At 41.4% G+C, this 144,179-nt stretch overlaps 1 protein-coding gene, 1 long non-coding RNA gene and 1 other non-coding gene across 3 annotated transcripts; 2 read left to right on the top strand and 1 right to left on the bottom strand.

The window, feature by feature from the left end:
• Window positions 1-34,393: 34,393 nt before the first annotated feature.
• Window positions 34,394-83,666, bottom strand: Basp1 (brain abundant membrane attached signal protein 1). The gene is made up of 2 exons (XM_047556828.1): window positions 83,438-83,666; window positions 34,394-35,902 (listed from the first exon to the last, which is right to left on the bottom strand). The coding sequence occupies exon 2, from the start codon at window positions 35,891-35,893 to the stop codon at window positions 35,225-35,227; it is 669 nt and encodes a 222-aa protein (XP_047412784.1). The 5' UTR covers window positions 35,894-35,902; window positions 83,438-83,666; the 3' UTR covers window positions 34,394-35,224.
• On the top strand, window positions 63,583-63,656 carry Trnas-uga (transfer RNA serine (anticodon UGA)). Its single transcript has one exon. It is a non-coding gene; the product is annotated as a tRNA-Ser (tRNA).
• A 362-nt stretch (window positions 83,667-84,028) lies between the features above and the next one.
• Window positions 84,029-141,363, top strand: LOC124986520 (uncharacterized). Its single transcript, XR_007109020.1, has 2 exons — window positions 84,029-85,247; window positions 141,144-141,363. It is a non-coding gene; the product is annotated as an uncharacterized LOC124986520 (long non-coding RNA).
• Window positions 141,364-144,179: the final 2,816 nt, after the last annotated feature.

Here is a 144,179-nt window from a genome sequence, read left to right as displayed (position 1 = left end):
TACACATGGTCACGCACACACATGCATACACACACACACACACACACACACACACACACACACACACTCTCCATGTCCCCCACACCATTATGCGAGGCAAAGCCAGATGGCCCTATTAGAGTCGGACAGTGTGCTAAAGCAAACCACATGAATACTCCAAGACTGACTACTTGGAAGGAATTCAGAATTCAGTGACATCTCCCCCGGGGAAAAGTAAGATAAAATTGAGTCATTTCCAGACACTCCCATAATTAAATTAATGCGAAATTAAAACCAAAATAAAATATTCCTTTTTGTGCTAAAAGCTGTTCACTTAAGTTGTACAATCAGATGCCTCTGCAGCACATTATTAAGTGATTTTTAAAGATTAATTTTAACACAGATCATAGTTTCAGTGGCTATTATTCTGGTACTAGGCAAATAGCACACTTCCTCAGAAAGAAGCTGCAGGTTGCAGGACAGAGGGGAAAAAAGATACAGAATCATTTTGAGTTGCCACGGGGGTACAACTGCCTTCACCTTCCTGGCTTGGGTATGCAGAGTGCCTGTGTCTTTAAATCATGCAATATTAGGAGAGGACCTTTTTCAGGAAGTGAGAGTCTGAACTTGACAGACATACACTCTCATCTAGAATGACAACTGCCAAGTTTCTAGACCACAAGTATTCATTTCAACAATTAGCAATTATCTACCCCGGGCATGCCAAAGCATTCTAGACAGAACACACAGTAGCATGCCCACCTTCTGCCCCACAGATTTTCCTCTAAAAACAGATCCATAATCAAATGCTAAGAAAATAGATGCCCTAACCCCGAAACAAAAATGTGAATGCAAACTACGTGGAGTAATGTTCTCTCTGGGCAGATACACGTCAATCCAGTTTGCATGAGGAAATCCTGGTTGTTGAGGTTCTGTGCACCGCATTATACTAAGGCAAAGGTCAACAACCTCTTTGACCCTGAGTTCCTCCTATAGTTAGGGGCACTTGATGGCACTGCATGACACAGCTGGCCCCAGGTAGGAGTGGGGTAGAAATGGAGGAGGAAAAGGAGGGGACAAGGGGTATACAGCCAGGGCTAGCACGCTCTTTCTATAAAGGAACAGATAGAAAACATTTTAGGTCTACGGGCAAATGTTTTAGGCTGTGGATCACATGGCTTCTGTCTCAACTACCCCACTGCACTCTGGTACAGTGAAACCTACCATAGACCATAGAGGATCTGTAAATGAATGGATGCAGCTATTTTCCAATAAAGATGTTTAGTTATGGACAGATATTGAAACTTAAATTTCAGATGATTTTCACATCTCACAAAATTGTATTCACTGTTTTTAAACCATTTAAAAATATTTTTTAAAATTTTGTCAACTACACAATATCAGGCTACAAACCAGACTTTGGCTTTCAGGCTATAGGTCACAGACCCCTGATTCTCAGAGTAGAGTGTGCATGGGTCACCTGGAGGATGAATGGAAGCAGATCCCTGGGCTCCACCCCAGGGTGTCTGATCCCGCCGCTCTGAGGTGACCCTAACCACACACACCTCTTACAAGGTCCTGAGATATTCCTGCAGCTGAGGCCACACCTGGAGAAGCCTGGTTTATAGTAACAAAAAGGAAACGGGGAAAAGTGCCCACGTTGACCAGGATAGGCCCGTCATGATCACTTGGATGTCACTTAGGTAAAGCCTGTACAGATTTGGTACAGAAGTTAAGTGGCAGAATATGATGCACATAAAAGAGCTCAATAATCAACAAGTGTTATCTCTGCCTCTGCCTGGGAAGCCCTATCCTCAGATATCCACAGACTATCTCAGAAATCTCCCCCTCCTTCAAATCAGCGCTCAGTTGATGCCTTCTCCAAGAAGCCGATTACCCCAGACACCTATTAACACCCCACCTCCGACACCTGCCCCCAGCCTTCTCCTTTATTTCTCAGCAATTACCACCTCTGACATACTATATAATTTACCTGGTTATAATGTTTATCATTAATTTTCTGCACCACCACCACCCACCGCTTCCATGTTCTTAGAATATAAACTCCATTAGAACAAGGAACACAGGTGGGTGTGCCTGTGTCCCACACCTGACCTTCTTATCAGCACTTAAAATATTCTTGAATGAATAGATGTATAAACAACACCAATCTATTTGACTTTAAATTAGAAAAAATACAAAGACAATCTGACACTCCCAAGAATTTGATACAACTTTTTACTTGCTCATATGCATCTCAGAGATGGCAAAAAGAAATCAAAGATGCAATCTTTTATAAATACATCATCTGAGCTGCAGGTTTAGTCACAAGTATCATAATTCAGCATTTGAAAGAGCCTGGGCAACCATCTCATCCAACCACACCCTATTATAGAAGTTGATTTTCCTTAACTCAAATCCATCCCAAATATCCTAATGTCATGATTACCACCATCTTAGTTAGTCAGGGATGCTATAACAAAACACCACAGATAGGGTTGTTGAAACAACGGAAGTTTATTTCTTCCAAGTTCTGGAAGCTGGAGGTCTGAGATCAGGGTATCTTACCAGCATGGTCAGATTCTGGTGAGGGCCCATTTCCTCTCCTGAAGATAACTGCTTTCCTGCTGGGTGTCCACATGGCCTGACATGTGTCCTGGACCCCCAGAATCCCTCCCCATCATCCTGTGAGACAGAGAATACTGTTGTCCCCATTGTGCTGGGAAGAAAACTCAGGCACAAGGTCCCACCAAGATTCAACTCGGACTCCAGAGCCTCCACTGCTTCTTATTTTATTAAAACAAGGCTTGGGGAAAAGACACCAGGAAGGTTATTTAATAATTACTGTATTACAAAGGACTTTAAATATCTAAATATCTTTCCCACATTTTTTTGCCCACCAGGTCTTTTACTACCAGTGGTTCCTATTAGTGAACTGCAGAGGCGTCTAACCAGCCTGAGTGTGGCCCACAGACCCGTGCCGACGGTGAGCTGTTGATCAACCCATGACAAGGTAGGTTTGGAAGGAAAGCCAGCATTCAGAAGCATAATGTGGTTGGGTCAGTTTATGTCTGTTGACTCCAGTAATAAAACCGGTGTGTGCAATGTATACAACTTTCTTATCTCACTTTTCCAGTAATTCAATTGCATTTTATAGAAATAACATCCAGGATGGATTGGGAAACTAAAAAAAAAAAAAAAAAAAACCATTGTTTTCACAGGTAATTTGTGAAATGCTAGTTTAAACAACCAGAAGAGTCAGTTTATTTATTCAACTATGTTCTGGATTCCAACTATATTAAAAGAGACAGTCTCTTCTATGTCCTTTGTCCTATTGTCTATGAGTCAACCTATCAAGTTAAATTATAGAAATTTCTAACTAATAAGGAAACTTAAAAAGTCTTTGGAAACACAAATGATTGTTAAATACCTATGTTTTTTCCCAACTCTTCATCTCTCCCTTCTAATAAGTTTTCACTGGATTCTGAATGATTAAGGTAATATTTTCAATTTCATGAAAAATAAAATATTGGGGTCTGGGGTTGTGACTCAGCAGCAGAGTGCTTGACTAGCATGTGTGGGGCACTGGGTTTTATTGTCAGAATCACATATAAATAAATAAATAAATAAAATAACAACTTTAAAAATTTTTTAATTAAAAAATAGAATATTGGTTTTTGTGGAAAATTATGTTATATATTCTGTGTTTTTTTCTCATCAAAATTTAAAACTACTGATCAGAACAAATGTAAAGTACATGGTCTCATCATACAGTTTCATCTTGATTGGCACTTCTCAGACTTGTGTGTCCAATCACCTGAGGGACTTGTTAAAACACAGACTGCTGGGCCCTGTCCCAAAGATTCTGATTCAGTAGGTCTGGGGTGGGGCCCGTGAACCTGCATTTCTAACAAACCCACAGGTAGTACTGATGTTGTGGGTACACTAACCATATTTTGAGAAGCACTGATGTCGATAATACCAAAGACACCAGATGATTTTGTGAATTCAGTCAAAATATTAATTCATTTCATTAGTTTTGCATGATAAATATTTTCAAGTATTATTTAACAATTTTAAAATATTTTAAAACAGATTTTGATGAAAACCCAAGGAATTTGAGAAGAAGCAGCCCTTGAATACGACGTATGCCAATGATAAACTTCACAGACTTCCCAGCACACAGCATCTTGCACGAGGCAGGTGTTTCCCCAAATGCTTGCAGAACAGAAGGAAGTCAGCAGTGACAGAGAGGGCAGGGGACCTCGCTCCTTCAGTAAAGCAAAGCGGGGCAGAGCTACTGCCGCTGGAACTATGCATAGTTCGATAGTTTTAACCATGCAAATAAAACTAAATTATACCTTGCCAAACATTGTTTTCCTTAGTTGGACCCTCCTCCAATTAAAAAATACTGCCAAGAAATCCCTTCACATTGTGTAAAATATTCCCAAATTGCCAGATCACAACTGCACTTCTGAGATTTCACATTCTCTACCTTCCCCTTTCCCTTGGATCTTCCCAAGGACCACACCCACTTACCTCCACCCTCCTCCACTCCATTCAGCCTCAAAGTCATAGGAGGTTGCTTTTGGACCGCAGGGCTGCATTTAAAACCAAACCACACTACTACCAAAGAGAATTCACTTTTTTTAATTTTTTTTAATTTTTTCAGGCTGCATTTTGATTCATTGTACACAAATGGGGTACATCTTTTCGTTTCTATGGTTGTGCACAATGTAGATTCATACCATTCGTGTAATCATACATGTACATAGGATAATGATGTCTGTCTCATTCCATCATTTTTCATACCCATCTCCCTCTCATTTCCCTCTACGTAAAGTTCCTTCTCAGACACTCTAACGAAGATATACAGGCAATTAATAAATATATGAAAAAGTGTTCAACATCTCTAGCAATTAGAGAAACACAAATTAAAACAACTCTAAGATTTCATCTTACTCCAACTAGAATGGCTATTATCAAGAACACAAACAATAATAGATGTTGGTGTGGATGTGGGGGAAAAGGCACACTTTTACATTGCTGGTGGATTTGCAAATTGGCGCAGCCACTCTGGAAAGCAGTATGGAGATTGGTCAGAATACTCAGAATGGAACCACCAATTGACCCAGCTATTACACTCCTGGGTTTATACTCAAATGACTTAAAATTAGCATACTACAGTAACACAACCACATCAATGTTTACAGCAGCACAATTCACAATAACTAGATTGTGGAACCAACCTAGATGCCCTTCAACAGATGAGTGAAAAAAGAAACTGTGGTATATATACACTATGGAATATTATTCAGTCACAACGAAGAATAATAGTATGGCTTTTGCAGATAAATGGATGGAATTGGAGAATATCATGCTAAGTGAAATAAGCCAATCCCAAAAAACCAAAGGCCGAATGTTTTCCCTGATAAGTGGATGAGGATTCACTTTTGAAAAGGCACATACCTTCCTCTTTGATTCATATATACAAGCAAGCACATTTTTTTTTAAATGTTCTCACCCCTGGTGACAATGAAATTATAAATTACCTGCAAAGGGCAAACTGTCTAAGAAATGTAATAGCAAATACTACCAATTTTTGGTTTTCCCTCCCTTGATTTCCTGTTCTTTGATTAGTAGTGGGTGTGTTTTATAAGCTGATAAGGGAGTTTCATTTACTTGGTTATTAGTCTATCAGCTTCCATAGAAATTGATGGGAACTCTTGGTAAAACAAAAACAGCTCAACATTTTAATTACCATTAAACCCAAAATGCCAGCTTATCTTAAAGGGACTTCTGGTCATCGGCTGCTTTGTGTAAGGCAGAGCTCCTGTATCAGAATGCTTGAATACTGGGGGGAAGTCATTGCAGCTTCCACCGGCTCACATTGTTTGGACTGGGTAAGAGCCCAGGAAAGATTTCATTAAAAACAGCTGGCAGGGCTGGGTTTGTAGGTCAGGGGTAGAGTGCTTGTCTCACACGTGTGAGGCGTGGGGTTCGATCCTCAGCACCACTTAAAACTAAATAATAAAACAAAGGTATGTGTCCATCTACAACTAAAAATATTTTAAAAAACAACAAATTGCATTGTAGAGAGATAAATACATGGTTCTTCCTTCAAAGTTGATTCACTTTGACACAGAAGTATGTTAAAGCCATTTCTAGCACATTTTGACAAATGCATTTAGCCAAACACATCATCAGATGGGATACCCAGCATCAATCTCAGAGTCGTAAAATTCAAGATCAAGCAAATTAACTCTTCCTCCATCAGGGTAACACTTACTTAGGGAAATAATTAGTAACTTGAAAGTATTCATTTCTCTCCAAGTCCTGTCAATTAGTCCAAGGAACTGCAGAATTCTTGTGAATTGAAAATACATCCTTAGAAGAGTGGGCACAAACACTGTAGGCATAGATTCTATAAGTGACCAGCTTTTCCACATCAATGGATTTAAAGTTCCCCTGGAAATTGGTTTTAGCCAGAGGTGATCTGACACCTCTCCTAAGGAATGTACCCATCTGTGAGTTGCTCCCATAGGCCAGTGTCAACCTCTAGTGCTGTCCACCTACCACTCAGCTCCAATCCTTCAATCTCAACTCAACAGCCACAGATATTTAGCAGGAAGTCTCTTGTCTCTCCACTACAATTTTTCTGAAAAACACGGCTAAGAGCAAACATGGCCTTCAGTGAAGGTTGTTATATTTGGGAATTTTTTGCTTAAGGATTTTTTTATCCACGTTCTTCTTTTCTGAAACTGTACATTTCTGATTGGTGTCATTCAGGAGATGCTATGGACTACTCTAGGATCTTATTGCAATGTTTGTGGGTTTCTTTCAGAAGTCACATAGGTGATGAAACACTGGATACCAAGCCCATCCTTACAAGGTTAAACTGGTCTTTGATTCAATCTCTAGTAGCAGACTTCCTCCAAGATCTCCCAGGAAATCTGTTGAAGTTTTCTGGATTAATCTAATTCATCAGTTTATTGTTAGGGGATATTCAACATAGAAAGCAGACATCTCCAAAGACTTTATACTTGATAATGTAAAAAAATATTTCCTAGCTAAATATTTTATCTTAGGCTATCTCAGACTTATCATTAATCCAAAACCCTTTTCATAATCACTCAGCTATATCTTGCATGTCCAAGCAACTAAATAAATATTCAGTTAATCTAATTTAGCATCTACTTAATTGACGGCCACCTACCAGACATCTGGGCCTTTGCCATCATTTTTCTCATGAACTATAATGCAATCAAAGGCTCCAGCAATGAATCCAAGAGGTTACTTTTCCATATTTTACTGCCTGTAAATTTTATGTAAAAGGAAATTGAGGCCTAGAGAATTTAATCAATTTGCACAATGGAACAATAGTCAAAAGAATTGTAACCCAGTTCTGGCTTTCATTCTGCTTATTTTATCAAAACAAAGAACCCTATCAACTATTCAGCCAAGAAGTCCATACAGATAGGTGATAGAGAAGAGTGGGAAATAAATTTCAGTCATGGGGAGAGAGGGAAAAATTTAAAACTATGTGTATACAGACACACACCCACACACACATACATACACATGTACACATTTGTGTGATATTGTTATGTATGGTTATAAATAGTATATATAATTATAAATAATGTTTTATGTATATAAATAAAATATCATTGTAAATAGCACAAAATATTTAAGGAAAAGTTAAAATATAGTGAAAAATAATCATGCATTTCAAAAGAATACCAAAACAATAAAGAAAACTATGTTCTATCTAAGTATAAGGCAGATACATTCCCAGAAGGGAGAAAGAAATAAGAGGGAGAGATTATTAACATACTGGTCACAGTTATACAATGACTTTTTAGACTTTTTGAAATTCAACCCAATTTTGTTTTCACTGCAAAACCCCAATGTTCCAGAGTATGTACTCCATAAATGTTCACTGAGTTGAATTTAAATTACTTTAGTTTGGCGAGATCTTTTTTCGTAATGTTCAGAGAAAAAAATTCATTAAATGGATTTTTATCCTACCTTTCATAAATGTCTCCCTAGAGCTGCCGCAGTTATTTTTCCTTTGCAGGATGATTGTGTTTTGCTCTGTCTTTTGAAGCTTCCTTCTCTGCTCCTGGATTAACACAGTCAGCAAGAGAGACCTGCCAATTCCTTACAGTCAAATTTCAAAGACTTCAGCAAATATGTCAAACGTCTCGAAACCAACCAGCTTCTTCACAGAGCTAGTGGAAACGACCTTTGTTGGTTTGATGCTGCTGCTGTTCCATTTCAACCATCCAAGTCAGAGAAAAACATTCTTGGTTGAACTACAGTTATGCGTTCATACTTGTTTAGAGCCTTCAAACACCCTGCACATCCTTAGTACAAGAGGAAACTTTAGGGATCTCTAGAACTGCAGTTGGAAAATCATTACAATTAGATCTCTCACCAATGAGTAGAATTAATGGTCAGTTTAGGATCCTATCCGCCTTTAGAAAATTTTTAAATGCAGTGCTGAGTTTCTTGAAAAGTTTATATCAATAAGTCAAACTTCATGAACTCACTACTTCTCTAAATAAGAATTGTTGTCTCAGAAGGACTAGACTATATCTTAGAACTCATTCTTACTCACACTTCACAAAATTGCACCCAGCAGAAAAATTCCATGTTTGGAAGAGGTTTTTTTTTTCAGATTTCTTCTTCTTTTGACCTGTGACATGGTCAGGGCTGAAGTAAATGACCTGACCCAGTGGAAATTCTGTTTATTTGAATGCTCAGCATTTTAGCCCTTGCCCTCACATGCATGTATAACAAGTTTGAAGGGGTCAGAGAGGCCGTCTGGTCTCACCTTCTAAATTCACCGATGAGACTCAGGGAGAATCTGGCTCTCCCCAGTCTTTCCCATACAACTTTTCACCTACTTCAGGCACTCCCCGTGGCCACAGACGTTGGCTAGAAGTTTCTTTCAGCTATGTCATTTATCTTGCCATCTTGAAAATAATGTCTAGCTCCCAGATTTACCAGTAGACTTGCCATGGTTCATGCCCTGAAGTTACACAAACCTTGTTGTAAAAAGCAAATGGAAAAGACTGCTGTGTTTCTGATTGTGTAACTTGGCATTTAAGGAATCTTTAATTTATTTCTTTAACACGCAACTGCTGACATCATTGCCTGAAGCAGTATCAGGCAGGTCAGACCCCAGCGTGTTCTCTGTCCAAAGTCAACACCATTTAAATGAATTGTGACAATAAAAATTCCATTTTTATCTAGAGCCACATATCTGCTCAAGTGGTAGCCTGGTGATTTTTTGGAGTGTTCAGACATGGAGGATGCAGTGAGCTCAAGTTCAGGAAATTTTGAGATACTCTTATTCTTATAGCCACTTTTCCTGTGGGCTCCAAGAGCATACTCCTGACATCACTGGACTTCCCCAATATACGGAGGTTATTTTTTTCTGGTCCTATATACCTCACCAAACTTTGCAGGCCTTATCCTCTATTTATGTTTAATCAGTTGAAATGATCATTAGTTGTACACATCACTGCTTAATTAAGACCATTTTTAGATTTTTATTGATCCTTTTTAGTTATACATAACATTTGGATTCATTTTGACATAGTTAAAAAGCATGGAATATAATTTGCTGTAATTCAGTTCCTAGTTTTTCCCCTATCCCTCCCATCCCTACCGCATCTCTTCCCTCTACTCTACTGATCCTTTGTTATTTACTTTAAGTTTGGTTTGTTTGTTTTTTTAGTGTCTGATGGATATACATGATGTCTTTTAAATTTTTTTTCACTCTTACTTCATATTTTATAATTTATTAGAGAATATTAATCATATTGATGAAAGTAAATGGTAACTGCAACTTGTTCCTACCAGATGTTAATTTAATATCCTCACAGAAATAACAATTTATATACAGACACACACTCTCTTCCTTAAACAAGCAAAACATTTTTCTTGGTGATAAACAAGATCCTAGCTAACGTATTTGCTATTAGGGCTCCTCCACTTGCCAAATAACTCAAATTCTATTTTTAGTCATTGTACAGTTCTACCTTTAAGACAGATCACTTCGGATTGGGGTGGTGGCTCAGTGGTAGAGTGTGTGCCTAGCATGTATGAAGCATTGGGTTCAATCCTCAGCACCACATATAAATAAATAAATAAAATAAAGGTCCATCAACGACTAAAAACTATATTTTAAAAAAAGATAGATATTTCACAGACAGATGGAATCTTTCAGAAAATTCTTCCCAATTGTTAAGAAAGAAACCAAGCTACAAGTGGCTTTTGCTACCTCAGAGCTGAATGACTCAACTGAGTTCTCGTCACAGCTTCGGTCAAACTCCAAACCAAACAAATATCATATATGCAACATTTCTCTGTAAGAAAACTATTTCCTGACCTTGTAGCCTCATTGACCTTGACTCACTAAATCTCACCATGCAGACACACACACAATCTGTGTGTGATATATGAAGTCTGTGATTATAAGCCCACCTTCTAAGCAGAAGTTATTTTCCTTTATTTCAAATCTGCTCCACTGTCCATCTCTCTCCTCCATGAGAGATAAATTGCTTCAAAGAAGAAACAATTATTACTCGAAGTCATTCAATACTACCTGCTAGCACAGTGCCTAGTCTTATAAGAATTTCTACAATTGCTCTGTTGTTAATTTGAATCTTCAAGAGAATCTTCATGAAATAAATGATAAGGTGGGACAGGGGCTCCTCTGCAATAAGTCACCGCCTCCAGACTGAGACTATTTTGCAAAGGGAACTGCAGTCTTTCTAAGGTTTCCTTGAAGGAGTTCTCAGCATAGATGGAATGGGGAGGGCCAGGCAGATTTTGATCATTTCGGTTTAGAAAGAACAAAAGTCCTTCCCAAGGTCTATCTTCACATTGTGCAAATTTCCAAGTTGTTATGTCCTTTAGTGGTTTTTCAATGGAATTCCAGCCCTTTTCCTTAAAATAAAAATAATTACATTTTCTTAAGCATAAGAGAATCTCCTAAGAATTTTTCACCTTGAGGTTAAAGTTTCTCAGGCAAAGGATGTTGCCTGCAGATGTGCTCTCAGCAATCAATCAACCCCTCAACCATTCTTGGGTTAGTATGTTAGGCAATCCCAGCCCTCTGTGCCTACTGAGAAAGGATAAGGGCTGTGTCCTACACCAGGGACCCAAGAAGGGAAAGAAAGGTGGCAGAGCTCCTCAGGAATGTGTTTCTGGCTTTTCAAAAGGCATGGTATAGTGAGGAAAACCACTGGGGGAGAAAGAAAGAAACAAACAGCAAAGGCAGCTTGCTCCACATAGGTATGTAATATCAAGGAAAAAAGACTTCATCAAAAAACCAAGCTGCAGGCAACTCAGGGTTAAAAGACTGAGCAGAGAAAAGGACCACGGTTTTCAGCAGAAATCATGGGGCAGAAGCCAAAGCTTGGGTCTCACTCAGTATCAAAGAAGTGGCTATGTTCTTGGTGGCGTCAAGGCAGGGGCTCAGGCCACCATCTCTGTCCAGCTGAGAGCTCAGCAAATCTGAGCTCCTTCCATATCCAGAGTTGCCAGACCAGAGAAGGGAAATTGGAGGCTGAGAAGAGGCCAAGGAGAGGTGATGAAGTAGGTCAGCAAGCACAGGCTCCTTGGGGTGGCACAGGCTCCCTGGGGTGGCACAGGCTCCCTGGGATGGCATGGGCCAGATGCCAGGCAGTGGGGCTCATATGAGAGTCCTCAGGATCCCATGGGACTGACACCTAGGGACTGGGGCATTGGGGCTTCTTCTCCATAAAGCCTATGCCACAAACCAACTAGAAAGTGACAAAATCCAAAATGCCATCAGTCTGAGAATTTTACTACCCACAGCTAAATTGGGGGTTCTCGAGGCACACATCAGAGTCATAAAAGGAAGTTATTAGTAGCAGGGATGATGGGGTGACTCTACCAGTGTTTACTGAGGCCAAGAATTTTGCCAAGGGGTTCATATGGGAAGGACCCCCACATTTACCAACAGCAACTCTTAATACACAGCATCAATACCATGCCGTTTTTGTTACTATTGCTTTGTAGTAGAGTTGAAGATCTGGTATTGCAATACCCCCTGCTTCGCTCTTGCTACTGAGGATTGCTTTAGCTATTCTAGGTTTTTTATTCTTCCAGATGAATTTCATAATTGCTTGCTCTATTTCTGCAAGGTACATCATTGGGATTTTAATTGGAATTGCATTGAATCTGTATAGCACTTTAGGTAGTATAGCCATTTTGACGATATTAATTCTGCCTATCCAGGAACATGGGAGATCTTTCCATTTTCTAAGGTTTTCTTTAATTTCTTTCTTTAGTGTTCTGTAGTTCTCATTGTAGAGGTCTTTCACCTCTTTTGTGAGATTGATTCCCAAGTATTTTATTTTTTTTGATGCTATTGTGAATGGGGTAGTTTTCCTAATTTCTCTTTCTGAAGATTCATCACTTATGTATAAAAATGCATTGGATTTATGAGCATTGATCTTGTAACCTGCTACTTTACTGAATTCACTTATGAGTTCTAAAAGTTTTCTGGTGCAATTTCCAGGTTCCTCTAAATATATAATCAGGTCATCAGCACCATAGCCATATTGTGGAACCAACCTAGATGCCCTTCAGTTGATGAATGGATAAAGAAACTGTGGCATATTTATACAATGGAACATTACTCCGCAATGAAGAATGATAAAATTATGGCATTTATAGGCAAATGGTCGAAATTGGAGAATATCATGCTAAGTGAGATAAGCCAATCTCAAAAAACTAAAGGACGAATGATCTCGCTGATAAGCGAATGAGGACATATAATGGGGGGTGGGAGGGGCTAGCATTAGGTTTAGGGTTAGGTTTAGAGTTAGGCTAAGGAGAGCGGTAAGAATGAAGGAAAGAAGGACTGTGTAGAGGGAAAAGAGGGGTGAGAGGGGTGGGGGGGAGGGGAAAAATAAAATAAACATCATTACCCTATGTAAATGTAAAAAAAAAAAAAAATTATTAAAGTCAGTATAGCAGAGTGGGTAAATCCATTGGATTTAGCATCACAGAAACCTGTTTTTGCCACTTTGACCTCTTCAAATCTTAGCTTTCCTTAAGGGGAAAAAAAATGAAAACAGTGCTAGATTATTGTATTAAATAAGATAATGCAATTAAAGCATTTAGTACAATGCTTGTACCATCAAAGTAACCATAAATAGATGAGAGTATTGTTATTTTCATGTGAAGATATGGCTCTGGGTTGTTTATTCCTTTTATTAAATAGTATGTCTGTTTTTGAATGAACGTCATTGTTTTTGTTGTTACTGTTGTGGGTTTTGTTTTGTTTTTTTTTGCCTCAGCTGTTTATTAACTACACATAGACTATAGCAACAGGCCAGGAGGTGGATTCAGTAGGGGATAAAATGGAAAGTGGATAGTGGAATCTGTTTTGAGTGACAGCTGAGGGCAGTGCAGGAGCAGAACACGATGCATAACAAGGTGGGAATGCAGGAGACTGAGAAGCTGGGGAGGTAAGCAGAGGTCAAGGCCAGAGTTACACGAGCTGGAGTTAATTAAACTGAAACTACCTACCCATGCCCTCGGATCTTTACTCTTGTTGGCTCCTGACCCAGGCCAGGGTTGGGAGTTCTCTTGAATGTGTATTTTCTATAGGAACTGAGCAGAGCACACAAAGGAGAGGAAGCGGTCATGCTCTCACAGAAAGTTCTGCGAGCCTTTACTCTGTCTTCCTCCATTTTCCCTAGCCTGAATGGGGCTACATGATGAGTATGTTAGTCAGCTTCTCATCACTGTGACTGAAATACCCAACAAGAACAACATAGAGGAGGGAAAGTTTCTTTTGGCTCATGGTTTCAGAGGTCTATGTCCATGGTCAGCTGACTCCATTGTTCTGGGTCCCAGAAGAGGCAGAGCAATGTGGCAGAAGGGCATGGTGGAAGAGTGGGGCTCTGCTCATGGTGCTGAGAAGGACGGGCAGGGGACAGGGAAGATGAACCTTTCTAGGACTTGGTTCCAGTGACCCATCTCCTCCGTCCACACCACACTGGCCCAGAGTTGCCACACAGCACAGTAGTCCTTTCAAATTGGGGTGGACCGATTAGGTTGTAGCTCTCATAAGTCAAAGTTTTTACCTCTGAATGTTCTTGCATTGACACAGGAGCTTTTGGGGGACATCTTATATTCAAATCAAAACACTGGGCATCCCAGAGTCTGGGTTATCCTACCTGCTATAGTTTGAATAGGTCTTGTTCCTCTAAAACTCACTTGAAATGTAATTTCCATACTGAGACATTAAGTGGTGAGACCAGGTGGGAACTTTAAGTGGTGATAGTAGTTCTACTCTCATGAATGGATTAATTAATTCAGGTAATTAATAAGTTAGTGGATTGATGGGTTATGACAAGAATAGGTCTACTAAAAAACCAGTTTGGTTAGGGCACTCATTTATTCTCTGTTTCTTGTTTGTTATGTGATGCACTCTGCCAGCTGGGGATTCCACCAACAAAAAAATGCCATCACCAGATCTAGGTGCTCCACCCTGGACCAGCACCATGAACCAAAATAAACCATCTCTTCATTATACAAAAAAAAAAAAAAAAAAAAAATACACAGCATCATGTTGCACATGCTAAATATATGCAACTTCTTTAACTTAAAAGAATTAACTTTTTTAAAAAAAGAAGCTGTTGATTTATCAAAAAAAAAAAGGGCCAATAAAATGCTCCTCATGATCTAGAAAGTCCTTTCTGGTTTTCCTATTTCAATTTTTTTGATTAAAATGCATACTTGTGCTGTAGACATGACTATAATTACATTTTACTTAATCAGAATTCATTCCTAACATCCTAAATTTGCCCCTGGCTACATCTTAATAACCTAGAGAGATTTACAACCACCAAAGAATATTAACTAAAGCTTTATTTTTTCTGTTATGAATTCAAGTTTTTAAGAATAAATTATGCATAAACTTTCTTTCTCCTAATATGCCATTTATAGTTAAAGTATATATAATCCTTTCAAGAAATATATTGCTTTCCAGGGTTATATTATTATAATATACCATTACATACAAAATTTTATATAAATATAGATATATAATACTATTATCCAAGATAAATATTGCCATCTATGTTGAAGTTGTGTCTTAGCACACATCTTTGTCCTAATGCATACTTGATTGGACAGAGGTCATAGATGGGGACAATCAGAGATAGAGTAAATTTCAAAGGCAGGGATAAGGTGACAGATTCAGGTCTGTGGTCCACATTTGTCCCTCAATGTGTAGTTTGGCCCCACATTTTTAAATATTACATTTACTGACATTCAAAAATACAAAACTTTCCCATAAAAAAAAAAAAAAAATCAAAGACTTCCTTTGTTAAAAAGATCCAGCAAGTTCAGGCCTCCATCTGTAGGACTGAGCAGCAGCTGGCTCAGAGCAGTTCATCACAGTCCCCTTATTCCTCCAGTAGGGACCTGTTTGGAAACCCCTGGGCAACAGGAGAAGCACTGCTAGGAACTGTGGAAGGTGCAGCAGGAGCAAGATCTGGTGCTTGGAGGTGAGCGGGGCTGGAGACAGAGACTCCAATAAGAGTTTTGCACTTGTACCCTTTGTGTGAAGCAAGACTATGACACCACAATGTTCTGCTTAATGTCAAGGACTGCTTGGGGCTTTGCCCTAGTACCTGAAGACATGAAGAAGATCAAAGACATGTGACTCCACTTGCTGCCTGTCTCCTCCCTCCACAGACGACCACTGCGTAGTTGGTCTTTCCTGCGGTTTTGCTTCCTGTGGTTTAAGTTACCTGAAGTCTAAAAATATTAAATAGAAATTTTCAGAAATAAACAATTCATTAGCTTTGAATCTCATGTTGTTCTGAAAAATGGGATAAAATCTCCTGCCATCCTGCCCTATCCTGCCTTGAATGTGAGTCAACTCTTTGTCCAGTGTATCCATGGTGTGTATGTTACCTGTCAGTTAGTCACTAGTAGCCATCTTGGTTATCAGATCAATTGTTATGATATATCTCAGTGCTTGTATCAAGTAACCCTTGTTTTATTTAATAAGGACCCCAAAGCACCAGAGTAGTGATGCTGGTCATTTTCTTATAGTATACTATTACAATAGCTCTATTTTACTATTAACTGTTATTATTAATCTCTTATTGTGCCTAATTTATAAATTAAACTTTAATATAAGTGTGGAGGTATAGGAAGAGACATACTATATCTAGGGTTCAATACGATCTGTGGTTTCAGGCACTAGTGGGGGTCTGTAATGTGTCCCCCATGGATGAGGACAGAGTACTACACTGCATAATCTGGTTGCCATCTTTCTCATCCTTGCCCTTATCTAGAGACAACTGCCAAATCAAGGGACTGAGAATTGCTGGAGAGCAGTGCCTAAGCTCTGTGACAAGAATTTTCTTGGATTTCTGTTTATAGTTTACTTTGGCTTATTTATGAGGTTCCATAAGCCTGATTCCCACACCCACCCCTGTCCCCAGTAAGAGGGATGTCAAAACACTAATGTGTCCATAAAGGGACTATTTGGTCTTCACAAAATACACTTAGTATAATTTACTAGTTAAAAAAACTGTATTTCTATAAAACAAAAAGCTAACTTGTATAGTTAGGAATGTGCATGGGTATGTCTATCAAAATGTTAAATCATATCTGTTTATGATTTTAACTCCAAATATCTACTTATGAAGGATGTTTCCCAATTTATGAGTGACCTAAGATAACAAATGTAGTTTTCTTAATAGCTAGACAAATTTATAATAAAAACAATTTTGGAAGGCTCAATTCTATTTCCATTCTTAGTTTTAACCTGGTTTTATGGGACAAATGTAAATGGGTTCTTTGGGTGAACTGACATTAACATAGCAACAATATTTCTTAGATTCCAGCTCAGAAGAGATTGACGGCAGAAACATCACTCTTCCTGGGTTGGACCATTGTTGGTCAACACTTTGATACCATGACTGAGTTAACTATCCACTCCTTCGTGAGCTCATTTTGTGCCACCTACTTAGCCGTGCATGCACATATATAGATACTTACTGTCACTTGTTATAAAACTAAAACAGATCTGAAATGTGTTTCTGAATCTGCAATGTCTCCCTCCAATTTCTCTTTCCTGTTTCTGTCTCTAAATATGGACCTATTAACCACACCCTTATCCAAACCTATTATCTATAAATAATAGCCCCTCCCAAACCATATTAGCACTTCTCTAGGAATGTTGCCCTTTCAAAGGTCTGATTAGCTAGACAAACAGGGCATGAAACTCTAGCCATATTTGCAATATGAACAATAACCTTTTGTTTTAAAATATGACTTTTGCCATTGGAAGTAGTGAACATATTTTATGAAGAGCAAAACATAATTCCTTGAGGCAGTAATTTGGTAGCGTCTCTATTATTTGAAGTTAGACTTTTGAAAAAGCTAGCAATTTTAACAAAAATATGTATGCAGAAATAAGTCAGGCATTGGTACAGGAAAATCCAGGAGATTATTCAGTCAGAAAGCATGTGTATCATTGTTCTCACTTAGCCTGCTGCCTGGGGAACACACAGCAAGCACGTTTATGCCCAGCATTCTGCTTGGCTCTTTGCAGTCGTTCAGAAGACTACAGAAAGAAACGCCCAGCCCAGAGGTGGGAAGCATTAGCACCAAACTGGAGAAAGAACCAAGCAGGACAGCAGAATCCAGGACTCAGAGAATTTGACAAGTTTTGACCAGTCTAGGCAAGTGGTTCCAGTGTTAGGATATGTAAAATGGAATGGCAATAACAGAATAATCCGTACGGGAAAATGGGGAGCAGAGGGTCCAGGAACAGGGACTCTGCAGGCAGCCTCTGCAGAGATTTTTAGAAAGCCTGAGTTGGCTGTTGGCTACAGTCCTGCCATTACAAGGGTGCACGACCCAGGTCTCCCAGTCTAGAAGAGGACTGACAAGATCTAGGTGACAACTCAATTCTGGAGGAGCACACTTTAGGGGTACATGTATTCCGGGATAGGTTTCTGATCCTCTTGTCTGAGTTGGAAGAGTGGACTGTGTGTCTCAGGGCCAAAGCTAAGTGTCATTAACATCAGCATCGAGCTAAGGCTTCCTAAGTCCTCAAACTCTCTGAGATCAGGATGCATCTTCTTGTGGGAATGAAGTATTCCCATGGAGTGGGATTTTCAGAATGGGAACCTGGCAGGGGTGTTCATGCAAAGGACTGTGACAGTGCGATTTTCCCATTTTATATGAAACTATCCCATAAGGCCCAGTGACCCAGTCTTCTAAATCTTGAGGGACATGCTATGAATCAGTGCTGTTTCCCCAAGGTAAGGATTGCATTAGAATCAATTCTCTCTGAGAATATCAATGAGGGACAAGGATTCATGCACACTCCAGCATTCTATAAGTTCTGCCTTATGTGTATGACAGAGTTGTGCAGTCTTAATTTAAATCTATCTTTATTTCAGTCTCATGTAAATGTGGGGAAGGAAGGAGGTCTGCTGTCTTTTGGGAAAAAGAAAACAATAACTCTACGAGATCTTGAAAACAAAAACTTGTCATTTAGCTGTCTCTTTCTGGAGACCAAGATATATCCACTCAACACTTTACCACCTTAAACCTAGCAATCATTCAAATATAGGCAGCAAAATACAAAGTCTAGGATTAACTTTAAGTACTATATTGAAATAAATTAGACATTTACGTATGACATACATTTTCAGAAATAGGTAGCATACAAATTGGATAGAACAAAATTGTTTGAGATCCCTAAGATTTTGCTCCTCCTGTATGAAGCAAGGACCAGCAATATGGACATCTCTTGGGAGAATTTTAGAAAGTCCAATCTTCTAGCCCACTCCAGACATATTGAGTCAGAATCTGCAATTTAACAAGATGTCCAGGTGATTTCTATGTGTTTAAAGTTGGAGAAATACTCTAAGCTATGTACTAATCCATTTCTCTTTTCAGTGTACTCACTAATGGTAAAGAATTTGGGGAAATCATATTCATTTCTTATGAAGAAAACTCCCTCTAGTTACCATTGGTTATCCAAATAGAGTGTAAATTAGTGAAGATACATGTACGAAGCCACTTATTCCTCTCTCATCCTCTACCCCTACCATCTCAAAAAGGTAAATGTCCTTTATTCAGCTAGCCTATTATGATTAACACATTTGGAATGAGAAATGGTACAAGCATCTGGAAGGCAGTCACATGTTCAGCCACATGTTTGGGAAAAACCCCGAGGAGTGGGGAGGAGTCTGCAGGCAGCACACAGGCTAGGAGGAAAGCCCAGGTGTTCTGCTTTGTAAGTCACAAAGATCTCCCATTCCGGACCTTGTCTACCAGCTTCATCGGCATGTGATTTTCTAGTTCCTAGGTGCCTTGGTCCCTTCTGGGTCTTGTTGATTTCAGGCATGTCTCCTGTCTACTACTGCCAGCCCAGGACCTTGACCTTCCTAAGTTCTCAAAGACCACACAAGACTTCCCTCTAGCTCTTCCATAAGCCCAAAACTGTCTCAAGGAACACGCAGAACTTTAGTCTAAGATATAAAAAAAAGAAGCCAAAATTTAAATTAAAAGTATTTTTAGTCTCAACACAACAAAAATATGTCTGATTCAAGAGCAATCCTTTAGGCTGGGGTTGCAGCTCAGTGGTAGAGCGCTTGCCTAGTGTGTGAGAGGCACTGGGTTCCAGTCTCAGCACCACATATAAATACATAAATAAAATAAGGGTTCATCAACAACTAAAAAAAAATTTCTTATAAAAGAGCAATCCTTTGTTCTCCTCTTGCATTTGAGGGTGGTTATAGCTGATATGAAATCTCCCATAAAGGTGAGATTGTGCCTGCTTCAGAGAATTGGAAGGTAGAGGAAATCTACATGAAGAATTCCTGGTTGAATGTCAGAAAGACTATGTGAGAGAATCCAAGCCACAGAGGTTGAATGGTCATAAATATCCAGTCAAAAAAAAAAAAAAATGGTGGCCTTCAAAAACAGCAACCCAGATTGAATATAGCCAACTCAGAGTTATAGACCATGACTAAATCCAGATGTTTCCTCAGAGACAGAAATTACAAGTATCCATCAAGCTAGATACATAGAACAACTAGCCAGCATTTCTCCCTGAAATTAAATCCCAGTTTAAATGAAGGCACAGCACTACCTAAGGGAACATGTTTTAAAAATAAAATAATCCTTTCTATTCCTTATAACCTTACACAGATTATTTTCATTGCATTATAATTAAACATACTTGTGGTTAATAACAGAATTCTTTCCTTGGAGAAATACAGCACAGTTGTAGCATCTTTTTGTATATTTTGTATAAATGAAGAAGAATAAGGTTTTTTAATTACTAAAATACAAAGAAGATATAGGGTTATGCTGGCTAGCATGCTATAATTGATAGAAATAATAAACATGCTATAAACATTTTTTCTATTAGGAAAAAGGAAACACCATGGCTAATAAGAAGAAAATCTGCTAGAGAGTCATGTGTTTTCATTTGATGTTTACCAAATCACCAGGCAATACATACAAAAAGAAGATAACATTTATATTATTTTATTATCAGGGTTATGTCTAAATGAATTTACTCTCTGGTTATTAAAAACCTTCGAAGGGCTGGGGAGATAGCTCAGTCAGTAGAGTGTTTGCCTTGCAAGCACAAGGCCCTGGGTTCGATCCCCAGCACCGCAAAAAAAAAAAAAAAGAAATGCAATCTATAAGGGAAGAGGGAAGATAGCTCATTTGGTAGAGTGCCTGCCTCGCAAGCACAAGGCCCTGGGTTCAATCCCCAGCACCGCAAAAAAAAAAAAAAAAAAAAAAAACCTTCGATGAATTGATTATACACCTTAGTCCTTTATTTCAAAAAGATGACACTATTCAATAATTATTAGTTGTCTTTAGAGAGAGAGAACCAGGTTAGGAATTGCTACCTCTTATATCAGTCTGTAGCAGCCCCCAAACTTCAGGAAAAGACTAGAGTCTTTTGAAAACTGATGTCAAATTTCCAGGAACTCATCAAGAATCCAACAGTCAAAGTTCCTTGGGGTTGGGGTTGTGGCTCGGTGGTAGAGTGCTTCCCTGGCACATGTGAGGCACTGGGTCAGATCCTCAGCACCAGATATAAATAAATAAATAAAATAAAGTTATTGTAAATGAAAAAAAAGCTCCTTTATCTGAAGAATATTTAGTAAAATAGAGAATTCTCTAATTGTTTTTATTTTGTCCAAACTTAAATTGAATAAGGCAATATATTCAGCTATCTACTCAATTTCTGCCCAATCTTGTATGGACATTATTGGCACTCCATTGGAATTTGCTCACACAGAGAAAGCATAAATGGGGTAATTCCATTCAACATCTGCATAAAACAACAATGCTAGTCTTCAATCTATTCAAGGTGTGTTTTTCTTTTTCATTTATAACATAGAATCAGGACAAGCATTTACATCTTTTCTTTGCCAAATATAAGAAAGTATCAAATTTTAAATTTCATTAATGAGATAAAAACTGTGTTGCTACCAAATACAGGATTGGCCTTATTAGTTGAGAGAGTCGAAAGTGGTTGTAAATGGTCGTGTGATTTCAGTGGTTTTAGGACAATCCTCAGCAACAATACTACCACCCAACACCACAAGGAACCCTACTCTTCCCCCAATGAACACCTTCTCCTCTGTCTGACCATTACCGGAAAATGGAAAATGGAGAGTCATATTTCACTTCAATTTTTTGTCGCCATTTAAAGAGCATATATATAGGTTTGGGAGAGAAAAGATTAGTCATAAGTCATTTATATCTCAACAAATATTTTTAAAATACAGAATGTGAAACAATGTTCAAGGTACGGGGCATCAAAAATGAGGAGCCCTCAAGCCACCCACAGCCCAGCAGGGGAGACACACTTGCTTATGGGTTGATGTGGACATGCATGGATGGCAGCCTTAAAGAAGCTGTGTCAGCAACAGAGGAGACGGTACAGAATGGCTGTGCCCCAGTTCTCCCGGTCAGGAAGTCTCCAGAATGGCTAAGGACGACTGGAGAATGAATGGAGACTTCCAGACACACACCAGGCAGTAGCAGATGGTGGAAGCAGACACACTCAGAGGTGGGACCCTGAAGGAAAAGAACTCAGACGTGTTCAAAGGCATCAGTGGTGAGAACAGGGTGGATCTGAAAGCTCTCAGATGGCTGGAGTTTAAGGAAGTGGGTAGCTGTGCATTTTCTTTAATGTCTCACTAGCTTCCAGGTATGTGCTTTAGATCATCTGTCATTTGATCTGGTAACAACCCTGTAAGTTAAGTCCTTATTGTTATGATTATTATTACTACTATTATTTTACAGAGATGGTGGATAAATTTGCAAGAAGATAAGTGACTTGTCCTAGGCACTGAGCTTGCAAAGCTCCAGAACCAAGCTTCAAACCATGGTGTCTGCCAGCACCTTCAAAGCACAGGTCATGAGAGAGGGAGTGTCCAGGAGCATAAAAACATGGGAGGCCTTTCAGAGATTTGAGGTAACATAACAGTGTGTACTCACCCCAGGTGTCAAGTAGGTTCACCCATTGTGCTTGATTTCAGCATCCTAGGTCCATTGAGGCCAAGTAGAGAATATCCTAGAGAAGAAGGGCTTCCCCTTTCTTCTCACTGAGTCCCATGTTTTCAATTCCATCTAGGATGATGGAGCATAATGGGTTAGGATAGCATTGACCTCCACTTACACTCGGAGCTCTAAAGAAGCAGAACTCACCATCCTACTCAAAAGCTTGGAAGGACCTCACCACGAGTTTTATTATTGTTTACAAACTCTCTACCCGAGTCCTTGTGAATCAACATCTTTGGTCATCAGCTGCTGGACTCACTGTTGTCCTCAGGATGCTGAAGCCTAGCCTCATCTCCTGTAACCATCAGTGAACATCTGAGTGGAAGCTCCCACGGGCCTCCTTCTGCTGCCACACCGCGGGCCACACCTGCTTGTATTTCCTTGCTCCACACTCAGCAGAGCTCTCCTCACCTCTGAGCACAGCCATCACGCCCACCACACCACGGCCTCCTCCCAAGACAACTCCACTTTAACTGGACCCTGGTTTGGGAGCTTCCCTTTCCCCTCCTTTCCTCAGCCCAAGTTCCCAAGGACATAGCTTCCCCAGAAGCCCTCTTAGTTGATTAGGCTGTTCAGCTCCTTGTTCCCTACTATCATTTCCAAAAATATACTCTCCCACTTATAAAAAGCAAATAAAAATTGCAAGTGAAGTCCCAAGTCTGCTCTGAGGCTTCTGTCCTTTGACCACACCAATCTCATTTTGCTATCGTCACCAGCTCCTTCCTGGTCATGCCCTTCAGTCCCTAAGTCTTGGATACTGGCCTCCTAGGTGGCAATTGCCTTCCACCTAGAAAATCCATCCCATTCCCTGGCCTTTAAGCATCTTGTCTCCCCTTTTTCAATGAATACCCCACATGCCACCTTGGCTACCTTCTTTCCCAGTAACCCGAAAAATTGTCACCATTCAAAACTTCTCTACCAATGAAATTTCCAATTCCAGTTCTATTTCCCCAACGTGTTGCTTACTTGGCTATCTCTGTCCCTCAAAACTCCTGTGTTAATACAGGAATTCCTCGAGACAAGTGATTAGTTTATAAGAGCATCCTAGTTTGAATGGACTGACTGGTGGTAACTGAAGGCAGGTAGCTGGAGGAGAGGGAATTCCTGGAATGGAGATCACTGGAGGCCCTGGAAGGGCTCACTTCCCTGTGGCCTCTTCCCCTCTCTCCCTCTGCTTCCTGAAGACCAGGAGAAGTGCAGTGTTCCTCCCCCCATCCTTTCATCATGAGCTTCTGCCTCACTTCAGACCCCGAGCAATACAGTCCACCAACCATGGATTGAACCTCTGAAACCATGAAGCCAACATAAGCTTTTCCTCCTTTAAGCCTTTCTTGTCAGGTATTTTGGTCGCAGCAATGAAAATCTGGCTAACACCCTCCCAACTCTGCTCTTTTTGTGTGTCTGCACCCAAATGACCAGAGTGTGCTGGGGATGATCAAGCAACAGAGAAGCGGCACTCACAGTACATTGAGGGCCATCTTGGATGGGCCTCAGATGTGTCTGCCACCGTACTACGTTTGGGAAGTCAACAGTCAGGTCTTTTATTCTGTCCTCAAATCCCCAACAGCTACCTACTCAACACCCCAGTTGCCCCACAGTGATGAAAAATGATCTGCCTCACATTTTGCACAGATAGTTAAAGCCATCCATGTGATTCTGCCTCAGTTTTTCCCTCCCAAACATCCAAGCCTGTCCACGTCAGCACCTCTCCTGCCCCCTCTCTCTTATACTTAGGAAGGAATCTCCTCTCTTCTTCTGAGGTGGTTCTTCTACCTAAGTTTCAAATCCTACCAGTCCATCAAAAATCTCAAATAACCAATTCTTGTGATTTTTGCCACAGCAACAGCAACTTTGTTGGCCTGGTTTTCTCCATTTTGGCTGCCACTGCTGTCCTCAAACAGCCCCCTCCTGTCAGTCAGTCAACCTCAAAGCACTTCCTCGTCAGTCTGCCTAAATCCACCCTGCAGGCCCAGATGTTCTCCACACAGACCCAGGATGCACTTTCCTTTCCTTTCCATCTGCTCCTCGGTTTCTAGTGCTCTTGTGCTGCTCAATTGTCCTCCAGATGAAGACCAGAGTTAGCAAAGCCTGCTTGGTCAACTCCAACCACCGCCATACTCATCTCTCACTTTGCTTTTTCTCGGTGAAGACCCCCTGCTGTGGCCTTCTCTCAGCTCCTTGAGCCTTCCTGTTCCCTCAGCACATAGGCCCCTGTTCATCCTGTTCCTTCTGCCTGTACTACTTGCCCCGCTCCTCAACCTATTCCTGCTCAGGGCTGCAGCACATAACTCAGATGTAATTATATACATTACTGGATAATTGTTCAATTTTTTCACTCTACCGTTGACGTTCATGTCTTCAAAATAAGATGTGTTCTCTACTCTAGTGTTATCTACCCTAACCTAGGCAATGAGGTATAGCGTTGAAGATCTGTAGATCTTATAGTCTAGTGGAAGGAGACAGAATGAGCAAATTATTTCAAAATAAGCAATCACACCTTGGTGACCAGCACCGAGGAGGAAATAACCAGGGATGTGGAGGAAGCAAGGCCGGATGAGACAGGGTCACATGGAGGTTGGCAATTTAAAATAGGATGGTTAGTGAAAGTGACCTCATGTGAGTGTGACATTTGAGCAAAGTCACGGAAGAAGAGAGGGAGTTTGGAAAAGCTCTGAGCAGAGGGACTAGCAGCTGTCAAGGCCTGAAGGCAACAAGTCACCTGCAGGGTTCATGTTGGAGGACCAGCAGACCGGCCAGGTGGCCAGCGTGAAGGGAAGAAGAGGACACTGGAGGAGGGGATGGGAGGCACATCCTGCTGGGAATCTGCAGGCAGGACCAGCTTCCAGAGACTTTGGCCTGGGCAGACACCCAGGGGCCCACACTCAGAAGAGCCCTGGGCCTCATTTAGTGTTCTGCAATCACCGTTTGAAATTCTCAAAGGCTTTTGACTAAGGCTCTGCAGACCTCATAGCCGGTGCTGCCTGGAGTATTTGGAAGACATTATTTCCTCCAGGTCTGGTCCAGTGGAGACCTTGGCTCTTCTGAGTGTTGCAGAGAGCCAGCTGAAGGTTTTGAACTGAGGAGTGACATGACCACACTTGTGTTTTCACAAGGACATTCTGTCTGCAATGTTGAGAAAACTACCAAAAGCAAGGGCAGGAACAGAAGAATTGTGAGAAGATCCTTGCACTAATCAGAATAAGAGACTCACGGTGGCCATGACAAGTGTGAGAGTGCTTGAGTCCCAATTCTAGTGGACTGTGAAGGGATTGGAGTGTCCTGATAGGGGCTGATGAATGTAAGTAAAGGAGATGAGTCAGGGGTGGAATTGACGGTTTGGCCTGAGTATCTAGAGAATGAAGTTACCATTAAGTCACCAAGGATAGAAGGAGCAGTCTTGGGAGAGAAGAGGAATCAGATAGAGATGGTGGCCAGTCATCCAAGAGGAGGTGCTGAAAGGCAAGATGCATTTTGAAGTTCAGAGTTGAGAAGAGTGCTGGGCTGCTTTTATGTTCATTATATTCTTAGCAATCATGGTCATATATTGATGGCAGACAGGAGCTGCCTAATGAATAGTTGGCAAATGAATGAGTGAATGAAGCAATGTAGAATACACTAGAACTGATGTACATGAAAATGTTACATATACAGATTAAATAAGGACCAAACCAGAGTTGATCTATGAAATAGAACTTTTTACTTATTTCATAGAAAATGTAATCGCAGTAGAGAATCCACTGAACAAGTGCTTACGTGCCAGACAGTGTGCTAAATAGGATCTTCTATTCTCCCCTCCAGCCCCCAAGGTAGGTGTGTTCTCCAGCCTCGGATAAGCACATCACTCACCGAGAAGTTAAATCTGTTCCCAGGTCACAGAGCTAACAAAGTAATACAGGTGGGGTTCAACGACTTCACTTCCCAACACAAAAGCAATTTATTCTCCCTCCTTAATTCATCTTAGTTATCTCCATAATCTAATTAAAACATTCTCAGGAAAACCATTTTAGATTTTGACTCCCCAAAAAAGTAATTTGCGCATATATATATATATGCGCAATATATATATATATATATATTTTTTTTTTTTTGCAAATTAAGCTGTCCTCTAAGATAATTTGCATCTCTATTCCATGGTCATTTTCACTGCATTTTCAAGAAAACATTTAGAAACATCTTTCCAAGAGGGTAGTTGGGGAGGGGATTGGATATCACGTAGATACAGGGAAGATCCGCGGCGTAGATGTAGGAGAATGGGAGGGAGGACCGAGGGAAGGGGAAGACAAATGGAATGAATTTAACAAAATTGGGTTATATTCATATAAAAGATACCAAAGGGAATTTCCCTTTTATGTATATGTAGAAGAAAGGAAGTTTAATAAAGGAGGGAGAATTGGGGGAAGGAAAAGGGGACACAAGAGGGAGGGGGATAGGGCTTGAAATCAAATTCCTTGCATGTATTAGTCCATCAAAATAAACCCAATTACTATGTATAATTATGGTCCTCTAATAAAAAAAGAAAAAAGAAAAAAAAATGTCTTTCCATTATATCGTCCTTTTTAATTGAAGTAAGCAGGCCAGATCTTCTGAGTCCAGGGTTTTTAGGGAACAGAAGCCTCCTTTGGAACAGCTTTGGTGCACTGAGTGTACAGTTGTATCCAGTATACACAGGGGATTTGCTCCAAGACCCCCAAAGATGCAAGTCCCTTATGTGAACTGGTGACGTACTTGAATATAACCTATGCACATCCTCCTTCACACTTTAAATTACCTCTACATTATTTGCGTAATCTAATGCAATATAAATATTATCGAAATGGTTGTCATATTGTATGGGTTAGAGACTAGTGACAAGAAGAGAAAACAAAAAGTTCCTTCCTTCATGTTTAGTACTGTGTTAGTCAGTGTTTGATAGCTATGACAAAATACCTGAGATAATTAACTTAGAGGAGATAAGTGTATTTGGGCTCAAGGTTTCAGAAGTTTCAGTCCTTGGGTACTTGGCCCCAGTTGCCTCTGAGCCCGTGGTAAAGCAGAACATCATGGACAGGAGCACTTGGTAAAGCAAATCCACTTACCTCATGGCTGCTGGAAAACAGAGAGGGGAGGGAACAGGCTCCCAATATCTTCTTCAAAGGCCCACCCCCAATCACCTCACTGCCTTCAGTTAGGCCCAAGTCCTACAGGTTCCTCAAGAGTGCCAGCATTGGGACCTAGTCTTCAACACATGGGCTTTTGGGGATCATTCAAGACCCAGACCAGAACGCATGCTGTTGGTTATTTCCACACTATTTTTAATCTGCAGTTGGTTGAACCTACAGATATGGAACCCACAGAGATGGAGGGTCCAAGGGCAAGATGTATATCACGATCCAGTTACTTCCAGGCAGCTGACTAAACTTCCAGGTCTTATTGAAAATGTTTCCAGTGACTCTCTTGTTCTTTTCACTCCTCCCTGCCTGCTTCTTTTCTTTTCTTCTTTTTTTTTTTTTTTTTCAAATGAGGTAAGTGAACCTAGAGATCTTAAATAAATTATTTAAAATCAAGAACAACACACTAAATCCAGATTCTAACCCCGGTCTCTTTGATTCCAAATCTTGTGAAAAAATCACACTCTCATCCAATTCTCAAAGAGGGGCTTTAGGGAAACTTGCCCCCTCACACACTCAACTTGTATGAGAACTACTGAATCACAGCTGGGGGGCTAGAATCTTCTTAGGCCAGTATCAGAGAAAATTGTTATGCTGTCACGTTATACAGCATATTTAAGAACCACTTCCCTGCCTTCTGAAACAGTTTGTGATACAAGTTTCTGGAAACTCTCTGAATAAACACAGTACATCAAGGATTATTTTGGGCTAGGGATGTAGCTCATGGTAGAATATTGGTCTAGTATGTGCAAGGTCCTGGGTTCAATTTCCCAGCACTGAAAAAAAAAAAAAAAAACTTATTTCAAATTCCCTTAGATCTTGAAAATGTCCTCTTAATCTCCCTGCTGCTCTTACAGATAAAAGGAGGTAGGAGAAGGAGAATGCATAAAGTGTAGAGATGGGTAGCAAAGAAATTACATTTGTTCTTCCCGAATAAAAGAAGGTCATGCCAAGTCAAAAAGAACAGTGCACTTACAATTATTTAAGAACTGTACATTTAAAGAGTGATTTTTATAGTTCTGACCCAATGTAAACATCTACCTCCGTGTGGAGTTGGTGAAAGGCAGGCAGACTTGAAGGAAAGATTGAAAAATAATTAATTGAACAACAGCATAAAGTGGAAGTGAGGAACTTGATGGGGAAAAAAAGTAAATGCAGACAAAACAGTAAGCAAAAGAGGAAATAAATAAAAGACAAAAAAGCTATAATGAGGTTCTGACTAGCATCAGAAAGGTAAGCAACTCTTTTACAGACTTTGGTAGTTTGTCTTTTAATTGTTCTTTTGGGTTCGTTCTTTTTAATGGTGTGTGTGTGTGTGTGTGTGTGTGTGTGTGTGTTGAAAAGGTAGAATTTGCTCTGAATGTCAAGGCAATTTCAGCTCTTGAAAGAGAATGCAGCTGAATAGATAGCAAGCAAAATATAGTCTTTATTATTCTAAGCTAAAAGAGGTTTTTAAAAAAAAGTTTAAAAAAAAAAACACCCTTTGGGGGAATTTGCATACTAGTCAGACTTGGGCGCTCTGCAGTGGGTGGTTCCGGCTGAGAGGGAACTCTATTCTTGGATGTCTGTGCTAAGGCAGAGTGGGACGGAAATTGTTCACTGCTGCTACACGACCTTATAGTCATTTCTTTCAATGGGGTTCACCTGTCAAGTCGGTTCTCCCAAACCTGTGCAAAAGGCTCTGGTAATTAGAGGTGTCAGCCCCCTTTCCTTGGCAAACCTCAAAGCTGTGCTGTTTCTGACAATAAAATACTGAAACACAGTCTGTGTCTTCCATTTAAGAGGAATGTTTTCTTCTTAAAAGGAACACTGAGGAATTCCTTCCATCCTTCTTTCCTTCCTTCCTTCATTTATTTTTCCTTCCCACTCCTTTTTTTTAATGAAAGTGTGTTACAAGTGAACATGTTTTCCTCAAGGTAAAACAGGTGTCTTTCTTTTCTTTGGGCAATAGCATGAAGTACTGACTTTCTGGTTGTGTGGCTCTTAAACACAACCCAGTGGACAAGTAAGAATTGATCGTTTGATTACAAGCCAAGAGTCTTTGGGGCCTTTTTAAACGTATTTTTTTTTCCTTGAATAAATTCATAGCTTAAAAAACCAAAGGACAGGGAAGACACCAATCATGAACATTTATTTCTTTCTCCTGTTTAGAACTCAGTCTTTAATATTTCTAAAAAATTAATCAGAATATCTATATGTTTTAGAAAACAGATTCTTTTTAAACTTCAGTTTAAGTTTCTATATTAAGGACTTCAGAGAGGCTTGTAAACTAACAATGTCTTGCTTTGATTAGCTGAAACTCTGCTTGAGGATTAGTGTAATATATGTAAAAAGCATATTTAAGCTGGTAATTCCCCAAAATAGCATTTTTATTAAGAAACTTTACTCATAGTCTTTGAATATCTGGATGATGTAAGAAAAAAATATGTTAAGAAAGCAAATGTGAATGTTCTCTAAATGACTCTAAATTTGTGCCTATTAACTCATCCTTTTGCCTTTTGACGTTTTAACACATTGACATGAGGGAGTTAAAAGAAATGGATACATTAAATGAAGCCATTGAATTTAAATATGAATATTAAAAGTGAATTTTTCTGGAAACTCAGGCTAAATATAAAACAACCTCAAGAAAAAAATAAGGATAAAATGTGATGTTTGCAACTTAGAAAAATATGAAGATGGAGTATTTATAAGACAGAAAGACATGTTTGCATCTAATTTTTCTATTTCAACATGTATAGTTGCACTAGGATTTTTTTAAGATCACAGTTCTTTTTCAGAAAGATATTCCCTCTGGGATTTTCCTAAATATGTATGTTAATTAACATATATAACTTCAGAGTGAAAATTGTTCTTAATAAACTGGAGTCTGAGAAAAACTTGGAGAACTATGCTAAATCAATGATTCTCTGAACTTTGAGATTTTATATGCTTATAAAACTTCGGTCATTAAAAATACAGAAAGCATATAGGCCCATGATTTTTAAAAAATAGCTTATTTTAAAAATCAAAGACATATACTTTCATGGAAAACTTCCCATATTGACCTGTTTACTTCTACATTAGCAGTTAAGGTGCTATAAAAATTTACACCCTAGCTAATGAACCATCCCTGAGCTAAATACCTACAGCATTAACTATTTGGCAGAGCAAAGTACAAGTCAATCCTGTGTAAGGATGTACACAATGCTTACCTGACATCACACAGAGCTTCAGTGGTGCTGCTGCTGGTATATTTTAAAGATTACTTCCTGAGCATCCAGTTTTCAGCATTACATAAATTAGTTAAAGCAAAGCTCAATGCAGCTACATGGTTGTGCTCAAAACACAGAACGGAAATCTAAAGGATGAAGATCTATCTCTTTAATCCTGAGATAAGTTGGATAACGCCAAGACTGCAAATTTTAGAAATCTTATAGACTTTTCTCACAAATGAAACTATTGAAATTTGCTGTGTCAAAGATAAGATTGGTGTCCCAAGAGCCAGCTTTGAGAGTGGACTTTAATTATTATGTTGTATGTTTCAATAAAAATGCTGTGCTTCAGAAATGCCATGAAGTTTCATTTAATGAAAATTAAAGTTTCAGACTGCTTTATGAAAACTGGTTTTGTGTAGCATTTCCATTCTTGGCTTTGCTAGCACCGAATGATTCACCCAACTAAGGCAGCTAAAGAATTGTGCAGATCTTCTCAGGACCAGATAGTTGACAACTATTCCCTTAAGTCCACTAGACCTGGGCCTTGACTCACTGAGACAAAGGAGTCTCTCCAAGGATGGTAAATGATGTTCCTAGTTTGTGCCTGTGTGGACCCTGCTGCAAAGGCTGGAACAGCCTGAAGATGGCCTTCTTTAGGGTTGACACCACATGGAGTCCCCAGGATGCTTGGCACAGCCCAGCCTCTTGGGGACTTGTGTTCATTCCCATCGTGCAGAGGTAGTGTCAGCTGCAGGATAGGACCTGCAAAGTAGAGGGACAAACCTGGTAACGGTGGACACATTGATTTTGATTCCTCCTTGCGGTCTGCACACAGGCAGCCTGCAGGTGTGAGGCCCGGGAACCCTTTGTTCTGCATGGAAGAGTACATGCCTAAGTTCGTGAAGCAAAAGGTGAGAGGTTCCAAACAGCCTGACATTTTTTGAGCGCGGCCTGTACGCTGCCCTCCCTTCATTTTCAATCATTCATGAAGAGGGAACTATCTAGGTTAATCCAAAATTGACATGGCAGCCCAGCGCCTTTCCCTTCCTGGATGAGCCAGTCACTTCCACACGTACATTTTCTGCTGAATGCACAGTTTCAAACTACACTCTTAAGTCTTCTTCTTCTTCTTCTTCTTCTGAAGTATGAAGGATTAAATGCCAGAGACCACAGTTGGGTTAAAATCTTGATGTAACTATTTTGGTGACCACATTTCTGATGCTACTTATTTACTTGAGCACCTAACAGAAAAGAGAAAAATAAATACATAGAGCTCAGATTTCAATTTTCCTCTACCCTATCCAATAGCACTCTATGTAGAAATAAGCTAAGGGAAAAAAAAATCTCCTTTTTCACTTATCCCTAACCAGTGGTTTTTAATAATAAATGCTAACCCAAAGGTTGATTTGATTTTTCTAATCACAAAAAGTCTAATGAATGTTTAATTAAAGTGGGGCAGGAGAAGGCAGTGCAAATATCACCTGTTACTTCCATCGAACACATTTTTCAGCAAGAAATGGGTGGCATTTAATATTAGTAACTATCAGTTAAAATATTTAAATTTTAAATAAAACTTTTTAACTTAAAAATGAAAAGATGAGTAACTATATAAATACCCTTCATGGGTTACTGAAGCAGTTTTCTCCCTACCACCAGCACCCTATTCCCAAGTAACTTCATATATTTCAGGGCACATCAGTAATGATCTGGACATTCCCCTGCTGTTTTTCTTATTTAAAACAGTTGCTTGGTGGTTAATATGTTTACATAGTTCTTGTGTGCTGTGCTTTCAAGCATTAAGAGTTCAAATTTATTTCACTATAGAAACAAGAACCCGAAGTGCCAGAAGGTGATCATGGACATGAACTGAACCCAGCAGGTTTATTTGCCTGTTACTCAGTTTCACCATTTATTTCCCCAGTTGTCACATATTGGCAACGTCTTAGGTGTGGTATAGACGACTACTCAGAAAATACTCAAGAGAGGGTAGCTTTCTCCTCTTTTATTTCTCTATATGTAAGATAAGCCATAGGGGTGGAACCTGATTCATTCACACCCACAGTATCACTAGTGTTCCTTTGGGAATTAATACCATTACACTGGTCTTCACAATTTTAGGAAATTTCTGAGTTAAAATTCTCTAAAATATTGTTATTTAATACTCTGAACAATTATTCCCAATCCACTTCTCCCCACAACCTGATATTTTTGATTCATGCATGAGAAATCTCTGTGGTGGCTAAAGTTAAGTTCTTTTTAAAAGGTATTTAAGATTTTGTTTCCAATATCCAATTGGAAAATGACCAAATTACTACTGAGAGGTCCAAGAAATAATCACTTCCTTTGTTAGATTCGAGAGTTCATGTGCATACCTGGCACCACCTAAGTCACTGCCTACACCAATTCTCCAGCCTTCTGCACCTCTGACAGATGGAACCTGGGCACACTGATGGTCACTATCCAAGGACTGAAGGAGAAATCAAGAGCTGGAGTTCAGAACATCAATCCACGGTATGTATTGTGACCTGGCACATCCAGAAACTAGCAGATATTTCAGAAGTCAAAGGAGCCTTGCTTTAGAGGTCATGAAGTCTATGCCCTCCTGTAGGTAAACCAAGGGAGGTCTGGAGAGGTAGGAAGTGACTTAAAAGCCATCAGTGGCAAAAGCAGACCAGGGATCCAGCCACCATGAAGGCCAGTTCCAAGTCTGTTTTCACTCTCACTGCCTGCCTCACATTTGGTCCCCTTTCCTGTCCATCATGATATGACAAATAAAGAAGGGAAGAAATCATCAGTGATTTATACAGAAGGCATTTCTACAAGATCTTCATGTTCTTTTCCTTGCAGCTTTTCAAGACCAAATCTATGTACTGTCCTTTAATGTACTTTGAACAAAATATTTGTTCTTTTTAAGTAGTTATTATACCCATGTTTCATTGCATGCATATGCACAGACAGGACATTTTCAGCTTAGTCTCTCTTACTGAGATAATTTACTGGCACTGACTCAGCTACTTTAAAAGGTAATAGTGCTGGGCACATGCCTGTAATCTCAGGGAGGGTCTGGGAGGCAGAGGCAGGAGGATCACAACTTCAAGGTCAGCTTTAGCAACTCAAAATAAAAAGGACTGGGAATGTAGGTCAGTGTGTGAGGCACCTCTAGGTTCAGGCCCCAATACCTATGTATATATAATTTATATACATACATGTATATATGTGTGTGAGTGAAATGGTCAAAAAATTTGAGGATCCTAGTAAGTTTCCATCCAAATTTGTTCAGAAAATAAATAAATAAATAAATGCCCACACAGTGCTCTGTTCTTTAACGAGGTAATTACTGGGGGGAGGGGGGGGAAGAAGGGGGAAGGTAAAATAAAACCAAGTCTTTATTACTTCTTTTTAATTGTTTAACTTTATTACTGTTGCACCATTTATACAATTACATATAATTTCAATGCATCCATTGTACATTTTTTTATTTTTTTATTTTTTATTTTTTTTCCATTTTCCAATGAGTGGTGTGTTGGTGTCTGTGACACAGAATGAAGAGAAACTGGAACTGCAATGAACGCAGACTTTTTTTTTTTTTTTTTTTTTTTTTCATTTCCACTGACCAATAAACAGAACTACAGGTGCACCCAACCACGGACATGCATTAACTCGTCATGAGAAATCTAGGTAGGCTAAGTACGATGAGAGAATGTTTGTTACTCCCAAAAATATCTGGAGAGGAAGAATGGAGGGTTGGCATCGAGATACATGTGGACAAGCTAAGTGGGCTCCGTCTGAAAGTTGGCATTCATCCACGACATTAAAAAAATATCAAAATAAGAAAGGCTGTAAATTAAAAAGAAAACACAGAAAATACTGCTTTCCTAAAGATCTGATTGCCTTGGCACAGGCCCTGCGAGCAGCATCGCACGCCCCGCTCCCGACTCCCAGGCCGAAGCAGGAGCCCGGGCTCCTGGAGGAGACGTGCGTGCGCGGCAGTTCGCGAACACGGTGTTCTGTACTTTCAGACGCTCATCTTCGAAATCCAGGACTTATTGGTAAAGTTGACTGAAGGTATATTAGATATTTCCCCACAAAAATACTATTTGGATTCTCCCACCCCCTCCCTCCCTCGATGGGACACATCCTTTCCCCCCTTGGGCAATACATATCCTTACTTCCGATCTGAAACGAGTTAGTAGAGGAGAGAGACAGAGAGAGTGAGAGACAGTGAGAGACAGAGAGAGAGGCTGTTTGGAGGTGGCGTTTCCCTAGGCGTCCCGGTTACTCCTTGGTGGCCACGCTCTGCTCGGCGGCCGGGGCCTCCCCGGGCTGCGGCTCGTCGGCGGGCGCGGCGGGCGCGGCGGCCTTGGTACTACTAGGCGCTTCCGACGCTGCGGCGGGCTCCTTGGGGCAGGCGGCCGCCTCGGCGCTGCTAGGTTTTGAGTCTGAGGCCGGGGCCCCGTCACTTTTCGTTTCCTGGGCGGCAGGAGCGGCGGGAGCCTCAGTCTTTTTGGGTTCCCCTTCCTCCTGGCCCGCGCCGTCCCCGGGCGCGCTGGCCGAGCTCTCCGCCGCGCCCGCCTCGGCCGCGCTGGGCGCCTCCGCCCCGGGCCCCGGCTCCTGCGCGGGCGCGGTCGCGGCCGCGGGCTCCGGCTGCTCCTCCGCGCCGCCCTCGCTCTTCTCGGGCTCGGCCTTGGGCGCCTCCTCCTTGGCCGCGGCCGCCGCCTTGTCGCCCTCCTGCGCCTCCGCCTTGCCCTCGGCGTCCGCCGCCTTGTCGGGCTTCTCCTCCTGGGTCTCCTTGGCCTCCGCCGCGTCGGCGGCCGCCTGGGGCTCGCTCTCCTTCGCGGTCCCCTCCTCTTCGGTGCCCGCGCCTTCGGCCTTCTTGTCTTTGTCCTTGGCCTTCTCGTCATTCACATTGTAGCCCTTCTTCTTCTTGCTGAGCTTGCCTCCCATCTTGGAGCTCTGGAAGCAAACACAAGACAAGACAAAGGGGTCAGTGGCCGGCCGGGCAACGTGGGAGGCTGGGGCGCAGAGCAAGGACGGCGGGGCACTTGGTGCCATGCGTATTGCATCACAATTAAAAATAAAAATTAAACAAGGATCAAAAATGTGGAGCGCTCAGCTGCAGAGCTTCCGGTCGCACCAAAGAATCAGTGATCAGAGCTTGGCCATAGGACTGTGCGTCTTAGGCCTCCCGTGTCTGACCCAACACCCAGAACTGAACACCTGAGCACAAAATGGCAGTGGCGGCCACTCCAGGTCTGCAGCAATGGGCTTCATCATTTTAAAATACACTCTGGAGAAACTGCATAGCTGCAATAAAGCACAAATCGGGAATTTCTAGGAAATAATTTCAAACTACAACCCTTTTCCAACTCCATCGTTCATCTGTTTCTATATGCAAACACATCTGGAAAGAACTGAGGGCAGGAGTTACTCTTGTTACCAAAGAAGAGCAAGATTGGAAAGTAGAGCTTCTCTAGCTATATTTAATTTCCTAGTGTGTCTGATTTGTATTCATTGCTTTTCAAGGTAAGTTTGGCTTAAACGAATAGTTCCGTAGTAATGTAAAATTGTCTCCTGATAGAATCTAAATTATATATGCCAGGTAAAGGGCCTTTCATGGCCTTTTCCACTCAAAAGTTACATCTCCAGCTATCTTGAGGCTCTTTCATTCTGATAGAAGAACCACTGGTGTGTTTGCGGTTTGACTATTTCTTTTTTCTTTAAAACAGGGTCTTGTTGTGTTGCCCAGGATGAATTCAAACTAGAAATCGCCTTGCCTTGCCTTGGTCTTGCTGAGTGGCTGGGATTACAAGTATGCACTACCACACCCAGCTCAACTGGTTGTATTCCAACCATGAATTTTTCCTCTCTGATACCAAAGCATTAATCCAGAAAAATAATAAATTATAAATTCATTTTAAAAAATTAATCCAGGACCATTGCTGCATTAAAAAACAGGAAACCTTTTTTTTTCTTCAAATATATTTTTATAGTATCATATCAGGAGAACCCACTGAGATGTTGGTCTTTCAAAAGATATCAGTCCCCACAAATGAAAGATGTCCAGCAGAGGGAGAACACCTTGCCAGGTCCCAGTGGAGGTTGGAGAGTCCAGGAGACCACCTAGTTCTGGCCCAGGTCAGGGCTTACTCCTGGAAGAATTATAGCGTTCTCCTCAACCAGTCATTTCTTTAAAAATATCCATTCAGAATTGAAAATGTGCTATTTATTCATTATACTTCTTGGAATCATGATTCATGATAGTGAAATAACCCAAGTTTATTGTTTAAAAGTCACATGTTGGATAGAGAGAACTACTCTTCAGTAAAATCGGTCTCACCACTCTATTCCAATTTCCTGTCTAGAATGAATTTAATGTGGGGGGGGGGAAAGGAATACACTGAAAGATGACTAAAATATTCTTTTTTTTCAAGAAGGGCCTTTATCAAGTTATCCAAGAAATTCTCTTACCTATATTTTAAGAAATGATTTTTGATCATAATCTACTTTAGACAATTCATATTTATTTTTCAAGCAAACATGTGGTAAAACTTATTAAATTTAGTTTTAATGCAAAGCAATAAATGAAAATGAAAATAAATGTGATCAATATTTTAAATGATAATTTGTAACTGAATTCTTAGTAAGTCAGTATACATGGATGGTTTATATCAATTATAATTTCAGTTCTGATATTTCACAAAATTCATTTTGGTACATGAGGTTGAGCTAAAAGAGACGAAACCTGATAGACCTGCAATAAAGATCTTCTCCCAATCCCCAACCTAGAAATTACAGACCATGAGACAAATAAATGTAGTGTGCATTGTGGGCATAACAGGGGTGCTGCGCTCCGACACCCACAGCATGAAATTCTATATAGCAATCCCCAGAGGTTAAAGGCCTGCTGGTTTACAAACCTAAAATCTAAGCTACTAAAATTGGTTTTCTGAAACACAATTAAAGCCACATTCTATTCTCTAAGACCAGCTGCAATTCTTTTCTGGGTAAGAAGTGAACATAATCAAGGTGGAAGTAAGAGAATGTGTCTTCCATTCTGTTCTTTTTCAAATGCAAAGTTAAGTAAACACCCCCAACTTTCAGGTAATTTACCTGTGTGAACTATAGTGAGGTAGCAGAGAAAGACTTGTAGAATGCTCTAGAACCTGGAACAGCAGGGTCATCTGGTTAGTTCCCAGCACAATAGGAGTGAAGACCTTGATTACAAGCAGGAGTAAATGAAAATCTAATACTTCTTAGATGCAGGCGCAATCCTAATCCTAAACATATACATAAGTCACTTAACCCTCAGCAGCACTGTGCAGCAGTTGGACATTAACATCCTCCTTTACCCATAAGGAAAACCTGGCTGGGTTCATGGATCTACATAATAAGCAAAAGACCAAGTCCAAAAACATCTCACAGGCAAGAAAGGCATCACTAAGAAGGTCGGAAGGGACTCCACCAGTAGGTTGGCAAATGGGCAGAGACCAGCCCAGGAATGCCACCCTCCCTGGGTCACAGGTAGGGGTGGCTAGAACTTGGGGCAAGGGAAGGTAAGGAAGAAAGTTAGCTTTTCGTCTTCCTATTTGCCAAAGAAGCTTTGTATTCATACCCTCAAGAAATAAGGGGAGAGCATGGGGCATGGAGTCTAATGATTTCCCTCATTTCTATTAACTTCTGTTTATGAACAAATCATTTGGTGGAGAAAGTTGGAACTTTTAAGATTAAAAAGAGATGCATAGTTCAACAAGTCACCATGTAATTCTCTCCTGAAGTCACTTAAACCTAATCCAAAGTCACTGAAAGGACTGAGGCTGCCTTTCCACGTTCAGGCCATTCATCTAGACAGGATGCTTGGACAGATGCCTAATGCAGACCTAATTCCATGTGTTCATGCATTCACACATGCTAGAGTTGATCTCAGTCGTCACATCTCAAAGGAAAGAAAATCAGGAGCTGCCCTTAAAAATCACAAGAAACCTTTTTGTCAAAGGGCCAAACCTGATATAGAAAATAATTAACAATAAATAGTTATAGAGAGAAGTATGTTTTTAGTTTAATCTGGTAAATATTAGATAAGAATTGTTCCAGGGAAACTCTGGACACTGGGTCATTTTTGACTCATAAGATGTTAATATGAATTCTACCTCCACAGCCTACCCGCCTTGAATCCTTGGGTAAGTTATTTAACATTGTTGTCCCTCCATTTCCTGGAAAATAACAAATGTCAATTTCATGGCAATTTAATGTCAGGCATCAGTACAACATTTGACATTTCATGGGTCTTCAATAAATGTTAGTTCCTTTCCTTATCACTTAATTTTTCAATTCCAAAGTAATTCCATGCTTATGAACTCCCAACAGAATAGGAGGACATGGGTTTCACAAACAAAAATTCTAGAATCAGCCTTTAGAAGCACTGTACTTAAAAGTATACGTTAAAAATAAAAACTTTTAAAAATGGAATCAAAAAATGTTTGGTATGTGTACTCCAAGCAAGCTTCTGCTCTCTACAGATGCAAAATATATCTGTACAGTAATCTTCTGCTTCCACATTGCTGTTAAGATCAGACTACTTCTTTGATCTGAATGTTTACATACTTGAGATTTGAGAGGCAGTGAGTCTTTTTAAATAGATTTAACAGTCCGTTATACGAAGAAGTCAATTTCTAGACAAAGATAAAAATTATAGATTAGTCATCAAGTCTGTTGCTCCTGATTTGAACTAGTGCTGGGTGATCGTGGAAGAAACATCCTTCCATCTTCCCTGAATTCTCACATCCTCTTCATCACTTGGTTCAAGCAAACGAGAAACTGTAGTTTCATCACCAGGATGGAAAAAGAATCCAATTTCCTTAGTTAAAATTCAATCACTGCCTCAAATTTTTATATGTGAAAGATAAAAAATTTGATCTGCACCTTATCTTGGCTTATTAGCTACACATAAGAGACTTCTGAGGGAAGTGACATTGTCAAGTGCCCCACCACCATGTCCTACAGATGCATTTTTTAAAATAAATTATCCAAACGTTTAATATAGATATGCACACATATATATCATATACATTCTAAATCTCCCACAACTGTCTGTAACCAATTCTATTCCCTTCACTTTATAAAATCCAGACTCATTTAATTAATCCCACTTGGCTGTAAACCAGTGTTCTAGAAGAAATGTTCTCAGATCTCACACCCTTTCACAGTGCTATCTGATCAAAGCAATCTGGGATGGGAACCATGAAAACAAGAGGCAGGCCTAGAAAGGTTACAGGGTCACTGTGGTTGTCGGTCACAGCAGCCCAGTTCTTTTGGCCTATGCCTGTCGAGGAACTCAGAGTTTGTACCCATGTAATATGCACCTAGCCACTCTGGAGACTGACTTCACAGAAAGGTTGTCAGCTTAGACCATGCTTCCTCTGGGGGCACCAGCTTTCCCTTGCTTACTGGCAATTCTCATAAAGAGTAAGTGTGCATTTATCAACTTTCATGAAACTTCTAAAGGTTTCTTTCTCTACCTTCTCAACCTCTTATTATGTAGGCCAGGTAAAGTGATGATTTTTTTTTTTGTCCTTGGAAGCAAATGCATATAAATAATAACAATGAATAATAATGATGATGTTAATAAAAGGACGGTGAGAGGCTCTACTTTTTCCTCCTAAGCAAGTATTAGGAGGATTCTGTCCAATTTGGGTACTGATAGGTATATCTTTTCTTATAGAAAATCTTATTGATAACCTACTATTCAACTTTTTATGAGAAAAACTGTGATCTTACATAATATAATGGCATTATTGCCATTATAAGATATCTTTTAAAAACCTTTTTAAAAAATTGGTTCTAGGGGCTGGGTTTGTGTCTCAGAGGTAGAATGCTCACCTTAGCATGTGTGAGGCCTTGGATTCAATCCTCAGCACCACATAAAAATAAAATAAAGGTATTGTGTCTACCACAACTAAAACAAAAAAATCAGTTCTATTGAGAGCTTCAATCTGAAAACTATACAGCTATGTGATATTTAAAAATTTAAATCTATATGAATATTTATATTTGTATGAAACTTTTTTTTGGGGGGGGGTGCTGGGGATCGAACCCAGGGCCTTGTGCTTATAAGGCAAGCACTCTACTGACTGAGCTATCTCCCCAGTCCCTTGTATGAAACTTAAGGTGAGTAATCACTTGAAATATTTTGTAAACAAGATACTCTATAAAAAAAGAGGCAATCTTCAAAAGCTTTTCTAATTTTCCATTTCTTTCCCACTAGGAAGGCTGTCCAGAACAGGAAAGACTCTGCTTAGCCATTCAAATCATCTAACTTGTGTTTACTTTATGCACACAATCCCCAGGACACACAAGCCCAAATCATCTTCGTGCCAGCTTAATTACCGTGGAATTCCATTAAACAACCACAGTTCTCACCAACTACCATACAACTTGGCTATGGAGATGATCTACTCATCCAGAACATTCCTAACAAGCACTTAAATTTTTTCTTACCTTAAACTAAACTACTTGACAGTCAAATGAATGAAAATTTAGAACTCCTTTGAGAATACAAAGGTAAAGAGGCTGGTGACAAAATGATATGCAAAATGACATTGTAAAATATTTCCCTTAGGACTTGTGTCAAAAACAAGCCACTTAGCATTCAGTATGAAGTTGGCTAAAAACAGCCAACATGCTGGGTACCAGGCTCTACCATTAACAATATACTGAGACTGAACCAAGTTACCTTTGTTCTTGGTCTCAAATTTCCTAATCAGTAAAATGAAGATTTTAAAATATATTCTGTTTCTGGGGAAAACATTGCTTATGAATGCAGATGGCATTAAATAAAATGTTAAGCATGAGAAAAATGTGATATTATCAATAAGGTTCTCTCACAAAAACTACTACCATTTCACCCTACAGATTAAATTGACAACCAGCTGGTATATCACTCTGATTAGATGTCTTTCTACATGGTTTCAACATATGTGAAGCTTATCAAAAATTAAAAATAAAAATATTTTTTTAAGTGAGAAATAAAAATTTGTAAAGTAACAGCTAAATATTTACCATGGGATATATATATATTTTTAAATGTTCACAATTACATTTAGCAAATGTTTTCAGGACAATCTATCAACTTCAGTAATGAGTCAGGATGGAACTGCACACTGAAGACACCTCAGATGAAGTCATAATTGTCAGAAAAATAAGGTTTCATGAGCTTCCCTGGCACAGAATTATTTGAAAGTGTTGTGGTTCTTTATAAAAGACACTCAAATGTTTATTTTTACCCACTTTGGGTGTGTCATCTACCAGCCATCCCGGTCCTGCCTGGCAAGATTTGCCCTATGCTCAATCTCTTTGAGCAAGAGTACTTCCTAAACCAACCAAACCATTTTCCTTTCATTCAATGCAAAGCAACATCAGCCTACAGATATTTTAAAATTACCATTTCAAACAGAGTAAAAGTCAACTAGAAGCTAATCGCAATTCTCACACACTAACTTGACATTCAGTTCAGTGCTGTGTAGGAATGTTGAGGAAATAATAAGAGGGAAGAGTTCTTAGGCCCAAATTTTTAGAACAATGTATCCAGGACACTCTTAAGAAAAAAAGTGACTTCTAACCTAAAATAGAAACCAAGCAACATATAGAAACCAAGCAACATAAAAGAATTACCAAGCCTGGGAAGCTAATTTTCCTTTTGCCTCTCTATTGCCTCTGAGAACCATTTAAATATAAATTCAATTTCATGAATCTAGGATGAATTAAGTAATGTTTCCTGTACAGAAAACCCACTTGTAAAACTTAAGTACCAATGTAGATATTTTCCTACCAGCAGTCTCCACTACCTCTCCCAGAATCAGTTGACACTACAGACAGTGTTTGCAATCCTCTAGGTCACAGCAGGCTCAATGCAAATGGGGAAGTTCTCTTTTTTCTAAAGTAAGGTTGTGCTGTTTCATAGAACTAATTCAGAAACCTCAACCATGTGTGGACACACATTGCATCTGCCAGAAACTGGATTTCACCTGCTTGCTACTGGCGAATGACATCATCAAAGTATCAGGCTAGATTCACTTCTTCCTTAATAAATGTTAAAATTCTCAAGTCCTTAGCCACAGCCTCCTTTGTGCCCAAGAACACATAAGAAATATTTAAAACACATAGGACAATTTCAATGATATCTACATTGATCTTTTCAGGGGGGAGAAAAAAAATATATATATATATGTGTGTATGGCAAATATCTTAAACTTTATGAAGAAAATGAATTAAATTCCTGAGAGAAAATAAAATGTTAAGGCAGTGCAGCACCATAAAAATGGCCTAAATTTTGCCAAAATTGAAGGTGTTAGCTGTTGACTCATTCCCTTTCTCTTCCTTCAAGTCTTAATGGCTTAACACTGTTCTCACCAATTAATCATAAACATTAACTTTGGAGGAACCATTTAGTGTTTTACTTTTAATTGAACCCCAAAATATGAGTATTTCTTCTAAGGAAAAAAAAAAGTTTTAAATTTGTTCACAAATGCCCATACCTTTTCATGGCTTCTGTAATACATTCAGCACCTGGTCGAATAGGTTCATCTAAGGAATTCTTATGAATTGCTTTCCCCCCCCCCCCACGAATGAAAGGTTGACTCATTTCTATCTTCATTAAAACAAAAAAGTTATACAAAACTAGGACACAACACCATCTCTACAGAGCTATCAGAATGCAACATTTTATAAGATTTTGTTTGGAATTTATAGGTTGGAAGAATTCCAGGCCAGTTATAGTTTTTAATACCTACAGCCCTGCTTTGGGAAGATCCATGTGAGGTCATGGTGACTTTAAACATGTAAGGACACCAATTCATTACCCTCCCACAAGAGGGCAAGAGTGAGAAGGAGGTCCCAAAAGAGGGTAGGAGGAAGATTCTCATTTTGAATAAAGTCCCTCCTCACCCTCCCAATCTTCTCCACCAGACCCAGCCTTTCTCTGAATGGAAGCCCCAATTATAGCATTGCCCCCCTGTGAAAATGCAGCCTTGCGGTTGTGGAATGTTCTCTCCCATGTGTGAAAGCCATAGGAAAGTAAAGGGGAATAAACAGAGGCCAGATATCACAGAGATAGAGGGAAGGTCAGTGGAGCAGAAGGAAGACTGAGACACAGGGAGGAGGGACAGGAAAGCAGAGGCAATGCAGAAAGAATTCGGCAAAAATATGTGCCCACATAGATATACCACAGTGAATTCCACCTTTATGTCTATATCTATAAAGCACCTATTAAAAATAAATAAATGAGTGGAAGGCAGACCAGTAGAGTAGAAGAAAATGGAGGAGAGGGAGGAAGGAAGGCGGGTAAACCAGGGACTAGAATGGAGTAAGTTAAATTCCATGCATGTAGGATTATGTCATAATGAACCCAACTATTATGTACAACTGTAATGCACTAATAAAAGAAAAAAGAAAAGAAAATGTACCCTTGCATAATGACACAGTTTCAAGGCACTAACCATCCCAAACCCAGGGGGACTGCATGCACCGTTATTTCCTGTCACTGCATTCTCCATGACACCTCCAATTCTGTTTCTGTTTAGCATATTTTTACTTCAAGTTGCTCCATCAATGAACGACACAGTTCTGTGACATCATGAAAACCACTGGCATACATTAACTGATAATTAGGATGAAACAAGATATCACATCTCTCCATATCATCTCAACGTTCCCATATTCACTATGTCACAGCTGTTACTTTGTGGGTCTCTTTTCTCTGCACTAGTAATATCTAGGCACTTCTTTTGTAGGAAGGTCTCATCCACTTCAACATTTCTATTTTGAAAATGCAGACTTGGATTAATTAATCATTTCACCTATAAGCCATAGAACAGAGTTCTTAAGGATGACAGTAAAACAGATGATCATGCAGAAGATGACTCCTGGTCTCCAGCAAAATCCAACATGAATATACAAGAGCATGTGGCAGAGTCTGGAGTGTTACATCTGGTCTGATTGCAGCTTCATCATGGCATGAAGACAAGAAGCAATCTCTTTTTGATTTTTTTTTTCATCTCATAATCAGGAGAAAATACATCTGCTCTACTAGGATGCTAAGAATGAGTCAAGTGTTCATATATATATATATATAGTTGTAGGTGGACACAATTCCTTTATTTTATTTTTATGTGGTGCTGGGGGTCAAAAGTGTTCCTGACAAAGTTCAGAGTGAGGCTCCAGCATATTAACTGCCTATCCTCAGACAACCAACTGTAACTAAAGTTACAACTGACCCATGAATTGCACCTGCAGAAAAATTCATCCGCCAGACAAGGGGCTTTATGATTACTCAGGCTGGAAGAATCCAAGTTATTGGTCTACCTAGCTGAAACATGACAAGGATAAGAGAAAGAAAAAGAAAACCTTAAGAAGGGAATTTTAAAAGAATAAATAAACATAATACAATGTAAAAGTATTTTCAGTAAAAATAGAGGAAAGAGACCTGAACATTTGGGTCTATTCACCAATATCTATTTTGAATAATTGACTGGCCTCTTTCCTTTAAATGATCAAAAAATTTTACTGTAAAATGGGAAAGTGAAATAAAGATAATGTCACCTATGTGTATTTTTGGCATTCCTATCAGTATGTTCCATCACAATGATTTCCTTCTGGTTTCTTCAATGCCTGGTGATAATTTTCATTTTTAGAGTTATTGTTGCCAGTGTCTGATTCAGACAAAGCTTCAATTCAGCAATTCTAATATCACCAAAATTTAGGGAATGGGAATGTTCCCTGGGGAGAGAGAACTGTAGTGAGAGTTGTCAACCCATGTCTAAATCTCTACAGCAACCTTTTAAATACCACGAGTAAAAATTCAGAGAAAACATTTTCAAGACAATTTATTCCCTTGTCACAATAAAAATATTAAGCATTGTAAAAATGTACTGCAAGACATTTTGGGGGAAAAACAAAGTATAGGCAGAGATGCACATGTTCATGCAACCCCATTTTCCCAAACAGGGAATTAAGGTGAGTTATGTCTACAAGGTCAGAAGGCTCTCAACCCAAAAGAAGATTAATCACAAGTAACCTTTCCTTCTCCTTCATGAAATCCAGGCTAGTCCTACGGAAGTGTCCTCAACATGTCTTTGGGGATCTCTCCTCAAAATTCAACAGGCAGAGTGATCTCAAGACTGTCAGATGTTCCAAACTTATTCTAGAAAAACAGGTTTGATGTTAGTGGGGAAGATCTTTCTGGAAGTGTGTACTTAGTGTGAAGACGTGGCAGGGGACATAAGTAGGGGAAAGCCCACTCCAGTCTAGCAGGAGGGAAAGACAGAGAGAGATGCCTGAAGTAAAAATGACAGTAAGTGTCCTAGAGTGATAAGGAGAAGATAGTAGTTGAGGTCAGGAGATCAGGAAAGGTCTATTGAGAAAGCACCTGAGATAGCCAAAATATCAAAAGTACAAACAGGACTCACTCTGCCGAAGGCTATTTCATGTTTGATCTTTGTGCAGTTCACTGTCCTATGAGGAGGGAGCTATTGCTATTTCCACTCTGCCATGAGGAAGCTAAGAATCACAGGAGGTAAATAACTCACCCAACATCAAACATGAGCAGTCTGTGCAGACGTGATGAGGACCCAGGCGCTCTGGCTGGGCAGGGAGCCTCGGAGTCGCCTTGAAGGACAGATAAGCTTTCGACATGACGATGGGGAAGTGCAAAGCGTGTGTGACACGGAAAGAACAAAGAGGGAGCGTCTGGTTAAGATCCTCAGAAAACCCTCCCCGTTTAGGAGGCAGGCGACTGCTCCCAGCGACCTGGAGTGAGGAGTGGTGGAATACAGGCCTCGAGACGGCCTGACAGGCTAGTATCTAGATTGAGGCTGCAGACGCAGAAAAAGGCATCTCTTGAAGGAAAAAGTCATGTCTCTGATTATCAAAAAGAAAGAATTTTAGGAAGCAGCTCTGAGGAGTCATATGCTGTGACAAAAAGGTTAAGAAAGATAAGAACGGACATTGTGCAATCTGACCTGCTGATGAGCCACTCACTGGCCTGTGGAGTGACTTGGCTAGAGCGGCAGACACACTCTGCTCTTGGGAAGGGCTCAGAGAGCATGTGAACCCCCAAGACACCCCCATGCAGCCAACACCAGAGGGAAGGCAGGAACCTGGAATACCGGCAAGAATGAGTTTCATTTGTTTATGAGGATTTAGAGCAACTGAATGGGAAGAAGAAAAAAGAAAAAAGAAAAACTAAAGTTCAAAGATCAAAGAAGTCTAGGAGACTCAGAATGGCATATCAAAATTAAGTTTATTGGACCAGGCACAGCTACTCAGAAGGCTGAGCCAGGAGTTCAAGGCCAGCACTAGAGACTCTATATCAAAAATAAAAGAAAAAAAAATCAACTTGTGGAAGAGGGATACTCATCACTCGCTATTCAGAAAAGGAAGGGAGAAAAAGGAGAGAGGGACTTCCAACCCCAGGGGAAGGCCCTGATTCAACCTCACTCTCCTCCAAGTGAATATGGTCAGAAAGGAATTCCTGAGACCAAGTGCCTAATAAGATCTTTAATGGTAAATGATAGATCATATGTCTTTGAAATGGCCATTTAATCTTTCAATAGGTGTTCCTCTGTCCTGCCGTTTTACCTTCTTGGTTCTCTTCCATTACAACACTTAGGGTTTCTTAAGTACTGGGAACAAAAGGGCAGATATTTCATCAGCTAAAATGTGAGAGAACTAAGCCTGGAGAGGTCTTACTGTGAAACCACTCCGTGCGCAGAAGTAAATAGACTTGCTGCACTACAAATAGTTTTATGAGTTTCTTAAATAAGGGAAGGTCCAGTCAGCATCCAGACACATATATTCAAATACAGAAAGGGACCTTAATCCTTAAGAATGCCTTTTTATCTTTTATTATACAATCTGGTCTTCATTTTTAGTTATTTATCTGTATCATTGTTACTTAATCCTTCCATATTCTACTGTATTGTGTTGGACGTTTTAGCAGGAAAATAGACCTGACCTCACTTAAATATTGACCTAAAGCTTTTCTTCAGCATTTATTCAAATACAGCTAATGACTCCAGAGCAAACATTTTGTTTATGGTTGTTAATATAAAAATGAGAACTTGATAAATATTTTAAACTCACTACCACTGAAACATTCAATTTCAAAGCTATAAACTTGTAAGACAAAAGAATCAATACAACTATGACTCTAAATCGAGTTATATAGACTCATCTTTCACTCATACTTAACATAAGTATGTTAAACTATAACTGAAATGTCCCATTCCATTAAATGAAATATGTCCAAGTTTCAGACAACATCTGCAGCAGCAAATTTCCATTACAACCCATCCCACAATTAAAGAACATCAACACAGGCATCATTGCAACAATATTGTCAAGACTTTGCACGTAGTTACTATGCACATATTGTAGAGACCAATTCTTTGAAGGATATCTCCTAGTCAAATCTACAAGTTCTAATCATGAAATTCCAAACTGATGATGGTGATGGTGGTATAAAAGTGGCAGATGATAAACTTCTCTTCAAATGCAAAGGTGACTGAACCTAGACATTATGCAGAGGGTTTTTCCCCTTTTAACATACCCTGCCACATGCAGCAAATGCTATCAGAAATCATACATTATTCATTCTCATCAAGAGCCCAACGCTTTTAGAGTCCACCATGCATTCACACGGTTATTTATTTGCACTTAACCGGTGGTCCTTTCAAAAGCCCTGGTTGCTGTGGTTCCTAACATGACTTTGTAAGAATCACCTGCTCTTTTAGTCAATAAGGTGAGTAAGTGAACCACAACCAGGTCAGGAAATGCAAGCTGCTGAGATCATTGCTGAACCGTTTTTCTCCTCCCAAGACCCAGGAAACTTAATATGTCTTATCACCACAACTGATTTAAAACTCTCAAAACAGAATTCAAAATAAAGTATGAGGAAAAAACTAATAGCAGCTGAGATATGTTTTACTGCTTAGTAATGGACTTGACAGAACACGACGGGCTGGAAGCCATGAGAGCTGGCTCCATTGCCGCCATCCAACAAAGACAGGCTGGTGGCGAAGGGGAGGCCCACCTTCACCAGGAATAACTGCGGCTTATTTCCAGGAATTTTTATCTCTAAACATAAAGTGGTTCACACTTTTGATCACCACCAAAAATCGTGTATCTCTTTTTCTGGCATCAACAGCAAATGTCATATTTCTGATCCTAAAGCTATCTCCTATTTTAATCATTCTCAGTGGAAACCATTCTAAAATTCTTCAAGCATATCCTTGATTTAACAAAGAAACTGCTTGTTTCTTGGTGTCTTGATTAACACAAGGAAGGGTTAAGAATATATCTGCCAAATTAATGAAGGAATATATTAAATCCAGAGGCTCGAAGTGGGTTTTGAACAACACGTGCTGCATTCGATGTCAGTGGCTTCTCCTCACAATTCAAATATATCCCCCCGTGTTTCTCGGTGGAAGCTCCCAGGCTGTCCATGATCACATTCTCCTGCACTCTTCTGCTATCTTCAAACCTGAACATCTCAGCCTCCTAATGAGAACTGAGCAATGAAGAAACACCCAGACCTGAGTCCAGAGTCAGTGAGGCTTCAAAACAGAAATGAGGGTGGTACTTCTCACTGATGGATTCCTAGATGAGACTTTGCCTTTCAATCTCAAACCCAACACACAGTATAAAAAAAAAAAAAATTTTAATCAGTAATTTTTTTCAATGAATGAGTGGGAATGAATTTTAACTGAAGCAACTAGAATCCAATACCTGCACCCCCTACTCATGCTGTGACTTACAGCCATCACTTCGACCTCTTATTTGCCAATATTTCAACATAATGTGTCAAACCGTAGTGATAAAACAGGTGTATTTTGGAATCATCTGAGAAACTTATTTAAAATGACATGGAATGGGGAATGGGGCACCAGGGTCTCCATCTACTCTTTCCTAGTGAAGGCCTCCATGAGGTCCTAAGAACCTATATTTTACTAAATGGTGAAAGACTACAACATTGAGAAATACAGATACATGCAGGGTGCAATGACTTTGAATCAGTTAATGTTTTTGCATCATCCATAAAACCAAGAACATGAAAATCCCAAAGACCAGTGTGATTACTAGTGGTGACAAAGCAAAACCAAAAGCATGCCTGGAAACCAAGCTGGGCCTAGCCTAGAGGTGAGGGTGCACTGGACCAGGTACTGACGGCCCCAGTGAAATCTCAACAACCTGTAGGACATCCAACCCTTAGATCCACCTTGCCACCAAAGAAGTGAATAAATTAGAATTCTCAGAACTTATTCTGCCCAGCAGAAGTTCCCAGCAGCCAATCCTCGTCCCCAACAACTACCCCGTCAACCCCTCTACCAGGATAGTGATGGGTAGCCCGCATTACCCTGTTGACCCCTCTCATTAGTGCCATCCCTTAGCCTTGGGGACAACACACAAGCAGCCTGTGTTGGAAAGCAAGACTCTGACCAAGCAGCAGCTTTACTGGCTGCAGAGAAGCCCTCTGCTCACGTACCAGGTTGGGGCAACTTCGGTCACTGGAGGGGAGACAGGATAGGCACTCTTGGGCCCTGTAAGCTCCCTTCTTATATAATGTGAGGCTTCAATTGTCCACAATTTACAGACTGCCCTGTGAGATGATCCTGTTTTCAGAGCATGCATTGTATGTGATTAGAGTTCACATTTCAGAAAACAGGTTTTTCTCTTCCAATTCAAATGAAACTTTGATGACTTGCCAGTAAGTTTTCAGCCCTGACCCAATATACTCCATGAAAAAAAAAAGTATATGGGGTAAGGAGTCAGCAGACCACATTCGGTTATATGATCCAGGGTCTGTGAAGTCAGCCCCAGCAAACCCAACCTCCCCTGCAGAATTAAACTGGGCAGGAGGCTGCTAACAGTATTAAAGGGAATATTTGCAGCCAAGGACATAGTTCAGCACATGACACATACAATAGATTTTCAGTCATTTTCAGTCATTTCCTTTCCCTGAAACCTCATTTCTTAGCTGTGTTCACATACAGCAGAGAGTAGGTCTGAATTTCAAGTAACCCTGAATTTCAAAAACAAAATAGAGGTAGGAAAAACTCTGTATTCACAACTGGCAAACAAATGGGTATTGATTCAATTACAATAATCACCTTCCTTAACATTGAAATCCAAGGTTAGACTCTGCAATATCCATTATATAACCTATGATTCTAAGAGCAAGTCAATGTTATTCAATCTTTCGATGACAAAATGGATGGATCATATTGGTAAATGATGAATACAACTGGACACAGCTCCTCCGGAGGCTGAGGAAGGAGGGCCATGAGTTTTAGGCCAGCCTCAGCAACTTAGCAAAACCCTATCTCAAAATAAAAATTAAAAAAAACAAAATTAAAACAGGGCTAGGGATGTGGCTCAGTGTTAAAAATACCACTTAGTTCAATCCCCAGTACCAAAAGAAGGAGGAGGAGAGGAGAAAAAGGAGGAGGAGGAAAAAATATAAAGGGCTAAAGATTAAATAGTGACAAAGTGCCCCTGGGTTCAATTCCCCATTCTGGGGAAAAGAAGAGATGAATACAAATGCAAAATGCAAAATGATCAAGTCCAGCACATCCAAAACAACACTCCAAGGAAATAATGCAAAGGGAGAATGCACCTTGAAATGTGTCCTACATTCCCGGAGGGAGTCCACCTAAAGCACCCTTGGGAACAGGCCTTTCCTAATAATATTTTCCTCTTACTTGCTTAGGTGAGACTGAAAGGCTGTCGCCAAGGGCCATGCACCTATACTCTTTTGCCCAATTTACTAGGTTGAGGTTCAGTAAAAGTTTTTAAATTGAACTATCTTTTCCATAGGAATATTTGACTTTCCACCCACAGCTGCAAAATCATATATTCAAACACAAAATAAAGAAGTAACAGACATCCTTCCTCAACCTTGGCAAGAAATCCAGCTGGAAGTCAGACACCACTGTTTTTTCCTATACGCCTAGAGAAAGCAAGTCAAGAAAAGGAGTTGCCTGAATTCAGGAGCAGCTCTCCTAGAATTAGGGAACTACTAGGGAATGTGACACTGCATTCCAAGCCACCCCTCAGACTGTTGATATTCAGCCTACCGCCACCCCGACATGCAGAGCCGACAATCAGGCCCAAGATAATGCCTCAAATAGAGTCTAGCGGGTGTTCCAACCTCCCAAGTTATTTCTGTAGAAAAGGAGATAACACCCTCATTGCACATGATCTTTTGAACATGAATCTTTAAAAAAAATATCTATTCAAATTGGGATTTTAATCACAGCCACTAAACTAGCCATTTATGGAAAACAGCCCCTTTTTACTCCCCAGGTTCGGTTATTTCACTTGCAATATAAATGACTACAATTGTATCCCTTAGGTCTATAATTTTTAGTCTCTACACAAATGCACAGTAATTATGTATACATGATTAATTACATTGTATTAAGCTCTCAAATCCACTTATTCACTTATTTCAGAAGCTACATAAACACCTAGGCGCTGTGCTTGATGCAACAGGACACAAGATCAACTCTGACCTTCCACAGAGCTCTCCAGCCTTGATCCTAGGAAAACTACACCTCTTTAAAACCTTGAAGAAACAGGAAATGCCAGTCTGCTGCCTGAATTCTGACAGCAGAACATACACAATTTTAACAGCTACTATGGAAAAAATCCATTTATTTTGCAAGCGTTAAGAGTAGAGTATAAATAGGAGGGTCCTGAACCTTTCTTAATGAGGCTTTCTGGGGTCTCCCTTCAAAGTTTTTGGTACTCTGTTGAAATACAGGCCAAGATAGGAATCGCAGAGAAGTGGAGTGTTGGAAGGTGAAGGTGTGAGGTATGCAGATCCCAGACAAAGGAGGAACAAGCGAGCCTCGGGTGTCAATAACAACATCTCAAGAGTCCTTCAGTCAGGCACAGATTCCTTGGCACTCAGCAATGGCCTACACTATGCAACCGAGGATGTCTTCTACATATGACACCAGATCTCCCGGTCCCTAACCCTACTCTGCTCTATAAGACAATGCCGAACAGAATACGCCACTGCCAACGTGAGTCTTAAGCAATTTGGAAGCTGCTATAAATTTGTTTGAAGATGGGTGTAATGAATTAATAGAAAAGTCAAAGGCAAATATATTGTCAGGCTAAGAAGAGGTAGAAGGATTAGAGATGTATTCAACATACAATATTTTCCGACTTACACAATCTGGCAAAACTCAGCCTCAGTGAAAATGTTGAGTATCTAACCACTGATGCACGCAGCCAAACTTGCACCTCCACAACTTCCTGTAACACTGTCATGAGTGCTAGGTTACAAAATTGCATCATTTCCCTGAATGACACCAGGGATCCAATGTGGGGCAAGAGATTTCAAAACATGCACCAGCCTCGGTCTGGCACAGGTACCACAGACTCTCAGATGCTAAGGAAAGCAGAGAATATGAGCTTAGAAGGTAATAGTAAGCTATGACTCATGATTCTGTTTTAATGGGGAAAATCCTAGTGAACTTATTATAGTATTAAGTGGGTAGATTATTTCACTATGTCATTAACATGAGACAGGACTGAAAATAGATTGTACTGAACCAAAGGGAAGGAGACTGTTAGAACAGCTTCCCCAGCTCTTGTGACCCTACACCATTTCCTCATATCTGTACCCACGAGATTGAGCTACTTCATCTCTAGAATGCTATGTATCTAAAACTTAAAAAAAAAAAATACCAAGATTTAAAAATTTGCAGATCAAAAACAGTTTACATGTTGGAAACAATGAGTCCCCCCCAAAAAACAAAATGTTACCTGTAAGAATAAACTGTCATATGACGTGAAGAAAAAAAAAAAAATCAAAGCTATACCTTCAGTCAGTTGAAAGACAGAAAGAAGCAGAGGGAAAATTGAAGTCACCCAAGACTCCCCATAGGAGGGGCAACATTTACGAAGATAAGGATTGGTATCAGAACATTGTCTTTTGGTGCCAATTGCAATGGGACATCCTATGTGCTGACTGCTGAAATCAAGATATCCAGCATGTGTGGTGCTTTAAGATTTACTCTCTGTGTTTGTGTATTCGATCTCTTTTTCTCATTTCAGCCTCAAATATCTTAGGATCAGGACCAAGCATGGTACAGAATAAAATTTCAGTATTCTGAAATTTTCAAACACTTCATTACATATGAAGATCCACCACATGTTGAATGTTTTATCAACTTACCTCGCCTGACTTGTTCACCCAGACTGCTTCCATTTAAATGCTGCTTGAAAATAAAAAAAATGTACTTCCAAAAGGAACTAGGAAAGTCCAAACCTTCCCCATGGACATGGAATTAGTGAAACTAGACTGTTGTGGTTGTTTTAACAGATTCACAGGATTCCCCACGCCCAGCGAAGTCTTCCCACCTCCCCTGTCACTCCAATATCAAGAGATCCTTTGCACCAGAATATTTTATTCCCAGTGCCCAGGAGAAAGCCAAGTTCAAACAGAAAGATGGTCCTCAGCTGTAGGGTGAAGGGACATTGTTATGGGGGCACCCTGTGTCTGCTGCAAAGGGAAAGGCCCTTTTCAAATAAACACAAAGGATGAACTACAGTGCCGTTAGCAGAAAGAAGCCTGGCAATTACAAACAGATGTGAATGAACTGCTAAAATAAATAAAGACCAGCTTATAATTATTTTAAAAACTAATTATGCTCATTTGTCATAATCAGCACTCATTTGCATATAAGATGCTAAAGTCCTCCTAGCTGGTTCTCTTTTATGAAAAAAAAAAAAATCCCTTCAAGATTCAGTCTAGTTCAAATTACCAAAAATTCTCAAATAAAGTTGGGCAATTAGAACACAATGTTAAAATTATCAACATGCAAATCCCATTAATGATGCTTTTCTAAAGTACCCATGCACATCTTCTGCTTATACAAATTAAAAACACCAGACACAGTAATTAATGTTGAAGGATATTTATGTTCCAAAAAGCCTCCTGGATGTGTTACTGGCCTTCTCACCTCTGGTGAATTAATGCATGAAAATTCACTAATAATTCAAGTATCCACGCTTTCTCTTGCCATGGACACCAGTCTGTAATCCCACTGATGACGGGGTTCACATAGGTGGGGATTAAAGCAACTCAAACCTCTCAGTTTGGTAATCAGGGCCTCCCTGATTTAGAGGACAGTTTTGAGGGTAGTTTGGGTTATTTTGAGAGATTAGGAGGACCTTGGTTATGTACTCTGAGTTCCATCAAGGCTACCCAGAGAAAATAAAGAAAAAAGTGGGGAATCTAATTTCATACTTAGCATCTGTGCTCCTAAATCCATCATTACACACTTAAAAGATCATTGCAGAGATGTCAGCTTTTTCAAAGTAGCTAAGTTTTTTGTATTCAGTAAATGAAGAAATAACAATTCACTATTTTCACAGTTTTGTCAGATGACAAGTGAAAATTCTAGAATTTAACATTTTCTTCTAGAGCAGGGATCAGCAAACTGGGTAGCCTGCATGTCTTTGAAAATATTTTCTGGAACACAGGGACATGCATTGACACATTATCTGTAGCTCTTTCACACTCCAAGAACAGAGTTGAGTAGTTGAAACAGAACTGTACAGTTGGTAAAGGCTAAAATATTTGCTATCTGGTCCTTTAATTTAAAGTTTGCTGACCTGTCTCTGGAGTCTTAGATGAACGTACTTAACCCAGTGACTCAGTTCCTAAGATCAGATGAATGCATGACTCAAGTCTAAAGGATGCTACAAAGATTAATCAGGCACTTTTTGGTTTGCAACAATAGTATCAGTGAAAAAGAATGTCACATGGGAATGTGTTAAGACTGGGAAACAAGATACGTTTTTTTAACTCTAACTGCTCATTCTGGTATTCTGACTGCCTGAAAGCAACTTAGGCTGAGGTAGAAACTTAACCCTTACCAGGTTCAAAACTTTGTCAAGTCATTTGGCCTTCCCAGTAGGCACAGTGCTACAGCACAAAGTAAACTAAGACCAGAAGCACGAAACCATGCTTGGGTTCCAGACAAGGGCACATCCTTCCTGTTGCCTGGCATACGAGGAATCCCTCTCTGAGTCTGTTTTTTCACACGTACAAAACAGGGATAATAATACCTTTCAGTGAGAACAGATTTGGAAAAATTAAACAAGTCACTAAAGTCAGGTGCTACTCTGGAGCAGAGGATGCGGTCTTGTGGTGCCCGACCCTTTCTGAAGTTATAATGTTCGTCTCCGTGATGTTCCATAATACCCAACAAGAGTCCAATGACAACAGTAAAGGGAAAGAAAAGACAGTTGCTTCTTATCAGGAGCTCACCCCACCCCGTAAGAGTTTCTTTTCAGTTCCCCCTGGACCAGTTTTTCTCATCTTTCACCCCAGCACGGGCTCTTCTCCACCATCCAAGGCTTCCTCCAGAGGTTCCTCAGGGTGTCACCCAGGACCTCATTCATTCAGTCCTCCTGCTCCCCCCACCGGCAGTCTCCAGAGCCCTCTGGGCTGCTGAGGATTCCTTTCTGTATACTCCCCCGACCACTGTTCTTTCCTGGGCTTCAGGTTCAGGAGCAGCGGTACCACCGACCCAACATGGTCATCCCTCGGGAGCCCAGACTCAAGACTCTCCCAACAGTGCTCAGTGCTCTTCCCACTACCTGAACCAACTCCTCTACAGTATTCAGTTCCAGGAGACTAGAAGTACCGTCCACTCCATTCCCTTGCCAGAACTGTGGGGCCCTTTCTGGATCAGCTATCATCATTACTACCCTTGCATCAAACTGCATCTGACCTCTTGTCACTTAAAATCTGTTTGTAACTCCCCTGCAAGGTTCTAGAAAGCAAAAACAGAAACAAGCAAACAAAAAACTGTATGCTGACCATTTCCTAGTGTCCCTTTTTTTATTTATATTTTAATTTTTTACAGACTGCATTTTGATTCATTGTACACAAATGGGGTACAACATTTCATTTCTATGGTTGTACACGATGTAGATTCATACCATTCATGTAATCATACATGTACATTGTATACCTTTTTTTACTATACACAACACCTTTACCTTTTGAAAAATTCAATTTAGACCCCATTATCATTGAATATAACAGAAGAGGTATCATGGAAGTCATAACTGCATTTGACTTTTCAAATTCCTCATGAGTTAATCACATCCATACAGCTATTTCTGGTCCACAGTTCAGGAGGGAACTACCACACCGAAGATCTAGAACATTGCATTCCACGGACAGAAAGACTCTGCCTGCCTGCTCTAGACATGCACAAGGGAGGAGCAGATGGCGTGTCACCTTTCACTGAATTTTCCCCTGAGTGAAAAACAAAAGAAAAAACAAGGTTGCAGGAAGACCAAAATTTATTGCACCCCACACAGGTCAGACCCACCCTGGGATGAATCAATACAAGTCCCACCAAAGGGACGGTCCCTGCACTGGGCCTGCAGGCACAGGGTAAGGGTGTCCGAGCTCAGCAAGGCCCTGAAAAATGTCAAAGTTTGAGATCAAAACTAAAATAAGGCCTCCAGAACACAACTAAGACCTTCTGATTTTAATTAATAAGGTTTGTCTACTGTAACAATCATGGCAATTAGCTTCTACAGTTCAACACATTTATAATTATGCAAATTGCATTTAATTGGGGATGTGAGTATGTGTTCATGTTTAATATGATTTGGAGCAAGGCCTCCATTATGAAGAGATGCTCGAGCCCATGGAATTGTGGTACATGAAGGGAAAAAGGAAACTAAGGAGCCCTACAGCAGGTGCACTGATAGGCCAATGTGCTTCACGAGCTATAAAGAAGCACAACTGCAAGGTGGATTTCTTTCTAAGAGATTATGGTGCTGTCATTCTGTACTACCTTATTTAGTGTGGGCACATGTAAACGTCCTCCTTCTAGGACGTGGCGCCATGCTGCAGACTGGAAGTCATTCCCATTCTACAGTGGGACGCAGTGGCTCCTGTCCTTCTGAGCTTGAAAGAACACTGTGGTGTCTGCACTTGGTTTTATTAATCCTCAACTTCATGCAGTGAGGATGTTCAGTCATAGAATAGATGCTATGGTAATGATTATTAAACACCATCCGACCCCAGGGTAATGTCCAACTCAAGCTGAAATTAATATTTGGGGGTGGTTTTGCTACAGTGTACTCCCCACTTAAAACAGAATAGAATCATACTCCATTGTAGAATTAATGCTACCTATACACTGCCATTCAGGGGAAATTTTAATTACAAAAGGCTTATCCAGCACACAGAAACAGCACATGATGGAAAAAGCAACCCTTTTTTAAAAGTATGATGCAACTGTTTTCACATCAAATGAGCAGATTGAGATCATAACAGAGGTCCTTTAATTACAACCATTTAGGGGCACTGTATTACATTTAAGTGTGATTTGAAGCAGTTATTGTATTTACAGCTAAAGTGAGAATTTTGACAACCAGACTACAGCCTACTGTCAAAAATAAATTCATTGCAATATACTGACTAGCATGAAACCATCTATCTAGTAACAGGGTGATCTGGAAAATTCAAGTATTTGACTCAAATCATCATAAACAAATAAGAGCAAACCCTAACCCTAGGACTGTTGGCCAGTTTAACCTAAGACCCCTACAGAGTGGCCTGTAATGCCAACCTTCACAATTTCTCTAATGCCCTTATCCAGCTGGAGAGGCCAAAGAAATGCAAAGTATTCCACAAGTCCTCTGCAATGAATTTATCTCCTCGTTTGCATGACATGAACTGTGCTGACTTTTTAGGCTAAATGTGGAACACAAACTTCAGCACAAAGTGCCTGTGAAACCCTGATACAGCCCCAGCTCATTCCTGCCACTGTGTGTACTAAAGACTTGCAGTTCTGTAAATCTGCCTAAGGAGTTATGCCCAGAAAGGTGAGCTTAAGCGCTGGCCCGGAAACTTCACAGGCCACATCAGCACTGCTTCCCAACCACCGAGACCTTTTGAAGCAGCAGCAGATGCAGTAAGAGTTACAACTGTGGATTAGTCTCAAAGTCTGAAAGTAAACCAAAAAACACATCCTGGGCAATCTGGTACTCAACCTGTTTCTTCATAGTTAGATGAAGACACGAAAACATAGTTTTCAATCTCCTAAACCAAATAAAACATAGCAATAACATAATTGTTGTCGTGCATGAAGTCAGGATCCGTATCCCTCACAGAACCTGCGGGGCACTTTCTCAGGTTCTGGCACATAGATCAAAGGTCCTGTCATGCCATGGCCAGAACTTGTATGTTCAAAACTTGTAGTAAAACTCCAACTTGCAGAAACCCAAGTGATTTTTATAAGGTGATACAAACTGAAGATGGAAAAGTATGTGAGTCTCAATTGTCACAGATGGAAATGAGATTCCCTAGAAGCTAATAGGGAGCAAAAATGCAGTTTAAAAAAAAAAAAGACATTTTACATGAAGGTTCGAAAAGCCAACTAGAAAAATGAATAGTTTAGAGAATGAGGTCACTTCTGATTTTTCTAAGTGAACATAGACCCTTAAAAGTCTGCATCTAGTCACAGAAATGTGAGTTGACCCAAAGCATAACACAATTCATATTTAACAAAGTTCAAATTAAGTCACAATAATTGAAATAATAACCAGGACCCCATTTCAAATCTAAACTTCCTCTTCTCAAGTTCACTGGCTTATGTGGGGGTTATCCCTTGGCCTCTTCCTCCCACCTAGTGAGAGAGTCAGTGGAGTTGACTGGAAGTTGAGACCGAGGCTTGGCTCCCTTGGTTGGTATCCACACTGTGTTGAAATTCCAGTTCCACTAGCTTCCCACTGCTGTCACATGCTCAGCTTTGGGGGATGTCCCAGAACCTTCCATCTAGAATCTCTACCTTTCCAAAGGTCTTTTGCAGGGAGTTTCCACTCTTATCAGAACATTACCAATTGTCCTCCAAAGAAACTAAATCCAACCCCACAAGTTGTGGACAGGTTGTAGCAATTTTTTCCAGCAGAAAGACCTCTCCCAAAGACCTTAGAGTGCGACGGGTCTCTACTACAAAGCATTTTCCAACTATTCTAGAAAACATCTAGCTCTTGTTTCTCTTTCTAGAATTTTTTTTCTCTATAAATACATTTCATTCATATTATTTGACTTATTAGTAATTCACAAATGTCCCCCTAGTTTTATATTTCCACCCCATGAAAGCTCATGGGAAAAGTCAGGCATTCCATAGACGTGCTTTTGAATCCTGGTACTTCCATTTACATTATCCTGAGAAATGGATTTATTCATTCTGGCCTCAATTTCATCTTTCATTTCTCCTTATTTTTACTCCTTGGTCTTTCTCCATTTTTTTAACGTCCCCCAGTCTAGCAGTTTTTATCTATATTTTTTGAAAAAGTGTGATAAATAGTAAAGATCAAGAATATTCTCTGCTTAGAGGAAAAAATTCAACTTTGTATGCAGAACCTAATGATTTTTAAAAGACTATAAAATTATAAATTGTATCTATCATCAGAATTCTATATTCTAAATTGCTAAGAATATTTATAAAATAATAAAATTAGTTATAGAGACAAATAATTAACTATAGATTTATCTCCTGAATACAAATATATCACATACTTGTCATTTTAGATTTAGCATTTTAAAATTCCTCTTAACAATTAAAATATTATAGAGGACCAAACACTACTAATGGGCTAGCTCTAATGAGACAAAATAGTGTCAATAATGACAATATAAATTCCATCTTCAAAATGAGAGAAAATAATCTTTAATGTTATTTATTTACAGCCACTACAAGGGGAAAAATCCTATTTTTACACCAACACTTAAGTAATGTTTTAAGCAGTAACAGTATCTTTAATGTGCATGATGCAAATTATAAATTCAATGTCCACACTTCCACCAAGTCAGTTTAAGTTAAAATATAAACTTAAAATCTGACAGTATACATAATGGAAGGGTGCTTGTGGGTAACTCACAGACCCTTCTGTCATGAGCTCCCTTATCCCTAAATGGCAAGGTGGGATAGACGACTCCCTGAATTCTTCTGGACTTGTCCAGTGTTAGTCCCCAACTCAGTGGCGTTACTAATCAGAACACAGATTCCAGACATTCGTGGACAATGTATCCTTAAGCCAGAACGTGTTTCACTGGCATTGTATACCAGTATTGTATCATATTCAAGTTTGAAGTTCAACATAATTTTTTATCTGCACATATAAAACAAACAAACAGTAACATCATACGGTATCCTGTCTGAAATTAAAGTAGATCACTCATAAACACAAATACAATTATACTGGGCTAAATTACTTATTTGGAAAAACACACACACACAATGTTTCACCAATCTTTCACCTAACTCTTCTGTCTGCCACACTTAGGGAATAGCATTGCATGCATTTGTATCAAGAGGGTATATACTGGAAACATTTAACACATAGATTCTAACCAAATTGAAATTTATCTTCCAATATTTAGAACCTAAAATATCATTAGAAATCTTCAACCCTGTTTTATAATTTACAGTGTAAGGATATATTTGCAAAGAGTTAACTTTATACAGTTTACAGTTCCTCAAAGTATCCAGAATTTATTGCACTTTAAAAGTTATGCCTGATGAACATTTTGACAGGACTACGGTGCTCTGTGTTCTTCTGGCAATAGAAAATATTGAAAATGGATATTTACTGAGGACAGGGTGCAGGGTATTGGAGACGCAGTCATGCCTAAAACAGACAGAGGACCTGGTACCACCATGCTTACACTACAGGCTAGAAAGGGATGGTTAGAGTCACACACAAATAAGACAGGTTCCCAACCCTAACATCATATACTGAGACACTGTGTACAAAGAAAACGAACTCATAGATAAAATAATCACAGTGTGTGGCAAATGCTTTGAAAGACAAGATCTACATCAGAGTAAAGAGGAGATGAGGAGTTCCCCCACACCGGGCTTATCTTTGCAACAGAATGAGGTAGACATTAGTATCAAGTTAGACACAGGTAACTGAAGCTAAGCAGGTGGGAGGAAATGGCCCAAGTCAAGGTTCACATAAATAATGAAACAAGAATATAAGTTCCTGTGGGTTTATCATGATGTGCTTTCTCACCTACCACATGTGCCTGCTGGAGGCCAGACACTACAAGCATTCCAGAACATTCCCTTTCACTTTACACACATAAATGGCTCTGATTCTCGGATTTTAGGAAAGATGCATATCTATGGAGATGGGAGGACTTACACAAAACATCATTTTGAAAGCACACATTCATTTAAAAGATATGCCCTCTTCTTTCCCCCCAACAAAATCATTTAGAAGAGAAAAATGCTTACCCATTTTTAAAACTAAGTTGATATTTTTGTAGACTCACTTCTAGTCCACAAAGACATTAGCTAATTGAGAATATCCATTGCCCCTAACTGGTCCCAAAGACCAAATCTAAAGAGAAAAAGGCACACCCATGGGAGCGTTCTCCACTAAACTTACTACAGACATGGATATGTATACAGACTTCTGCTACTCCTTGTCATTTTATCAACAGCTTAGTTATTGATAAAATTTAAAAATAAAAGGAGGTACAGACTTTCTATAATTCATAGCAATTGCTAAAACTACTAATGGCACATCAGAGATTCTTAGTCTAAGTCACAGCCTAATAAAATTTTATTCCTTTCTTGATCAAGAAAGCATTCAAAATAAAAGTGATGAAAGAGATGTCTTCTTTGAGAGATATCTACTTACCCTTAAAATGTGGCATATTTTGAGTTGTTGTAGATACCGTGTGGGTCAATATCTCACTTCAGAGCCCCTCTTGATTTCATAGCTTTAGAAACACTCAAGCCTCAGAAAACCCAAATTTCCATGCTGGCTCCACTTGGGACTTAAATTCCCCAGCTCTTGGTTAGAGCCTTGTTTTGTTTCTGAGACTTGACCCATAGGCTCCCCCAGTGCTATCCAAGGAGGAGGAGGAGAGGCATTGTAGGAAAGCCTTGGTAATACACATGGGCTCCACTCCAGTCCCCCCAGATCCATGAAATCCTCAGGGTCCCTGTCATCCCCAGAAAATGCAGCTAATGTACAGCAGTTATTAAAGATGTCAAATAAAAGTTACTCAAACTAGAAGTGACAAATCAAGATTTTTGTTGTTGATGATGAGAATTCTTCCAGCAAGTTGAAAGCATGAATATGAATTAAGATGTTCCAGATCACACTGGCTGAGACCTGTTATTTGTTCCTTTGTGCCACAATTTCCTCATCTGTACAATAGGATAATAGTGGTATTCACCTTACCAGTTGGTATATTTTAAAATGCCAATCAAAAAGCTTGGAATACTGCCTTTTTGGCATATGGTGAGTATAAGGCAAGTTTCTGTTCAGTAGACTAAAAGGTTTTATTTTGAACTATTATTATTCAAAGAAATTATAAAATATTTCGACTATTTTTAAAAATAGATTTTTGCCTAGTTTCACCTTCTCTATAATAGTGGTTTTATGTTATAAACTTAGAATTGAATCATAATAATCTAGTCTTTTTGTTTTGTAGGATGTCTTAGTTCATTCCTGCTGCTATAACAAAACACCTTAGACTGAGTAATTTATAAAAAATTTATTTCTCGGACTGGGGAGATAGCTCAGTTGGTAGAGCGCTTGCCTTGAAAGCACAAGGCCCTGGGTTCAATCCCCAGCACCGCAAAAAAAAAAAAAAAAAAAATTATTTCTCACTATGTTGAAGGCTGAGAAGCCCAAGGTCCAGGTCAAAGGGGAATAGGATGTTCCCATCAACCTCTTTTTAAGAACCCTAATCTCATTAATATGATGGTGGAAACACTCATGGCTTAATCACTTGCCGAAAGACCCCTTAATACTATCACACTGAGTACTAAGTTCCAACATACAAATTTGGGGAGGGCATATACATTAAACCACAGCATAGAGTCATTTTTAAATTATGTCTCTATTAACAGTTCCTACTATGGAACTACTGACCAGTGAAGAGGAAAAGAAAAAGCAAACACCACCACAGTACTGCATTTCCAATGCAAGGGCAACCAGTGAAGATGTTTCAGACTGGTACAAATTCATAGGTTTTGGGGGAAATCCACACCAGAAGAGTTTTACTTCACTAATTCAAGTTAGTGTTTTCAACTGTGAAAGGACATTATCAGATGCAAATATGCCATACACATGGGAATTCCTGAGTCCTAAATAGGCTTAGCCTCATTTTGCAAGACTTTAGAAGAAGGAGGACCAAAGTTGGATTACAAAATCAATCGGTGACTTAGGCCCCCTAAACACGTCCTCCAGGACACTGCCACCCAGACCCCAGGGTGAGTGTGAGAGCCACAGCTCACATCAAGCATGTGGACTTTTGCCATGTATGTTAACACTGGCTGATTTTATTTGGACCCTGAATTTTGTGACCTCAAAAATGATTTCCCACAGTGAGTGAAGGGACTCTTCATATAGACCACACCTTTCAGAAAGAGCTAATGGTAGCATGTGATATTAAGTTACACGTTGATTGACTGTTCAGGTAAGAAACTGTGTGGCTTTATTCCCCAGATCAACATTTTATTGAGTGAACCAAGCTGAACTGGCTTCTTGCATGGCTAAAAGGAGTGAGCACTAAACCAATTCTCTTTCCTACTCGTCTCTCAGAGAGATGGGCAGTCCCCATTTGAGTGGAAGGAGGTTGAAAGTATACTGAAGATGACCAAAGTTGAAACAAAAATAGGCCTTGAATGTTGCACTCAGAAATTTCCGCAGTCTTTGAAAACTCCTAAAGTCATATCAATATTTAAATACCATTTACAACAAGCCATGTTTAAATAGTTATATAACTTAAGTCACACATTAGATAGTTATCAGAAATTATGAACAGTTCACAGTGCTGGAAAAGAAGATGACAAACTGGAAAAAGAAGAGAAAATAAAAGTTGAAGAGGAAAAAGTTGGTCAAGTTCAAGTTCAGATTGAACTGGCCGTGGCTCAGCTTCAGTACATTCAGGAGAGACATCTGGGGCCAGCCAAGCGCTTTCACCCCCACCACCATGGGTTCCACAGAGTACTTGAACCACAGGCTCCACATAGGCGATTAAAAGTTTCTCCACATTGTTCTGAAGGTTGACATGAGTCTCCATTAGCTCTTAACTACATGTTTCATACAATAAACATCAAATTATTTCCAAGATAAACATCAGTAGGTGTTAGTTGAAAGGGAGGGGAGGTAGGTTCAAGCCTATTCTGCTTCTTTGAAGTTTTATTTTCATTAAATAAAAACTCAAGATAGCCAGCTATATAGACGGAGTTGGTTGAAAACAGCGACCACTTCCCCTGCAGAAGACTGAGATGATGCAAAGGACAGAATAAATCTTGAGAGAGTTTAAGGAGAAAGCCCACCACTGTCCTGAACAAGAAAAACAGCTAAAACAGAAAAATCAGAAGGGCGCCTGGACAATAGATTAGCTGTCATTCACAAAAATATTTCGAGCTCAAACCACAGAATGACAGTAGGAGTGTCACCTGCTTAGATCACCCAGAGAAAATGACCCCAAATAGGGCAAGAACAAGAATTCCCCAAATAAGTACTTAAGTAATGAAACAGCCTCTTCACACAATACTGCGTCTCACGTGGGCTTGGTGACACTGAGGACTACAAGCACTCTGACTTCAGAAAGCCAAGTCGGGTCAGCCACTCAAGAAGATCCAGAGCCCAGTGAGGCACCTCCAGCCACAATGCCTTCAAGCTCAACCAGATTTTGGTAGTCTTATTTTTTAAAAAATGAAAAATCACCCAAGACACTAATATTAAGAACAGACCCAGGCTGGGGAGATAGCTCAGTTGGTAGAGTGCTTGCCTTGCAAGCATAAGGCCCTGGGTTCGATCCCCAGCACCGAAAAAAAAAAAAAAGAACAGAGAACAGACCCAGTCTGTGCCTAATTCAGGAAATGGTCCAGAGGAGTGCAGGAGGGTTTCTTGGGGCCCTAACTGGACAGCCTTACCAGTGTTCCTGACTACCCCTCTGTGAAGAATTCTTGGTTGTTTACTGGAGCATGGGCTGAAAGATTCCACTAGCAAACTTTCAGAGCAGACAGAAAAACCCCAGCTTTTGAAAATTCCAGGGGAATTACACAGTAGTACAAACAGCTTTTTTTATTTGCAGAATTGTAATCCACTTACATCAAGATGACCTACTAAGAAGTGTTTAAGAGATGGATCTAACTCAAAGAAGGTGTTAGCATATTTGAACCACTTGACTTTCAGATGTCTGGATCTTGATATAAATCCTTTGTTCCTCTTATTAAAATATGTCTTGCTGTTTTCAACAGTAACATGAAAACTTTAGGACATATTCGGAAGCCATCTAACTATGTAAGAGAGAACAGCAGCACAGAGTAAATGCTTTGATTCCCATTTATCAACAAAATATCAACTCCCTGTATGATTTGCCCAAGAATCCCACAAGTGTAAAATAAACATCGATTTAAATATATGCAATAATAAATCATTTTTGCTTTTCTGTTTTTCTTCTTTCAAGGTAGAACGATCTCAAAGATTAATGCATCGATTCACATTGAGCCATTGCTCTGGGCCAAGTACTGTCTGAAGTCCTAGGAAAACAAAAACCAGGCAGATGGGGTTCCAGCATCCAAAGAATTTCCCATGAGGTCAAGAATCAGGTCCTGGAGCATACAGATCAGACTGGAAGGTGAAGGCTAGCCAAGAGCAGCAGTAAGTGATCAGTTACCAACTGCATTCTAAGTTTGTTGAGACATTATTAAAAAAAAAAAAGGTGAAAAAAAAATCATTGTCAAGTCTCCTCAGTGAGCTATTTATAATTCAAGAGTCAAGACAAACCAGCACTTCAGAGCACAAGTGGCCTCTACATCTGTCTAGATATGTAGGAAAACATAATTCCTATGTAAATCAGCAATGAAAAATGATCTGTTGTCAATTTTAGTGTTGTAAACGCACCTAACCCACAAAGAAACTCCAGAATTAACATTTTCAAAGCAGATTTTATCAAAACAAAATGCTTTATTGTATAGAAACACCCTCCTTCATTGTATGTCACATGCCATTGCAGTTATTCCCACACACCCCCTTGGACTGGGAAAGAACTTCCCTACAGCAAAAACTGGAAGGATCTCACAAAATTATTGCAAGCATTTCACAGATTTTTGAAGACAAGACCATGGTAATTTTTCCTGATCCTCAAGGGAACAGCCTGTCTTATCACAGTTAGACTGTCAGGGGAACACTGCCTGGGGACACCTCCCAGGGAGGTCCAGCCGTGAGGACACACACAGATACAAGGCACATTCTCACTCTGCATCAACAACTGGCTATTCTTAGAGACTTTTCCTTCACCTTCTTATCCCAAAGCACTTGGGTTTTGATGGGCACTTAAAGATACTTAAATGTCTTCTCTATGTAGTAATTAAGATCTCTGAACTAAATGTAATCGATCCTGAATTCTCCCATATTGTCCAAAGTGATATTTATATAAATCTCTTTAAATAATAGCCAATTGAACTTCGGATATCTCACAAGCCTTTGTCAGGCAAAAGGCATCTACAGACAGACAGGAGAACAGGGAAAAGGTACAGGTAATGATTGATCCCAGAAGTTAATTTAATAACTATCTGCAGGTCACCGTCTCTATCCCACATCTCTACAGACCAATATTTATCTCACTATAATTACTGGTTACTTGTTTGCCCTCACCAACTGTAACCTCCTTAAAGGAAAATAATAGGTCCTTGAGTCTCCCAGTCTCATCAATAAATAAATATTAATACTGCAATATTTTAATAGTTTTGCATGTTCCCAGATCACATTTAATAAAGGAGAAAAACTTCCTATCTGTTGCTCATTCATGGGCAGAAATATGCTGCATATGCTTAGCAAGAGGACTGTGGAGCCATTTGAACCTCTTTTTGGAAAGCTAAGTCTAGAAACATGCTTCCAACGGCCACTGATTTTTCAATAATGAATGAATTCAGGTGGGCATGGTGGTGCATGCCTGTAATCCCAGCAGATCAGGAAGCTAAAACAGGAGGATCACGATTTTGAGGCCAGCCTCAGCAACTTAGCGACACCCTTCCTGAAAATAGAAAATAAAAAGGGCTGGGGATGGAGCTTGGTGGTAAAGTGCCCCTGGGCTCAATCCTCAGTACCCCCGAAAGAAAAAGAATGAATTCATCATTGAATGAATTCATCAAGAAGCAGTACTTGCACCTTTTAACCATGCAAAATATACATTCTATACTTATGGCTTCAAATGCTCAAGTTACATCATACTCCTCCAATCCAATAACAACATCTTCACACAGCTGCAGAAGAGTGAGGCCCAACCACCATGTTCCCTGGGTGGGAGAGAGTGGACCTAAATAACTACAGTAATCATGCCCTGGGATTCCTTATTGCATCCACAGATAGTTTTCTGCTTATATTCCCAAAATTTAAAACCAAAATGGCATGGCCACCCTCACTAATAAATTACATCAGAAGTTTTAAAAAAAGAAAAAGGGAGGGGGAGAAAAATATCAGCTGCTTGGAAATATAGATCTAAAAGCATATCGGTCACCTAGATACTCATTTGTCATAAATTGCTATTCAACCATCAATATCCTATCTTTCCAGCTCATCACACATTCCAAATATGTAATCTACACCATGAGCTTCCAAACATCACCTGGAGTTGGGAATGTGAGAAATCAGGAACAGTGTGGTGACTTAGGGTCTTTAAACAGAGCTTCGGATGAGAAATCGATTGCAGAGAGCTATCCGTCCCCTAAGCTCGACTGTCTATTCTACCACCAACTGAAATCAAATTGACTTGACCCTATGGTTCAGATGACCCATGTTGTGGCTGTCCTTCCCAGGATGTGCACCTTCAGATCTGTCCACCAAGTGTCCTGGGCCCCTTTCAGGAGAGGGGCATCAGGAAGGAGGAGGATACCAAGGACACTTAGGAATAAGACACTGGAAAATGAATGCTGACCATCATGAGTACTTAAATATCAGGAAGGAAATGAAGTGAATCCCAAATAGGTCTTAACTGCCCTTCTCTCTGCTATTTAAAAAAAAAGAAAAAAGTGGTATTTGCTAAAGGTTCATTACAAGTTGGTTCCTGGGTGTGAAATAAAGCCAAGCCAAGGACAACATTCTGAAACAGACCTTATTTGTAGAGCAGAGTGTCACATGGCATGGAGTGTGCCCTTCCATGTGTTCAGCCCTTTATTGGAAAGAGGTTCAGGGCTAGCAACCTGATATCTACAGATGAACAAGCAAAGTTCTGCCCAGAAACTCACAATAGAGTGTAAGTGGACACAACACAGAATCAGGGCTCCATTCAATGTTACTTTGGTAGGTTTGCCATTCACAGACATGTGAAGATTTCAAATCACATGCTTATCCAAGGACCTAATAGTCCAGACTTCATAAAGGCTGTTATTATAATGCATTGATTAAGTTTCTTACTGGTATCCAAAGCTGACCAATTACTCAGTTATTTGGAAGAACAGACAAGTCTGCCCCAGCTTCCACTAACTGTGCTGCATTTTTCAATAATGCAGCACAGTTGTAATATTATTTGCTTCCCACGAATAACACACAATTTTATTCTCCATTGGAGACTCTACCTTGGGAGGGAGCTGAGATGCATGAACTATCAGGACTAATTACTTGTAATGTCCCAGGGCTTTAGGACAATTACTACTGAGGTTACTGCCTGGAAACAGAATAATTACACTAATTGGAGTTCATCAGCTATTCATCTGCATAGTAAGCACAACTGATGAGGTGAAATTTAGTGTCCCTATACTGAAGTCATTTCAGCTGCCAAAGGTGACTTTCAGGAGACATGTGCCCTCCATGAAGACAATGTACTCTGAACAAATATGGAGGGCTCAGCATGGATCACAAACTGTTATAGGGCACAGTAATGGGTCAAAAAAATAGCTGACATGTCCCTGCTTCCTGGGTACTTCCATTAGAGGAGCAGAGACATTAAATAATCACATCAGATTTAGTGAGTTCAGGGACAAAGATGTCCAGTGCTATGAGGTGTGGGGATCTTCATGAAAGTGGCATTGCATAGGAGTAACTCTGTGGGGAAATGGATATTCCAGGCAGAAGAAATAGGAGGGATGATCTCGGAACTGGGGCAACCTCGGCAGCCAGTGGGCTGGACCACAGAGGTGGGGAGGGCAAACGATAGTGAGCTGCAGAGAAGACGGACACGCCCAGGAGGATTCTGAATTGCATTTTAGGAGTAACAGAGACTTGGGATAGAAACCTGGTAGAGAAACACTACGGCAGGATTTGCAAGAGGTGGTTACCAAAGAAGGATGGGTCTCATTTCAAACTGGATTCCTGGTTTAAGGTGAAGGGAAATGAGCAGGTGTCAGAAATCAAAGAACAGATGGGCCTTCGAAGACAGTGCAGACATGCCAGTGTTCTGGCCTGAATGGAAGAGGGTGCGCACACACACAAAAAGTGTACACTTCAAGAGGACCACCAAAAATGGACTGAAGATAGATGCTGCACAAACTAGAAAGTATGAATTTTAAAATTTGAAAACAGCTCACACCCCACATTTTATGCAGAAGATCCTTCACCAGTGAACATTTTAATAAAAGATATGAAAGAGCATCAACTCTCAATTATTTAGGGTCAGAGATGTGTTTATCTGGTGTAGTAAAATTAAATTGTCCTACTCAATCTCACTGTGGATTAATGAGGTCGTGCTCATGTTGCCATAGTTAATACAACATGACGTGACCTGGAACTTGAAGCAGGAAAGCAATGAGCGAATGACCTGAGCAGGCACTTCCAAGAGTTGTAAACTGCTCTTAAAAAAGAGCCTCTCACAGTCGCTACATGTAACATACCTGCTTCCACATCTGCTTAGAATGTCCCTCCAAAGAACCCCTTTAAGTATCACTACTTGTTTTGTTGCTTGGAAAGGCCCCAAAATTCATTAGCCTTGATTTTTGTGGTCATCAAGGATTTCATGCAATTCCTGGCAATTACTTCGGCCCCCATGGTGCCCCACTGCATCATAAACTTCCCATCAAATCCCACTCTTCCAACACCAGCTCTTGTTAGAGCCTCCGTCTTCCAAAGTCTTTGACCCCAAGCCTTTGCCCAACAAAACTTGTTCCTTAGTAAAATCTGTCTGGTGAATCCATACTAACTAGCAGAGATGCTAGACTAGAATTTTAAACTGGCCTACACATCTGGTCACCTCTTCTGTCTAGAATGAGAAGAGGTCCCTATCACTGCCTCTAATGAGAGGGAATTTTAAAAGACACTTCCCCAGAATAATTCCCTTCTGATTTAGAAAACCTGAGTTCGGTTACATCTTTCTATTACATGCATTTCTATTTCTATTAACTCTTCCACTCTCTCTTTATTCAGTCTCTTCTAACACTTGGGAAAGTCTTCAGGCAAAAGAAAACACCACAATATAATGTCAGAAGGAAGAGCAGTTCCCCCGTGTGTTAGTGCCTATTTGTGCAGCAGCCCTAGAGCCCTGGAGGACACAGGAACCTGGCTCTGAACCCCACGCCAGGTTCCATCTTCTCTAGTGATGTGAATCCTGGAGAAATCAACTTCTCTGCATCTCATGTGTCCAATGGAAACCCCGTGCTGGCCTCCCGCGGATTCATGAGGTGCAAACCAGGGCTCAGGGGTCATCCATCTCCCTCCCCGACTCCCTTCTTCCTGAGGCAGAGAGCTTCCAAAGTTCTTCACTGTACCTCTTTCCTAATATGAAACAGCAGTTGTCAAAAACTGAATCATGTCCCCCTAAAATCCATCTGTTGAAGCCCTGACCCCCAGCAGCCCAGACTGCACTTGAAGATAGGGCCTTTAAAGAGGAGAAATTTAAATAGAAGCTTTCAGCACAGTCTCTCATCCAATCTGACGGGTGTCCTTATAGAAAGGGGAGATTAGGACACACAGAGATAGTAAAAAAAAAAAAAATAACCATCTGCAACCAAGGGGAGAGGCCTCAGGAAAACCCAGCCCTGCCAAAACCTTGATCTTGGACTTCCAGTCTCCAGAACAGTGAGAAAATATATTTCTGTTGCTTAATCCACATGGTCTGTAACATCCTGGTGGCAGCACAAGCAGACTGAGGCAGAAATAAAGCCTCCGCCACTTGCACTCCTGCAAGTGTACCTTCCTACCCTCTCCAACCCCCCCACCCCTGCAAATACCATGAGGAGCTCAGAAGGCAGAGGTCAATGACCCTTGGCCTACGACAACGTGGTTTTGCTGCCTATATTGTACTGATCAGAAGTCCTGCCCACAAAAGGGGAATCCAGACACTCCTAGGAGGAAAAAGGAAGGGTTTCCCCTCTCCCCATGCAAGGACACTACTGCAAAGTTACCCTGCTCAAACTTCCCTCAAGAGTAGCCATTTCCTCCTTTTCACAAGGGTTTTACCAACATCGATATTTAACAAGAAATGCTTCTGCTCACAAATGCCTCTTCCTCTCTCAAGTCTGGAGCTGTGTAGTCAGCTTGGGAAGTAGCTAAATGTGTTATCAGAATCAGATGGAAATGGAAATGTGCCTCCGTCAACTAAACCTCACACTAGCCACCATGCACATTAGTATACCAAAACTTTGGTTCTATGTTGGATTATTTCCTGCCCCAGGTAGACTATGTAAATAGCTGCTAACATGTCAGGGCTTGCTGGTTTGCTATGCTGTATGCTGCTAATATTAACAACCATCTTAATACCCTGAGGGTATTTTTTTACTTAAGACATATCTTCTCCAGTTCTCACCCTCTTCCAACAGAAAATCACACCCAACTCAAAACTGGCTTTGGTTTTCTTCGCTCCCTTTAGAAATAGCAGTTAACATTTTTGCAGTATTGCGTCATTCTGGACTTCTTTGCCCTTTATCTGAGATTCCTGGCTAACTTACTAGATAAATGACAAAGGATCCTCTTTTGGAAGTGTGCCGAGCCAAGGGGGTCAATACAGGAATGAAACCTGCCAAGTCCTAGCTCCCAATCCAGAGAACACTAGATCAAGGAGTAACACGAGGGTGTGTATTAATCTGCCAACTGCTCTCCCTGACCCAGGTCACTTCCTTTCCCCTGCAGCATGGTAGCATTCACTGCTGGAAACAAGGATATGGTCAAAGAATGTGTTGCTATTGACAGCATTAAAGTTTAAACTGCAACAAAGTGATTATTTTTAAGCAAGAACTAATTAACATGGATTTGGGGTATCTTAGGAGATGAATGTAAAATTTGTCTTTTTGTTAAATTATTTTTTGTTGTTGTTAAATTCTCTATTTTCAGAGTTTCAGAAAGCTAAACATCATATGGAGAAATTAATAAGACTCCTTTCCCATGAAGAGTTCATTCCATTTAAAACTAAAATTCTTACCTTAGAGAAATGATTTCTTAGCCTTCCATGGTGTAGCTACTACTGTCTGCCTTGGGGTCAGTTTGATTCCCCTGTGATGACCCCCCACCCCTGTGCATCTAGGACTGTACTTCAGATGGAACCAAAACCCAAGCTTCCTGTATGGTACATAAAACCAGCTAGAATAGAAAGGCAGAGGTGAACGTAGTGAGTTATTAATGCCTTGTTTTTCTGTTTTTGCCTCTTTCACCAGAGAAAGGATAACCAAACCTGCCCTGAAACCTTTCATTAGTCAACCATTGCATCAGATGAAGGAAAACACCGAGTTGTGAGTCACAAAAAGAAACACACACCTGGGAGACCATTGTCACTCTTGCCTTAACAAACTTTGGAGGACAACAGGTGCAAACACTTGTGACTATTTGTAGGAAAATCAAACACTGAAAATTCTGAAATCAGGTTGTGAAGTCCAGTTGCGCGAGCCCAAGGAAATCTGAGTTTAAGACCTCAACAAAAGATTCCAGGGTCACTGATAAACCTTGTGTCAATAGTGCAGCATCTGCCCTGTTTACCTGAGGTTGGTGACCATGCAAAGCCCCAGAAGCCACTGCTACCACCAGTAGTTAATTGAGATTCTTCTCTTTCCCCTTAGGAAATGGAATCATTTGAAGAAGGTTCCAGGTTCTTATTTGATCATATTAATGTCATTAGTAAATATCCAATCAGTTACCATGAACTGCAGGATAAAGGAGGGAGGGATAGTTATCTCAGACCTGCCTACCTGTAAATCACTGATTTTCTATTATTTTCTTTTTCTTCCATCATCTTTAATAAGCCTAAGGTAAATGCAGAACACAGACACTATTTTCCCTATTGAAACAAGTGAAACTACCTGTAAATGTCAAAGACAGCAAATATTCCTACAGCCCCTACAGTGTCCAAGATGAGCTCAGAAATGCCTAGAAGAGACATCTGGGAAGACTGGACAAGTGGAGACTTCAATGTCTATATGTAGAGGGAAATGAGAGGGAGGAGGGAAGAGGGGTATGACAGATGATGGAATGAGACAGACATCTTTACCCTATGTACACGTATGATTGCACAAATGGTATGAATCTACATCGTGCACAACCATAGAAATGAAAAGTTGTACCCCATTTGTATACAATGAATCAAAATACAGTCTGTAAAAATAAAAAAATAATAAATTAAAAAAAAAAAGAAATAGGATCATTCCCACTGTTAGGAGACGTCACTGTTTTCCACTTTGATACACTCTTTCACCTTGGTTAGATCTTGCTACTATTTAACTTGGCTCTTGTTTTAATCTGTGCCGTAATGGTGTTTTGAATGGCCTATCAGCTGGAAAATGATGTGGGTCTTTCTAAAGTCACTTTGCTGAGCAATCCAGGAAACGTAATCTCAAAGTTCAACCAGGAGAAAATTCTTAGACATCAATTTCTTCATCAACTTAAAAGTTTTTTTTTTTTTTAATTTAAGAAGTCTTAATTTGAGTTTATTTTAGGAATATATCCTTTTCTGCATCTGCTGGAGTAATAATTAAAACCCTTAGAAAGCTGGGCACAGAGGCACACAACTGTAATCCCAGCAACCTGGGAGGCTGAGGCAGGAGGATCACAAGGAGGCCAGCCTGGGCAACTTAGAACCACCTGTCTCAAAATAAGAATTTTTTAAATGGCAGCTGGGAACACAGGCTAGTGATAGAACACTTGCCCAGCATGTGCAAGGCCCTGTGTTCGACTCCTGGAATGACCAAAAAAAAAAAAAAAAGTCTTATGAAAACTGTAGTTATTATTTCAGGTTTCTCTTGAAAAATGTAAATTTCCTCAAAGTTCCACTTATTGAAACTTCTAAATAGATCATTTTAAATGTGCAATTAAGAGTGTCTCATCTAAAACCAAACTTACCACAGTTTATCTAAGTCCCAATGCACATAAGCAGTTTAACTGGTTAATAAGTTTTAAGAATTCCATTAGTAAGCCCTATAAATTGTTTTAGTAACTTAAGTATTTAAGTTCCATATTTTTAAATACGTTTTAAGTTGTAGATGGACACAATACCTTTATTTATTTGTTTATTTATTTATATGTGGTGCTGAGGACTGAATCCAGCACCTCACACATGCTAGGCAAGCGCTCTACCACTGAGCCACAACCCCAGTGCCAAGTTCCATATTTTAAGGACTACTTCAGAACCACAGACCTCTTTTAAATCTCAAAACAGCCCAATTACTATAAATGGTAATTCTAAAGAAAAAAATTAAATGTCCTGTTTATGCATTTCCCAAACCAGAGAGCACCAGCAATCAGCGTAAACACTCTCTCCATCACCTCCTGTGCACAGTGATAAACACACTGTATTCACTCCCAGAGGTTCTGAGGTTCCTGAGAATTTCTACGGCAGGGTGTTCAGCTGTCCCATTCATTCTACAACATCCAAACTAGCCTAAAGCCAGCTGGCTCTCTTTTCTAACATGTACCTGCCAGCCACAGCCTCAACACTGTACCCATTGTTCATATTAGGAGGAAAACCAACACACAGTACTAAAATTTAATTTTATCAAGGAAGGTGTTTCAATACAAGCATAGATTCTTTGGAATATAAAGAAAATCACATGCATGCAATGCAAGAAGCAGAGACAGGAAAAATGAGGGAGACAGATGACCGGTGGATGAAGTAGTAAGCAGTAGTTACTGGAAAGTTCCCTATGGGAGCATAAGTGGTATAGGCAGAGGAGATCCCTATGAGGAAGAGAATGAGAGAGATACAGAATGTGGGTGAGATTTAAAAAAAAAAAGTGGTAACTGTTAAAGAATGGTAGGTGTCTTTGATTTTTTTTCGTTGTTGTTATTGTGTTGTATCATTGTGTTTTGTTGTGTTGCAGGCAGAGAGTAAGAGTCTGACTCATTCTGACACTGTTTTTCTCTCTGCCTACCCGCTCCTCTCCCTCAGCAGGGAAGGATGGCAGGAATGAGGCTTTATTGGGAAATAACCTGAAGTTCCCCTAGGCCACTAACCAGTTCATGGGACCTTGTGCAAGCCAGTAATTTTTCTAAGATTCTGTTGATCTTAGAGATAAATGTATTAGCCCTGAGCTTTCAACCCTGCTCCAGTGACATAAGAATTTACAAAGGGCTGAGGCTGGGATAGTGGTTAAAAGTAGCCACTGACTTTCTGAAAACGAATCCTGCATAGAAACAGAAGGAAAATTGGTTAACGAATTTGGGACTTGGCTTATTTCTAACCTGGCAACCCCAGAAACACCGCTGGAAACAGGTGCACAAGCACCAACCCACCTCCCAAGAGCAGAATCACAGATGAGGCGTTTGAAGTGTAACTCCCTCCCCAAGTGAAGTGTCAGGAGGTGAGAGAAGGGGCTGGCCAAATCCACACACAGTTACAGTCCTCCATAACAGCAGACACCATCTTCACCCTCATCATCTTGGAAAATGTTTGACTTAAGAGCATGAGTGACTGCTCACTATGCCAAACAGCACCTCTGATCCAGAGTTACTTAATGTACTTACTGCTTGAAAAATTTAAACTGTGCACTTGGTACAACTCTATCTGAATGGATATTGAAGGTGTTAGTATGTTAAGAGGCTACTTATTTTATCCTAAGGGTCCACGTTACATAAGATAAAATGTCAAGGCTCCCGGGCAGTACAATGTGATGTTGGTGAAAGGAAGAGGGCTGAAAGCCATCAGACCCAATTCAAGTCCCACTGATTTCGATTAGCATTGGGTTGTCAGGTACATTATTTAACCCTCTTTTGACTTATTTAAAGATAAAATGCATTTTACAATTTGGGGGATTAAAATTCAATGAGAACATGTTATCATGCATGCAATAAACAGTCAGCAAGTGTCCCTTCTCATCCTTTAATTTTCTCAAGTTAAAAAAAGAAAGTCAAAGAAGCTTTTATAAAGAATCATTATATCTAAGTCTCTTGCCCTTTGGTAAACATGACAAAGTAACTACCCTCCTGAATCCATAAGATTCAAAAACCGACTTTGCTTAAAGAAACTATTAAATATAACTTAGCTAAAATTAGAATGATTCTACCTTTTGCTCAACAGCAAACACAAGTGCCCAGAAGAACAAAAACAAATCATCTGAACCTGTCCCTGAATTCAATGCCTGAAATTTTCAGACCAGTTCCAGAATTAATTCATCCCAAATATCTGAAATTCCAAAGAACTTCCTTCATAGTTTTAGGAGGCCTGTGTTTAAGGTCTCCATAGGGATAATTGCTTCCACAGATTTGTCAACAGGTAACAGCACCTTTACGTTCTTGCCTAATACAGGTTTCAGTTTCTTTCTTGGTATGGAGGGGGTACAGATGTGGGAAAGTGAATTTGTGATAGGGCTGGGAGCTAAGTGGATTGTCACCAGATAATACATAATGCATAATTTTAACACTGAAGTTGGTTTATCAATCTTAGCAGAAATGACCAAGTGATTTCTTCCAATGCTCACTAATGCATCTTGGCTCAAGATATAACAAAGCTAAGTATTTTAGGAATCAGAATGAATTGTGTTTGTAGCCAAGGTCATACAGCTCATCAAGTTGAGTCCAGGTCTCAACATGGCAAAACAGTGAGCCTTTCTCTAAAGGTCTCTGTAGTTCCAAGGACGTTCGCCACATCATCATAATCATCTACTATTATTATTATTTTTTTTTTCATCTCAAAAAACACCAATGTACTGTGGAGGCCAAGGTTATGTCAACCTTCTACCTACTGTGGACTTTGGGAACTACTACAAATGTCCTGTCTGATACTCAAGGTATCAAAGCTATGCCGGGAGGATTTTTCTAAACCACTGACTTCTGTGTGCTACCAAACTCTCTCCAAAGCACCAGCATCTGCCTGTCTCACAATAATGATCCCTTTGAAACAAGCATGTGAATAACTATAGAAATAGAGAGGATCAAGTTAGGAAAATTGGTGTCCTCTCCATTTGATGATGAATGTGGATTACAAAGATGCACTGAGTATGTATGAGGCAAAGTCCTGTTGGACAATTTTACTTAATCCTTACAGTAACCTGTATTACTTTCTCATTTTAAAAGATGAAGACTGAGGCAAGAGAACCTAAACAATTTGCCAAAAGTCACACAACTAGTAAATGGCTGAGAGAGAGGATACTAACTAGGGTGAATTTGGCTCCAAAGTCTATCCGCAACCACACCAAACTCTGTAAGTCACAGTTTCTAAATGTCATCCTCCTCTATACAGTGCACAATTGTTGAAATATCTATTTCAAGGACAAATTCAAAAAAACAAGCCACTGGAGCCGGTTCTTCTTCCCATATCCAAAATAAATTTTCAAAAATTTAAAAGTTCATGAAATGTTCAAGTGATATGGAAAAAATGTTGTGTAAGAGCCTTCGCCTTCCCCACTGAGCACCGTTTCCCTATATTATCTTCAAGTGTTTCCTTATGCCCTGGACCCCTGGTGTGCTTACAGATGGTTTCTATTTCTAAGTCTCCAAAGCTTTCAGGAATGTATTCCTAGACTTCCAATCTGCTCCGTCACAACCTCTGGGCGCTGATGGCTTTGGCTTCTGCTATCCCTGGATTTGCAGGAGGAAAATGGACTCTTTGACTCTGTTGGCCTCCCATTCCACTCCACTACTAACTTCCAGCGGAAAAGGAGAATGCTGCTGTAATCCCACTTAGTCTTGTTGTCTCTTCAGAATTAAAATTTAACTCTGTCCTGGTGAGAATTTGAATCTGTACAATTGTCTTTACTCTTGAGAAGGTTCACAGACAATTTTTCTCACATGACAGCTACCTATCTGTCTGTCTTAACAGCTACGGAGGGAATGGCATGTAACCAAATCCTTCTTCTGGCAGTCTGGGAACTGTTGTGGTTTTAAGACTAGCCCTATATTTTCTCAAGAGAACTTAAATGCCACCTCTTGAGTTACAGAGCAGCCTTGGGAAATTCAAGGAGGGTGGCCATCCTGACACCATGCAATCCATTCCTAGGCAAATCTCCACATAGCACCTCACAGAATGACAAATGTCTCCACCGGGAAGACAGAAGTTAGGGTATCTGGGAACCTTTCAGATGCCCAGAGAGTATTTTTATCCTTCAAAAACTTTTATTGACAATTTCATGGTTATTTCAAGCAGTAAAGTTCACCTTCATCAGGTTATCTAAAGACTTAAGAGACAGAATGAATTGGAAAGGACTGAGTTGAGAAAACTTGAAAAAATTACAATTCTGCACCTGTCCCAGGGACCATTCAACATGTCCACATATCCAGGGTTTTCCTCAGCAGCTACCTGGATTCCAGTGCACACAATCTTCAGGAAGACAAAGAAGGTGTGAAATGAATAGGTCCAGATGAGTTGAGAGAGAAAGGCCCGAACAAAGCAAAGTGTTTCTTTCAACAGAATCAGACACCAGAGGTACTTGCTTTAGAATGGCTCCCAGGTCTTTTTTAGACATATTTTGGAAAACAAAATTTTACAAAAGATCACAAAAATTAGACAGAAAAAAAATTTTATAAATCCTTTATTTAGTAAGCATTGTTTACTCCAGCTTCCAAAGTTCATTAGTGTTTAATGAGTTTTGATGCCTCTAAATGAACACCTTCACTTCAGATGCTCCATACAACCATTTATTTTAGGAATACATTGGGAGAAATTGAATGTGAGCATATTCGTAGACTTTCCCCTTTCAAGCATATACTTAGACAGAAACTGATTTTTTTCTAAAGACCAATATAAAACCACTAGAAAATAACATTCTATACCAACTAGTTTAGCATCATATCATTAATAAGATTTTTACAGTCTGTATATATATTTAAGTAGATATATTCATCTATACATGTATGTACATACATGTATGTATATACAAGGTGCTTTAATTGCTTTTAAAAATGGTTCTAGGTGTTTCGATATTCTACAAAACTACCATGAACAACATAGATATCCATTTTACAGGTAAGTGTTACTCTGGTGTCATATTCCAGTTATTTTAACCATGGAAAGAAAATTACTTGAAATTGTTCTGAATGTGAAGTTGGAAAGAAAAATAAATAAATAAAACCTTAAAGACAGCTTAAACCATCATATGGTTTATTCAGGTAAATCCAGAGAGTTATAAAGAGGCCTCCAAGGATAGCAGCCTAAATGCCCAGGGCTCTGAATATTTAAATTAGGGTGATGTGGATGGGGAGGGAAAAGGGCCCCTTCTCTATACCACAATGGTGGCCTAAGCACCAGTTAGAGAATAGAAAAGCCACTGTCCATGCGGTCACTGTCGGTGCATTTTATCAACTCAACTAGGTCCCTTCCTCCACCTGATAAAGCTTGGTCAAAATTTAAAAAAAAAAAAAAATTGTAGAAATAAGATAACTGATCATTGCTAATATTTGATTTTTAAATTATCTTGTTTAAAAATCTGAAACTCCCTGGATTCAGGGCATACTGGTATACGTTAGCTTGTATATTCAGTCTGCATTTCAACATAAAATTAATCTGTATTCCCTCCCCCCAAAATACTACCTAAGAGAAAAAAAAAAGCACCTCTAGCCCTCTAAGCCACAATAACCCACTCAACACTAAGCAGTACAGAGGGATGATCCATGCTACCTAGAACAAGCCAGGCTGCTACCATAGCAATTACAGGCTCTGGTAATATTAAACATGGCTAATATCAAGTTTTTAATAAAAGGAACAAAGAGATGACTTCCGTTTCACGCCACGTGTTACTGCACCAGGATATACTGAGAACATTTCAGCATGAAATTTTTTTTACACATAAGCTACCACTGCAGAAATGCAGTATTTAGCTCCTATTTGACATATACAGTAAGTCACCTTTAAGATGGTAAAAACAAACCCAAAAAGAAATCTGAAGGATCATATCCTGGAAAATACATCATTCGGGAAAAAAAAAAAAAAAAAAATCAGCCATCAATGTATATACCATGGCTTCTGTTAGATTTTACAAAAATAAAAATTTTTTAAAGAAGCCTCATGATCTTAGAACTTCACCATATTCACCCAGGTAGTCCTAGTTGCCTTTTTTCTCCCCCATCTCCTTGGGGTTTGCATTTTGGAATTCTTAATGAAACAATAACGTGGGAATGGAGAGAAACCAGAAGGGTTAGGATCCTGACAAGGTAACCATTTTCTCGCTCCGGTTTTTGTAGGCCATCTTGTTCGTATAAATGCCAAGATGTCTTAATTTTTCCCAGGTGGTGTTACTAGGGGCAACACCCACTGCTGGTTTGAGATCAATGTCCCTTAGTCAAATGACCAGCAACAAAGATCTGTCAGAGGAATGGTTAATTGATGCAAATTAAGAAAGCCACCATCCCTGTAGAGCATATGTTACAGGAAAAAGAACAATGGACAATTCTAGAAAGTAAAAGATCAGTGTGCGTTTAAAATATATTTAATCCACAGTTTGCCCTCGCCATAAAGGCTAATCTTGGTTTTGGTCAGTTGAAATCAGTAAGACAGCAAAAGATGAGTGATCGCCTGGGAAAGAGAAAACATATACGCACACGGGGGTGGGGTGGGGCTGTCATTTGTGTCCCAGGGTTTTCCGAAACATTTAGGGCAAACGCCTTTGTTCCTAGGCTTCCGAAGGGAGTGGGTGGGTGGATGATGGGGAGATCAGATGGGGCTGCCTGGCCCTCCACACCCTGCTCTCCGGCGCATGCGCGAGGCCAAGACAAAGGAATAGGTAATTACAGTCCCGATTCATTCATTTTGCCTGCAGTACCAGATATCTGTTAGCCCAGGCTGTATTCCCTGGGAGGAGGGGATGGTGATCCACACCCCTATAGCAAAAGACTACCTCAGTGCTAGTGTTTGGTTTTAACCCGCCACTCAAGTGCTAGAGGCCATGGCGAAGACAGAGGTGTGTCAAGACTGCACAAGGCACTAAAAATGCACCCATGTGCGCCGAGCTAATTTCAGCAGAGTGAAAATTACTCGGGCAAAGGCTGTCCACCGAGTTCGTTTCAAGGCGGAAATGTCTCTGGGGAAGCAGATAAGGAGCCCAGTCAAGCGTTCGATGAATATTCATGAAAAGAATGCGGTTCGTAGCCACGCATTGTGTGTGCAAACGGATCCAGGGGTTCCGCAATTTTTATTTTTCTGGTGAGGGGGAGCGGGAACTGGACGTCAGGTTTCAGCGACAGCGTCTTACGCAAAAACTGCTAAACCCCAAACCTTCGCCCACTGTGGAGCTGAGCCCCAGTAGGGCCGCGCGCTGTCAGGTTCAAGCTCACACCCCCCGGGCCGGGGCGGCGGGGGAGGCGTGGGGCTCATTCTCTGGGCCAAAGGCTCAAAAAATAAAATGCTCCGAGGTAACCCACAGGTTGATGGGGAGGCCATTCGGCCACGTAGAGGTTGGGGCTTTGATCTGCTCTGGATGTGCTTCTGGTTGCACGTTGTCGCGTGCACCTCGTGTTCCTTGGTTACCCCAAACCAAGATTCAGGAGTCCCACGGGTCAAGGAAACCCATTTGCCAAACCAAAAACCCACCCTCTTCCTTCCGATCAGAGCAAATTCCTCCTCTTCCTTCTCCCCTTACTCCCGCCCCACCCCACCCCCACCCTCCATCTTTCTCTGCTGCGCCCCTCACACCCTGCGCCTTCGGTCCTCCGGGCTGGGAACGGTTCCGATGACAGAAACGCCGGGTTCAGCCCACAACCGAATCTCTGGGACTCGATGCGCTGCAAGGGTTTCGCATTCAGCATTTCCTCCTTCCCCAGCGCTTCCTCCGCGAGCCCCCTCCCTCCCCAACTCCGTTTGTCAGCCTCGCCACTCCCCTCATCCTCTCCACCCAGCGAGTGGCCGAAGCCTTCCACCTTGGGGCCCCCCATCACCCCGGATCCCCAAAGTGTGGCAGAACCTTCACGCAGGGACTCCGCGCCTACTGCTGTCTAATCCAACCCGCGCCCCCGTGCCCGCTGCAGGGGAAAGAACCCAGGGGCTTCGTGGGTGGGGCGGGGCGCGGTGGGGGGACAGAGGCCCCCGAGTCCACTGTGGCGGCGGGGCCACCGGACGTGCCTCCTTACCGGCTCTGGGTGCCTGTGCCGCCCCTGGGTAAGCGCGGTGCCACCAAAGGGCCCGGGTCGCTGGTGTCGTCCGGCCGGGTGCCTGGCCGCTGGCGGAGGCTCTTTCCCGGCTCGACGGCGGAGCCCGGAGCGAGGAGCGAGTTGGAGCGCTGCCGCCGCCGCCGTCGCCGCTGCCGCTACTGCCGCCGCCGCCGCCGCTGCAGCCTCTGCATTTCTCGCGCTCGCGCTCCCCCTCCCCTTCCTGCCCAGCGCCCTCCCCCGCCGCGTCCGCCCGCCCAGCCTCCCTCGGCTCGCGGACCCCGCCCGCCGACCCCGCCCCGCCCGCCGCCCCGCTACTCCGCCGCCGCCGAGCCCCCACCCCTCCTCCCGCAGCCCCGCCCTCGCCTTTCTCCCCTCCAGCGCCTGCCGCCCGCCTCCCTCAGCGCCCCGCAATACCCCGCCTCCCTCCCCTCCCGCGGGCCCCCCTCCCGTCAATCCCTCCCCCCTGCCACCCGGAGCCCCGCCCGCCTCCCCTCAATTCCCGACTATTCAAGAGCCGCCACTTCCCTCCCCACCTGCAGTCACCCCATCCTCCGCTGCCCTCCACCCGGCTCCTCCCCTGCCTCCAGCCCTGCGCCCTGCTTGCCTCCCCTCGGTTGCCCTGCACCCATATTTTCCATAAGCCCCCTCCCTCGGCTCCCCTCCATTCCCTTGCCGCCCTCCCCCTCCGCGCAGGGGCTGTTCGTGGGTTCGTGGTGTCTCTCTCTCTCTCTTTCTCCCTCTCTTTCTCTCTCTCTCTCTCTCTCTCTCTCTCTCTCTCTCTCTCTCTCTCTCTCTCTCTCTCTCTCTCTCTCTCTCTCTCTCTCGTTTATCTGGAACGGTTGAATAGAGTGCTCGGGCTCTCGCTCTCACTTAAGGGGCGAGCACGACGCCCTCGCCAACAGCTTCCCTTCTCTGCACCCCAGTCCCGCCGGCTCCAGACTTCCCGCTGAGATCCGCTATGCCGGCGGGCAGTGAGGCTGGGGGCGACCTGGGGGCTCCCCTCGCCCATCAGAACAGATGTCGGCGGGTTTTAGAGTGGCCCCGACCGCAGGCACGTCCGGGCGGCTCTTCTGCGGACGAGACTTGCACCTCGGGCGGCTCCCGCACCCGCGAGGCTGAGCCCCCGACGCTGCAGCTTTGGGGAAGCGCGACCGCCGAGGTCCAGCTGGCCGGGCGGGCAGAGTCGCCCCTCGGAGGATGCTCTTGGGACTTGGGAGAGGCAGGAGGGAAGAGAAGCGCCCGGCGAAGGGGCCGTCGATTTTTTATTTCTGTGCTTTAATGGAGGCCATCAGTGAGTTCTCAGAACACAGGGCTGGCGAAGGCAGGGCGCACAGCGCTGGGAGAAAACGCAGGGGTCAAAGCTACGGCCAACCGCGTTGTGTCCAGGTATCCTAGGTGCGGCCACTTTTTGTAATAGCAGGACACAAAATAGCCTCCAGGGGTGGGAGATATGTTCACCGTGTTTACCTGTTGACAAGAGGGAAATGCAAAAAAATAACATAACGTGGCATCGTTTGCAAAGGTAGCTCTTGCATTAGACAAAACAATTTTACATTCCCGCAAAACCCATCTGAACCTTTGGAACTTTTATTTGCGGCATTTTGGCGCCCTCTGGCTGTGTTTGGATTATTTTCCTGTTCGCCTGCGTTTCAGCAAAGGAAAATGATCAACTTGCCAGGTGTCCTACAAGTTGGATGCCCTCTTGACCTGGGCATTAATTCGGGACAAGCTTGGCCTCCAGAATCAGAGTGACAAAATGTCACCACGTTTAGATGGGCAGACACCAAAGGTAAGTAAACTTGTATTCCATGGGGAAAAGGTAAGTACGTTTTCCCTGAACGGGAAAATTAACTTACTGTAACTTTAAGTTAATCGAAATGGCAGGGTCAACCCAGTTTGATGGGAGCTGTTTTGCAGTGGAATTGCTGACTGAACACTTACAGTAGGACTGCACCAAGTTAAGATCAAGGCATGTAGACTGGAAATGTTCACATTTTAGCCAAAGAGCGATAAGAAAACGTTTTGTGTGATTCTTTCTTTCATTCTTCCCCACCTGCTTCATTTGGCATTTGAATAAAATAAGAAAAGAGCAGAGCACAGGAGCAGGGAAGCAGATCACCAGTGTGATCGCCTCCAAAGTATCGTTTTCATTTGAGCATTTATTTCCCTTAAGCTGATATGCCATCTATGAAGCTAGTTGTAGGGGTTCTCAGCCTCCTATTTGGGGCAGGATAATTCCCACACACCCCCTAGTTGTGACAATCAAAAATGTCTCCACATATTACCAAATTCCCTCAGCAGGCAAAATCACTCCAGGTTGAAAACCATTGGTTTGTAAAATTTTTGACTTTCATAACTAGTTGTTTTTTTTTCTTATCAAATTTAATAAGTGCTTATAATTTTTGCTGAAAATAGTAATTCGTTTAAGCATTTGAGTATTTTTTATCTCAGTGATCATCTTGAAATTAGTGAATATGTGTTCCCATTGTATTTACATGATAAGCCTATGGGTGTTATCATCTTTCTTTGTTCCCTTATTCGAATTTAAAAAAAAAAAAAAAAGACAAGCTAAAATTTAATGTTTGGTACCCTCAGTGCTTCTGGCTAAATTTTCATGATGGAGAGAGAAAACAAGCCTTTCAAAGGTGTGATTGGAATACAGATCACAGGTTACCATGGAAACTGGAGGCAAAACCTATACCAGTGAAGAGAACTGCAGGTCTCCTCAATTTTGTCTTGCATTAGGTATAGTTATTCTCTTTAAAGGGTTTGTTTTAAAAGAAGAAGAAAAAGAAAGGAATTGTTTATGAAATAATCTTGCGACTGACCTACAGTGCAATTAGCTGTAAGAATAGAAGCTTTTGGAGAATTTGTAGACATGCAATAAATGGTGACCCAAATGTTACTTCTCAGTGCAACCATATTACTAAATAAGATCTGACTTGTGATGTTTTTAGTCTCATTTTTAGTTGTTCCTCTAATGTCATGCATTTTGGGGTATATGCTCTTGAAAAACTCTTTAAAACACACTATGGGAATAAATGAATAAGCATTTGAAGCTCTGAATTTTACAAAATTGTTAATATTTCTTATTGTGAATGTCATATAGCTGTTTTAGATTATAGACTAATGAACTTGGGAGCATATATTAAAGGTACAGTTTACAGTAACTTTAGTTTTCACCATTACATTCATGTAGAAAAAAGGAGTGAATATATGTTCAATAAACAAAGCCTCAGCTTTGTAGATTACAGACTGAATTCCACTGTCATTTTAAATTGCCTATATAACTTGCTCCAGTGAAGCATAACCTGCATTATGAGGTATTTATCAAAAAGAGAAATCATTCCATGATTGCTAATTTTTGCCAAAGGGCTTGCCATAGAATTACTTCCAACATAATGGACTCGTTGTCACTTAGCACGAAAACTCCAGTGCGTTCAGCTCTTCAGATTGTGTCTATGGTGTCAATGGAGACACCTGCCATGCATTATTTATATACAACCCATCTCACCCACAAACCTCACCTATGACGCCCTCCCCCCACCCCACCCCCGTCACCCATGGAGATCTAGTATCCTCCCATTTCCCTTCTTTTCCTCCTAAATAGTAAAAAGATTAAGATCTCAAATAAAAGATGTAGAATGACATGAAGGAAATGCATAGTGACAGCAGCACCACCCAGTGCTCCTCCAGCCACCTTTGCTTGACATCTTTGTGGATGATTCCTACTCAACGGCCACTGAGTTAACCCCGACCCTCAGAGAGCAGTCTAGAGAAAATGTACCCAGCTCTGCCTTTGCTGCCACTTGTTAAACGAATCTGGTCCACACATTGCAAGCCCAGGACCTGCCAGCACTCTAAAGGGCAGTGCGCTGCTTTCCCTTTGAATTTATTTACAACTTTGCATCAAAGGAGAACATTGGAATCTGTGTGTTGACTTCATCTTTCTCCCTTCCCACCCCCACCAGCACCCTATCATGAGGGCCTCGCCCTTCACACAGCCAAATAAGAGAATCCCTTTGTTTAAGTCAGTGGTTCACAACCAGGGCCTGTTGAACTCCCCAGAGAACATCTGGCAGTATCTGGAGGCACTTTTGGTGGTCACCACGGGAGGTGCAGGGGTACAGGGTGGAGAGGGTGCCACCTACTGGGGAGAGGTGAGGGATGCTGCAGTAACAGGACAGACCCACAATAGACAGCTGAATGTCAACCACAATGTCAACACCGTTCTGCTGTTAGAGTATGAAGCTGATGCTCAATTGGAAAAGGCAACTTTTATTTATTTATTCACTTATTTGAGAGCGCTTGGTGCAGAGAGAAACTCCCTCCTGCTGTGGTTGGAGGTGTCTTCAGCCGGGCAGCAGCAGACTTGAAGGGACAAGGTTTAATGGAGATTTCCCTTTCATCCAGCCACAAGGCACACCTAGACCTTCCCTGACCCCACCCCACCCCCTCTCGCTCAGATCAGTCCAGTCACATAAGAGCAGTGCCAACAATTAACATCGGGTTCTGAATTCCGCTGCCTGTGACTACATGCTGAGTAACTGAAAGAAAACAGCCTAACCTGGTTCCCCATTTCCCTTCCTCATGTACTGAAGGTAAAAGGATAGCTGAGAAACCTGAGCAAACATCTGTTTACTACAAAGTCTGGACTTGAAATGAGTAGGCTGGACTGGCCTTGGGGCTGTGCTGGGAGCATTAGCCCAAGATAAAGGGGATAATCTCATGGGCTATGAGAACACTTCTCCCTCTTTTTTTTTTTTTTTTTTTTTGCGGTACTGGGGATCGAACCCTGGGCCTTGTGTTTGCGGGGCCAGCACTCTACCACCTGAGCTATCTCCAGAAACACTTCTCTTTCCCAACTTCTCGTTTTCATCAGCCGTGATACCCCACCTGTCCTTTTAGTTCCAAAATACTTTTCTACTCACCAGCATTTTCTTTTAAGAAAATATGTAAAATCAATGGTAAAATGCTGTTTGCCTCATAACTAGGAGGGCTTTTCCGGGCAGGGCCTACCGGTTCCCACAGGCAAATAGCAAGGGATTAAAGTGTGTCGCCTCAGTCTGGGGAAACAGTCCTTAATTCTTTGGCTAGCCCCCCAACCCTATAACCACCCTTTAAGCACTTCGGAGAACAAGCTAATTTCCAGTGGCATAAAGAATGTTGCAGTATCATATTCCCCTGGTTTCACTTTTGAACAGATGAGATTGGAGAGATCCCCGTGTTAAAAAATGTGAGCACTGATCTCAGCTCCCACTCTTGGTACCAACCGCTTCTAAGATCAGCCCCTCTGGGGTTGTAGTGATTAAAACACTGTTACTTTAACACCAGTGCAAGGAATGGTGCCCAAAATAAATTGGCAAGTAGCTAAACAGAGTACAAAGGATGCACATTTTGTTATAAATAAATTAAGGGGTGCCGCTTTGCCTATTTCTCCAAGTATAAATACTGTCCAAGTGCAATATCTGCCTAACGCGGCTCTTTTGATAGACTCCTTTTGAATCCCAGTTAACGTTACCCTCTTGCTTCTCAAGCCCAAGAATCTCCTTCACAGATAAATTCAGATATGCTCAACTCAATGTCAGAAAGAAAGATTTCTGCCTTAAGAAAAAAAATTAAAACCGAGCAAGATGGAAAGAATTAAGAGACAGATTAAGACTATGTTGTGGATAGAGTCAGCATAAATATTTGAGGATATCCAAAATCCAATGAAACCAACTAGCTATTGTGTCCATCATTTTAAGGAGAAGCAATACCAGGTATGACAATGAGGAAATGATGGCAAGCTGTGCCAGAGACCTTGACACACCTGAAAATCACAGTTACCATCCCGAAGTATCAGTGTTCCTGGAAGACTTGGAAAAGAAAACTAATTTCCTTGTAACTAAGATAATTTTATCAAAGTCAAACACAAGAAAAGATGTCAAAAGAATTTCTTGGGTCCCCAAAGCAGGTTGCTGAGCAATATGTATGGTCTTGTCACATTTAAGTTATAAATAAATACATGGGAAATGTCTGCAGCATGTCACCCTGGACTGTTAACGCAGTCTCTGTGGGAGATAGTGCCATTTCAGAAGTGAGGTGGAAGGTAGCCTCACTTTCTTTTTTGGGGGGAGTGGGTACCAGAGAATGAACTCAGGGGCACTGACCACTGAGCCACATCCCTAGGTCTATTTTGTACTTTGTGTAGAGACAGGGTCTCACAGAGTTGCTTAGCACCTTGCCGTTGCTGAGCTGGCTTTGAGATTGTGATCCTCCTGCCTCAGCCTCCTGAGCCGCTGATATTACAGGCATGCGCCACTACCCCCAGTGGTGGTCTCACTTTGTAAAACCACATGATAAAATTCTACATTGAGGCACTGACCATTTATTGCACTGTTTGGGGCACTGACCATTTATTGCTTTAGTAACCATAATATATTAATTTGGGGAGATGTTCAGGAGCGCTGTTATAGGGCTTTCTTCATTTTGAGGTAGTTGATCAATGAATAGTGATTATAGGAACAAGAAGATTTTAGCCTATGCTTAATCTTTTAACTTACTTTCGTGTTGATGGACCCATAACACACACACACACACACACACACACACACACAATTCTTTCTACATAACCTTGGTGTGTGTGTTTGTGTGTGTCTTTCTCGGTATATCTGAATGACCTAGGACACAGCTTTAGTGCCAAATAAAATCCACTAAACACTTTATATTCTATTGGAAGCCAATTATCTTTCTTTCCCTTTTTTACTCATAACACTCCTGTGACAGCTTCAAACCCATAAGAGATTTTACCTTTTGAAATATTCTCAGTTTAAATCTAGGTATGATAGGGTCCATCAACTAATGCTACTCTGGTTTCTATGGCTTTTTCCCTCCAATAAGATTAAAGGTGGGACTGGGGCTTGGCTCCGTGATAGGCTACTTGCCTGTCATGTGTGAGGTGCTGGGTTCAATTTTCAGCACCACATATAAATAAATAAAATAAAGGTCCATCAACAACTAAAAAATATTAAAAAAAAAAAAAAAAAAGATAAAGACAGCTGGGTGCAGTGGCACATGCCTATAATCCCAGAGACTCAAGAGGTTGAGGCAGGAGGATCATGAGTTCAAAGCCAGTCTCAGCAATTTAGCAAGGCCCTAAGCAGCTTAGCAGGACCTTGACTCAAAATAAAACATAAAATGGGCTGGGGATGTGCTTCAGGTGTTAAGTGCCCTTGTGTTCAATCCCCAGTACCAAGAAAAAAAAAAAAAAAGATTAATGGCTTTCAGTGCAACTGAAAGAACCTGAGAGAACTACTTTCCTCAGACTTCAACACCACCAATATATTTTACTGCTTTTCATAGGTACGAATGGTTTTAAGTTGCATATATTTAATTACCATTAAGATTAGACTTTATTTTCTAATGTTGGTTCAGTGTTTAATAGTCCCAGTCTTTTAAAAGGGTTAACATTAGTTCTACAGATAAAAGTTTTTGAACTGTCCCTTCAATGGAAAAATTGATTCTGTCCTTAGAGACCTGTTCTCTGGACTTGTACTCCACTAGGACATGACCAGACAAATGGTACATCTCAGTGGCTGAGCAGACAAACTTGGTGTTATCTAATAATGGGTTAAAATCCCAGCTGTGCCGATACTTTTTAACTTCCTGAGTTTGGGCAAATTCCTTCATCTCTCTTGGCCTGATTTTTTTTTATATGGAGAATAAAATATTACCAATATCCTTTGTTGTTCTAAGGGTTGTATTTTTTTTGAAAAGTTTATATAAAATAGAACCATAAAACACACTTGGAAAATGTGTCCTGAAGATGCCAATCTCATAACACCACCAATGGACCATCATTAAGGAAAGAATGAAGCAAAAGCTCCATACTGAACGGAGAACAGAGAGCACAGGCGGAAAACCTGAAGCAGCTAACTCTGTGCACACAAGGAATTTAGCTCCCCACCTCCTGGCAGCCAAGAAAACAAAATATTATGGACTATTTGACTTCCAACATCTAATAAAATAAAAAGTTTCCAGAATGGCAGGAGAGACAGATCCCCCTAGAGATCGATCAACTCTGAGAGCTCTGAATCGATACATCCCTTTACAAAGGGGATCATGAATCAGTTAAAAGGTCATTTTAAATAAAGTTTTTACTGGAGATATAGAAATGTGTTCATGAGGACTTTCATTGTGTCAACCTCAAATTTCAGAAACCATCACATTATAATTCTGCTAAACCATATTTCTGAGACGGTAAAAATAATGTCCAGACAGGGAATCTCTGCTGGGAGGGATTCTCCATGTAGAGGAGGTGAAGGGGGGGAAGAGGAAGCCTCTCCTTGGACAGTGCTGGAATTTCCACCAGGAAGCCAGATCTCTCCAAAACGCACATGCCCCTAAGACTGCCTCTGCCCTGGAGTCTTGAGCAGAGCTTTGTGACCAGGGGAACCCGACTCCTGGGGGATTTAGGAGTGGACATCAGGGAGGTCTTGGACCACCTGTCCCCAAGCGTCTTCTTATTAAATGCCAGATATGTTGGTGTGAACTTTGTAAAAATGCGGCAAAGCAAAAACTTCACTTCTCAAGTGGTGTATTGGCTGAAAAAGAATGAGAAATACCTAAGGGCTTTCCTCCTCTTCCTCTCCTCCTCCCCCGTCCTCCTCCTCCCCTTCCTCCTCTTTCTTCTTCTTTCCTTCTCCTCCTCCTCCCTCCTTTTCTTCTCCATTTAAAATCCTGGCTTGTATCTTGGCACCACGGAGGAGGGCTCTCTCATTTGTGCCTAGAGTCTGACAGTGAAGACCCCAAGTCTTGTGCAGTTGCTGTTCAAAATCTGCTCAAGTGCCTACAAATTGCTCAGTGGAAGTCCCAGAGGCCAGAAGCACTGAGGAAGTAAGAGGCAACCTGTGCCACAAAGAGTTTTGAAGGTCGTAGCTACCCATCCACTGAGTGGATGCAACTGGAAAGTGCCCGAGTCGCTCCTGGGGAGTTTGGGAAAGAGATCCAGGCTGGAAGACAGATGTGCCTGAGTCTGTGCAGAGCTTCCTTCCGGGGTGGAGGATGCTGATGCTCCCAGCCAGGGTAGAGAAGTAGAGAACACAAACATGTCCCCAAGGGCTGAGAAAATAAGGTGGGCTAAAGAACACATGGAACCACTGATACGATGTGCAAGTTTTAAAAGGCTTCCCCTGGATACATTTGAGTTGGACACTGTATTTTCTTAAGTTGTTGTACACTGATAATTTGGAAGTTATTAATAATATATATTTTTTTGTAGTCCTGGGGATTAAACCTAGGACCTCACATGCCAGGTAACCACTCTACCCACAGAGTTACAGCTCTATCTCATTTTTATTTTTTTCATTTTGAGACATAATCCCACTAAGTTGCCCAGGCTGGCCTCTCCGACTTGTGATCCTTCTGCCTCAGCCTCCCCTATAGTTGGTATTAGAAGTGTGTGCCACAGTGCTCACCTTAATATATTTTTTAAGAGCAATTAAAAACTGAAGTTAATTATAAAATCCCTGCCTTCCAAAATATACAACCCAATGAAGTTTATGATCTAGAACAGGCATCAGCAAAAATTTTTGTAAAGGGTCCTATAGTAAACATGTTAATCTTTGAAGGTCATGAGATTTCTGGTGCCAACTTTGCCTTTGTAGCCAGAAGCAGCCATAGACAGTGCAAAAACAATGGGTAAGGCCACGTTCCCACAAAACTTTATTTACAAAAATACATGGCAGGTTAGCTTTGATCCAAAGGCTAAGTTGGCTCATTCCTGATCTAGATCATCAATAATGTCCTCCACCTGAAATCTCTATAGTAGAGTAAATTTGAAGCTTCCTTTCAAAAACTCGATGTTTTAAATATGTATCATATTATTTTCCTTAGGAAATTATTCTGGGGCAACAAATGGGAAGAAAAGAGCTCTCTAATCTTTTTAACATGCTGTATACAGAATTTCATGTGTCTATATTCTCCAACTGTTTTCTTTTTACTAAGATAAATGCTTCACATTCTCTAATGTGGCAAATCCCTTCTGTCATTTCTTTCATCCATCCACAACATTCTGGCTGCCTGATATATAAAGTGATGAAAATCTGAACTTAATCCTGTTTTCCATTGAGAAAGGTTCACACTCCCTTCTGAGGTTTGTTTTATTTTAATCTAATGAATTTCATATTATCCCAGTAATTAAAATGTGGCTTGGAATATTTGCCAGTCTAATCTACAGTTACCTCCTGTGGAAAAGCAAAATGGCAGGGAGGGGAGGAACTGAGACCACCACCCAGAAGAGACAGAAAGATAACATACCTTAAGGGAAATAAAATATAAAATAGAATAAATATCAAACTTAGTACCAGGAATTTTTCTAAAAGATTTTTTTTTTGTGGGGGGGGCGTGACTGAGGTTGAAACCCAGGGGCGCTTAACCAGTGAGCCACATTCCCATCCCTTTCTTAAACATATTTTATTTTGAGACAGGTCTCACTGAGTTGCTTAGGGCCTCACTAAATTGTTGAGGCTGGCTTTGAACTCTCAATCCTCCTGCCTCAGCCTCCCAAGTGGCTGGGATTATGGGCAATACTACTGCACCTGACTTGAAAGGCTCATTTTTAAATTCGTATGAAAGACTACTTTTCCCTCATGACATAAGATATCAAGTGAATCCTGGTTAAATAAATAGACACAGCTCCGTTTTCATTTGCCTAAGATTAGTTCCTGGAGGTAGCAGCTTATAATTTTGAGCCTGAGGTTAGCTCTTTTTAATCACTAAATGTGGAGAAGTCTTCAAAAGTTTTGTCTAATTTGAATCTAAAATTCAGCTGAACAGATGATGTTTTGAGAGTTGGTCTTTTTAAATCATAGTCTGACATTTAGAGCTAGAAGGAACCACACTGTTCAGGAATCAGGCTCTGCTCCTCCCTTGATAATCACTCAGTATCAACCATGTCATTCTCTCAGTGACCAAAACATTCTTTGTAATACTCTTCCCTGGAGACCAGTGCCAAGTCCATCTTTCCCCAAAACTGCCGTGTACTGCTTGCCTCCAAACCAGCTCAATCCCATCATTTAACAAATTGGGAACCTAAGCAGGTTGAGGTTAGAGACCCCATCCAAGTGGTAAGCCTGACTCTCCTGTAAGGCCACGGCCTTCCTGCTCCTGTTCCCAAAGACCGGATCACCTACAGACCAGGACGGGATGGGAGACCCCACGACTGGGTGAATTCTAAACACACACACACCCAGTAAGCGTATTTCTGGAGTGCCTACTGAATGCCACAGACTCTTCCTGAGTACTGGGAATCTAGCAACCAAGGCAAAAGAAGTCAGGCCACTCCGGGCAGTGAGGTCCCTGCCAGAGAGTGACTTCTCTCTGACGAATGGTGGGCCGTGATGGATGGTCAGGGAAGGCCTCTCAGACGAGGAGCTGGGAACTTCATGATGAAAACCAGCCTCGAAAAGATGGAAGGGAGAGAGCAGTGGCGGAGGAACAGCCGTTCCAAGCCCCCAGGATTTGTTGGGAGGGGCAGAGGCAATGTTCAGTGCTGAGAGCCAGAGTGAGATGAGGACAGACCAGGGCCCCCTGTGCTTGGGGGCCGTGTGTCACCTGGGCAGGACAGGTTCCAATGCAATGGAGATAGCAGAGATCGAGGATTAGGGGTAGCAGAGCAGAAATGGATGCACTGAACAGACAAAACTTTTGAGACATTTTACTGTGACTAAGAAATGCAGCATTACCCAGACAAAATTTGGGATTAGACAAAGTTTTTTTCGTTTTGTTTTGTTTTTTTAATGAAGGTTATTAACACATGCATATATGTTAATGAAGACATAGGAAGAGCAAGGAGTTGATGAAAAGGGAGGAACAATTAGAGATGCAAGTTCCTTGGGAAGGCCAGACAGTAGTAAGAGAGAAGGACCTGCCTTTACTGGAGCGGAGTCGGCTCACCCAGTAATAGCAGGAAGAATGGTAGGGAAGGCAGGCACAGGTGTCAGTCAAAACTAGGTTGACAAGTTGATGTAATGTATCTACACAAGCTCTTGCCTGTCTTGATCCCTACTGTAAGCACAGTGCCTAGAACAGGGTTGATAACATATTAGGCGCTCAATAAATATTTTTTGAAAGAAAGGTATTGTAGAACATAGTCTTGCCTTTGTGATTTTCAAAATGACCACAAGGTGGCAGGCTCATTCAACAAATCACAGTGTCATCTGGTGGCTAATTTTTATAGAGCAATAATAAATACCAAGGCCAGAGAAGGGTAGACTTTTTTCCTGGACAAAATGAAAAAGAAACTATAACCTTAGGGTGTGTCATTCATCTGGTGACAGATAAGACTTTTTGCAACCGGAAGAAAGGAAATAAAATGCAAAACTTGGCTAGGTACCCAAGAGCTGAAGATATACTTCTGGTGATGTGAAATTATTTCCCCTTAAAATAACAATGCTTACTGGCTCCCAATATATCTCACATTTGAAAAATCTCAAAGTCACATGAATGTAAACGCAAGATTCTCCAAAGTGAAACAGATTCCTCTCTGAGACTACCTAACGTGTCTGAAATCCAGATTTTGAACCTGAATTTCATTTGAATAAAGAAGATCAGGGTTGAGGGTATAGCTCAGCGGTATAGCACTAACATGCATGAGGCCCTGAGTTTAATCCCCAGCACCACCAAAACCAAAGAGAGAGAGAGAGAGAGAGGAGAGAGAGAGAGAGAGAGAGAGAATTAGATCAGTCCTTTTGAAAAGAAATCTCTGTGTTATTCCTCATAGATAATATCTTAATGTTTTATTTTTCTTTCCCAACCACCTCAGAATAATACAAATGAAATTTTTTTCTCTTTCAAAAAAAGTGACATGAGGGACTGGTGTTGTGGCTTAGTGGTAGAGCACTTGCCTAGCATGTGTGAGGGACTGGCACCACAGCACCACAGAAAAATGAATAAATAAAATAAAGGTAAAAAAAAATAACATTTAAAAAAGTGACATAGGGCTTGATTCTAACATTTCTGAGTGATTCATTCTTCCAATCTGCATTTTTGTTATTATGATTTGCTTTCTTTGCTTACCTTTTAACTGGATAAAATAGGTGCAATCTTTTAGGTATTCAAAAACAATTGTTTTCTTCATAGAATTTAAGAATTGGATGACACCTTCACCTTGCTTATTTTCCCCACTTGTGAAATGGAGATGATCATATTAGCTGTCTGTGGCTAATTTTATTATTCAAAATATTTGCTGCCTCAATTAGTCAGCTTTCCATCACTTTAACAAATCCTTGAGACAATCAACTTACAAAGAGGAAAGGTTTATGTTGGCTCACAGTTTGGAATGTTTTCGTCCATGATCCACTGGCCCCACTGCTTTGGGCCTGGGAGGCCCAAACACATGACAAGAACTTATGGTGTTTCATGCAGCAAAGCCACTCACCTCCTAGCCAGGAAGCAAAGAAGAGAGAAGACCAGGGTCCTGCAATTCCCTCTGAAGGGAAGCCTCAAATGACCTATAGACCCTTTCCTCTCAAAGGTTCCAACATCTCCCAATAGCACCGTTCTAGGGACCAGGTCTTTAACACATGGGCCTTTGGGGGACACTCATCTGAACCACAGTACTGTCCCTCCCTGGTGGAGGATGGCTCTTCTCTACCCTTTGATATCAGACATGGCTGGGTGATTTGAGATGTCCCTCCACATCTCCCCACTACACTGAAGTCAGAAGTGGCATTGTGATGTGCTTTGGCCATGGAATCTAGAAGAAATGTCATCTGGGCAGAAGTTTAAGAACCTTTATTCAGTGTTTTAAAATGAGATTTAGGGTGCAGTAAAGAGGCTAAGACAACCTCTGCATGGGAAGCAATGAAAAACTCAGATGATTAAGTACCATCTGTGGGATGCATTTGCTCAAGATTATTTATTGTACAATTAGAGTTAATTTCCCTGGCTCACCACTCTACTTTTGTGGCCTCTATCATTCAGAAGACACATGTTTCTTTGACTACTAAATACAACAACCAATAAGAAGAATTAGCTTCATCTAAGATTGCAGTTTCCTTAATTTCATTCCATTGAATAATTTTCTTCTTCCACTTAGGAGTTCTCATCACCTAACAAAGGAAATACACATTCCCCATCTGTGCCAGAGCAGGGTAATAACACAGGACTTACATGGTGCCAAGTTAGAATTATTTTTCAGTCCCCTTAATACCTCTGCAGGAAGAGGCATATTCTCATACGCCCAACAATGCAAATTCACTTTCCGACTGGTGTCAACTTAGCGTTCTTAGCACAGTTTCCAATGTTCACATGCTAACAAGAAACTTCCTGAATGATACAGATTCCAACCTGCCTTTTCCACTTATTATTTCAACCCAGATCAAGCATCATGAACTCTACCCAGTCTGACAATTCGCAACAATACTCCTTGATTGGCCCCTTTAATGAAAAAGAAAATGGCTTCACACAACCCTTCTTTGACACGCGGGTTTGAAAGCCAGTTCACCTACAGCTGCCTTCCAAGGTTCAGGACTCAGAAGCAGAAAACACCCAAAGATTGCAAATATTCCCTCTGAGGGAATTTCTGAGGTCCATGGTTACCACTCTTGACTGGAAAAGTGTCCAAAGAAACTGACTCTCAGAGAAGTCACAGAGGAGAAAGGGTGAGTGAGGCAAGACTCCAAACCAGGGGAATTAACTGAAGCTGGCCTACTGATGAGACAGTGCCCATTCCATTTCCCACAACCTGATCCTGAAGTCTGTAGCCAGGAAAATACTGCCAACAGTATTTGGGGGTCAATTTCCTAATTGCCCCTAGTCAAAAGTTGTTAGGTTTCCAGGAAGCCCACTTGCCCACTAGCTGTGCCCGCACATACAGAGTTTGAAAACTACTCTTAAAACTTTAGTATTAATTATAAAAGGGGAACCATGAATCACCAGGTATTTAAGAAAACTTGTGGCATGACCTAGAGGAGACTGGTGGGAAGGAAACCAGGGGAAATGATGTGGGAACAAGAGATGCACACATAATATTAGTACCCTCAGAGCTGCTGCAGAGGAGAGCACATTCACAAAATTAAAACAGGAAGATGTGAAGCAGGCAGCAGAGAATAAGAGAGATTTATTGGGAATTAAAAATCAACATATAAATTTCAATAGAAGATTAGAACATAATATAAAGGAAAACCTAGAAAGCAAAACAAAAATATCAAGAAGTAGAAAACAGGAGTAAAAAAGGAAAGACAAAGTTCCAAAATAAGAAGTCCAACATTTCGGAAATTCCAGAAAAAGAACAGAAGAGAAGAAATTATCAAAGAGAACCTAGAAAAACTTCCCCAGAATTGAGGATCACAAGCATCCAAATTGAAAAGGCAGTCTGAGTGCCGAACACAATGAGTAAAGAGATTACACTCTATTGAAATGTCACAACTGCAGCAGGAGGAGACGCTAGAGGCATCCAGGGAGGACACAAACAGGTGGAGTCAGAAATCAGATGGCAAAACTAAAGGTAAGAAGAATTTAAAATTCTAGCAGAAAATTGTTCTCAATCTAGTGTTGCACGCAATCCATCCATCAAAGCAACAAGTAGGATGACTATTTTCAGATTTCGTTTAAGGACCATTATGAGAGTCAAAATCAAGAAGAAGACATGGAATCCAAAAAGAACAGCACCCAACCCAGGAGAGCACTGAAGGGGACTCTCAGGACAACATCAGCCCAGCTGACCCAGGAGACAGTGGTCAAGAGCAGTCAGGTGAACATGGCCCACAAGATGGGAGGAAGCTCTCCCAGTGGGTTAGAGTTCCATTACTGTGACAAAATACCCTAGACAAAACTTAATTTTGGCTCAAAACTTCAGAGGCTTCAGTCCACTGTCACTTGTCCTATTGTTTTGGAACTGTGACAGCACAGTATGTCATAGTGGGAGCATGTGGTAGAGAAAGTTGTTCGTCTCATGGTGGTCAGGAAGTGAAAGAAAGAGAGGAAGGGTCCAGGGCGCCATATTCCCTTCAGGGGCACACCCCTGGAAACCTAACTTCCTCCCACGAGGCCCCACCTCCTAAAAGTTCCACCACCTCCTGCAGCATCTACCAAGCCTCCCGCAGGCTGACAACCAAGCCTTCAATACATGGCCCTCTGGGGGAGATTTCAGACCTAAACTATAGCGCCCAGTAAAAACTCAACCAAAGGGCGACATAAGGCTTTGAAAATTTGGAGAGTAATACTGATAGATTTGGAAAGAAGGAGTGATAGTTTCAGATATAGCAGAACAAATTAGAACATGCAGCTGCTTCAGGAAAAATGAAAGTTGTGAAAAGAAACGAGCTTATATACCCTACACGGCTCAGTGATGGACCATAGTTACAGAGTCAGGACAATGTAAATACTGACTAATAATAGTAGACAACAGTGTGCTGGGGAAACACAGGACAAGGGCAGAGAGAAGAGGAAGGAGGAGCTATCAGAACCCCTGTCCTTAATCCCTTAACAGAAATTCCATCGAAAATGTCCCCAGGTGACAAATCAGGGACTACAGAAAGAGCAGGACTAAAACATTATGGAACTTAACAGGAGAACCAGCCAAAAAATGGAAAGGAAACACCCCTAAGAAAGGTGAAATGAAAGATGTGAAGGAATGAGTAGGGGGACAGTGTTGTTCATAATAAGCTCTTTGTACTGATAACAGGCTTGAAACCTCAAGGAAGATGCTGGGGAGAGGTGAGACCTGACCTGGTCTTTCTTAGAAAGGCAGAATTGTCTACCTGAGCAAGAGAAGGGCAGGCCAGGAAATTCTGTGAAGGTAAAAGGAGATGTGTTAGGGAGTCCGGGACAGCGAGCAATCTGAACAGCTGAAATCTCACACTTAGGTCCACTTTGGGTCCTGAAGGAGCCAACCCACCAAGGCCAGTGGAGTCAGGTTCCAGAGGGTCTGCTAGTCAGGATAAAATTTGGGATTTTATTTATAGACAGTGGTTCCCAAGAGATGCATGTTCAACCTCAAGAAGCCCAAACGGGCAACAATAAGAACATATTCCCGACATTAAATATGGAGATTGACACTGTGTCCTCACCCAGCCTTGTTAGATGGCCAAGAAGCATGTGAATTTACCCCAAAGTGGTGTGAACAGCTTGACTCCACTTCCCTTGCAGTATCATGATTTAGCTTAATTAACCCTCAAAATGGACAAGTGGCTTAAAAAGAGATCTGGAAAGAATGGTGGGTTCACCATGGTGCTTAAAAAGCAAGAACAGATGAGCAGCAAAGAGGCAGCAGAGCAGAGTCATCCACACCCCAGCTCGAGAGAAATGCAGTGAACTAGAATAAAAAGTAAAAATAAAAAATAAAACTTAAGTTGCAGCAAAATAATTGCAGCAAAATGCGTTGTAATGAGGGTTTGCATCCACTGTTACCATGCAGGAGCCTCCGTCAGGTGTAAAATGTGCCTTAGATAACAGCTGATAACAGGGTCAAGTGTCAGGGTTAACATGACACTCGAAAATGCTTCCTATTTCAGCTTAAACTCTTTCTTTTTTAAAATTTTGACTGTGTGCTTTATTAACATAACAGTTTTTGTGTACTTTTAAAGGGCATGTTAATTTTTATTTCACAGACTCTGTGTAGAATCCAAAGATGCCTGGGGAATTTCATAAGGTTTGGAAACAGAAAAATGCTGTGTTCAAAATACTGCTGGAGGGGAAAAATGTAGTCACATGGGATGAGTTCCGTGAATATTTACAAGAGTGCAAGCATGAAGCCATGAGCTAAAGGAGATTAATCAATTAGGCTTTGAATTGAAACAATGAAACAAATTTGAGAACTGTCACACGTGATCAAGGATTGGGACAGACAGCTGGTTTAATAAGGGCCGGTAATTTGTCATTCACTTCCTGCTAAATACAATTACCAAGAGCATAAAGCCCAACAGTTAATTTGAGCTTCATGGGTCTCTCATTCTTTGCTCATTCCTGTGGGAGTATTTATAAATGCTGCTTAAAATCCTATTTTCAGAATCACACGGGGTATACACCCAGGAGCACTGCCCGGAAGCTTTAGGCCAAGGAAATAATGAAAAGTTACAAAAGATAAGTCTCTCCCACTTTATTGAGCTTTCACATTAACTTCATGTTTAAGGCAGAAACACATGAACAATGATTGACATTTCTAAGGTGTTCATCTTGTCCCGGGCATTGTCCTAAGAAATTTCCAATATCACCTCACTTAATCCTCACCAAAAAAACCCTGTGAGTTGATTCAATTTTTATCCCTGTTTCATAGATGTGGAAATCGATGTCAAGAGAAGATAAATAATTTGTCCACTACCAACTCTCTATCTCCAAGTCCATCTGACACGAAGGATTCCTGAAGTTGCTCAAAAACACCTTCCCAAGACTCATATTTCCTTTTGAAATAGCAAACTGTTTCATTCCATAAGTTTTCCAGACTTTTCCTCCAAAAGTTGTGAGTTGGAAGTTGGAAATTAACAAGTTTGTTTTCTGTTCACCGGTAAAGACACAAGTCTCCAATTCTAGACACAAATGGACAAATACAATGTAATGAGTTAAATACATGAAAGGACTGAGGTCAGTGACCCAAAAGATGGGGTGAGAAGTTGTCAGTTGGGAAATAACATTAAATAAAGGAACAATGAATGACTGACGAGCACCTACTAGGAATTGTGTTGAACATAGAATTGGAAGATCGGAGACTACATCTGTTTCTACAGCTACTATAACAAGGAACCACAAACTCAATAGCTTACATAGCAGAAACTTACTCTCTCCAGGTTCAGGAGGCCAGAAGCAAAATCCTTCCTCGCCTCTTATTCACTCCTGGCACCTGCCACCCTTCCTGGTCATGACATCACTTCCTCTTGGTGTGTCTCTTATGTGTCTTTTAGGAGGATATTTGGTTTGGGATTTGGGGTCCACGCCAACAATCAGAGTAATTTCCTCATGTCAAGATCTTTAAATTAATTAAATATGCAAATAAGGGATAGTCGATATGTTCCAGATTTGGGGATGTGGATGTATCTATTAGGGGAACATCATTTCAGCCCACTCCAGAGACATTATCCGAAACCAGCCCACTGAGTTGAACAGTCAAAATATACAACTCATCCCAAGGTTAAGAGGATGGAATGAAGCAAATTAAAAGATAAACAGCAAATATATTTGTACAGGTAAGAAGATGCAATCTTTAGGCTCTTAAAATGCACAGAAGGATACATAAATTGGGTAACTGTTCATTCAAATATTGTGGCCTGTTTGGGACAACACATGGGAAAAAAAAGAATTAAATTTAGGAAGAAAAAAACAATTAAATATTTATAAAATGAAGGCCTTTAAAACCAAACAGTAAAATGTTTGATCACCAGTAAGAGGAAACTTGGAAAATGAACTGATAGGCCCAAGCCCAGCAGGCAGAGGCTCTGGAGGAAGGAGACTCCTTCACCCAGTTCAGGATAGAGGCAGGCTACTAATACATTAATGTTGGCTCTCTGGTGTTGGGCGTGACATCATGCGTTGTAGGTTCTTCAAGAGTGGGGGCTTGGGTGTACCGTGATGCATCAGGAGACCCCAGCCCACTTCCACCGTCTGAGCTGCAGCCTGAGACTTCTCAAGGCTTCAGCGTTGGGCTCTGTGGCTCATACAAAGAACAGTCCGCACGATCTTAGTGGACCCCTGCATGTCCTTTGCCTCTTTGAGACTAATTGGCAACTTTAATTCCACCACGTGACTTTAGGCCATTTCTGACTCTAGATCACTAATTCTAAGAGTCTGTAAGTTCCCTCTCTGAGGACCAGCATTCCTGAGCGTGGGAGTGCAATGTTCAGGGAGGCTGTGGGATCCTTCCTCGGCGGTCCGGGATGTGAGGGCACGTTCCCGGATGTGAGGGCACGTTCCCGGATGTGAGGGCACGTTCCCGGATGTGAGGGCACGTTCCCTGCCTGGAGTGATTCACATAGAGTTCTGTGCTGAACCTGGAGGACTCTAACCACGCACACCCCTGCAGTCTGGCCCTTCCCAAGGGTCTCTAAGGTCCAGCCTTCACAGGCGTCCTCCACAATCAACCCAGGCCAGCAGGGAACAAGTTCTGTAATTCAAAGGGGCAAAATCTCTCTCATGGTCCCTCTCCTTACACACAACACAGCCCTGAGTTCTAATTTCACAAAATACGAGATCATGCCAGGGTATGTGAAACGTCAAAGGCAGCGTGCCTGTCCCCAAATGCCTGCTAGTTCAGGACAAACTCGACCCTGTTAGAGTGAAATGAAAGAAGAACAAAGACAAGTTGTGTGTGTGTGTGTGTGTGTGTGTGTGTGTGTGCATACACACACGTGAACATTTGCATATGTGTATGTGTGTGTGTATAACACAATATGTAACATAGATATGAAGCACCCATTTTCCTGAGAAGAGTCCTTTCTTCTAAAAGTATATCTTATCTTTTATAGGAAATCATCCTTTCTTTATGAACTGATGGTGATAAGTAATTGTAGCTGTTCAATTATTAATTCATATATTTCAATGCCCTTACTTGGGGAAAATGTTTTGAAGTAGCTATCTTTCTTTAACTGGGGATTGAACTCAGGGCCTTAGTGCTTGTGAGGTGAGCACTCTACCAACTGAGCTGTCTCCCCAGCCCAATCTTTAATCTTTTAATCTTTTGGGGCTGCTTGTAAAATCTCCAAGCCTGGGAGTCCCTGAGACAGCTTTACAATGACTTTGGAGAAAGCATGAGGACCCTCCAAAGCTGATTTCCATATAAGACAGTCCCTGCTCAAATCCCTGGTGGGAGGCACTGAGGCCAGGACCCTCACCTCCACCCAAATACCACCAGGCTAGACAGATGGAAAGCCAGTCCTTAGCTGAACCAAAGCCACAGGCAGGACACCATTATGCAAACTAGTCAGGAAGCAGCCTCTACCTGGCCACCTGCTGTTCCCTCCCTTCCCTACCCACCTGTTGCTAGCCTTCTAGCAGGAAATGAATGTGAAACTTTAATTTAACTGAATGAATCATACCTCTATACTGCATTTAAAATTTTTTGTTTCAGTATAGGGGATTGAACACAGAGGCACTCAACCACTGAACCACATCCCCAGCCCTTTTATGTATTTTGTTTAAGAGATAGGGTCTCACTGAGTTGCTTAGTGCCTCTCTAAATTGATGAGACTGGCTTTGAACTCCTGATCCTCCTACCTCAGCCTCCTGAGCTGCTGGGATTACAGGTATGCACCACCACGCCCAACTAAAAATTTTTAATCATAATGATCTTAGATTTCAAGTTTCATTAAAGTAATATTTTTAGCATTTTAGTTTTTCTGGAGATAGATTAGTAGGTAGATAGATAAATAGAAATTTTGTATCTCAATAAAGGTCAAGAGTCCTTATGGCTTTCTTTACTACGTGCCCATTTTATCACCTCTCCCTTCTCTCCCATCTCTTGTCTCCTGAGTGGAGGGAGAGGAAATATGTAGAAAATCGCCTGTGAACAAATAGAGGACTATATATTTACACAATTTGGTCATATATCAAAGTGAAATTTAGTTGGGGGTGGGAGCAAGGAACAAAATAGGGATCCACTTAGAAAAACAAGGTGCAATGTGTTAGTTAAAATGCATTCATGACATTTCTGTGAAAACTGATCAGTCCTGAGAACCTTGTATGGCACAGAAGTGTCCACAAGGGGGCACTGCAGCCAAGGCACACAAGAGCCGACTCAAAACCATTAATCTGCATAAACCCAGGTCATTGTATAAATATTGTCAGAAGTGAGCTGTTTTTGCAAAAGGCCACCATTTTCCAGATATGATTAGACGAAAATTGCACAAGGCGCTTTTTGCTGAAAAAAAAATTTATTTTCTGGCAGCAATAACTAAAAAGCAGCTGACTCAAGCATTCAGTATTGGCCCCAAACTAAGGTCAATGTGTGTGCGCTCAGGAAACCTGAACCAGCACAGGAATGTTAACAAAACGGTCAGGCCAGAGATAACATGCGGGTCTTGCAAATGTCAAACTTTCCTCAGCTGAAAACGAGCCCCTCTCTTACCCCTGTTCTCCCTTACCCCATCACCCCTGCTGATATTCATAAACAAGGAACTTGAGATGACTTCTCCAAGGTTTAAGCAAGATTTAAGAGTGGCAGACATTTAATTTCATAATGCATTGGGTATCACAGCTGAGCGAGGGCACAACCTTGTGGGAGAAGGTCAGGTGGCAGCCTCCTTGTGACAGAGTGCAAAAGGCCATAAGCACATCCATCTTCCACTCCATCTTAAAAGCAGCTCGGTTTTATTTTTTAATTAAGTTAACCATTTTTAAAGGCATTTGATTTATTCACTAAATGAAAAATAAATTTCTTGGGCTGAGAGTTGAAGAACACCCCAGGGCTAAGAGAAGGAAGGCATGATGGGACCCAGGAGGAAACTCCAACAAAGGCACCCACCATACAAGCCAGGCCCCTACAGTCCCTGCTCCTGACCCAGCTTCCTGGCCTGCCTGTTAAGGCAGCCACAGGTGGTCTTACCCACACTGAAGTTGCCAGAGCCTGGGTCATTGGACCTGGTGACAATCTCTTTTCACTTGGTCTTTAATGTAGATTGAACCACACTCCAAACTGTGTCAAAATCCTAAGTACCATCCCTTCTTTGTGAAAGTGACCTTATTTGAAGGCTCTCTTTGCAGATGCAATCAAGTTAAGAGGAGGTCATTAGGTGGGTCTTACCCCAGTGTGACTGCTATTTTTGTAAGGAGAGGAAATGTGGACAGAGAGAGGCAGAGAGAGATGCCACGGACTGACAGAGGCAGGGATTGGGTGATGCAGCTACAAGCCAAGAACACCAAGGGATGCCAACAGCCAGGGCAGCCAGGGGAGGAGCAGGGATCCAGCATTCCCTTGAAGTCTCCAGAAGGAACCTGCCCTGCCCACACCATGATTTCAGGCTCTGCAGCTCCAGAATTGAGAGAAAGTAAATCTCTGTTGTTTCGAGTCACCAAGCTTATGCACTTCATAATGGCAGCCCTAGGAATCTGACACTTCCAACAGAGTGGAATTTGGGGAAAGGCAATGAAGAGAGACTTCGATGACAAAGCACCCAGCTTTACAGACTTTCTTCTGCTTTCTCCCTTTCTCCCCTTTAATTCTCTTTGCCCACTACTCAGATTTCTACTTCTAATATAAAGCATTTTTATTTCTTTTAAAATGCTCAGTTCTTAGTGGTTTCTGGATACATGTTCATTGTCTTTTCCAGTGCATTTTATTTTATTTTTTAGGTCTCAAATACCTAAAACCTCACAGTCCTGTTGGCATTTTTAAAACACTTGCTCCCTGGAGCAGCTCAACCTATTTAATGTAAATGTTCCCTTACTCTTCTGACAGCTTAAAGGAAAAGATAAGGGGGAAAAAAGGCTTTTAAACGGAAACCCAGCAAAGTTAAGAATCCTATGTCACACAGGCTTTCAGTGGATGAACAGGGCTTAAGGGACAGGTTCCCTGACTCCTTGTAAAGCCTCTTTTAAGTCTCACAAAATTATATTCTATTCCTAATTGCCCCTCTATGGGAGAAGAATGAATATATGCTGCCAAATGAAGGTCAAACAGCAGAACCTTTGTGGAGTCTTTTGTGCATAGCCATGTACCATATGATGACACTCTGGTCAATGACAGACAAATGGCATATGTGATTGTGATTCCTTAAGATTATAGTGGCACTGAGAAGTTCCTATTGCCTAGTCTTTTCACTGTAGCTTTTTGAGTTTAGATATGCTGAGATACACGATGCCACGGTGCTACAGTTGCCCACGGTATTTGGTACAGCAAGATGCTGTGCAGGTTTGAAGCCTGGGAGCGATTGGCTATACCACACAGCCGAGGTATACGCTAGACTACACCCCTAGGTCTGCGGATATAACTCAGTAATATTCCCACAAGGACAAAATCTTCTACCTAACAAGGCATTTCTCAGAATGTGTCCCTGTCATGCAGTGGATATTTTGGATAGAAATGGCTCTGATGTTTTCAGAATTCATAAAACCTCGAACTAAATGGTTCAAGTCCCCTGTCGTGGTCTCATTCTCCAGTACCTACAAGAATTTCTTTCTGTGAAAGAGCCTCTCCACCTTTTAGAATTACAGGAAAAGTCAAGGCATGAACAGAACTAAATTTCCCCTAATTTCCTGGCTCCACATGTCCCTGACACAGGAAGGTCGTTAGCTTACTGACCCTGATGTTCTCTGTGGGACACAGCCCTTCACAACGCCTTCGTGAGCCTGAGTCTGATTCCCTTTGCCAAGACCACATCTTAGGGATCTGGCCCAAATCAGGACAAAATACCTAGCAACATGCCCCTGGGATAACAAAATCCCTTCTCCTCACTGTGCTCTTACAGATTTGAAACAGACTACAATGACCAAAAGCACTGTTAAGGTTTAGATATGAGGTGTCCCCCAAAAGCTCGTGTGTGAGACAATGTAAGAAGGTTTAGAGGAGGAATGATTGGGTTATGAATTAATTCCCCAATGAGATTAACTGAGTAGTAACTGAAGATGGACAGGACGTGACTGGAGAAGGAGGGTCCTGGAGACATGTCTTTGGGGTGTATATGTTGTATCTGGGGGGTGGAGTCTCTCTGCTTTCTGATCATCTTGTGAGCCACTTCCCCCAACCACTCTTCCGCCCTGATCACCTGGAGTCCTGGGGAAGGGAGCCGGCTGTCTGTGGACTGAGACCTCTGAAACCGTGAGCCCCCAATGAACTTTTCCTCCTCAAAATTGTTCATGTCAGGTCTTTTAGTCACAGCAGCAAAAAAGTTGATTGAAACAAGCTCTAAAGAAAATTAAAGGGAAATCAAAGAAAATCAGGGAAGAACCAAACCACGCTGAGTTCGTCCCCTAGCTCATAGATCCTCTCTCATCATTCACCCAAGCCAACACCAATTCAGAGGGTGATGACCACCTATGGCCTCCCTGTTTCCCAACTGCTGAGTCATTGCCATGTGAAAAGTGCCACCCTGTGTCCCAGACAGCTCACCCCCTGGGGTCATTACTGACCTAAGGCCAGATCTCCAAAGGAGTGGAAGAAGATCAGATTCTTCACCTGCCATCTGGCTTGTGGGGGACCCTTGGGTGTGGTTCTACCCCATAGAAATCTTTATAATGGAAGAATTATGGAAAATATAAGCTTAGAATAAACAGGACATTCATGCAAGATGAATCGCCTACACGTCTCGGCCTGCGTTGAGCTCAGTGAAAACAAGCCTGTGGCCCAGGTTGAAGGGATCCAGGACAAGGCTACAGGACACGGTGGCTAGGAAGGGAGGAACACCAGCAGGAACAAGCAGCATGAAGCAGGAGCCTGAGGAGGTCTTGTTAGGCAGTGGGATGGGGCGGGTCCTGGAGATGCACGTGCCAGAGGGCCGGAAGGCAGGAACCCTCCCCAGAAATGAGTTGTATAGTTACAAAGAAGTGGACATTTTGCCAGATGATGGTGAATTCGAGAAGGGAAGCAAGCAGGCCACATAGGATCACGATTTACACTGATTTAGACCAGAACTATGCTGAACTGTTTACGTGGATCTTCTCATTTCATCCTCCAAACAACCCTGTGCTGTAGGAAGTGCTGCTATTCACAATTCAGAGCGCCCAAGCCGGAAGACGGCAAGTAGCTCCACCAAAGGTCCCCCACTAGGGAGTGCAAGCCACAGTTAGAACCCAAGTCGTCAGCTGTGGCAACCAGGATCCTTAACAGTCTATGTGCATGCACACACTCACTCACACTCATACACACCTGCACACACTCGCATCTTCATGGTGAGTAGGAGTGGCCGTCACCTGAATATCACAGGGAGGACAGGCAAGGAGGAAGGGAAGTGGAAGAGAAGCACAGAACACCAAGGGTCCGCCCAGATGTTTTCCAAAAGGAGGAAGAGTAACAGACACGGGATCATGGCTATAATGCTCAGGCCTCACCTGGGGGATGAGATGTGAGGGGGGTGGAGCCTAGAGAGTCAGAGACAGCAGGACTTCAGTCAGTGTGGCATTCTTCAAAGGCTGAGGACACGGAAGGGACTATCCATCAAGGAACAAGGACTCCTGACAGCCCAGTGGGAGGGGTGGCATGGGAGCAAAGCAGATCACCCTGGGAAAGCTCCATGGAGCAGCAGTGGTGGAAGAGAATGCAAAGATAGGCTATCAGAGCCCAGGACTTGGCGATCCTTGGACAATACAGGACAACAGGGCGGAGGGGACTCACCAATCCCCAGGGGACCCTTGAATGTCTCATTGTTTCCCTGACTTCTGAGCTGCCAGGATGCTAGAGCCCTGGACCATGGCTAGCTGGTCACTGCCCCAGTGGAGAGAAATCTCCGGGGCCGTGGGTACCACGAAGGAGGGAGCAGCTGGGAGCTACCAGCTCACGGGAGAATTAGCTGCCTCGGAGGCTGATCCCAGCATGCCAGGGGAGGTTAAAAAGCTGCCTCTGTACATGCTTCTTCCCACCAGAAAATCTGAAACAGGGAACAGTTTGCTCTAAGCACAATTGTATCTTCTGCTTGTTAGGAAGGATGGGACAAGGAGTTCCCCCAACAGAGCAAGGCCCATAGAAATTGCAACGCTTAAAAACTCAAAACTGTATTCATGGCCCCTAGGTAAAGTAGGAAATACGTGGCAGCCACATGAGTAACATCAGGGTCACTGCCCTCTGTTTTTCTAATCCTCTGACTGTCTATTTGGTCAGCTTTCTGTTTGGGATCTGTCTCAACCAGCCACTAACTGTATGTCATGGACTTTCTCAAGAGTCTTGTACTCCTGCCATCTCTGACCCAGGCTGGGCTGGGCTGGGTCATATTAAGATGGTTTGTGGGGGTGTTTTTAAGGTTCCAGGAAAACACTTTTTGAAAAGTCTCCTAGGAAAATGAGCTTGAACTAAATGTAATTCCTGCTTCTGTTTAGTTCTCCATAGTGGCTTTTTGAAGCTGAGAACAGCCCCATGATCTTTTCTCTTGGCCATTATTTCCTTTTTCTTTTTTATTATGGAAAGTTTCAAACATGCACAGTGGTCTGGAGGAAAGAATAGTGATGCTCCACGTACCAGTCACTCGGCTTTGACATTCAGCATTAACTCATTTCAGCCACTATATTCAGTCGGCGATAGGAAGGGAGGGAGGAAAGGAAAGAGAAAAAAAGAAAAGAAATCCAAATGTGTTGCACAAAATTTGGACCATGTTCCCAACTCCCCCATATTTCCTCTCACTTATGAAACCACATTGAAATAGTTCTTAGTACAAATTACACACAATTGGTTTGGCAAAACTCTCTTTAGATTCTGAATTTCAATTGTGATTTCAGAGAAATCATTAGGAACCTCGTTAAAAAGGAATCCGTCGCAATGAAGCTCACTCCTCTGAATGGGACTCTAAAACAATACTGATGCCGAGCTCACATTTTACTTCTGGGGGATTTTAATCTCTTGCAGCAAATTCCTGTAGGAAGCTTAAATTTTTCCCAGCCAAAGAATGCTGCTTGTAGTGTGAGGGGTTGGGGTGCCGGGAGGGGGGTCCAAAGAACATTCGATACCTGAAAACTCTGGCCAAGTCATGGACTTTCACATTTCAGACTGTTTAATGAAAAAGGGCCCATGGGGGATCATTTTAGGATGAACCAATAGAGACAATTCTAGAGGGAGTCAGGACCAGCCTCTACTCTTGGGAGGTGACATGGACCTGTCTTTTTCGAGCTTCTCTGATGCAGAATGTGATTCATTCTGCCCCCTTCTCTCTCTCCCTTCTTATTTTAATAGCATGTCCTCACTGAGAACAGCCCCTTGCCAAAGTCTAGTTTTCTCTGAGCAGGTGAAAGGGAAAGTAAAAAACTGGAGAAGCAGGCATCAATTTTAGCTCAAGATCTTGCCATGTCATTTATCACCAGAGTCATTTGAAACCTCCCATTGTGGGATTGTGTGAACTCAAATGACCGCCCCAAAATACTGCCCATGTCTACATAGCAGCAAATGTAGGTTTGGCAAGACACTGGTCAGGGCCTGAAGTCTTGGCCAGCCGCCACCCGGCTTCCATGTAGAGTCCTCCCTAGAACCAGTGCTTCAGGCAGACAGATCTCAGAAATGAATGTAGGCCAACAGAAGAGGGGTGGCTGGCTGCGTAGTTCACACACACACACCCCGTACGTGAGTCAGTCTCTGGGGTGCAAATGCCCTGAGAGACCCCTCACCAGCAGCCTCTTTGTCATCTAGCTTCACAGGCAAGTCAGACACCCCAGGATGAAAGTTTCCTCCAGGACTTACAGGTGGCCTCCATTGCTTCAAAGTGTCTTTCTCAATCAGCTGCAAAAGTACCAGGGGAAAAACTATCCTCTTCAGAATGCATGGCTTGGATTTTTTTCTCTGTATGGACAGGTACTTTAAGTTCCAGGGCTCTTTTTCTTCGGTTCTCAAGCAGATGGTTTTTAAAGGTATGAAGACAACTGAGCATACACAGGGAACCGCTAACATAGTAGGTCTCTGCATTTACCCTGTAGACTAAGTCCTAAACTGTGTGACTGTGGGATGCACCTGATTTATAGAATTAGAGACAGAGATACTGAGGTCGCAGATTCTTGTCAGAATTGAATTCTTTAAACATATGCAAAGCACCTAACTTGAGAAATATGTTCTAATTTTAGTGCCCTCTTCCAAAAATCTATGATTTCGAACATCAAGGAATCTGGGAATGTTGCCATTCTGGAACCCAACTAGATAATTTAGTCCAAAAATATTTCCCACCCATAAATTATTACCCACTGGAGCATGAAAAGAATACAAATGCAGGTGAGAACCACCAGAAAATACTCATGAGCTAGAAGGACTGCGTAGTCCACATCTCATGTAAGATATTTTAGATACTTTTCCCCCTTATTTTTTCCAAGTCACTTAGACACAAAAGATGGCATCTGTTAAACCAAGTTTGGAAAGTGAAGTCTTTAGAAAGTTTACATTGCTAATTAAATTAAGGTTTTTAGCAGATCAAGGACAAATAGCTGACTTCAGCAAAATATTTCCTTTGATCTCAAGGTTCTTTACTTCAAAGACAACCAGCAGGATCACACAGGTGGCTGCCAGTGGTCCTGCTTTCTTCTGGGTGAGAGGCCCCTGGTGGAGCACTGCTCAGAGAGCCACTTGGAGCAGTGTGGACGCCAGTGGGAATGTCGGTGGTTGACTCTGCCCAGACCACATACCGATGTGAGATGTCTCAGGAGCATAAATGAGTCAGAAGATGTGGCTTCGAGGCTGGGTCTGCCATTACCCACATCCCATGAGAAAGTTACTTGCCATCAGTCTTCGTGACTGATGAAGACTCCTCCCCCCTTGAGATCCATTATGCCCAAACTATTTATTTCATAGCTCTGATAAAAAGATAATGCTGGGTCTATGGATACACGAAATACTGAAATAAGTTTAAGAAATAAAATTCAAGAAGGATCCTCAAGAAGTTTGCTTTATCTTCCAGGAAGAATTTCCTACCCTTGTATCTCCAGTGCTTAGTACACAGTAGGTGCTTAAAAATTCTTTGCTAAACAAGCAAAGGTAAAAATGCAGACTGTGATGAGGGATGGGCCCAGGGACTCTCTGCCACTTACATTTGTTTTTCCAGTGGATTTGTTGATCCAATAAATGGATCACCTTATTCCTTGTGGCAGACCCTTGATCCTAGAATGTAGTAACAAGGAATTACTAGAGTTGGTGGGGAGAAGAGAAATGGGAAGGGATGGAGAGAGAAAGGTCTACCCTGAAGCGAGGAAGGAAAGACAGCCATGAGAAAGGAAGCAGATTTCCAGCAACTGTCTTCCACAGGAGCCCCTCTGTGCCTGGCTCTCTTGGACAAAAGGTCTCAGTATTATTCCCTTAAGTCCATATTTGCCTCTGACTAAATGGATGGAACATTCATCTATTTCCAAATTTTTTTAAGTCTGGAAGTCAGTCACCCAATCTGCCAGTGAAATACACAAGTCATCCTAAATCCTTAGTCACAAAAGAGGTTTTGGGAGGCTGGGGAAATCCCAATGCTGACTGCGTGATGAGAACATAATGAATAATGAGAGCGGACGCTTGAAGCCAGCTTAGCTTTTAGAGGTGTTTTCATAAGCTCCATATACCTTCAGCTTTTCATTCCCACAACACCTTGGTACCAACTTTGTTTGTTAGGATTGAGCAGATGCTAAAGGGACTCAGCACGGCTATAAGCTCACTGCTATAAACTCTAGGTTCCAATGGAATGTCCCTACTGGTGTCGCCATTCAATATTGCAACATTGGTATTCCCTCCACCTTAGATGAATTGTTCTTCCTTTGACGTTGGGGTGGTTTCCTAATCTATGTCTGCAGAAAAGCAGTCCTTGGATAGACAAGTGACTCAGTTGAGAAAAATAAACACATGAAATGAAGTGAAAAAGACACACTCAAGACACTGGTATGGCTGAGAATGTTTGAGGCTGCAAGAACCAAGGAACCCAGCCTCAGGTGCTTTAAACATGATGGCATATACTTCCACAAGGGGAAGACTAGAGACGGTGGCTCCAGGGTTACCCAGCTTCCCTGTCCTACCTGCTCAAGAAAGTCAGTGATAGTGTAGCAGTGAGGAACATAGTCTCTGCCATCTGAGTTCAGATCCCAGCTTTGTGCTTCTTGGTTGTGAGACTTCCCTCAAGTTATCCAACCTTTCTAAGCCTTAGTTTCCTCCTCCATAAACTGGAGATAACAATGGCATCTCCCTCACAGGGTTGCTGTGAGCATTAAATTAGTCAATAGATGTGAACTGCTGAGTCAGAGCCGGGCTTGGAATGAGCACTACGTAAGTGTGAACGTAGCTCAGCAGGGTTTAAGATGTCTCACTGGACTTCAGGTTAACCAAACTGGCCTCTCTGCCCATGTGGCTTCCTTACACACAGGAGCCCAGCTGCTTGATTGTGCTGGAAACTGGAATTATCAGGAAGCATTTCTTAGAACCCTTTGCCTCCCAAGCCCCATCTAGTTGCCTTAGATACCAAGGGACAGCTGTGAACTTCCAGCTGGCCTCTTTCCTTGACTTGAACCAGTGTAATGATATGGCTCTGTAAATCACCTTGATGATGTGGCCTATTTTTCCTATTGCCATGTAAAATAGGGTCCCTTCCACATCACTGGGGGGCACAATACTTAGCATACCAAAACCTTCAGGAAAGGCCAAAAACTGTCTGCAAAATATAGCAGTGGGAACCTCATCGCCTGGCCAGGGACCTCGGAGAGAGTAAAAGTCCGTAAGAGTTCAGGAAGGGTGTTGGTTGCCTGTGACGGGTAACCAAAGGCTCACGTGCTGAAGGCTTGGTCCCCAGTGCAGTAGTGTTTGGAGGTGGACGTTGGGGAAGTGATTGGGTGCAGAGGGCTCTGAGCACCTTGGTGGATTAACCCATTGATAGCTGAATGGCTTACTGGGAAGGGGTGGGAGTCGTGGAAGCTGGGTCCTGCTGGAAGGAAATGGGCCTTGAGGCCATGCTCTTGGGGACTGTATCTTGTCCTAGACCCCTTCCCCCCACCTCCCCTACTGCATGAACTGAGCAGCTTGCCTCTGCCACATCTTTTTGCTACGATGTTCTGCCTCACCAAAGGCCCAAAGCGATGAGCCAACTGACCAGGGATTGAAACCTCTGAAACTGTCAGCCAAAAGAAATCTCTCCTCTTTTAAGTTGTTCACGTCCTGTGTTCCGGTCACAGACAAAAAGTCGTCTGATACAAACAGTAACAACCACTGTACAGTTTTGTGTAACTATATGTCAGGCATTTTCCTAGAGTCGTGAAATGGCAGAGTGGGACTGTGCCCTGGTAGTCTAAGTTTAAAGCCCGACTCTCTGCCACACTCTCTTACCAGAACTCTGAATGAATAAGCTCTTTGGTGATCGGTCAGAACAATGGTTCTCAAATTCGATTGTGCATTGGAATTATCTGGGAACATCTTGAAACGGATTACTGACCAGTGTGTACTGGACCAGGCTCCTTCTATCAGCTTAGGAGAGCTGTTGGGGGATATCTCTTCCCAGTTCCACATTCAACGTACCATGCTGGTAGCTTGGAGTCAGTCTTAGTGAGGAAATTTAAACCACAGGAGTCAGCACTGTAGGGAATTTTCTCCCAGAAGAGATATTGGTCAACTTCTACCAGCACACCACTGGCTAGTACCCATGTTCAGAGTCTGATTCAATAAGTCTTGGATATCACCTGAGATTTACTTTTTGTGGTGCCGGGGATCAAACCCAGGACCTTGTTCATGCTAGGTGAGCATTCTACCACTGAGCTAGACCCCAGCCCCTGAAAATTTGCATTTCTAACAAGTTCCTGAGAGATGCCATTCCACTCATTTAGGGAAACTTGGAAGACCATTTCGGAGAGTCCTGACTCAGACAATAGATTCTTCTCTCTCAACTGAAGGATATGACATCAGAGCAAGAATACTGGTGGTTTTATAAAGAATGTTGGCTGTGAACAACCTTCTATCATTTCAATAATACTAAGAGCTAACATTTACAGAATGTCAACTGTAAACCAGCTACTATCTTAGTCATGATGTGCAGTAACTCATTTAATCTTCCCCTTTACCTTGACTTTATGTTCTATTGCTATTGTTGAGACTGAGCACAGAGTAGTCAAATAGCTTGGCAGGTTTATATTGGGAGTCACTGAGATGTGAATAAGAGTGATCTGGGAGCTGGGGTTGTAACTCAGTGGCAGAGTGTTTGCCTAGCACTTGTGAGGCACTGGGTTCGATCCCTTAGCACCACATAAAAATAAATAAATACAATAAAGGCATGCTGTCCATCCAAAACTACAAAAAATTTAAAAAAAAAAAAAAAAGAGTGATCTGGCTCCAGAGCCCATGAATTTAACTACTGCACCACAAATCACAGATGAGATCTGACTGTAGTTCTGCCAAATATAAATCTAGTAACAATTCCCTTAAAGAAGTTCAAAGAAAATGCACAAGGTGGTGCATGCCTATAATTCCAGTTACTAGAGAGGCTGAAGTAGAAGGATGACAAGTTCAAGGTCAGCTTGAGCAATTTAGCAAGACCCTGTCTCAAAATAAAATGAAAATGGCTGGAGGTGTATCTCAATGCCTAGCATGCAAAAGACCCTGGGTTCCCTCCCTACTGTGCACATACACCTACACACACACACACACACACACACACACACACAAGGAAATGGGGGGCAAGATTTGTATTTGATTCTTCCAACTTGACTTCAAGAAAAATGGATAGAGAAGTCTTCATTTCTCTCATTGCCCTTCCTTCAACATCATGAATGTACAGCAGACCACACCACTGGTTGATGAGAAAGTTCTTCCTCTAGACTGGGAGTCAGCAAATTTTCCAGTGAAGGGCAGATACTGAATGTTTAAGCTCATAGGCCATGCAGTCTCTACTGCAGCTTCTCAACTCTGCCTTTGCAGATCGAAAATATTTGAGAATGTGTATGGCTATGTCCTAGTAAATCAATGTTCACAAAAATAGACATTGGGCCCTATTCAGCTATGGGCTGTAATCTGATGGCTTGTCCTAGACTCATCTAGAAATTACTCTTTATTCCTTAATAACTAGCAGAAATTATTCTTTCATTAAATTTAGGCAGATTTACAAAACAAAACACCAAATACCATGGGAACCTCTTCAGAAGACAGTCTATTTCTCTGGTTCTAATTTGGGTGTCGAAGGGCTTCCTTGGATTTAGATCGTGAGAGTAGGCTCGGTTGGCTGGAGAATCACGCTGCTGAGGTGAAGGCCCACAGGTGCAAAGCTTATCTTAGCTTATTGGCCAAGAAGGGAACAAGTCAAGCAGGAGAGTATGTTCTCATTTGATCACCTTAAATATATATTCACTCAACACAGTCAACTCAGAATGCGGTTTATAAATTGGCAGTGTTATCTTTCTTCTTTCTTCTAAGATGTTTACACATTCCATTTTATAAACCAACACAGTGCCACAAAATGTGAAGGTGCTCTGTTAAGGGATTGAAAAGCAATGTATCACACACCCATCATCTCCTTGATGGTGAGATCGCAGCCGTCTTGATAAATGGTCCATAACCTTCTCCTAGGCCCTAGTCCTGTTCTCCCTGCTTCCAGACTCTCACTGCTCCTGATGCATTTTCATAATGCTCATCCCTGATCCTTCTGAACTCCTTCTGAACGCAACTCCTCTCTGGATTACCTGGATTACCATTGCTAATTGTCTTTAGACCAAACTCCCTAACCTAGCATTCACGAACTATGATATAATCTAGCTTCATTTTCTCTCTTCCACTCTATCTTAAACTCCTCTCATTTCTATGTCTAGATAATCATGACTTGAGGAAGCAAATTCCAAGGGCTTATTGCAATGAGACAAATGTTTTAATTAAATCAGTAAAAACCACGCAGCCTTAGAAAAACCACATCCATAGACAAAGGCAAGACAAAGCTATAGGCAATAAGATAATCTGAAGTGAAAGGAATAATCTGACAAAATTCCAGAAATAGGGCAATAGAACCTAACATTTCCCCTCCTCTGTGGTGTCAGATAGAGAGTAGCTAAACAGATAAGTAACCTCAAATACAACAGGGCTAATGCCCTAGGTCAATGTTTTCCTAACTTTTTTCATTAGAATCACTTGGGTGATTTTTAACTGTAGTATTAGTAGACACCACCCTATGCCCAGGGAAAAGAATAGGAATCTAAACTTTAATAAATTTTTGGGCTGGGGAGATAGCCCAGTTGGTAGAGTGCTTGCCTTGCAAGCACAAAGCCCTGGGTTCAATCCCCAGTGCCGCAAAAAAAAAAAAAAAAAAAAAAAAAAAAACTTTAATAAATTTTTGCTTATGATTGTTCACATTTGGGGAAATGCTGCCTTCACATTAAAATCACCTGGAGGCCATGCAGAGCAACCACATGGAAAGGCCACATGGAAGTGTTCTGGCTGACTGCCCAGCCAAAGTTCCAGCCACAGCCAGGCTCAACTGCTAGACATGTATGAAGATGCATCCAGATGACCCCAGTCCCCAGGCCAAGGAACCCCAACTGAGCACCAGACACCACAGAATGGAGACAAATTGTCCTCTCTTTGCCCTGTCTGCATTCCTGACCAACAGAATCCAAGAGCCCAATAAAATGATTGTTTTATATATTTTTTTTAAAAAGCATCAGGGGAACTTTTTAAAAATGCTATAGCTTAGGTCTTGTCCCCAACACATCCTAACTTATTTAGTACTGGGGTAGGAAGTGGTATTAATGTTTCCCCTTTTTTTATTAAAAACTTTAAACATCAAGAAGAGTTGAAAGAATAGTGTGTGAAAATCTGAGATCCATCATATGTATATATATTTATATGCAAATGATGGATCTCAGATATAAATATATATACACATGTGTATGAGTGTACACACACACACACACACACACACTACACACACACATACACACACACACATATATATGTAGAGAGAGACAGAGAGAGACCAAGAGACAGAGACAGAGAGATGAACAATTTGAAAATAATTTGCAGTTATGACATGGGATCCCTAAGTACTTTAGGACTGAACTATCCAAAAATAAGGATGTTTTCTTACATAACCACAATACCATCATCATATGTAAGAAAATGAACACAATAATTGTCCAGTTCATTCACATCTCCACTGTCCCCCAATGTCCTTTTTAGCAGATTTGTAGCAGATTTTTTTAAACTGAGATTCAATCAAAGTTTGTGCATTGCATGTGGTCCTTAAGGCTCTTGAGTTCTCCTTTACTTAGTTATTTATTTCATTATGCTGACTTGATTAAAGCAACAGGCCAGATATAATAGTCTCCAATAGATATTGGTCTGATTATCTCTTCATGGTGTCATTTAACTTGTACATCATTTCCCAGGAGTTTCCTATAAATTAAAGTCTAAAGAAATAGACTCAGAATGAACTCTGGGGAAGATGCAATTCACAGGAAATCTATACTTCCCTTCACATCAGGTGGTACATTAGTGTCAGGTGCCATGCTAAGTGAGTTTGGTCCCTTGATTAAAGAGGCAACCAACCACCTCTCCTTAAATACATTTTTCTATTTGCAATTTACAAGGAATCTGTGAGGTAGTACTCTGGCCCACTAATACCCTGTTTTCTCAGCAAAATTTCAACTATTATTTTTAACATTCACTAATGCCAGTGAAAGAATCACTGCAAAATATTCACTTTTTTTTTTTTTTACTCTTCTACTAAGGCATTACTTAAAGTAAAAATGCATCTTTTTATTCTATACAATTTTTTAAATCTTGAGAAATAAATACATTTGTGTAACCACCACAACCACTAGGAGATAGAATAGTTCCACACATACCCCAAATTCGCCCAGTATACTCAACTCCTCCCCAACCCCAACCCCTGGTAGCCACTGATCTCCTTCTGTCCCTTTAGATCTGCCGTTTCTAGAATGGCACTTACCAGAAATCAAATATCATGTAGTCTTTTGAGTTTGGCTTCTTTTATCATCAAAATGCATTTGAGACCCATCCATGTCGTTACTCGTGTCAATAATCCTTTCCTTTGAGTTGCTCAATTTTGTTCTATGTTATGGGTGTATCAATTTGCTTATCCACTGAGTGACATTTAGGTTGTTTGCAGTTAAGGGTAATTATAGATAAAAACCATAAAAACATTCTAATCCAGGTTTTTATGTGAACATAAGTTTTTATTTTACTTGAACAAATACTTAGAAATAGTATTGCTAGGTCATTTTGTAAACGTATGTTTAACTTTCCAATTAAAAAAAAAAAACCTGCCAAGTTCTTTTCCACAGTGCCGTACCATCTATATTTCTACCTGCAATGTATGAGTTAATAGAGTTGCTTTTTAAATTCCCTCATCCTTTTTGTTTCTTAGCTGGTATTCTCCCATGGAGAAGAGTGTGTCCTCAGCAAATTGAGATGAACTATAGTTCTGTTTATAAAGGCGCAGTGAATGCTAATTATTTCCACCTCATTACTAATTTTTAAATCAACGGTTTTATGTGTGTCACCTCCAAGAGCAGCAAATGACTTCTTTCTTCCTTTTTTCTTGTTCTCCCTGTCTTTTCATAACTATGGACTTAGAATTTTTTATTTCATATTTTCCAATCAGTAACGGTTATCATCCTTTTTAATGCTCAAATTGTCCTAAACTTGCCAACTGGGAAGGATGTCAATCTGATCCTATAATCTTTTGTATGACTTCATTAACCTTTGACACTTTTCAATATCTGGCACAGTAAGACTCCCTCTCTCACCTTGAACTTTCCCTGAGCCAAGCCAAGAATCAGCCATTTCTCCAAGAAGCCAGTTCCTTTTGATGGTACTTAAAAACCAAGTCTAAGCAGCAAGTGTGTCATAGCTACTGTAGTGCCAACACTTCTAGATCCCTTAAGTAGAAACACACACACACACACACACACACACACACACACACACACACACATTTAAATAAAACAATAGGGTATATACATGCATTGAAATCATGAATTCATGCCAATATTTCTGATTAAAACTTAATCTTCTTACCATCTTTGATTTTTATTTGTTTCAATTTCCCCTTACACCAAAAATCTTGATTCTTAATAAAAATTAATATATATAGTAATCTGTTCTATCTCCAACACAAGTAAATTAATGTCATAATCACAATGCCAGCCTTACTATTATTCAGAAACTACTAAGGAAAGTTCAAGAGTTCTTTTCAGTTCTTCTTGTCCTTTTACTATCTCCCATTAGGGAATTCTAGTTGGAGCACTGAGTTCAAAATTCCTTAAATGTACTTCTTATTCTGTGTAATTATATTTCCCACCTGATATAGTTAGGAATTTTTCTTTCCATTTATTTTCAGTTTCAGGGTTTGGCATGAATCTATGTTCAAAGCTTCCCAGGGGGTTACTGTGCACAGTAAGGAATGAGAAGCCATAAGGGATTCTTTGCTCTTTCTCCCCTTTGCCTCATCCTGGGTTGGCTTCTGTTTCATTTCCTTCTATTGAAATACCACCTTTTCTTTATAGCCCACTTCCTTCATTTATAGGCCTTTCTTTGATCCCATGTATGCAGAGTGGTATTTCCCTCCTCTGGATCCCAATGGCCTTTAAATCTTATTCCTAATAAGGATCTTGAAATATTTTCCTTTGCATTACAGTCCTTGTGTTAAGGGTGAGTGACCTTTTACAATACTGAGCCAGACAATAAATATTTCCAACTTACAGGTCACATACATGTCTGCTGCATGCTATTTTATAATCTTTTTAGCTAGCACAGCCTACAAAAACAAGTGGTGTCCTGAGATGTGGCCCTTGGACATGGTTTGCCAATACCTTCCTTATGTCGTCTTCCTAATGCAAATGTATCACGGGTTGGAACAATCTCTCACTCATCCCTGTGTGCCCCACTTAAAGCAGAGTACGTGAGAAAGGATGCTCATTGAATGTTTATTGAATTCATGACTTCATTGTTACTTCAGGACACTGAGCTGCATGGAACTAAAAAAAAAAAAAAACTGCATTAGCACAGACATGAGAGACAGACAGTGACCAGTAGATAACACTAACCTTCGTCCAGGGTGGCCTTGGTGTATAGAACCAGTGTGGCCTTGGTGTATAGAAGCTAATCATCACGGACTTGTGTGTTCATGCATACCAAACACAAGAAGGCCAAAAGAGAGAGTTTGTGGCTAAAAATCTACAGAAACAGATGAGATTACAGATACGGGAACAATTGAAACCCGCTCCTTGTAACTGAAGGAGTGGCCCCCAGTACCTGGAAAGGTGCAGGTTGAATAACATTTATCCAAAATGCTAGAAACCAGAAGTGTTGCAGGTTTTTGAATTTTTTTTTTTCAGATTTTAGAATAATTGCATATAAAGATACCTTGGAGATAGGACCCAAACACAAAATCCATTTATACCTATGTTATACCTATGTATGTTTCACTCATACCTTTTACACACAGCCTGAAAGTAATTGTATGCAGTAGTTTTAGTGTGCCTGCGTTTTCACCATGACCCCATCACATAAAGTCAGTTGTGGAATTTTCCCCTTGTAGCATAAAAAAGCTTTAGATTTCAGTGCATTTCAGACTTTGGGTTTTCGGATTAGAGATGCTCCACCTGTATTACCCTCTTCAGGAGAACATACCAACAGGAAGGAGCCTCTGGTCTCCAGCAGCCTGATTCCATTGGCCTCGGACTTCTGAAAGAGGAGCAAAGATTGACACCTCCTAGAAGAGGGTGCTGCAATAGACTTGCAGCTGGTTTCCAGTGCTTCAGCACCTGAACTTGTCAGGCCTCAGGAAAACTCGAAAATAGGGCACGAGTAATGCGACAGAGGACAGAGTGTTATGCTAAAATATTTTCTGTGCTCACCTTCCTAAAACAGCTCCGGAGTTTACACCTTAGTGCAAATATGCTAATTTTACTGGGAGGAAAAACAATTGGAAATGCTTTTTTTAAAAAAGCTGTTGTCTGTGTTCCAGGAAGCTTCTATTGACACTAGATTCCCACCTCTGATAGAACCCTGGTGTCCTGGTGATGTTACTTCCTACCACTAGGACCTCCACCCTAGGAGACTCACATCTGATTTTAAAAGGTAGAGAGATCTTTGTGGTTGCTGCCAAAGAATTTAGGAGTCCATTTGATGCATTTTTAAATCTAAGGAAATTTATTTCTACAGGAAGTTGGGGTGAAATGTCTGAGAAATCCATCCAAAACAAAGGTGCTTTAAGCATTAGTGTTTGAAATGACAATTTTGTTTCTTCCTTTAGCCTATCTTAAGCCATATGTTGTTGTAAATTAAAAGAGAGCATTGAAACCAAATGGTTTCTCTGAATAACACTAATCCCGTTAAGATAGTCTGTGACAGAGCTAAAGTTTGTGCTATTGCTTTTTAAGCATAGGCAAATTAAACATCTGAACTATTTCTGCTGTCTCTTAAATATCGAGATGCAACGCATTTGTGATATTTGTTGACATTTGTTATACTTTTGATGAACAATTAGCCTGCAAGAATATTAACAGGAAATTCCATTCATGAGATAAGCAGCTGTTGGTGCAAAGCTTCAGCCAGATCATGGGACCAAAAATCCTCTTCATGTAACTACTGTTTGTTGAATAGTCAGCATTCCTTAAGTGTCCGAAAGGAAATGCTTTGAAAATAACTTTTATGGCTAATTTTGACCCATATTTTTGTAAGGAAAAAATAGTTTTTATGGTGAATTTTACTCTAATAACTTGTAATGGGTAAAATATGAGCGTTTAATAGTATCCTTAATTACCACATAAATTTCAAATAACAGTCATCAACAGATGACTGAACCCATAATTTCCAAGCTGTAATACAGAAATCTAAAGCTCGTCTTAAGAACCCTAATTCCATGGCATATCATAATGCATTATTATTTCTCTCTTGAAGCAAAATTCTAAGAACACTGCCTTATACAAGAAAATAGTTACTTTTGAACTCTTAAAACATTTAGTATAATATTCATATTGCACCATTTGTCTTTCTCACTGAATTATTGAGAATACAACCCCAAGTAGCTGAGAGAGGGAAAGGCCAGTAGCTGAGAGAGGGAAAGGCCAGTTAGTAACGGGAGTACTTTGCCACAACACGACAATGGCAGGTCTGAGGAAGTACCAAGAAGGCATACATTTTTCATGGAGGGATAAGGTGTTTCTTGGTTTGTTTGTTTGTTTGTTTGCAGTGCTGGGGATTAAACCCAGGGCCTTGTGCTTGCAAGGCAAGCACTCTACCAACTGAGCTATATATCCCCGGCCCAGGATAAGGTTTTTATCAAAGGTTCACTCACCATCCATCAATCATCAGATCCTGTAGGACCTAGCTCCTAAATTCCATTCCCATCTTCCTCTTCTTCTTTATCCCAACCGCCCAGTCTCCCCCTCTTCTCCACCCCCGCATCTCCCTGATGCCAAAACCCATCTGCTTCCATCTAGCCTGCCTGCTCCTCATCTTCTTATATACTGAATCCAAACTTTTTGGATCGTGTGTCTCTATTAGCAAAATATTCCTGAGGAGTCATTTTCAACATGACATTTATTTAGAAATTATGCACATGTACCACTCACTCTCAAGGTATATATTAAATATCAGTAAAGTTTAGCGTCTTTCTTACTATTTTCCAGCTTAAAGAATACATCTGCATCCAATTTTCTCTTAATATTTTCTTGCATGCTTTTGGGGGGATAGGCCTCCCCTGCAACTTGGGAGATCACTTCCAAACAGCCACCACAGTCAAGTTTCTGAAATCACATCAGATCATAATTCAGACCTTGTCTGAAGTCCTGCATTTATGGTCTTTAGGTTTTACTCTAAAATAAATCCAGAGTCCTTACTGATTTCCTTTTTGCCCATTAGCAGCCTCAGAGATGACTATAAAAATAAACAGGTATCCACTCGGATGAAGAGATCTGTGCCCATCGCCACCCCCCTCTGCACTGTCCTCAAACCCAGCCCTCTGCTCCAGTGCTCTTGGACTCTTGGTAGAGAAGGAGTTAAGATAGAAAAGGTGCTGCCTGTGAATGGCAGTTCTTTTTCTTTTCTTTTATAAGCTTTTTAGAAGTTGACATAATACTTGTGCATATTTATAGGGTATTGAATAATAAATAATTCAATGCACATATGTAAGGTGTAAGGATCGAAGCAGAGTAATTATCATTTCTATTTTCTCAGACATTAATTTCTAATTGGGAACATTTGAACTCTTCTAGTTATTTTGAAATATTTCAGAGACTATTGTAGACTGTAGTTACCCTACTAGGCTATAGAACACCAGAAACGATTTCTCTTCTAACTGCATTTTGGTGCCCTAGAAATCCCACTACTGGGTAGATACCCAAAAAATATGAAATCATTACATCAGAGAGATACTTGAATTGCAGTGTTTGCTGCAGAACTATTCACAATGGCTAAAATATGAGATCAGCCAAGGGGTCCATCAATGGATGAAGGGACCAAGAAAATGTGGGATGCATACACAGTGGAATACTATTCAACCACAAAAAAGAATAAACCCTGTCCCTTGTGTCAAAGCTGATGGAACTAGAGGACACCACACTAAGTGGAAAGGGAAATTTAAACCTTTGAGAAAGAGGTACGATCGTCGACAGCTATTATGGACTGTCCGATGCCAAACTGTTTTCCAGCTGAGACTCCTGAGGCTTAGTTGCCCAAGTCAGAGCTACCATTTTTCAAGAGGATTAAGCAGTATTCTTTTTACAGTGCACTCCCAGCAAGACTCTCTCCCTCCTTTTCTTGCCCTCCTCTTTCTTTTTCCCATAGCTGTACCTAAGTTGGCCATGGAAACTAGAATTCTTCCTGACAGTAAGCTATAAAATCTAGAAAGGTCACTTCACTCCACCACCACCCCAAAAGCATGTTGTCCTACCCCATCTACAGAGGCATGAAAAGACCATAAGCAAGCAGACCCTGCCGAGGCCTCCCCACCCCGGTTTATTCCCATTAGAACCAACCCATTGTTCATTGTTCAATACTTTTTCTCCACTCCTATCTACTTCTTTCATCAGACTTAGCACGGAAATACAATGTTCCCTGAGTCTCTGCGTCTTTACTTCTAAAGGCTCTCGTGCCCCTTAAAACCTTATTGAATGAATTGGCTGTGCTTTCTCTCCTTCATCTGACTTTGAAATAAAGGTGTCAACCAGGAGCCTCATGCTGTGTGAGGAAAAGGTATCCCTCCCTCCCTCAGCTAGAAGCACCGCCTGTGCTACTTCTTAGTGAAGAGTGAAAGGAGGGCTCATTCTCTCCTCTTTATCCTTTGAGATAAAGAGTCACCTCCTGTGACAAGGACCAAACACTTGCAGTTGTGCCTAGTCACTTCTTTACCTAAATTTTCACAGAATGTGTGCAACTCTCTCCAGCGTAGATGCTAATACTTAATCTCTTTGCTTGATTATAAGGTTAAGGAAACTCATTAGCCCAGTTAGCTCCAGCACCTCATTTGGGGCCTAGAACTATGACTATATAAGGGGGAGAGGGTGAGGTCTGACCCTGTGATCTGGAGGCAATCTACAAAAAAATAGTAGACAGCACTGCTTAACTCGTGAAAGAATTAGAAGGATGGAGTGAGGGAGGAAGGGAAGAGCAGAGAAAAGGGGAAGGACAGGAGAGAAGAGAGCAGACGTCAGAGAGACCTCAGGAGAGTGGGGAACTGAAATCAGAGGAGATGGAAGTGCCCGAGTACTGCGGTGAAGACAGGCAAGTCCAGGACTCCATGTAACCTTCCTTGCCATCAAATTTCCACCAAAGATCTCCCACACGCAGCTGCTTCACATGCATCGGACTTTAACAGAGAGAGCAAATAATCAAGGGTGGGTCTCAAGCTTGGGTTGGTTTCAAGGAAAAAATAAAGGAAGAGCTGCAAGACAGAGGGGGACAAACACTGAGCTGAAGCCAGAAGCTGAAAGCGGAGGTGGCCGGGAGCGTGACAGGAGGTATGGGCACACGGGCAAGAGCATTAGATGGCTGCAGAGCAGATCCGATCGCCACTGGAAGGTGGGTGCGCAGTCCGCTGACATCTGGTTCACTCCCACGGGGGACCCCACTGTGTCTGGATCTCAACCCAGTTGTCATCATAAACCAGGAACCTCTTGAGGACCTCTCAAGGTATCTTAGCTCTAAGACAAGCAAAGCGCTTGCCCCAAATGGATGAAGAAAAATATCAATACCAGAGCTAATTACTCAATAAGTACTGAGAGGTCATTTAATCATGACTGGTAGGCTGGTCTCACATTGGTAGGCTGAGCTATGATTATTTAAAAGTACTCTTGGTTCTTATATTTATTATGTAATCATAGTGAATTACTTTATTTATCTTACAGTTTTTCTGGGATTAAAACACTCCTTATTCTTTGGTGGTATCAAATGGTAGACCAACATCATTGTTCTTCAGTGTATCAGTGAGCCACATTGAATAGGGCCATTGCTGTACTTTGGCTCCTAAATGTCCTAAAGGCTAGTGATTAAAGACTTGTCCCCAGGGTGGTGCTACTGGGAGGCGATGGGACCTTTGAGGGGTGGGGCTTTATGGGAAGTCCAGGTCACTGGAGGGATGCCCCCAGTGAGCACTGCGAGATGACCCCAGTTCCTTCCTTTCCTCTGCTCCCGGGCTCTTGATGGGAGGAGTTTTGCTTTGTCATGTGTTCCTGTCATGATGTGCTGCCTTGCCCAAAGCAACAGGGCCAGCCAATCGTGGACCTGAACCTCAAAAACTGTGAGCTAAAACATAACTTTTCTCCTTATAAGTTGGTTATCTCAGTATTTTGTCATAACCATAGGAAGCTAACTAACAGCCAGGATGACCTGAACAAGTTCTGGTCCCAAGTACCTACCAGGGACTGGAATCCCAAGTACCTAGAGGGACTGTTCTGACTGAGCTGTATCCCTGCACTGTAGATGTACTGAGGTCCTCCCCCTAGCATCTCAGGTGACAGCTGCATTTGGAGATGGGGCCTTGAAAGAAGTAATTAAGATAAAACAAATTCTTACGGTGGGCCCTAGTCCAATATGACTAGTGTTCTTATAAAAATAGGAGGACAGAGATGTGGGAGCACAGAAGAATGATCACGTGAGGGACGCAGGGACAAGGAGATGACATTGTAAGTCAAAGAGAGGCCTCAGGAAAAGCCAATCTTGTCAACACCTTGATCTTGGACTGCCAGCCTCCAGAAGTGCCAGAAAATAAAGTTGTACTGTTTAAGCTGCCCAATCTGTGGCAGCTTGTTGCAACAAACCTAGCAAACTAATACAGAGACTGGGTTTTCCAAACTAAAGATCAGGGCTTGTGGTCTCCGTGTAAACGACTTACAGGCTCAAGCCACTGAAATCCCCCATATTAGAAGCCCAGCCACCTCTTATCCACAGTTAACAGTCTCCCTTCCAAACAGAATTTTACTTAATCCCAGGAAAACACCTTCACTCAACTCTTCATAAAATTTTTTTATAAGGAGGTTCAGTTGCCATCACTAGGAATATACCGAATCCTAGTTCTGGAACTGAAGTGTTACCATCATGCATCATTTTGAGAACATTTTAAAACCAAACCAAACCAAACACAGAGAGAATTAAGGGCAGAAATTCACAGACTTGTTCATCCTTACCTTGTAAGCGTGGGCTACATTATTATAAGGGAATGCTGTCCTATTTCGAGGGAAAGAGAGGAAATCTAAGAATCCTGCCTGCCTTCATGAAGAGGAAGAGTGAAGACCAGTACTTACAGATTCTTAGACCAACCAACAACATAGTTGGAAAAGACCTTGAGTGGGGTGGAAAGGGACTATTTTAAACCATTCTTAAAGATCTAGATCAAAAAATTAATTAGAACCTGGCTGTGATTGTTGATTCCATGCATATTAAATACAATGCCTGTTTTCTCCCTCACAGCTAAGTAAAAATGTCAAAGCTCTTATTTTATTAGTATATACTAGAAAAATGTCAACATATATGTGTCTAACAGCCTGCTGGGACCCAAAGAAAATGATGAAGCATGAGGAATTCTCATCAAATGCTGGCCAGGTGTGAATTTTTTTTGTTTTGTTTTGGCCAAGAAACTTCAGACTCACAGACCTTATTAACTCTGCCTTTCAATCCTCACCATAGGTTAGAGAAATACAGCTAAGTATAAAGGAAAATTATGAATGTTTCTGGAAGAAATATAAGTATTCATCTCCGGGGTACAATGACAACAGGGAGCCAAATTATAAAATTGCCTAATTCACAAAAGGTAATGAAAAACATAAGGAAAAGCGTAGCTAGAGAAAAAGAGTTGCATCCACTGCTTTTAAACAGGCCAGGAGGGAAAATCTCATGCTCCCAGGTGTTCCCGAACGTGGGTCGGTAACCCCTAGCCTCACCTCCCCAGAAGCAATTCCAAAGCAGAAAGATGAGTGGAGAAAAACCTTCCTGATTTCTACCCGGAGTAGGAATCCACCAGAGAGGAGAGAGGAGTAGCCCAGGGGCAGTGAAAGTTCTCACTGAGACCAACTTCCAGTGTCTCTCCCTCCTGACTCACCCGCCAGGAACAAGCAAAAAGAGATTGCAGGTAAGAGTCCAGAGAGGACAGTCTCCATGAACAAACAGGGCTTTCTAAGGCCCCAAAATAAAGGGTCGAACTTTCTCCAAAGAGAACATAAATAAGGAAAACCCACTGAGCTTATGTAGGTCCAAGGCACCAAGTGCACTTAAGTCACGTTTAAAATCCTCAACATCTCTTCAGATTGAAATTGCCATCACAGCGGGTGGTGGCAGGAAAGCATAAGGGCAGGCTCTGGAGTCAGGCTGCTGCCTTCAGTCAAGTCCCCTTCCTTACTGGAGGCTGGGTGACCTTGGGCAGGTAACTTAACATCCCTAGCATCAAGGAGATGGGAATTACTAGAATACCTCCACAGCAGGATAAAATTATTTGGTGCATACAAAGCACTTAGAAAATCTCCAGGCACCTGCTAAAAAGCATCGCTTTGACTACGCTGTTATCCTGCTCTTGTCAAAGTTCATAAGCCTCCCTTTTCGTTTCATCTGCTGGCTGGGAAGGGTATGGAGGGCCCATGTTGGGTGTGGCACCATGTAGGATGCTGGTGGCCATCAAACCTCAGCTCCTGGCCTAAAGAAGCTCTGGACCCAGTTGGGGAGGGAGCAAGCATGTGAATGACCCGCCACCCCCAGCTCAGCTCTGATGGTCCTGAACTCTGCACAGCAGGGAAATCAAGCCCGGGAGGAGGTTGACTTGAGAGACCCCCACTTGCCAACACCTGTCACCAACCCCATGCAGACAGGGAGGAGCCTCCTCTTCATTTGCAGTGGCCACTTTTCCGTTGTTCATTTTTATTTTAAATAGTCCACCTGTGTCCTCCAGCTCTTCCTGCTCTGGTGTTATTTAATGCCATTGCGGGCCAGGTCAGGCCTTTCTTACCATACCTCTTGCACAGTGTATCACTTCAGCATGGAACATCGAAGCACAACAGAACCTCTTTAAGGTCCTGCGTTTCATACATAAGCATCCTGACTCAGCACACACCTGTACGTCACGCCTCTTAGGTTAGCACAGCATTCCAACAAACGTGTTCCACATCTTACATTTTTAATGATATGAAGCTTCCTTTCCTATTCCCGTGACCTTTTAGGACAAAGAAAGGAAACTGGTTCAAAAGCGGGGCTGTGATGTGTGATTTGCTGATTGTGCACCATTTGGTGAACAATGACCCAAAGATTATGCAGTCCACAACCTGAACAACCCTCTACAGCAGCTCTGCCTGCAAGAGTTCTAGTAGAATGTGTAGCCAATACATTGGGAACAGTCAATGCTATTGGGAATGTCAGGGACCACTATACAAGACAAGTACTTACTGACCTGGAACTTGCAGCATAAGTAGGGGTTTCTCCATATTTCCAGAGGTCAGAGAGGAGAAGAAACAGTGTGTGAAAAAGCACAGAAGCATGAAGCAGTACAACTTCCTGCTTTACAAGAGCAAGGACTAGGTATATGAAGACCAATGAGGAAAGAGAAGGAGCTGGAGGAAGGGGAAGGTAGAACCACGTGGGGCCTTGCATGCTTCATCAGTGCACTGGAGCCTTGGAAGGTCAGTAAGAGTCTGAACTCAGAGAGTGGGCTACACATGATCAGAATTGTGCTTTAGAAAGATCACTCCAGCAAAGCAATACTCAGGTTTTGGTTTGGATCTTTAATGTCCCCCAAAAGCTCATGTGCTAGGCAATGCAGGAATATTCAGAGGTGAGGTGATTAGATTGTCAGAGCTGTCACATCATTAGTGGATTAATCCATTTGATGGATTGATGATCTCTGGAAGCAGGTGGGACCAGGCTGAAGGAAGTAGATCGCTGGGGGCATGCCCTTGGAGATTATATTTGGTCTTGGGCTCCATGTGCACTCGCTCTCTCCCTCTCTCTCTCTCTCTCTCTCTCTCTCTCTCTGCTTTCCAGCTGCCATGAGCTGGCAACACTCCTCCACCAGGCCCTTCCACCATGATGTTTTGCCTCACTTCAGGCCCAGAGCAATGGAGTCATCCAACCACAGACTGAACCTCTGAAAACATGAGCCAGAATAAACTTTTCCTCTTCTAAGTTGATCTTGTAGGTATTTTCGTCACAGCGATGAAAAGCTGACTAATAACACGGAGCCAGGCCCAGGCTGACCTGGGAGGCCTCTGTTAATTCTCCCCAGTTTAGGAACTAAAGACAAGCTAGCGTACTGATGAAGGCGGAGACTCCAGAAACCTTTATAAAAATACAGCAGAAACGTTTATTAAAATACAGCAGGCAAGACGAGATGACTAACTGAAATGGGCAGAAGGGGATAACTATCTTTATAACTGAGCAGAGGAAGCTCTCTTTACCTGTTCTAAAGTAGCAGAGAAGGAGAAGTTTTGAAAGGGGAGTAATGGGGAAAATTAAAGGAGGACTTACACATGCAGATAAAGATATTGAGGCAGCAATTGGTTATCTGAGTCTGAGGTTCAAGAGAATGATTGCTTTCAAGGTCAAAGTCACAAGACTAGATAAGAGCACAATGAAAATGCAAAGTGGAGATAGCTAGCATGAGTTACTTAGCTGGAGGAGTTTGTAAAGGAACAGAGACAAGACACAAGGTTGGGGAAGGCGTTTTTTCCTAATGGAATCTAAAATATTAATGACAAGAATGGAATGAGCAGGATGAGATGAGGGAGGGTATGTGGCTAAAAGCAGAGCTGGGAGCTTCATGTAGAGCAGAGACCCCTTATTAGGGTCTGTATAGGAAAAAGAAGGCAACCACACCAGGAACTGAATACTCTCTAGAAGAGAGGAAAGCAGTCATTCATTCATCAAGTCATGATTTTGATCACTATTTTCTGAGCACCTGATAAGTACCCTGGCACCCTAGGCTTCATCCGTGTCTTCTTGGATCTTAAAACTTGGTAGGATGGCAGGCACTAGCAAATCACCACAAATGCATAATTGCCACTATGGCAGATGCCTTAGCAAATTATGTAATTCAATAAGAGGTTATAGAATCAGGTGTCATCAAAGCCTTCCTTGATGAGCATGCCAATTCCTCTTACTAATAAACTCTTATTGCACACAAGTCAACATCAGGACATGTCACTTGGTGACCTTGGTGACGTGATGTAACTCCAGTCCATGCCTTAGAGACAACTAATAGGGAAAGACAGGAGGAAGGCTTGGTATGAGCCAAAGCCTTGTGCAAGTGGGGAATATTGGGAGTCCCAGGATGAGCAGACAGTCAGTGTGGCTGGAGCAGGAGGAGTGTGGTGTAGTGCAGTGTAAGATGAACCTGGAGACACAGCAGGACCAGGCAGGAGGGGCCTTGCAATGCAGGCAGGAGGGCTCATCCTGATCCCCAAAGCACTAGGAAGTCATTGATGAGTTTTAAAGGGGGAAGGGAGCTGAGCTCCTTATGATCACAGTTGTATTTCATAGACTTTCATAAAGTTGAGTTTAGCTGTGACTTGAGAATAGAGTAGAGAAGCCCAGAGAAGGCAAGATAGACCAATGAGGGAAGATAGATCAGTGGAAAGAGATGCCTACAGCTTGGAAAAGGGGACAAAGGTGAAAATTGAAAGAGAAGATGCTTTCAAAAGAAATTCAGTGAGCACAAGGAGAAGGACTATGGAGGCTAGCTCCTAGATTTTAAATCTGCACCAAGTTGGGTGGATTCCCAAGAAGGGACTGTGAGTGGTCTGGATTTGGAAGGAATATCATGTAATTACTTCTGAATATATTGATTTTAACGTGTCTTTGAGACTTTTAAGAGTAGATGGCATGTAGGCTATTGGCCCTATAAGCCTTATAGGGCTATTGGCCCTATAAGATCTCAAAGGAGAAGTCCAAATGAAAATAAAAAGGGAGGCATGGACAGGATAAGATCGTTTATGGGCAGAATACAAAAGAAAAGAACACGCCTCAGAAAGAATCTTGGGGAGCTCAAGGATTCAGTGACTAGGTAGAAGATGAAGAAACTTCAAAGAGAAGAAATGACCAAATAGAAAAGGGGGGAAAAAAAAAACAAACACATCATATCTTGGTGGCACAGAAAATAGGTGCTGACAAAGTTCCAGAAAGAGGGGATGTACAAGAGTATTACTAAGGGAAAAAAAAATAACTGTAGAATCGTCCACTAGGTTGGCATGGAGGGAAAACCCAGTGGGGCCAGACATCATGCTGGGGTGGGTTGAGGAATAGCCAGGAGAGGAAACCAGAGACAGTAAATACAGACAATCCTCTCTGGTGACTTGGGTGAGTCATTAGCTGGGGATGAAAGGAGTAAGAGCTGAGAAGGTGTCTTGAAAGAGGAGGAAAGTTTAATGAGTAGCTGAGAGTTATTAAAGGGAGAGCAGACAAAGAAAAAAAGAAAAATAAATGGAAGACAGAGACTCCCATTAATTTGCAGAGGCACCAGTTCTCTGGGTGGGCATTTCTTCCTAGCCCTGATAGTCTGAGCTTGGTTGGGAAATCCTAAATTGTGGTTAAAAAAGAAAAAGGAAAAAACAAAAAGATACAAGAAAACAATGAAATTGAGCAGCTTATGAGAAAGAAGTTCTAATTGTTCTTGGGATCCAGGCTCCATATGGAAGGAATTGTGGTCCCCACGAGGCCAATAGTTAGCTGGAAATGAATAAACCAGGGGATTAGAGGCCTCCATAAAGATGAAATGCATATTTAGAGAAAATACACAGTTAAGAAAGCCAAAATGGTAGGTGAAGTCACACTGCCAGCGTGCCCCAGTGTCCTGCAGCAGCCCCCATGTCTACACCCTAGTCTGGCCAGACTCACCTGCTTTTGCCTCAACTCTCTTTGAGGCCACTGGGTAGTTATGCCCCCTAGAATCAACCCCCAGCCAATGACCAGTGGACACTGGTGACTCTGTAGCCCAGCCCCTTCCCTTTCCCCTAGATGACTCTGGGGATGTTTCCCCCTGGCTCCCAGGGTGTCCAGGGGGTGGAAGTTCCTATTGCCCACTGTGGGAGCTTCCTTGGCACTGAATTCTTGATTAGCTTCTTTCCCTTCCTTGCCTTGGTCCTCGACCTCCCTGCTGGCATTAGCTCCCATCCAAACACTGGAATTCCTCTTCAGGTCTATTTTTGGGGGTCTCACCCAAGACATGGGCTCTTGCTATTGATGTTTTTCAGAAGTGAATCTGTTTGGGGCTATAAAGAACACAGGATGCCCAGGTGCAGTGAAGGTGAATGCTACTGTTTATGAGATGAAGAAGCCCTAGAAGCCACCATGTTTGAGGTTATCTATGTGGATGTCAAATTGCCCCACAGATGGTGACCCAGAGATGGAGACCATGATCCCTGTGCCAAGATTTCCCATAATGTGGGAGAGAGATCAGGTCAGTGGATGTCATGGATCCACTGCATAGTAAGGTGGTTTAGGTGGATGGCACATCCCAAAACCAAGAGGATCTTCACACAAGGGAAATGAAGTCATGTCTAGAAACAGGAACGGAAACAGGACAATGCTGGCCACAGATTTCAGATTGCAGGAAAAAGAGCGGCCCCCATTCTAGTGGACCCAATTCAAGAAAAAATAGTGTCCCTGTGGAGGACAGCAGATTAGTTAACAATGGGTTGAAGATACAGCCAAAGTCCTGGCCGTGAAAAGAACAGGAGGTTCCAGGTGAGCCAGCAGGGGTGACACAGGGAAGGGTGTGAGTTTGGAAAAGAAATGTCAGCCGCAGTTGCCTCAGATGAAGATCTTCAACCACCTTCTGAGACATGTTCTGGCATAATCCTGGGAACCTGAGACCTATGGTCACCCATCCATGCAGGATAGAATTGGAGAAACTGAGGCAGGAGATTGACTCTAGGGGCCAAGCTGCTGCTAGCCACCACCTTCTGTTGCCAAAGGGAGGGGACCAACTTTATACTTATATCTATAATAATTAAACTTAGAAGATTGATGCACAGACATCAGTATCCTATGTACATGTATGATTGCACAAATGGTGTGACTCTATATCATGTACAACCAGGGAAATGAAAAGTTGTGTACAGTGAATCAAAATGAAGTCTGCTGTCATGTATAACTAAACAGAACAAACAATAAATAAATAATATGACCACAAAAAAAAAAAAAAAAGGTGGATGCACAACACCTGATTCTGTGTAGTCCGTGATGATCTTGCCCCTGCTCTGGTATCACTGTCTCTCTTTTCCTTTCTCTTCTTTCCTTCATTCCTCCCATTTCTCCCCCCTTCCCTTGCCCTCCCCACTTCTCTCTTCCTCCTCCTTCTCCTTCCCTTCCTCCTTCTCCTCTTCTTCCTCTTCTTCTTCTTCCTCTTCTTCTTCTCTCTCCCTGTCCCTTCCCTCGAATCCAGGACTGTTTTCACCTTCAGTTTCTATCAAAGTAAACAGAATTACAATCTAGCAGGCTGACATTAAAAGCAGTATTATTATCTGTCCAGGGTTCTCTTCAGAAAGGAATCTGCTGTGTAGCAACTTCTCAACTGGGTTCTTTCTGTTCTCTGAGGCAGAATAGTTTGATCCAATAATCTCCTGTTTAGGAGGAAGTGAGAGTCCTGGAAAGATGTCCCACACAGATAACCCCTCAGGAATGGAGCTTCCTGATAGCAGGGCTCAGGCATAAACCCTCCCCACGTCCACCCGGTGAGGATTGAAAGGAGCTTCTCCACTGAAGGCCACACCCCAGCCCAGAGTCCACAGCAGTGACTGGGCCACGAGCGGGTAGAGAAGTCATGTGTGCCAACTCTGCAGGGCCACCCCCGCTTCAGCCCTGTGGTCAGGGCTGCTGTACAGCTCAACGTCTCCCTCACTTAATCATTCCTCCCTCCTTTCCTTTTTACAGGCATCAGTCTCCAAAATACTCTCTAATTGCCATGGTTTGAATGTGACCCCCAAATTCATGAGTTGGAAACCCAGTCCCCAAGTTCATGTGTTGACAGTAATTGGAGGTGAAACCTTTGGGAAGTAAGTAGGATGAGATAAAGTCATGAGGGTGGGGCCCCCGGGAAGGCATTAAAGGCCTCCTGGGTAGAAGCAGAAAGACTTGAGCTAGAACACCCTCATCAATTGCCAAGCAAATTCTAGCACCATGCTCTTGGACTTCCCAGCCTCTAGAATGACAAGTAAACCTCTATTGCTTATAAATTACCCATCTCTAGCATCTTGTTTTAGCAACAGAAAACAGACTGAGATATTAACAAACATCCTTTGCTGACTAAGATCCAGGTAGTAGAGGTTCTGGCCACAATCCTCTTGTTTACTGGGATAAACAATTTTGTCTTCATGGGTCTCAATTTATTCATCTAGGTAGATGATGTCTGTGGTAACTTCTAATTGATAAGGTTAGAAACCTGTCTGCTATTTTTTTGGAGCACATACCTTGTTCTGACACCCTACAATTCAGAAAGTTTGTATTTTCTCTTAGAAAATTGAACCACATCTCACGAATGATGTCGCTGATAAGCAGATGAGGACATATAATGGGGGTTGGGAGGGGTTAGCATTAGGTTTAGGGTTAGGTTTAGAGTTAGGCTAAGGAGAGTGGTAAGAATGAAGGAAAGAAGGACTGTATAGAGGGAAAAGAGGGGTGGGAGGGGTGGGGGGGAAGGGAAAAAAAAACATCATTACCCTATGTAAACGTTAAAAATAAATAAATAAACAAAAAAAAAAAAAAAGAAAATTGAACCACATCTCAAATAGAGCCACTTTGGTAAGGGTAAAGAGATGTGTTAGTCGGTAGAGTGCTTGCCTTGTAAGCACAAGGCTGTGGGTTCGATCCCCAGCACCAAAAAAAAAAAAAAAAAAAAAAAGAGATGTGTTAGATGATAAAATCCACTCTTAAAACTTTCAATCACAACCTTTCAATACAGATAATCTCTAATTATTAAACAAAGTTATTATATTTGTAATTAAGAATCCACTACCTCAGTGGAAGCAAGAATATGAGTTTAGTTCTTTTCAATAAAAATACATTGAATGCCACTGCATCTCAATCATGCAGAACCCAGAGATTCTATTTGTTCTTCCTCAAGGGACTGATAGCTTTGCAGCAGAAAGCTTTATGAGTCAAAACTCAAAAGTCTGTTTCATCCATACACAATTCTGATACCTCTATCTAAAATCAGCAAATGTCCATAGATGCTTCCAGAAAACAAAAATTTGCTTTACAGAAAACATCATCCAATACCTTTATTACTGCACAAGATAAAAAATGGGCCATAACACCATTCAACAAGTTATGTTCAACAGTGTTAAGAGGTATTGCTTAAGGGTTCCATGTCAGATAAGTTTGAGAAACTATAAGTTTGAACAGGTTTCTTTGCTGAAGAACTTGCTGAATGACTCAGTATGCTATTGTGCCTTTTATATCTCTAAAAGAAGAAAACACAATGGTGCTTAACAGTACTGAATGGTACACTAAGAAATACTTAAGGAGGTAAATTCTAAGCTATGTGATTTTACTATGTTTTTTTAAAAGAGGTGACAACAGGCAGCCGTTTCTGAACATCATTGAGTACAGGTATTTTGAACTCCATGTTTCTCTCAAAGTTAAGGGCAAGATGATCACCTGTTCTGATTTTTCCAGGGCTGGGGGTATCCCTGGAGTCTAAAATTTTCAGTGCTGACCCTAGTATATGCTGGGCAAATCAAGACAACCCTTCACACTACCTGAAGGAACTCTGAGCCTAACTTAGAAATATTGCTCTAGGTTGGTAAATTTGGGGGTGCTTGGAATTGAGAAACAAAGGTTGTTGACCCCCTGAGAGCAGGAAGGGCTGGTATCTTCTCCACTCATCCACTCCTGTGGTCACTGTCCACTGGACATACAGCCTGGTCTTCAGCTAAGCATCTGTGAAAGCTGACTTGGTCATGGCGGGCCTACACTGCACTGACCTGTAGCGTTGCAGAGTCTACATAAGAAGAAAATCTGTGCTTTTCCTCCCGATAATCTAAGGCTTAAGACATCTTTCCTTCTACTCAAAGTTCTGAAAGAAGACTGCTGGAGTCAGGAGTCAGTGTTTCATCACAAAGTCCTGGTACAAGCCACTTTCCTAGTTAGCTGCTATCTACTAAGATGATAACTAACACATCCAAAAGAAAGCAAAAGAGTGAAGTAGGTGATAATTTTCTCAGCTGACTCAGAGATAATCTCTCACCCTGTTTAACTTCAGGAAGTGTCGCACTATAAACGAGCAACTCCATGTCCTAAATTCAATCAACTGTAGATGGAGAATATTCGAAACATAATTGCTTCTGCACTGAACACGTGTAAACTCCTTTCTCTTATCATTATTCCTTAAACAGTAGGGTATAGCAATGATTTTCTCTTGTCATTATTCCTTAAATAGTAGGGTGTAGCAATGATTTTCTCTTGTCATTATTCCTTAAATAGTAGGATATAGCAATGATTTACACAGCATTTATATTTTGCTCTGTATTAAAGCCAGGTGTGGTGGCACTTGCCTGTAATCCCAGCAACTTGGGAGGCTGAGGCAGGAGGATCTCAAGTTCAAAGCCAGCCTCAGCAAAAATAAGGTGCTAAGCAACTCAATGAGACCCTGTCTCTAAATAAAATACAAAATAGGGCTGGGGATGTGGCTCAGTGATTGAGTGCCCCTGAGTTCAATCCCCAGTACAAAAAAAAAAAAAAAAAAAAAAAGCAATCTAGAGATGATTTAAGTGTACAGGAGGATATGTATACTTTATATGCAAAATATTATGCCATTTGATACAAGAGACTTGAGCACCCACAGATTTCAGCCTCCACAGAAAGTTCTAGAACCAATCCCTGATGATATAGAAGCTATACAGTTACAGAAGGGATGTCCCTAAATTATTGCTTGCATCCTCAGATAGAGACTTTTGAACTCAGCGCACAATGTTCTGAATCATAGGCCAGAGGTGCATTTACTTGGCACCACATTGAGAGTCTAGAGGCCCCTGGATACCTGCATGTGCCTGTGCTCTCAAAGGGAGCTGGGCTCACTGCAGGAAGTGCAAACCCACCGTTTACATTCAGGACCCACGACAAAGCCTTCCACACAGTAGGCACCCAATAATGTCTTTCTGAATTGAATGTGACTGCATTCTTCCTTCCTGGGCTTGTGGTAATGAATGACTTCATCGTTTATATGCTCTTGTGGCTAGCTACCAAGAATAGTCCAGAAAGGGGAAAAATGCAAACAGTTTAGAAGGGAACATTGGATTGGTAGATCCTGCTCTCCTGCCAAAACGGAAGTCCTCTCAGGGCTGTGGGAGTCCCAGGAGCCCAGAGGAAACATTTTATGAAAAATGTCCCCAAATGAATCACTATATCAACAGCACTGACTCCTTGAAAATTCACCAATTCACTTTTTCAAAATTCTGCCACCCAAAGTCGCTCTGTTTCTCAAAGCCTTCAAATATGGAAGATTCTGACACCCACAGCAGAGTCCCACACAGAGCTCCAGTCTCTGAGGGTTGCAGAGAGGGCTTCAACTCATTGTTCATGGAACTTTTTTCTAAGAAAATATAGGGACAGAAAAGAGGGGTCTCTTTCCTGCCCATCATAAAGGGTCGTTGATGGTGTGATACCAGAAGACAGGCTAACTAGAGAGGAGCACTGCAGATTTACTTGATCATAGTTTTATGTGACTAATTTGCTTAGGGCTTCACTAAGTTGCTGAGGCTGGCTTTGAACTGGGAATCCTCCTGCCTCAGCCTCCAGAGCCTCTGGGATTACAGACGTGCACCACCCTGCCTGGCTGTAGTATCATGTTTTGAGCTCCAACAAGAAGGTCGCGTGTGATGAGTTTTGGGGATCCGTGTATTAGAGGAAGTGTGTGGCAAGGTCATTAGGAAATGACAAGGAACCACTTACAAACTCACCTTCACCTGCTTCTGCTACAGGTGTTCTCTACTTTGAATAAGTATTTTAAAATACATTGAATAAATATATTACAAATATTGACCATAGGTATTTGGAAAGAAGCCATTAGCCAAAAAGATACAAACACATATAAACTGAAAATAATTCTCATTTTACTTCTACTCAAATGTGTAATTCAAACTATGTTCATTGCTGCATGGAAAGCAATATCACTCCAAAGAGAGCATTATGAAGCCTCGAATTCCCTGCGTGTCCTGTTTAGTCATAAGTCATTAGTCACAACTAATACATTCAGCAGAACAAGACAACAAACATATTAGAAGAACATTTATCAAAAGAACTAAAATGTGGTATAACAAGAATCTCATAAATCTGTATGCTATTTAGACAATTTACCCATAATAGTTGGTTTCATTGACCTTTTCCCTAAGCCACTATAGGATTTTGCTGAGTTCCCTTGTTAAAATGGCAGCATGGCCATGTGTTTTTTTCCAATGAAAGTTCACACACACACACACACACACATACACACATACACACCCAGAGCTATTGTTGTCCCCACATTAATGTGACATAGATTAGCATGGCTATGTCACAGGTTTCTTGCAAAACTGTTTTTTTGGTTGGCATTTCAAAATGCATTTCATTTCATGTTGTTTTACAATGAGATTAATACTGTCTGTGTGAAAATATTCTCTACACTGGCCAAAATAAATTGTTTCAAAGTTCAAAAGAAAAGGGTGACATATTTCTTATTTTTGCTTCCAGGTTTGACGAAAATGAGAAGCAGACCTTCTAGGCTGACACTATGATTCTACAAGTGGAGGCGTCTCTGCAATGTAGAGAACCTGCGAGAAGCTGTTGGCATTTTGGAAAACTGTGGTTAGAGTGGAATTAGTTCTTCTGCACGTTAGGTATTTAAAAACAGCCGTTTGTTCGCCTATGTGTTTTCAAAAGAAACTTGTTCCTAAAAATTTTTTTCCCAGTATTCATAATGGCTTTTGTGTGTCTTATTTGTAAAATATACTTCTGACCTCTCAAAGTATTTACGTATTACAAAATTCATAAACTAAATGAAGCTCTCCTACCCATGATTATTACCTGATAGAAAGTATTTGAGCCTGGCACAGTGGCACATGCTTGTAATCCTAGCAGTTTGGGAGGCTGACACAGGAGGATCACAATTTCAAGGCTAGCTTTAGCAATTTAGCAAGGCCCTAAGTAACTTAGCAAGACCGTGTCTCAAAATTAAAAAAATTTTTTTTTAAAGTGCAGGGTAGGGGACACTAGGGATATGGCTCAGTGGATAAGTATCCCTGGGTCCAATCCCCAGTACCCCACCACCCAAAAAGAAAGGAAGTGTTCTAACCTTCCCTTGCTGACATAGGGACAGTATCCTAAACTACACTCCCCCTGTCCCATAGACCACCGACAGTGCTTAAAACCTCTCACTTCAGGTGAATGAGAGAGCTACTTCTAAACTCCTTCACCATAGTCGGAAATGACATGTGTAGACAGGTTAGGCCCTGTGAACTAAAGTATATTTCTTTCTTCTTGTGTCTTTGATTTTTTTCTCTGCACATGAAGCCTATCTAGATTAAAAGATGTCAAGAAAGCAATTGTCACAAATGCCTATATTCAAGGTTTTCAAAATTTCAAGTGTGCACTTTTGTTGTTCTTTTGCTTTGAGGTCTTAAAAATATCAAGCCTTTTTGTGATCAGGGATGGTTCCCAAGGGTGACAAAGCAAAACAACAACAATATCTCCCTGTATCTGTGAGGTCTAGGGCATACAATATTTAGGAAGTTAAATAACTTAAAATTCAAATTAGAAGAAAAAATAATTTTCATACACACATTGCATTGAAAGACTTTTTAAGACAAATCAGGCAAACTAGATTTAAAAAAAAAGGGTAGTTATCGCTCATCAGTTTTTACTGGGTAGCAAATTATCTCAGTATGTGTTGACATTGAACCACAATTCTTCATTTAGCTCACAACTCTGTGGGTTGACTTATTTCATTTAGCATGATCTTTTCCAGTTCCATCCATTTACCTGCAAATGCCATAAATGCAAATGTGGGTAGTAAATCGGGCTGGGCTCAGCTGGGTGATTCTTCTGCTACAGTCTCTGATGTTCAGATGATCAGCCGGTGATTGTGTGGTAGTAGGTGAGTCCTCTGTCTGATTCCCCTCTGACACATTCAGAGATGGCAGGAGGTTGGTTAGTGAGCAGAGAACCTTATTTACCTTCTGCATGGCATCTCACCTTCTGGTGGCTAGTCTAGGTGGGCAGGGGGCGATCCAGAGCACATGAGAGTACAGGAGCTCTGCAGGCTCAGCACTGATAAAGATCCCAGGTTCAAGGAATGGAGAAAATGAGTCCATCTCTTGATGGGAGAATCTTCACTGCCAAGTCGCAGGGGCCTGGACGCAAGGAGGGACAGGATTTATGGCCATTTTTATAATCTATCACAATATCAAATCGCTTCTTTGAGAACAAGAAGCACCAAGGTCTAGAATGTGTAGGAAGCCGTGGTTAAAACGAAGTTGCCCTTGACTTTGAGCAGTTAGCAAATTCATCACTGCTTTAATTTCTCTTTCTAAGTAGAGGTAGTCCTGCTGCCAGCTTTCATGGATCCCACTCCGCACAGCTCAGCAGACTGAGCCTTTGATGCAGAAAACACGGCCCCTCCTTTGGTGAGAAGCAAGCAAAGCCCTTCCTGACGGATCAGATTGGAATGAGATGAAGAGGGCTCGGGATGATGCCAAGACTCGCAGCCCAAGCAACAACATCGGCTGAATCGGGGAGGGCTTGGGGCAAGCAGATTGGAGGTGGGGAGCCCAGAAATTCAGTTTTAAACACCTTTTGTTTGTGAAATCTATCAGCCATTCACATGTGTGTGTCAAAAAAACCCTTGAATATGTGAAGTCAGCCAGGTGGCGAGCAGCCTCTGCAGAGCCCCTGCCCTACACAATGTGCAGAAAGCCTGGGATCGCAGAGGAAAAGAAGCTCACCCTTCCTACGCTAGATGTTCAGAGTCACCGGCAGATTGAGAAGTAGGAAGCAGGAGGTGTGGGGAAAAGCACCAGGGACAGTACAGTCAAGGGATGCGTCAGGGCTGGTGACCCAGTGTGGAGATAATCCGCCTGGGCGTCAGTTCGCCTCCGCCACCTGCAGGCTGTGCCTTAGACACATCGCATCTTACTCCAAGCTTCCTTTCCCATCCATAAGATGTGGACACCTATAGTGTCGCCCTCAACAAGTTAATTTGAAGATTCCATGAGATAATCCACGTGAAGCATTCCAGAGTCCATGATGAGCACGTTGTGTTGGCAAATACCATGACTGTGCATTGGCAAAATACCAAGCACACTTTGCCTTGGAATTCATGGGGTACTGAGGTAAAATTCACATAACATAAATGTAAACATTTTAAAATACACAACTCAGTGGCATTTATAGTACAGTGTTGCGTAACCACTACCTATGTCTAGCTCCAAAATTATGATGATATCAAAAGAAAACCCTTTACCCATTAAGTAGTCACTCTGAATTTCCCCTCCCCACCACCCCTGGAAACCGCTGATTCACTTTTTCTCTGTATGGATTTGATTATTCTGGATATTTTATATAAACCCAATCATGTAGTATCTGACCATTCCTGTTGTTATGGTTTGGCTGTGAGGTGTTTCCCGAAAACTCACATGTGAGACAATGCAGGAAGGTTCAGAGGAGAAATGATTGGGTTGTAAGAGTCTTAACGCTATCAGTGAATCAATCCCTGATGGGATTAACTGAAGT

Source organism: Sciurus carolinensis, chromosome 6 (assembly GCF_902686445.1).
Source record: "Sciurus carolinensis chromosome 6, mSciCar1.2, whole genome shotgun sequence".
In the NCBI taxonomy this organism is placed as follows: Eukaryota; Metazoa; Chordata; class Mammalia; order Rodentia; family Sciuridae; genus Sciurus; species Sciurus carolinensis.
This window is presented reverse-complemented; position numbering and strand designations above follow the sequence as displayed.

Coding starts and splice junctions, on each gene's coding strand:
- Basp1 (XM_047556828.1), bottom strand. CDS start 35,893: ATGGGAGGCAAGCTCAGCAAGAAGAAGAAGGGCTACAATGTGAATGAC.